General features: G+C 37.0%; 2 protein-coding genes and 1 pseudogene across 3 annotated transcripts; 1 reads left to right on the top strand and 2 right to left on the bottom strand.

The window, feature by feature from the left end:
• Positions 1–20542: 20542 nt before the first annotated feature.
• On the bottom strand, positions 20543–39824 carry LARP7 (La ribonucleoprotein 7, transcriptional regulator). 2 transcript variants are annotated; one of them, XM_059170669.1, is made up of 13 exons: positions 39670–39824; positions 33076–33276; positions 32560–32660; positions 32375–32458; positions 32090–32254; positions 31902–31995; positions 31476–31820; positions 31244–31388; positions 29464–29612; positions 28508–28626; positions 25207–25366; positions 24889–24980; positions 20543–20834 (listed from the first exon to the last, which is right to left on the bottom strand). In XM_059170669.1, exons 2-13 carry the CDS (start codon positions 33272–33274, stop codon positions 20754–20756), a joined length of 1734 nt encoding a protein of 577 aa, XP_059026652.1. In that variant the 5' UTR covers positions 33275–33276; positions 39670–39824; the 3' UTR covers positions 20543–20753. The 2 variants fall into 2 exon arrangements, with proteins under 2 accessions (XP_059026652.1, XP_059026643.1); XM_059170660.1 differs by having other exon boundaries at positions 31476–31823.
• A 226-nt stretch (positions 39825–40050) lies between these two features.
• ZGRF1 (zinc finger GRF-type containing 1) lies at positions 40051–120546 on the top strand. The gene is made up of 29 exons (XM_059170649.1): positions 40051–40271; positions 43360–43449; positions 45830–45910; positions 51931–51990; positions 53318–53503; positions 53843–56099; positions 62671–62744; positions 66776–66826; positions 70521–70601; positions 74499–74601; positions 74697–74794; positions 75978–76101; positions 79331–79986; positions 80901–81039; positions 81742–81926; positions 83060–83256; positions 84988–85127; positions 89945–90088; positions 92354–92468; positions 95037–95299; positions 97402–97561; positions 102115–102192; positions 102456–102603; positions 106464–106591; positions 109733–109856; positions 118425–118601; positions 118740–118874; positions 119565–119826; positions 120000–120546. Exons 2-29 carry the CDS (start codon positions 43429–43431, stop codon positions 120140–120142), a joined length of 6330 nt encoding a protein of 2109 aa, XP_059026632.1. The 5' UTR covers positions 40051–40271; positions 43360–43428; the 3' UTR covers positions 120143–120546.
• LOC131829184 (large ribosomal subunit protein uL18-like) lies at positions 64698–65573 on the bottom strand (annotated as a pseudogene).
• Positions 120547–142577: the final 22031 nt, after the last annotated feature.

Here is a 142577-nt window from a genome sequence, read left to right on the forward strand (position 1 = left end):
TTAATTACTTATATAGATTTGACTGTGAATTTTTCTTTTTTTTTTAAGATTATATTTATTTATTTGAGAGACAGAGAGAAAAATTAGTGGGGAGAGAGCACCCCTCCTTTATTGATTCTTAATGGAAACTGTGTTTTGGGGTGCCTGGGTGGCTCAGTAGGTTAAGCATCGGCCTTCTGCTCCAGGCATGATCCTAGGGTCCTGAGATCAAGCCTAGCTGGCTCTCCCTGCTCAGTGAGGAGTCTGCTTCCCTTTCCCCTTTGCCTCTCCTCCTGCTTATGCTCCCACTTCCTACCTCCTTCAAATAAACAAATAACATATTAAAAAAAAAAAAAAAAGAACCTGTTTTATAAGGGAAAATAAAATAAAATAACAAAAATGAGGAATTTATACAAAAAACTAGAAAAGAAACTGAAGGCTGAAAACATAAGAATGAGAAAAGAAGAATGAATAGAAAAAATTAGGTCAAAGAAATGTGCAAAATTTGTCCAAAAAAGGGAAGATTATTTATGTTTGCTTATAGGTCAGTCAATAAGCATTTTTTTGTTGTTCTTTCACTGTGCACGTCAAAATGATATTTATTACATTGAGACCTGAAAATTCTTTAAAAATTAAGAAATAGGGGCATCTGGGTAACTCAAGCAGTTGTGTCTGACCCCCTAATTTCAATTTAGGTCATGATTTCAGGGTCATGAGAAGGAGCCTTGCACAAGTTTCTGTACTGGGTGTGGAGCCTGCTTAAGATTCTCTCTCGGGGTGCCCGGGTGGCTCAGTGGGTTAAGTCTCTGTTTTTGGCTCAGGTCATGATCTCAGGGTCCTAGGATCAGGCCTGCTGTGGGCTCTCTGCTCAGTGGGGATCCTGCTTCCCCCCCACCCCTCTCTCCCTGCCTCTCTGCCTCCTTGTGATCTCTCTCTGTCAAATAAATAAATTTTCTTTTTAAAGATTTTATCCATTCAGTTGACAGAGAGAGAAACAGCAAGAGAGGAAAAACAAGCAGGGAGAGTAGGTAAGGGAGAAGCTGAGCAGGGAGCCCAGTGTAGGGCTGGATCCCAGGATCCTGGGATCATGAACCGAGCCAAAGGCAGTCGCCCAAGGACTGAGCCACCCAGGTGCCCCATAAATAAAAACCTTTAAAAAAAAAAAAGATTCTCTCTCTCTCCCTCTCCCATCGCCCCTCCCCCACCTAAAAAAAATTCAAAAGTAAATTTCACAAGTACCATGGCATAGAAAGCTCACTTTTCTTGGGTGTCTAGGTGGCTCGGTTTGTTAAGCATCCGTCTTTAGCTCAGGTCATGATCCCAGACTCCAGGGATGGAGGCCAGAGTCAGGCTCCCTACCCTGCAGGGGGGTCTGTTTCTCCTTCTGCCCCTCCCCCCACTTGTCCTCTCAATCTCTTGTGCTCTCTCTCAGATAAATAAAATCTTAAAAAAAAAAAAAAGCTTATTTTTGTCATAGTCCTTCTTAAAAGATTATTCTATCATTTATGTAAACAATAGTTAATATCTATTAACTTATTGGTAATTGCAATATAAAGTATATATCTTTAATATAGATAAAATGTCCTTGAAAAGAAAAGAATAGGGATTCAATTTTGATTCTTATAGTAATGACCAAGTGTAAAGCCCTTGCTAGATGCCAGAGTGCTCCATGCTAAGGCACAAAAAGGTAAAATAACTTAACAAAATTAATTAGCTAGTAAGTGGTAGGATAAGGTTTTGATTCCAGGGTCATAAAAATTATAAAATACTCCCTATATATCCTACCAAGGTTGCTGTCTATGATGGGCAATACTCAGTAGAACCCAGGTCTACAGTTAATATGCTTCCATATGATTTCATAGATGTTGGCCTCACAAATTAAACCAATGGAGAAAGATGTCTAAATTAGTTAAAATCTGATTTAAAGAATAAATGAAAAGAATTACATTCTCGGGGTGCCTGGGTGGCTCAGTAGGTTAAGGCCTCTGCCTTTGGCTCAGGTCATGTTCCCAGGGTCCTGGGATGGAGCCCTGCATTGGGCTTTCTGCTCAGCAGGGAGCCTGCTTCCTCCTCTCTCTCTGCCTGCTTCTCTGCTACTTGTGATCTTTGTCTGTCAAATAAATAAATAAATAATCTAAAAGGAAAAAAAAGATTACATTCTCTATTTTGGCATATATTTCTTGGCAGTACTTCAAGATGGACTGGGTGCAAGAAAATGTCACTAATAGGAATAATTTGAAGTTCATATTATATGTAAATGAGTATTTCTTCAGCAATAAAAAATAGTTTATTCTTTTATAATTAAAATGAACTTAATCTATAATCTTTTATCTTTTTTAAGGGTGGATAACACAATGATTTATTTAATATATACATTGTGAAATGAAAGCCGCAAACAAGCTTTTGTGGTTTTTTTTTAAGATTTTATTTATTTATTTGAGAGAGAAAGAGCAGAGAGCATAAGCAGAGGGAGGGGAGCAAAGAGAGTGGGAGAAGTAGACCTCCCACTGAGCAGGGAGCCTGATACAGGATTGGATCCCAGGATGCCAAGAGATCATGACCCAGCCGAAGGCAGATGCTTCTGACTGAGCCACCCAGGCACCCCAACCATACTCAAGTTAGTTAACACATCCATCACCTCACAACAGTTACCAATTTTTAATTTTTCTTCCCTTTTTTGTGGTGAGAACACTGAAGATTTACTTTTATGTCACATTTCAAGTACACAATATAGTATTTTTTTTTTAAGATTTATTTTAGAGAGAAAGAAAATGCATGAGTGGGATAAAGGGGGAGGGGCAGAGGAAGATGGAATCTCAAGCAGACTCTGCACTGAGTATATAGTGTAAGGATCTGATTTCATTCTTTTGTATGTATCTTTCCAGTTTTCCCAACATCATTTGTTGAAATGATTATACTTTACCTATTGTGTATTATTGGTGCCCTTGTAAAAAATTAGTTGACTATGTGCATGGGTTTATTTCTGGACTGTCCATTCTGTTCCATTGGTCTGTGTGTTTGTTATTATGCCAGTAACATGCTTTTTTTATTTTTTTTTAATACTATAGCTTTGTAATATAATTTGAAAAATCAGGGAGTATAATGCCTCTAGCATTGTTTTTTGTTTTTTGTTTTTTCTTTTTTTCCTAACTATGTTTTTTCTTAGGATTGTTCTGGCTTTGTGTTCCCATACAAATTTTAGACTTTTTTTTTTTCAATTTCTGTGAAAAATGCCACTGGAATTTTGATAGGGACTGCAATGAATTTATAGATTGTAGTAAGGACTTTTTTTTTTTTTTAAGATTTTATTTATTTATTTGACAGGCAGAGATTACAAGTAGGCAGAGAGGCAGGCAGAGAGAGAGAGAGAGAGAGGAGGAAGCAGGCTCCCTGCCAATCAGAGAGCCTGATGCAAGGCTCGATCCCAGGACCCTGGGATCATGACCTGAGCCGAAGGCAGGGGCTTTAACCCACTGAGCCACCCAGGCGCCCCTAGTAAGGACATTTTAACAATTTTAATTCTTCCAATTCATAAACATAAGGCATCTTTCCACTTATTTGTGTCTTCTTGGTTTTCTTTCATCAATGTGTTACAGTTTTCAGTATATAAGTCTTTTAGCTCCTTAGTTAAATTTCTTCTGAAATATTTAATTTACTTTTTTTATAGTAAATTCTACTGCCAGTGGGGGACTTGAGCTCACAAACTTGAGATCAAGATTTGCATGCTCTACTGACTGAGCCAGCCAGGAACCCCATGTTTTATTCTTTTTGATGCTACTGTACATGGAAGTATGAATAGTTTATTGTTACTGAGCAGAAACGCAATTGACTTTTGTGTGTTGATTTTTTATCCTTCAACTTTACTGAATTCATTTAAGGGTTTTAACAGTTTTTGGAGGAGTGTGGAGTGCTTTTTATACATAAGAGCATGGCACCTTCAAACAGATAATTTTTAAGATTTATTTATGTATTCGACAGAGAGGGAGGACAAGCAGGGGGAGCAGCAGGAAGAGGGAGAGGGAGAAGCAGACTCCCCACTAAGCAGATAGTCTGATGTGGGAAATGTGGGGTTTGATCCTAGGACCCTGGGACCCTGAATATGAGCTGAAGACAGATACTTGACTGAGCCACCCAGGTGCCCTGATAATTTTATTTCTTTCTTTTCTATTTGGATGCATTTTAGTTCTTTTTGTTGCCTGATTGCTTTCACTAGGACTCCCAGTATATATAGAAGTGGTAAGGGTGGATACCTTTTTCTTGTTCCTCATCTTAAAGGAAAAGCTTTTAGCTTTTCACTGAGTATATTGTTAGCAATGGGCTTGTCATACAAAGTGTTTATTATGTCGATATATATTCCTTCTGTACCTAATTTGTTAAGAGTGTTATCATGAAAGATGTTGAATTGTCAAATACTTCTGCATTTCTTGAGATGACTAACATATTTTTTTTTAAGATTTTTAATTTTATTTATTTGACACAGAGAGAGAGAGAGAGAGATCACAAGTAGGCAGAGAGGCAGGCAGAGGGGGAGGGGGAAGCAGGCTCCCTGCTGAGCAGAGAGCCTGATTTGGGGCTTGATTCCAGGACCCTGAGATCATGACCTGAGCAGAAGGCAGAGGCTTTAACCCACTGAGCCACCGAAACGCCCCAAACATATTCTTTTTTGATGGTTCCTATGTACCACTTATCGAGGCACTGGTGAGACCTGGTTTGAAATCCCAGTTCTGTGGCACCTGGAGGGCTCAGTTGGTTATTGGCTCAGGGCATGATCTTGGGGTCCTGGGATGGATCCCTGAGTCCGGTTTCCTGTTCAGTGGAGAGTCTGCTTCTCTCTCTTTATCTCCTCCTCCTGCCCCTCACCCACCCCCATTCATATACTCTCGCTCTCTCAAATAAATAAGATCTTAAAAAAAAATAAAAAAGAAATTCCAGTTTTGCCATTTACTAGCTGTGCGGTCTTAGACAAGTTTCTTAATCTCTCTGATCCTCAGTTTCTTCATCTATAAAATGTATCTATCTCATAGGATTGTTATAAGAAAGTATGACTTAGGGGCACCTAAGTGACTCAGTCAGTTGAGTGACTGCTTTTGGCTCAGGTCATGATCCTAGAGTACTGGGATTGAGTCTCACTTTGGGCTCCCTGCTCAGTGGGGAGTCTACTTCTTCCTTTGACTCTCCACCCTCTCATGCTCTCTCTCATTCTCTCTCTCTAATAAATAAATAAAATCTTAAAAAAAAAAGAAAGTATGACTTGAGAAATTTATAGTGCTTGCTATAGTGTCTGGCACAGTAAACACCTGTATTACTTTTTAGTGTTAATTAATACAGAGAAGTACAAATTAAATGTGAAAATCTACACCTCAGCCCATTCTGCAGATATATCTAGTTAATATTTTGGTTTATATTTGTCCATTATTTTTTGTATGCATATATAAATTTTATATCTGTATGTATGTATACACTTGTTTTATAGAAGTCAAATCATTCTACTCTTCAACTTGTTTTTTCACCTAACTACATTTGTTTTACAGTCAGAAAGAAATGGTACCCACTATGTATTACATAGGATTAAATACACTATGGGGAGTGCCTGGCTGGCTCAGTCAATGGAACATGCAGCTCTTGATCTCAGGGTTGTGAGTTCAAACCCCATATTGGTTGTAGAGATTGCTTAAAAGTAAAATCTTTAAAAATACACACTTGGGGCGCCTGGGTGGCTCAGTTGGTTAAGTGTCTGTCTTCAGCTCAGGTCATGATCTTAGGGTCTTGGGCTTGAGGTCTGTGTCCGGATTCCTGTTCAGTGGAAACCTACTTCTCCCTCTCCATCTGCTCTACCCCCACCCCCTGCTCACATTCTCTTTCTCTCTCAAATAAAATAAACAAGATCTTTAAAGAATAAAATAAAATACATTAGAGGTTAGGTCCATCCTCCCACACACTCAAAACCAAATATGGATAGGGAGATGAAATTCAGGCCACCTGGAAAATCAAAGTAGATAGTTTTTGGTTAGAGAGGATAAATATGTAATAGAGAATATGTTAAACTGAAAAATCTATTTATTCATTGACACTGAGGTCAGCTTTTCTCCTTTAAAAATAATCTAAGAGAATTTGAAATATGTTATATTATATCATATAATGGGTTAAAGCCTCTGCCTTCGGCTCGGGTCGTGATCCCAGGGTCCTGGGATCAAGCCCCGCATCGGGCTCTCTGCATGGCAGGGAGCCTGCTTCCTCCTCTCTCTCTGCCTGCCTCTCTGCCTACTTGTGATCTCTCTCTGTCAAATAAATAAATAAAAATCTTTAAAACAAAAAGTAAACTCTATGCCCAATGTGGAACTTGAACTCCGAACCCTGAGAGCAAGAGGCACATGCTCCACTGACTGAGCCAGCCAGGGGCCCCAGGAGGCAGTGTTTCTTATCAGCCCACCAAAACACTAAACCCACAATTGGAAAGAAACAACACATATAAGTATTTATTATGCTGGCATGGAAAGAGAGCAACAGTTCAGGTGGTGCTCAGAAGCATGACAGATGTATTCAGAACATGAAAAATGTATACTGCCTTAAAAATGTTTAATGTTTTCCTACCTTCCAGATTCTCCTATTTCATTCTGAAGATGGCAGATAAGGTTCTATAAAGTGGAAGGCGAGGGACATGCCCTGATTACTTCAGTGTGAGACACATATGTCAATCCCTCAGCTCTTCAGACAACCTTGTGATGAAAGCAATCCTCTTGGAGTACCACCACACAACTTCGGCTTGCTCCTGAGAGACCTACCACCTGAGAGAGAAGATGATCCGGTGTCCAGTGGCAAACCAACTGGATGGGATTTGATTATGAGACTCCCTAGAGACGTTTTTAGTTTTCTTTTCTTTTCTTTTTTTTTTAAGATTTTATTTATCTATTTGACAGAGAGAGATCTCAAGCAGGCAGAGAGGCAAGCAGAGAGAGAGGAGGAAGCAGGCTCCCTGCTGAGCAGAGAGCTGGATGTGGGGCTGGATCCCAGGACTCTGAGATCATGACCTAAGCGGAAGGCAGCGGCTCAACCCACTCAGCCACCCAGGCGCCCCTCCCTAGAGACTTTTGACCTCTCTGAGGTCCTGCCCACACATTTGCCTTTGGCTCTGGTCTAGTCAGTCATGGTCGTGGTAGCAAGGTAGTTTCTTGTCATGCAGGCCAAAAACCATATCTTTACAGGAGAGGGGAAAAAAAGTGCTTTCAGAATGATTTAGCAGGCTCACAGGACATGTAGCTGATGCAGCTGGTTAAGCCTACAACCCCCGGCTTTAGGTCAGGTCATGATCTAGGGTCCTGAGATGGAGTCCACCTCAGGCTGTCCACTCAGCAGGGAGTCTGCTTGAGATTCTCTCCATCTACCCCTGCCCCTCTCCCCATTCCTGTTCTCTCTCAAATAAATAAACAAATCTTAAAAAAAAAAAAAAGAACAGTATTTAGCAGGCTTTTAGGAATTCATGGACACCCTCCATTGTATTCCAACTCGTATCTATCATGAACACTTCTAGGAATTTTTTAAAAGATTTATTTATTTATTTTAGAGAGAGATTGAGAGCATGAGTGGGAGGGGCAGAGGGAGAAGGAGGGAGCACGGATCCTGATGCAGGCCCTCGCCCAGGACTCTGAGATGGTGACCTGAGCTGAATTCAAGAGTTGATTGCTCAATCGAGTGTGCCACCCTGGTGCCTCAACACTTCTAGGAGTTTAGCCTAAATACACACATAAAATAATAATAAATCAGAAAACCAATCTTTAAAAAAAAAAAAAAAAAAAAAGGGCGCTTGGGTGGCTCAGTGGGTTAGGCCGCTGCCTTCGGCTCAGGTCATGATCTCAGGGTCCTGGGATCGAGGCCCGCATCGGGCTCTCTGCTCAGCAGGGAGCCTGCTTCCTCCTCTCTCTCTGCCTGCCTCTCTGCCTGCTTGTGATTTCTCTCTGTCAAATAAATAAATAAAATCTTTAAAAAAAAAAAAAAAAAAGAAAACCAAATGTCAAGCAAAAATGAGTTGACTAATAGGTTATAGCAGGGGGCTAACCTGGCTGGCTCATGTCAGTAGAATAGTGACTTTTTTTTTTTTTTTTTTGGTGACTCTTGATCTCAGGCCTGTAAGTTTGAGTGCCATGTTGTGTGTAGAGATTATTTAAAAATAAAATAAAATAAATATTAAGCTATAGTAGATAACATAATGGTGTACCGCGTAGCTATTCAAAATAATGATGCTATTATTGAAAGATTCACAACTGAACAACTACCATATACCAAGAATGTGCTAGATGGTACATACTACTACTATCCATATATTCAGATTAAAAACCTGCCTTGGATGGGCATCTGGCTGGCTTAGTTGGAAGAACATGTAACTCTTGATCTTGGGGTTGTAAGTTTGAGCCTCTTTTTGGGTATAGACATTACTTAAAATTAAAACTCTTAGAAAAAAAAAATAAAAATTAAAAAAAAAATCAGGCAAGGGGCTCCTGCGTGGCTCAGTGGGTTAAGCCTCTGCCTTCGGCTCAGGTCATGATCTCAGGGTCCTGGGATCGAGCCCCGCATCGGGCTCTCTGTTCGGCAGGGAGCCTGCTTCCTCCTCTCTCTATGCCTGCCTCTCTGCCTAATTGTGATCTCTCTTTCTCTGTCAAATAAAACAAAAAAAACAAAAAATATTAAAAAAAATTCAGTCAAGATAGTATCTATTGACAGAAAAATCTTTACAGTATATTCTTCAGTAAACATCTGAAGTTATGAAACAGTGTAATAACATGTATAAAATTTTGGTCACAACTGGGTTCAGTCGGTTATGTGTCTGCCTTTGGCTCAGGTCATTGTCTCAGGGTCTTGTTATGGAGCCCCACATTGGGCTCCCCACTCAGCTTCTCCTTTTCCCCACCACCTCTCCCCTGTCCCCCACTTGTGCTCTCTCTATCTCTCTCAAATAAGTAAATAAAAACTTAAAAAAAACCCTGATGTCTTCTTTTTTCTTTTTGTTCTCATATATATTTCTGTTTTTTTTCCTTAGTGAATTTGTGTTATTTGTGTAACTCAAAAATAGGGGAAGGGGTGCCTGGGTGGCTCAGTGGGTTAAGCTGCTGCCTTCGGCTCAGGTCATGATTTCAGGGTCCTGGGATCGAGTCCCGCATTGGGTTCTCTGCTTAGTAGGGAATCTGCTTCCCTCTCTCTCTCTCTGCCTGCCTCTCTGTCTACCTGTGATCTCTGTCTGTTAAATAAACAAATAAATTCTTTAAAAAAAAATAGGGAAAATTTTTTTTTTCTTAGAAAATTTTTCTTTAAATTTCTTTAAGTAGGCCTAACACAGGGCTCAAACCCATGACCCTGAGATTAAGACCCAAGCCAAGACCAAAAGTCAGATGCCCAAGTGAGACATTCAGATGTCCCTCCATTTTTAATTAGGCTCCATACTCAACCGGGAGGCTTTAACCCACAACTTCAACGTAAGGCCTGGCTGGCTTTTAGTAGAGCATTTGACTGTTGATCTCAAGGTTGTGAGTTTGAACCCCACGTAGGGTATAGAGATTACTTAAATAAATTTTAGCTTTAAAAATATAAAAATTTGAAATTATTGGGGTTTCTGGCTGCCTTTATGGCTTTTTTTTTTTTTCTTTTTAAATCTAGTGACAGGGCAAATAGAGTTGGTTTCCTTAGTAATAGCTGCTAAAGCTCCCAAACATTCTTTTCTTTTTTCCATTACTTTCTTTTAAAACTGTTTGGATTTCCTGAGTAATAGATATGCATACTAATTACAGTCTGATTTTATTCTAGGGAGCTTGAAAATCATGACTGTGAAAATGGCCTGATTCAAAGTTAAAACCAACAATTTTAATAGTTTAAATCAACAATTTTAATTGGGTCACCACTTACTCCTAAAATTTTCAGACCATTTTCAACACTGTAACTTAAGTTCAAGGGCCAATATCTTATTGCACAGTTGTCAACAAGGGTTCTCAAATAAATGTGAGGATTGTATTTGAAGGATTCTTCAACTTCTATTCATATTTTTAAAATTGAATAAAATTCATGTTTATTAAAATATGCAAACAAGGGTGCCTGGGTGGCTCAGTTGGTTAATAAGGCTAACTCTTGGTTTCCGCTGGGGTCATGATCTCAGGGTCCCAGAATGGGACCCCCAGAGTCAGGGCTTCATGCTCAGCACAGAGTCTGTTGGCCCTCTCCCTCTGCTGTGCCCAACCCCTTTCTTCCCTCACTGATCACAGGCACTGTCTCTCAAATAAATAAAATCTTTAAAAAAAAAATGCAAACAGGACACAAAGACATAAAATTAAAAAGTCTGTCTTCAATTCTTCACCAAACGGATCAGTTATCAATTTCCTGCGTATTATTTAAACTGTGTTTAGGGGCGCCTGTGTGGCTCAGTCGGTTAAGCAGCCACCTTTGCCTTGGGTCATGATCCCAGAGCCCTGGGACTGAGGCCTGTGTTGGGCTCCATGCTCAGCAGAGAGCCGGCTTCTCCCTCTCTCTCTGCCTGTCTCTCTGCCTACTTGTGTTATCTCTCTGTCAAAGAAATAAAAACCTTAAAAACAAAATGTGTTTAATATATGTAACAGCACACATATGATACATGCTTCTGTAATGTGGACACATTAATGTATTTACTCAGATGGGCTCATAATTTATGAGTGACTTGTAACATCTTTCATCCACTTCAATCTTAACCTTCGCAGAGCACTCAATTGCATAAATGTATGCCAACCTAAAGAACTAGTTTCTTTCTGATGATTTAGAATTTTTCCTGGAATGAGCAAACCAATGACACAAAAGAACATCTAAACATTTGATTCTATTTATGTAAAATACAGTATCAGGTGAAACTAATCTAGGCCTCCTCCCTTTCCAGAAGGAGTAAGAGCGACTAGAAGAGGGCCCCTAGGGTGCTTATGTTTCTGTTTATCTATGAGTTCCTTTTGTAAAATTTCATTGCTCTTTACTAAACTTCAAAGTACAGTTTGTTTTTTTAAAGAAATTTTCACCACTCCATTTAAAATTTTTTTTTATTTTAAAGATTATTGGCTTTTTTTAGAGAGAGACAGACGGAGGGACAGAGCATGAAAGTGAGAGCAAAGGGAGGGAAAGAGGGAGAGGGATAAGCAGACTCCTTGCTGAGTGGGGAGCCTGACATGGGGCTCAATTCCAGGACCCTGAGAACATGACCAGAGTTGAAGGCAGTCCCCCCTTTTTTTTTTAAATAAATTTATTTATTTATTTTCAGAAAAACAGTATTCATTATTTTTTCACCACACCCAGTGCTCCATGCTATCCGTGCCCTCCATAATACCCATCACCCGATACCCCCACCTTCTACCCCCCCCCCCCGCCACTTCAAACCCCTCAGATTGTTTTTCGGAGTCCATAGTCTCTCATGGTTCACCTCCCTTTCCAATTTCTCCCAACTCCATTCTCCTTGAAGGCAGTCCCTTAATTGAATCACCTAGGCGCCCCCAAAGTTCAGTTTTCTATTCATGCTATACTATTTAAGAAGTTGACAAGGTAGTTGTTCGTGCAATTGCTATTTATAGGACATAAACACTGGTGCTTTATGCAACATAAAGTGATTAATTAGGTTACTTCTACTGAATTTTAGCTGTGATTTTGCATATTTAAATGACTAAATATAGAACTGTTGCAAATATATGACTAAGACATATAACCTTACACTCCCAGAGTATTTCTCCGGCAGCACAGCTACGGAGAGAAACCCAAGTCCTTCCTTGTATTTGGCCTCTTCCTAGTATCTGATTATAGTTTCTGTTTGTCCAAAAATTTGTTGGACATATTCATGAAGAACCCCACCACCAAATACATACTAAAAAGTTTACAATTACCATCCTCACCCCAGCAGCCCACCTCCTGAAAATTCAACTCTCATCCTAACCTTTTTTTTTTTTTTTTTTAAATTAACTGCTGTGTTTGGTTACCTAGCCTAAAATATCATAAATCGCTTTTGCTCTTCCATTTCCACCAACATTTGTATCTGATCAGTCACCAGGGATTGTCAGCTCTTCCTCTGACCCTGGCCTTGCATTCACGGCATCTTTTTTATTTTCACTGAACTCTGTTTCTTCATGACTGAAGTATTCTAGTCGTTTTTAACCTTGATTCACTGATATCTGTATCTTCTTTTTTCCTTCCAATAGCTGACATATTGATGCTTTTATTATTTTTTTTCAAAGATTTTATTTATTTATTTGACAGACAGAGATCACAAGTAGTCAGAGAGGCAGGCAGAGAGAGAGGAGGAAGCAGGCTCCCTGCTGAGGAGAGAGCCCGATGTGGGGCTTAATCCCAGGATCCTGGGATCATGACCTGAGCCGAAGGCAGAGGCTTAACCCACTGAGCCACCCAGGCAACCCCCGATGCTTTTTTAAAAATTATTTTTTTTGTTTTGTTTTGTTTTTTAGATTGATACTTTCTGTTATCTTTCCCTTATTTAAAATCTACATGGCAATCTGACACTCAAAAAATTTCTACAGATGGATCCTTATCAACCTATCCTATTCTTTATGTTCTCCCATTTTCTTTTTACCAATTTTCTTCAGCTGCTGAGATTTTTTTGCTGTGTCGCAAACACACCAGGCAAGTTCCTCCTTTAGTATTTTTATACTTGCTGTCTTCTTAACTCTACTGATATAAAAGAATTAGTAGGTTAGATGGTAACAAAGGTCCGCTAACGACATTTGCCCTTTTTAAAAATAAATCCCAAACCTGTAGTCCTAGTGTAAGTATAATTGGTTGATGCAAGAATGCACTTGATTTAAGCTTGGTGATCAGAGTCTGTCTCCTCAGGAAAATGGGAATTTTAAACTGAGAGTCCATGAGCCTGAGGAACACAGTTGCTGAATCAACAGGAAACTGAAGTAGCCTCTCTAAAAAGTCCTGTCAAGAAACCCATAGCTGCCTGGGCTCCTGGACTTCATGAGGCTTATTATTCATACACTTCCTCAGATTTCACAAGTCCCTCACATATTTACAATAATTTTTTCCTTTGCTTAATCTAGTGGATTTAGTTTCTATTTCTTGCAACAACCAAGAATGGTAAATAAAAGGGGCAAGGGCGCCTGACTGGCTCAGTTAGTAGATACAGCATGCAACTCTTGATCTTGGGGTCATGAGCTCAAGTATCGTATTGGGCATAGAGTCTCCTTAAAAAGAAAAAAAAGTAAATAATACAACTTCTCACTTGGTCTTGAATACTCATTCTTTTCTCTGTTACTTTTTCCTGTCTTGCGTACTTCCATAAACATGTTGCTGGATCCCATACAGACCTATCCTTACCCGGACAGGTGAAGAACTGAACTGGCCCGAACTGGGCAAGTTATAGCACAGCACAAAAGCTCTGTCGTTTTGAGTCCTATGCATGCCTGAGAAGTAGCATGAGAACTGATGAGCTAAGTATGCAGGACCAGGGATACCTATAAATGAATGATTTGGAACTAACTCAGATAGTGGCCTTCTCAGATAATATGACTGGAGACAAATGGGTGCCCCCTCTCATCTGGTATTGCATAAGTACCTAGAATGCTGATTCAACTCTAAGAAAAAGAAAGAGAACCCTAAATTGGCTGAGGTTAAAAATCTTGTGGGATGTAGGGGCACCTGTGTGGCTCAGTCATTAAGCGGCTGCCTTAGGCCCGGGTTGTGATCCCGGGGTTCTGGGATCAAGCCCAGCATCAGGTTCTGTGCTCAGCAGGAAGCCTGTTTCTCCCTCTCATACTCCCCCTGCTTGTGTTCCCTCTCTCATTGTGTCTCTCTGTCAAATAAATAAATAAAAATCTTAAAAAAAAAAAAAGAATTTTGTGGGATGTGAGGCTTGAAATAGAGATTAAGCTGAATTTTAAGAAAATAAAGTTGTATGGGGTGCCTGGGTGGCTCAGTGGGTTAAAGCCTCTGCCTTCAGCTCAGGTCATGGTGCCAGGGTCCTGGGATTGAGCCCTGCATCGGGCTCTCTGCTCAGCAGGGAGCCTGCTTTCCTTCCTCTAGCTCTGCCTGCCTCTCTGCCTACTTGTGATCTCTGTCTGTCAAATAAATAAATAAAATATTTAAAAAAATAAAAATTAAATAAAATTAAAATTAAAAAAAAAGAAAATAAAGTTGTATTTCTTGCACACCTTGGTTTGTGGATTATACTGTAACACAAATAATGGATTTTGTGTATACTTAAGTACTGTAAGATATTCATTATTATTACTTTGGGTTATACATTATTATTTGACCATATCCATTGGCAAAATCTAATTTATCAACCATATAATGAATTTGCTAGTTAACCCATAGAATATCAATTTTAATATATCCATCCAATTTTTGTATATATCACTTAATTTGAAATGAGGATTAAGCAGGTGTGTGTCTGAATGGTTATTTTGTAAGTAATTCCATGAAAAGTTCTTCAAAAATAGGGGGGAAAAATCCCTTAAATCCTGACATTTTTAAAGCTGTATGCCTAAATGGGACGTAAACTCACAATCCTGAGATCTAGAGTCACATGTTCTATGAGGTGCCCCTGACAATTTTTCTTTTAAAGATTTGAGAGAGATAGAGACAGAGCAGAAGTGGGAGTGGCGAGGGAAACTCGAGCAGACTCTTGACACCAACGCGGGGCTTGATTTCATGACCCTGGGATCCAGACCTGAGCCAAAATCAAGACTCAGGGCGCCTGTGTGGCTCAGTTGGTTGGGCGACTGCCTTTGGCTCAGGTCATGATCCTGGAGTCCTGGATCCAGTCTCCAGTTGGGCTCCCTGCTCAGCAGGGAGTCTGCTTCTCTGTCTGACCCTCCCCCTTCTCATATTCTCTTGCTCCTTCTCTCTCAAATAAATAAAATCTTTTAAAAAAACAAAACAAAAACTTAAGAGTCAGTTGCTTAACTGAGTCACCCAAGTGCCCCTCTCCCCACCCCTTGACATTATTTATTTATTTAAAAGATTTTATTTATTTACTTGAGAGAGAGAAAGACGGAGCACACAAGCAAGGATGAGGGGCATAAGGAGAGGGAGAAGTAGGTACCCAGGAACCCCTGACAATTTTTATTGAGTCACCTCACTAGAGACTTAAGGAAATATAAATTTAGATCTATTCCAATCAAAAGATAACAAAGCTTATAAAATGCACTCAAGAAATAAAACAGGTTTTGCTTTCCTGGTATCAGCTATGTATTTTTGTAAAGCTATAAAAGTTTTGATATGGGGTGCCTCGCTGGCTCAATCATTAAGAGTCTGCCTTTGGCTCCCTGCATTGGGCTCCCTGCTCCTTGGAAGCCTGCTTCTCCCTCTCCCACCGCCTGCCCCCACACCCCTACCCCCGGCCTTTAGTACCTCTCTCGCTCTTTCTCTGTCAAATAAATAAATAAAATCTTAAAAAAAAATAAAATAAAAGTTTTGATATTCTCAGTTGAGGGGGACCTGGATGGCTCAGTCAGTTAAGCATCTGCCTTTGGCTCAGGTCATGATCCCAAGGTCCCAAGATGGATCTGAGCCCTGCACTGGGCTCCCTGCTCAGTGTGGAGCCTACTTCTCCCTCTCCCTCTGCTGCTTCCCCTGCTTGTGCTCTCTTGTGTGCTAAAATATATATATATATATACATATATTTATATATACATATATGTATATATATGTATACATATATGTATATATATGTATATATATATATATATTTTCTCAGTTGATTCTTTCAGTAACAGTGAGTCAGTGTTAGTTGTTACTGTAAATACCATTGTTGATTTCGGTTGCACTGTGGTTCCTCTAAGTCAGTGCTATCCAACTGACTATGTGAGCCACACAAGTAATTTCAATTTTTCTATTAGCCACATTAAAGGTAAAATAAAAAAACGCAAGTGAAATTAATTTTAATACTATATTTTAACCCAATAAATAAAAAATATTATTTCAACATGCTATTCAGTATGAAAGCATTATCATTATTTTTCAGTAAGCTCTATGCCTGGGGCATCTGGCTGGCTCAGTGGTAGCACATGAGACTCTTGAGTCTCATGAGTTCAAGCCCCATGTTATATATAGAGCTTTTTTTTTTTTTTAAAGATTTTATTTATTTTTTTTGTCGGAAAGAGAAAGGGCGAAAGCACACAAGGAGGCAGAGAGGTACGCGGAGGTGGAGAGAGAGGCGGGCTCCCTGCTGAGCAAAGAGCCTGACGGACGCTGGATCCCAGGACCCTGGGATCATGACCTGAGCGGAAGGCAGCGGCTTAATCCACTGAGCCACCCAGGTGTCCCCGAGAACTTTTTTTTTTTTTTAAAGTAAACTCTACGCCCAATGTGGGGCTTCAGCTCATGACACCAGATCAAGAGTCACATGTTCTACAGACAAAGCCAGCTAGGAGCTCCCAAAACACAACTGAAAAAAAAAAAAATTATTTTAGAGACAGTGTATCCATGCACACATGGGGGGGGGGGCAGGGGCTGAGGGAGAGAGGAGAGAGAATCTCAAGCAGGCTGTCTGCTGAGTATGGAGCCCAACACAGGGTTTGATCTCATGACCCCGATCATGACCTGAGCTGAAATCAAGAGCCAGATGCTCAACCAACTGAGCCACCAAGGTCCCCAAGACACTTTTAAGACCAAGCCCTGGTTAGGCAAGATAAAGCAATTCTAAAACCTTTCAGTAGTTAGAATATAGTTATGAGTATAGCTTTAAGCATCGTTACAGAAGTTTTTCCTATAATGGTTGCAAAATCACAGGGTGACAGACAACATTTAGAAATCCCTGTTTTAATTCCTGTCCTCGAAGTACTTCTTTCAATGACAACCTAGTCTGTAAATACAAATCACGTCTCCAGGTTTGAATGATCTCAGACCTGGACTACTGTGGTAATCTACATGAATGTTAGCTTTTTGTTTTGTCATGCATGGTGTGCGGACTGTATGAATGACAAGCTTGATTGTGATATCTTTAAATAAGTCAATAGATACATGGGGAATAAGTAAAAATGATAATGTGGACTCTTTCCTAGTGTAACTCCTTCCTATTTTTTATCCTAATTGCTCGTTATATTTTAAACTTCCCAAGGTATTTAAAAAATAAAATGTGTGATTTATTTTTTAAAGAAAGGTATTACTTTAATTCAGGTTGTATTTGGCTGCAAACAAACTCACTTGTGTTAATTCAAGATTGATTCCTATTAATATGTCAATCTTCTGGGCATCAGAGAATAAGAAATGAAGACAGGACTCATAGGCCCCAGACTGGGAAATAATTTTCTATTAAAAGCAAATTAAAAGATATGGCTCTGTAAAAATATAAATATTTACATAACAACTGTATTATAAACCAAGTTGAAAGGCAAGTGTTTGAATGGAAGAAAATATTCACAAGGATATGTTAACTTAAAAAGTTTGGGAGAGGGTGCCTGGGTGGCTCAGTGGGTTAAGCCACTGCCTTCGGCTCAGGTCATGATCTCAAGGTCCTGGGATCAAGTCCCGTATAGGGCTCTCTGCTCAGCAGAGAGCCTGCTTCCCTCTCTCTCTACCTGCCTCTCTGCCTACTTGTGATCTCTGTCAAATAAATAAAATCTTTAAAAAAAAAAAAAAGTTTGGCGGTAAGTTATTAAGAAAAAATTATCCATCCTATAAAATCTATGAGAAGCAATTTGCTAAGTGTATATATATATATATGTATATATATATATATAAATAAAATATATATATTTATATTTAACATGCATGTGAAAATTATTCAGTCTCAGAGTGATCAGGGAAATGAATATGAAGGCAGCAATGAGATACATTTTCACCTCTCAGAACAGCAAAAAAGAAAGACTTAAAAAAAAAAAAAAGGACAGATTAGAACCTGTATTCTTCTCTTAAGTAAATTCTACACCCAACATGGGACTCCAGCTCCCGACCCTGAAGTCACGAGCTGCATGCCCTACTGATTGAATCAGCCTGGCATCCCACATTCTGTATTAATGAGTCTAGGGGCACCTGGCTGGCTCAGGCAGCTGAGTGTCTGCCTTAAGCTCAGGTCATGATCCCAGAGTCCTGGGATTAAGTCCCACATCAGGTAACTTTATTTTTTTTTTTTAAATTTTAATTTTAAGTAGGCTCCATGCCCAATGTGGGGCTTGAACTCATGACTATGAAATTAAGAGTCATATGCTCTATGAACTGAGCCAGCCAGGTGCCGTAAAAAAGATACCTGCCCCAGCAATTCCTATTCCAGAAATCTATCCTACAGATACACTCACACACATTAACAAAGGAGGACATGATATTCACTGCAGCATTGCTCTTAGTAGTAAAAAAGAGGAGACAACTACAAGTTCACAGAAATCATGGTATGTAAACTACAGTCTATCACTACCATAAGATACAAAACATTGGCTGGAATGAATAAAATAAGGAATAAAGGAAGGCAGGCAGGAGGGCCAGGAAGAGAGGAGGTATAGTAGTTAAATGTGTGGTCTTTAGAGTAAGAGAAACTGAGCTTAAATCTCAGACTAGCTATGTATTACAACCTTTGATAAATGCTTTAGTTTCAACAACTAGTAACAACAGACAATGGCCAACAAGCTAGCGGTACTGATTTAATGCAAGGTGATTAAATAAAATTAAGTTTTGCAGTTAATAAAGCAAAAGAAGTTAAATGCACAAAGACAGGGACCTAAGCAGGCACTTAAAAAATGAAATGTGAATAGGAGAATCATCAAGTATAGAAAGAAAAGTATTCCTCATGCAAGGGAATCATAACATCCGCCCTTGGGGAACACCTGAAACATACATTCAGTTCAACTCAACTAAGAAGTATCTATTAAGCAATTAATATGTGCTATGTGTTAGATAAAAAGGAAATTAACTTACCCAAAAGACCAAAGGTTCACAAAAACCTTGGAAGGTCATTCAAAACTGTGACTTCCATTTCAAGAACTATCCCAGGTCACCTGGGGCTCCTTGTCAAATCATTTACATTGTATCCTAATTACCTTGGCTTGTCTGTCTTCCCCAACTGTATACTCCTCAAGGGCAGAGTACCCTACCTTTTCGTTTTCTCTCTAAAGTCTACAGTGTCAGTGTCTAATATGTAGTAGGGGCTACATAAATATTCCTTTAATTAAATGAATTAAAGAATAAACAAAAATAAACAAACAAATGGAGTGTCTCCTTCTTCACCTTTTCTGTTTGTCCTAAGGACTTACCTAACGAAGTATGTAACTTTACTTATTTTTGTTACTGTCTCTATCTACTGTTCGACTATAATGCCCATGCATGAAAATTTATCTGATTTGCTTCACTAGTATCTCCCAAGTGCTAAAACTGGCCAAAGATAGTTGCTGAATGACACACTTATATTGTTTTAAAAACTGCCATGGGGAAAATTTCTGAAATTTTGACAACCTTTCCAAAGTCATCTAAAGAGAGTCCTCACTGATCTCAACTTAATCCTTGAAACAGACATCTAACTTCTGATTATTCTGAAACATCTGAAGCATATTTGGTCATAATCCTCATAGTAAGCTTTAGCAACTATTTACAGATCTTTCTTTTCCTCCATTAGACTGTGTCGTTAGATTTCCTTCATGAAGAAAAAAAGGAGTCAGTGGCAACTTGCTAGAATCTTTACTTGTAATAAGCTATTGTCACCCTTACTTTTGAGGCAGTCAATCTTCTCAAATCCTTGGCCCATAGAAATAGTTTCCTGACTTTTTGTCTTCCACAATGCATAGAAAGGGCACCAAAATTAGGCCTACTTCTGGACAAAGCTGATGGAACTACAAACGGTTTATAGTCCAAGGAAATACACACCTTGACTGTCTAGAGTATGTTTTTGATATTTTTTTTTTTAAGATTTTATTTATTTATTTGACAGACATAGATCACAAGTAGGCAGAGAGGCAGGCAGAGAGAGAGGGAGGAAGCAGGCTCCCTGCTGAGCAGAGAGCCCCATGCAGGGCTCAATCCCAGCACCCTGAGACCATGACCTGAGCCTAAGGCAGAGGCTTTAACCCACTGAGCCACCCAGGTGCCCCTGTTTTTGATATTCTGATAAGGGATTAAGGTGCCAGTCATGAAAGACCCTGTAGGTTCAGTTCTAAGAAGGCCTTAAATATGCTAGGTCTGAGATTTTTCTGAATAAAATGATAGAGAGTTCCATTACGCTTAAGGCTGATTCTTAGAAGATTTCTTCCTCGCCGTGTTCACAGTATCTGGTATTTTGGTTAGAGAAAATCAAATGTTTAACTTCATTTATGAGAAACAAACTCTATACTTTTAAAGGTTAACATTTTAATTGGAAACAGTTGATATGGCCCATTCAGTGGAAGCTCAGATAAGGAAAGTACAGAATGAAATATCACACATAAGTTTCTGTATAAATCAACATGAAAAAATATTTGAAAAGGAAAAAGCAAATTACAAAATAAGAAGTACAGTGCATCCACTGTCAAATATTTTTTTCTAAACTATGTAGTAATATTTTTGCAAATATTATTGTTTTTGTAATATAAAAACAAAATTAATATTAATGTTCAAAACATATTTACTGAATCACTTTGAGGTTGATTTGTATAAATAATTTCAGCAAATAAAATGTTTAATGAAAAACTGTGGTATACAATGTACTTGTCCAAAGAAAAAGTCTTGTAAGTTAAAGAACAAAGGTGTTTCTTCTAATTAACATAGGATTCAGAAAAACACTATTTATTACTACCAAAATAAAATGGATTTACTACGAAAAGTTCAAGTATCCAATGAAATTTCAAGAGGTGATCCAAAACTGTTTCTCAGTCATATTCAGAAAACCTAATATGTTTACTTGCTTGTTGAGTCTTCACAAGTCTAATCTTTTCAGCTTTGGTGATTAACTGTGGAGAAAGAAATTAGAAATTATAAGGTATTGGATACACAAAACAAAAAGATAATTATGAGTAAAAAAAGTTTCACAACTATCAGTTTGAATAAAATTGTTTTAAAAGAGAGAAAGGTAGACAAATGAGATAAATTAAGCTTAGCCCAAATCAATTACAGAGAGAACTGTTTAGGATTGTGGTTTATTAAGTATGATAGGTTTTAAATCTTAGAATTACTAAAACATTCCCACTTCCCTTCCACATCACTGAGAATTAAAGCCTCTGCCTTAGGCTCAGGTTATGGTCTCAGGGTACTGGGATTGAGCCCTCCATCAGGCTCTCTGCTCGGCATGAAGCCTGCTTCCTCCTCTCTCTGCCTGCCTCTCTGCCAACTTATGATCTCTGTCAAATAAATAAATAAATTCTTAAAAACAAACAAACAAAAAAACCCCAAACAAAACAAAACAAACAAACAAACAAAAAACCCCCCAAAACCCAGCCACTCCATGCTGGCAAATTTTAAGCTTTTAGGCCTGGAGGAAAAGAAGGCTCAGAGAAGCCTGTCTAAAGTTTGGTCAGAAAGAGAGTCTTTGGGGCACCTGGCTGGCTGGCTCTGTGGGTTAAAGCCTCTGCCTTTGGCTCAGGTTATGATCCCAGGGTCCTGGGATGGAGCTCCACATCTGGTTGCCTGCTCAGCAGGGAGCCTGCTCCCCACCCGCCCTGCCTCTCTGCCTACTTGTGAACTCTGTCAAATAAATAAAAATATTTTTAAAAAAGTACTTATTATTATACCCTTACATAATACTTTAATATTTTATTTTCATTTTTAAAATTTTTAAAGAATGTTTTATTATTTATTTATTTGAGAGAGCGCGCACGCACACATGCGCATGAGAGCATGAGAGAGGGGAGGTTCAGAGGGAGAAGCAGACTCCCTGCTGAGCAGGGAGCCCATGCGGGACTTGCTCAGGGACTCCAGGATCATGACCTGAGCTAAAGGCAGTCCCTTAACCAACTGAGTCACCGAGGCACCCAACAAAAGATTTTACTTTTAAGCAATTTCTCCAACCTTAAAAAAAAAAATACAGATTCTAGTTAAGTACTCACTAGAGTTTCATTCAAGTGTTTGGTGACTGCGGCCACTGGCAGAGAGTCACTTTAATTTATTTAATTTTTTAGCTGATTAAACTAAGAGCCTATTCATCTGAGAAGTGAGTCAAAATATAAGTTATTTATAACTCTGCTCACAGATATAGTGAATTCTGTCTTTACCTGCTGAATATCTAACCACCAATAATTTGTACAGAAAAGAGCTTGGTGATAAAAACATTTCAAATATGCTTTACAAGATAAAGACAAATGAAAAAGATTCACTCTGTCTCCGGTAGCTGTTATCTAATTTTACTAATGTGCTCAGAGTGATAGGAAAGGCTACAAAGGCTTGGTTTAGCAAGAATGAGTGAGATCCTATCTGGCACATATTTCCTTCATCTTAGTGATCTTTTGTGAGAACCCACATTTGATTTTTACATGAAAAATACCATATGTAAAAACTAACTTCTTCCTTCACCTACTCCTGTTTTTGTCTTTTAATTTTGTATAAACTGATTGGGGCTTAGGAAACTGTCCCCAGTCTCCCCTGCATCCTAAGCTGAAAATTAAGAAGCAAAATTTATTACCATTGCTGTTCTTTAATTCTATTTTGGACCAAGTAATGTAACATTACTGTATGCACAGTAATGTAAAGCTGTCATATGAGAAAAGTACTAATGTCATACTTTTGGTTGGCTGCTAAATTTTTTTCTAAATATTTAACTTCCTTTAATAAGGTGTTTACTCCCAGTATTCTTCCTTCTCTTCAAGGCTTCTGCAGTTTCTGCTGCCTGTGCATGGAAAGCTATGCCTTTGAAGTCTCCTGCTTGCTTGTTCTACTTTCCTAAGGTTTGTGTTCATGTCACTTTCAAGAACTTCCCAGACAACCTCACCTGATGGAAAGCTATCTCATGATACCCTTCGATTATTCTACACAGCACCTGTCATCATCTGACCTAAACTAGTCATATGCAAAGTTCATGAAACCAGGCATTTTGCTACTGTTGGCTCTATCTCCAGTTCCTAGAATAGTGGGCAAAAAAAATGAGCAATCAAAAAATATTAATTAAATGAATTATCAAAAAAGTCAACTGACATACTAATTGCTTCCTCTGAAAAGTCCTGTACAATACACACTTTGTGTAGTACCTTATTTTCAAGTTGTGATAGAAGCCAACTAGCTACTTTCATAGTTTCAACTAGGATCCTGTACTATTTATGAAACAAATCATGCTAAGAAAAAGCTTGGTGGTACAACAGATAAATGAGATCAGAAAACAACTTTCCAAATGAGTAACAGAGCTACACATTATGTTCCAACACAATTTATAAAACTCCCTAGTCAGTGTTTATTTCCTTGCCTTGAATTAAGTTTATGAAGGTCAGATCTCTCAAGGAAACCAAATGACTAATTACTACTTTTAAAAACATATACAACTTAAATGAAACTTCACACCAATTAGAAGGATAACTATTATTTAACAAAGTGATTTTATTTTAGTTGTGAGCTCTGGATCAATGATTTGAACATTTAAATAATTTCAAGCAGGCTTTGAAATTAACACCTCATAGACCTGAAAGAGTCTCTGGGGCTGGGTGTGGGGGGTGTGAGAGAGACAAGGCCTTCCCATCTCTCAGTAAATTCAGTCTGTATTCATGCAAACAGAATTAACAAAGACCATTAGGAAACCTCCCCCCTAATAATCTTATATTCCAGTGAATCCTAGGCAATGCAACGCTGATGAAAAAGGACTAGATTTTTATATACTAAAACAAACAGAATTAGAATCCCAAATCAACAAACCTAAAATACAGGAAGGATGATGGTAAGTGCTAATGATTCATAGAAGAATGTGAAACTTTTCATATTTTTATCTCATCATAGGCATTTTAAAATTTTGGTAATAGTTATTAGTTTTTATGTGTCCTAATTTGTCCTAAGTACTTACAGATGTACTAATCTTTACACATATAATAATTTCTTTATTTATTTGTTTTAAAAAATATTTTATTTCTTTATTTGTCAGAGAAAGAGCGAGAGAGCGAGAGTGTGTGCACACACGCATTCACAAGCAGGCAGAGGCAGAGAGAGAAGCAGGCTCCCCACTGAGCGAGAAGCCTTATGTAGGACTTGTAGCCTTATGATCCCAGGACCCTGGGATCATGACCTGAGCTGAAGGCAGCACCTTCACGGACTGAGCCACCCAGGCATTCGCTAATAATTTGTTTTAAAAGAATAAACCTTACAGCTCACAAGCAACAGTAGTATGAAAAAAACTGTCATTTAAAGCAAAATTACTGATAGTTTTGCTTCAAATTATTTAATGTATTTAAATTTGCTTCACTTCTTGAGTATTCTAGAGAAAAATGAATAAAGCTTATCATTGCTATAGCAAACCTTAGGCATAAAGTTTCCCAATATTATCTGTGGAGGATCATAACTTTAAAAACTACACTCTTGGGCCTCCTGTGCGGCTCAGTGGGTTAAAGCCTCTGCCTTCAGCTCAGGTCATGATCCGGGTCCTGGTATGGAGCCCCACATCAGGATCTCTGCTCAAAGGGGAGCCTGCTTCCCCCCTCCCTCTCTCTGACTACCTGTGATCTCTGTCTGTCAAATATATATATATGAAATCTTTAATAACCCCCCCCGCCAAAACTAAACACTCTCAAATACATCGTGTTTTACCATTAAGACAATCTTTAAATGGCAACCACTGTTAGAATAAAGAAAGGAAAACAAGAAGAATCTAAATTATGTACCCTTATGGGTAAAATAACTCTAATTTATGTATTTCAAAGTCCAGAAAAACAAGTATTCTCTCACAATCTAAAATGCAGTAAATATCATATAAATCATTATTGTGTCTAGCAAAACCAAAGTTATTTTAAGGCTACACTTTCAGAGAACATTCAACTGAATGTTGAAGTTAGGTTACCGAAAAATGACAATGACAACAAAAACCGAAAAATGAATTACCTTCTCAGTGCCTCTTTTCTTTTCACGAGGCTGATTAAGTTTTGCCTGCCTATCTACCAAAATCTTCTGCCAATACCTTTGCTCATGGTCACCTTAAAAACAAACAAACACAATTATCACTTATACATATGAAGAAACATATTCAAGTCATTAATCACATTTCAGTAAAAAAAACTGTAGTTGTCTGATTATATTTAATACCACTTTATGCAAATTAGAATATGAAAATTAAACCAATTTTCCTAGGAAACTAAGAAAATAGAATACAATCACCCTTCAATAAGAATTACTTAAAAAGAAGAATCTATGAGTTTTTACCAGAAAGGATCTCGAGGTTCCAGCAGTGTTTCTTTTTAATTTCTGTATATGCGTTTATTACAGCTTGAGCATCCTCAGGAGTTTTAAATCTAGCATGGCACTCTGTATCCCCTTCTAGCAAATCAACATAAACAACTTCTGAGATTGCTGCCAATGTATCCTGCATTAAAATTTAGAAAGACTTTAAATAAATAATAAAAATGTTTCACAATAATCCTAAAATTATTCCCATGGTTGTGCCAGAATGTATGTAGTTTATAAGTCAGCCATATACAATTTAAAATGAGTAACTATCCTACATTAAACATTTCTTCTAAAATACATACAAATATTTTCTTTTAATGATTTTTTATTTTTAACGAATCTCTACTCCTCATATGGGGCTTGGACTCAAATTCCTAAGATCAACAGTCGTACACTCCACTGAATGAACCAGCCAGGCACCGTAAAACACATGGATACTCTTAAAAACTGATCTGAACAAAAGTGGGAACTCTAATCATAACTTTCTTTTAATTAACCACAATCCTAAAATATTAACTAGAATGGGAACACTTCATAAGGACAACATATTTCTAGAGCAGAGTATCAAGTAATTTCTGCCAATCCCCAAACAAAAAAAAAGGTTGCAAGTCTTGGTGTAGTTGCAATAATGAATAGAATCAAAAACCAAAAAATCCACAATGGATTGGTGGACAAGGTGTTTACACTCATCTGTACAAAATCACTCATGACCTAAAATGTATGAAATAAACATTCAACTTTTTCGAATTCACGAAAAAAAACTTCCCTGGGAACCCACAAAAATCCTAGGTTCCGGAGCAGATCTATGGTAATATAGCTCAAAAGTTCATACTTTCTGATGAAATACCAAACAGGTCTCCTCTGAACTAGTAGTCAGGCAGCAAGGAATAGTTCTATCTATAATGCCTGCTGTGAGGGCAAATTAACAAGATTCCTGCATTTCTAATCATTTTTTCCCCAGCATGTTCTGAGGTGTAAACAATGCAATTATGCAGGAATGTTACATAAGTCTTCATTCATCAACTTCCATTCAGAAAGCTAACGAAATTACTGGAGGTTCTCAGCTTAAATAAAAGTGTTTTACCCATCTGGATTCCTTTCCTATTGACTCAAATTTCAAGCCACAAGGAATTTAGATTACTTTCATATATTGGTTTTTAAAGTCTGAATTACAGAAAAACTGGAGTAATATGTGAAAATATTATTTGATCATAAAATTAGAAAAGTTAGTTAATAATAAAGAATAAGCAGTAAAAACCTACAAAGCCAGGAACTAAGTCTTAACTCATCCCTCCTATTAGCATACTGCCCATCAAAATAGGCACATAATAAATGATTGCTAATTTAATGAAAAAATAAGATAACCGGAGAGAAATATACTTGCCAATTCTTCCCATTTCTCTATATACTCTAGTACTCAATTTAAACAGAACACAAGACAAATAACTGGTATCAAGTTGATGAAATCTGAATGTGTTAAATGGTAATAATAAGTTTTGTAACTGATTTATCAGATAGATTACTATAATTCAAAAGGTATTTATGATATACACATTATAACTTTGGCTAATCTCTGGACTAAAAACCCTTCTTTAAAAGACAAATTAGACTGGTAATCACAAGGGCAAGTCAGACAGCAGTAACCACCATGTAACTCAGTTTTTGTTCCAGGAAAATAAAAGCAACTGCTAACCTGTTTTTATGATTTTGATGATAATAAATGAAGAATGTTTGATATACTTACTATTTAGATAATAGAAAGGTTTTTGATGAATATAAAGTCTATGACAATTATTCCAAATAGCAAACTGCCTAATTTTACTTTTAAATCTTTTGCAACTTAACTAGCCACAGCATCATTTACATCCTCAATTTTTAAGCCTTCTGACCTGAAATTCTATATTACTACCATACTCTGAAATTCAAGTTGGTAATACCAACTTGGGATTTGCCAAATACCTCATCAATATTGTAAACAAAAACTAAATTTATGTGTTAGTGATAAGGATGTTACAGGATAGAAACAGGATTCCAGATAAAGAGTGTTCTACAAGATAATTACAGTGAGCAACCTCATTTATGCAAGTTAAAAACTGTGACTAGTAAGAGTCTATGTAAAATGTAAACATACTACATGATGATGCATGTCAGTGTAACAATTTCAAATATATCTGCTATGCAAAAGGACATTTTACACAGAATTTGTCAATAAGAAAAAAATATTGTGTTGGTACAGAAAGGCTTTCAAAAATAAAATACAAGCTTTGCGCAGTGCCAGTATCATAGCCAATGAGGTTTATCCAAGGCGCAATTATTGCTCATTCAAAAATAAAATACAGAAGTAAAAAAAGATTGCAGAGCAGTAGATATAATAATTTGTAAATTACATAAAACATTGCATACATATGCAAAATTTTTGTAGCTTTTCAATATATTTTAACTCTCCTGTAACTGTTTCACATTTTTAAAACAGCCCAGACTGAAAGTAGTAATAACATTAAAAAAAATAAAATTAACAAACGTTCTTTTCTCCAGAAAAATTCTGCATTTCTCCCCGGAAAAAATTTCAATTTCCAAGAAGACTAATAGACAAAAAGAGTTTATGTTAAGTTAAAAATAAGCATGTTTAACTCTTTTATATGAAAATATTTCTGACTTTTTTTAGATCACAAAATCTTTCAGAACCTACTGAAAGCTAAGAGCTCCAATGAAAACAAACTACAAACTCTCTAGTTTGCTTCAAAAATCAAATAATAGCAGATGATTAAAAGTTAAAATAATTTCAGATGAACTGTAATGTTGAACAAATCTTTAAAAGGTTTGGCAGGAAGTATTTTCTAAAACCCCTTTTCTCTGAAAACAAACAATGTCCCCTAAAGAAATAATATTATGACAGCATCTTACTATTTTTATTCTTAAAAGAATATTAAGAACTTAAAAGTTATAATGTCTACAGTAAGGATTGCTCATTCAGCTATACAATAATCAACCATTAAGGGCACCAAGAAAAATAAGCACAAAGTGCAGTTCTATAGAAGGATGTTTCAACTTTACTCATTGCAAATCTAATCCACTGAAGAATTTCAATTTCAGACTTCAGATTTTGCTTCAAGTCAAACACAAGAGTTACTGTGGAATCAAATCCTCCAAGTATTATTCCACATAGGAATATATTCTATTTTGCTTTGCTTTGTTTTGTATAATGCAAAACATTTTCACAGGGGTACATTTTAAAGAGGAAAGAACAACAACTACCCTTGACACACAAAAGCATTACCCTGACTTGTTTCCTGCCAGGTAGAGGCTCAGTGCTAATGATCTTCACAATCACACCACTCACAAACTGTGGTCCTGCTGCATTAACCTTTTCCTGAGGACAACCCTCTTCACTGTTTGCTGTTGATTTGAAAAGGAAAGACCAGAAATAAGCCTCTTACACTTAATTTAATACTTAGTATGCCCACTTGAAAACAACAATGATTTCTTAGTCGGATTTAAATAATTTAAATTTACTTAATTTAAATTTAACTGTAAAGTAATTAGGGTAATTGCCATACTGCTTATTGCAGACTACCATGAAATAAAATACCAAAACTTTTATCACTCTAATTGCAAAGTGCTTTTAGAGGAACACTTGTAAAACCTTAAACAAACAAAAAATCCCGCCCCCTTTCCCTTACCTGAATAAAGTACTTTACTTAATAAAGAAATAAAAAGAGAACACATAAAATAATCTATAAACATTATGATTAAAATGTGAAAATTTGTATTTTCAACTTATAAGAATTCAAAGTATAAGATATCTTAATATATTAGGATAAAATTGCAGATGAGAAATTACAATTATTGCTGTTACAAACTAGCCCAATTCATAAACTAGTTACTCATTACTAAATCTGATTAAGAATGCAAATTTAAATCATTAAGAAAGATTTTTAGTCATCTCTACACCCAATGTAGGTCTCAAACACATGATCCTGAGATCAAGAGTGGCATGATCTTGTGGGCCAGCCAGGGGCCCCCAAAAAACAGATTTTATAACAACCACTTCAAATATTCTTATGAAAAGCTTAAACAGCACATTTGGACACGACAAATCAGTAATTGTTCTAATAATTACCACTGCATTTTTAGTTTTAAAAAATTAAGATTTAGCCTATAATAAATCAGAATTAGTATGTTAGTATATAAATACAATATAATGCTACAAAAACTATCATAGTGCTTGTTTACTTTTTTCATTTTTTATCTCAGATGTAGTAGGTACTCCGTTTGTTTCCATTTTTGACTCCAACTTTATCTGGGATATTGTTTTTTTTAAGGAAGCCATGCTGGCCTTTTGCAGTGCTAAATACTCTTTTTTCAAATCCATCCATTCGCTCCTGTAATGAAAAGAATGTACTTTTGAAGTAGTGAACAGAGATGAGCAAATAAAATATCTAAATATATATTCACAGTGTCTTGTAACCACTCCTAACTTTTCCTTCTTTAAAACACATAACATTCAAATTACTTCTTGAGTTCCAAGTGATCCAGGAAATATGAAAAGGGGAGTTTCCCCTGATCCAACATTCAGATTAAATGTTTTAAATTTGGCAATTTTAATTCTTGACTATGCTTCAAATGTTTTTATTTATGAAAATAAAAGCTTTGAATTAATTAAACAGCAACAATTTGTCATCTCTGAGGGAATAATGGCTGATTATAATTTAAAGATTACTTGTTAAACTGGTTCCAATTTGAGAGATAACAATCCTTAGTATTTACTTGAACCAAAAGGAATTTCTAAGAAGAAAAAAACACCCCATGGAAGCATTTTATTTATTTACATACATTTAACATGTAGATGTTTCTTCAAACAGCTAGAGCTCCTCCAGATAGAAACACAATGCCTCTCCAAGGCTCCACAGGAGCACTCATTGTTACTCTAATCTATGCCATCAAACAAGCAGATAGGGGATTTTTTTTTTTTTTTTAAAGAGGAGGATATCTGGTGGTAATGGTCTTAGCAGTTATTATTGACATCTGTATACTTCAAAAAAAAAAAAAAAAAAGTATCCAGACCCACCCAGGATCATACATTCCCTGAGAGCTGATACATTAGAATAACAAAAACCTCTTGTAATGATTCTCCGAGATAAAAAGGCAAAAGGAATTCAGCAGTTAAGAATAGTATAAATACAAGTGCCTGAAGTCCTTGCCTTTTAACCTTCAAGAGGATAGTTGCGGGCAGAGTACAAGCCTGGAAAACTAGGAAACACTTTCCTCTCAAAGGTATAGTACTTTACATTTTTTTTTTCTCTTGGCTTTCATTCCTTCATTGAATTGGACTCCCTTTAACTTTAACATGGAAATACTTTCTTTTATTTTTAAAATAGTAAGTGCTTCCATGTTTTAGTAGAAGTGAACCCAAATTATGCCTCCGAATGTAATACGGCAAACTGGTTAATTTATAGAGTCCAAGGGGATTCCCCTCTGCTTTAACATGGGGGTACCTGCTGTGTAAAACAAAAAGTAAGTGCTTCCATGTTTCAGTGGAGGTGTCTCCAAACGGACATCATTTTAAAACCTTACTTTACAGGTTCAGGATTCACATTTTTTTCAAGACCGGGCTCCCCACCACTTAAACGTGGATGTACTTGCTTTGAAACTAAAAAAGTAAGTGCTTCCATGTTTTAGTGATGGTAAGTCTTACTTTTGCATTTTTTTGTATTTAGGGAAAACTTCATGGACTTGCCTATCTGTTGGTATATTTAAACTCCCTTAAGTCTGTTAAGGAATGCCCTCTACTTTAACATGGAGGCACTTGCTGTGACATGGTAAAAATAAGTGCTTCCATGTTTTAGTGTGGTGGTTCCTTTTTAATCCTCAATTGCGTTGATTATAATCTGCAGATCTTGGCTACATGCCATGACTGTTGCTAATATGCAACTCTGTTAAATACAAATTGGAATTGCACTTTAGCAATGGTGATGGAGAGCGTCAATTTTCAACAGAACTGTAATCTCCTTACTTTGAAAGGACTCTTAATGGTATAACCTCTTCTCCCATTTTGTGCCTCTCTTTATGTTTCTTCTTATGCTTCCTTTTTGCTTTTAAAAGGGATCCATCTTTCACATCTCCGGTATCCTTCTCCTCTTCAGTAGAGACTTCCAAGTCTTAAAATATAAAAAAAACATAGACATAAGTAAGTTTAAGAAAACAACTTTTCCTTTTGGTCATTTACACCTTATGGCTTCTGGTACCTTTGTTCTCTTTGGAAGTTTCTGTATCTTTTTTAATGTTGTCTTTCTGATTTGTTTTCTTTACTTTTGGTTTGGGAGTTGGGTATTCTGCTTCAGAGTTACTTCTCTTCCTCTTCCCTGTTCTGACTACAGGTAAGCCGGAAACTTCCTGTCTTTCCCGTTTTTTCTTTTTTTTTGAGGGCGGCTTTTGAGGTTCAGTTGTCTCTACTTCTGATCCCTCAGACGTTGTCCTAGATCTTTTCATTTTACTGTCACTCTCCTTAGCGGTGTCCATATTTGACTCTTTGGTTTGCATATTGTCTTCCTTCTTCATTCGGCCTTTCTTCTTCTTCTTCTTTTTCTTTTCTTCTGTAATAATATTATCATTACTTAAGTAATTAATAATATCATTACATTGACCTAAATATTAATGTTAAGTTTAATTACCTGATACACTAAGCCCAGGAATAGGCTTATTTTTTACTGTCTTAGGAAATATACCCGGTTTTCTTGGTGCTTCTTCTGGTGGGTTGTTAAGAAACTGAAAAAATCCATACATTAAAGCCTTTTAATTTTGTTACTATTTAAAACAATTGCTAATTTTTTTGCCTTTCTTTTTTAGGTTCTGGACCTACCTCAATAGCTTTTGCTGCTTGTTCTTTTGTTTCAAATTCCACAAAGGCAAATCCCTTTGGATCTCCAGTAGATTTATAATGTGGTATGCTTATATAAACAACATTGCCACATTTCCCAAATACTCTTTCAATCCAGCTGTGATTAACATTTTTGGGAAGTAATTCCTGTAGTAAATTAGAAGCAATATTACATACAAATACTGTTCTCGAGGTCAATAAATTTTTTCACTCCTAATATAAAAATGTTTTTGTCATTTGTGATCTCTAGCTTTGAGCTTTTCTTACCACATACACTGTCCGTTCATCCTCGTCCTTTGGTCTTTCACCCAGTGGCTTTTTTCTCCTTATTCTGGTGCCTTCTAAGTCCAGCTTTGAAATTGAGTATATGAGGTTAATAATAAACTAATTTATTGGTAAAATTAAGTTTAACAATTTTTAACTTACCTCTACAATAGATGAACAATTCTTACCTCTACAACAGATGAACTTTTTAGTGCTCTGGCTATTAACTTTCCATCTGTGGTCAATTTTTTCATTTTGTTGAAAGACACGAGGAGTGATATGTCAACATCTAACAAGTGAAGTATAAATAAATACTAAACTGGGGGTAAAATGTATTTATGTAGTCAAAACTGCCTTTATAATTAAAAATTTATATTTATATATATTTGTATTATAAGTTTTTTTGAATTGCTCTCCATAAAATGCCTTGTATGAATTAAACTTAGGGATGAATTAAACACCGAGTAACTTCTTAGCCCAGTGTTGGGCTCAAAACTTTACCTAGCAGTGTCAGGTGGTATACCTGAGCTTGCCAAAAGCTCCGTCACAAAAATTTAACTGAGCTTCTTTTCATGTGGAAATGTAAAACAATGTACAAAATATGAACTATGTCAATTAAATAGTACATAGTATGGTCGTACCACATATCATCAGAGTACATAAAAACCGGTTCCATTGTATATAGTGAAGGCAAGTAAACTTACAACCATCTCTGGACTTCTCTATTTGCTCTCGAAGAAATCTATCCTTGTGAAGATTTGCATCTCCAAACCAGAAGTCTACTTGCTTAGCAATATCTGCAAGCACTTGCTTAACTCGTGACCTTTTCTTTTTTTCTACTTCTTTTTTCTTTTCAGTACTTTCTTCCATTGATTTCTCTTGATTTCCACTTTCAGTTTCCATTCCTGTTAATTGAAAAGAAAAAGGCCAATATTTAAATTGCCTGAGGGCTCAACGAAGTTGGCTGGCTGAGGACAAAATCTGGGGTAATAAAAAATTTTTCATTGGCCTAGTGGTTTTAAAATTTTTGAAATTTGCTTTTCATTGCCCTTTGTTTTTACTTTTAAAATTTTTAACCTACATAAATCCTAGCTTTACTTTTCAATGCACTTTATCTCTGCAAACTCAAAAAAGGTGTCGTATTATTATTTTTTTTAAGATTTTATTTATTTGACAGAGAGAAATCACTAGTACACTGAGAGGCAGGCAGAGAAAGAGAAGGAAGCAGGCTCCCTGCTGAGCAGAGAGCCTGGCTCGGGACTCGATCCCAGGACCCTGAGATCATGACCTGAGCCGAAGGCAGCGGCTTAATCCACTGAGCCACCCAGGCGCCCGGTGTCGTATTTTTAAATACAGTATCCAGGGGCCCCTGGGTGGCTCAGTCCCTAAGCCCATGAGGGAGGGGCGGAGGGAGAAGCTTGCTCCCTACTTAGCAAAAAGCCAGATGCATCAAGACCTAAAAGCCACCTACAATCCCCAAGGTTTTATATAAGTAAACTCAAAGTGCGCCTTGCATTTACAACAACCCCAAGACAAGTCCCACGCTCTACTGAGGCAGCCAGGTGCCCTTAACTTCATTTCTGTTAACTAGAAGCAGAATTCAAATGGTAAGCTACAGGAGTGGCTTTTTCTTTTCCATGGGACCTTCCCTTTCCAATGTTTTATTTCCTGGACAGCAATTCCCAAGCCTTTCCTTCCTTGAGTAACCTTGCATGCCTCTTTGTTCCCTCAGCTCCAGCGATAATGGTGTTTGGCTTTTCCTAAAATTTGGCTTGCCAATCTTCAACTGAGAGCCTTCTGGATTTGCTGTTTTCACTTACGCCTAAATAACATGGCTTAACTCCCCCACTGGCTGACGTCTTATTCAGGTGTCACCTCAGTGAAGTCTCCTACCATAGTCATATTTGAAACTGCAAATTTCCAGACAAATTTGCCTTATTTTTTTCCCATTGCACTTATCTTTTAACATTATTAGACAATTTTATTCTTTTTCCTTCCTAGAATTTAGTATTCATGAAATCAGGCTTCTGTTCTGTTTATGATGCATTGCCATTCCAGGGCACAGAATAGTCGCTCAAAAATTTATTGAATAATTGTGTCATCTTCATTGCATTGCTAGAGCAAAAATAAGCAAATGAGCAAAGCCTTAACATAGGGCGTGGGATGGTGCGAGCCTGTCTGAGAAAAACACCTAAACATGGTTTTCCCATACTATATTTCCCAGGCTCCCGTGATATGGTATTCTTGGACACAGGAGAGTTAAGATGTACAGGGAGAGTTTTTCTCCGACTCTTTTGTTGCACCCCGGTGGGAGCCACTCTTAGGTGGTATGAAGGCCTTGGACCTATGCAACAAGAATGACACTGGAGATAGGTGGGAAACAGGGGCTAAGGCTTTTACATATCTAGGTGACCTAAAATACTTGGGCCCTTATCACACATGCTGTGATAGGTAAGGGGGGAAAAGTAGATGTAGATTAATTGCGGAGTTTGGTTAAGTGCTGGGTCTGGGACTCCAGATGACATGAAGATGCCATCCCTATTATCCCTTCTGCCTTGTATCCTCCTTCTGCCTTTTTTTTTTTCTTTTTAAACATTTTATTTGTCATATTCATCAAGGAGAGAGAGTGTGCACACACAAAAGCAGGGAGAATAGGCAGGCAGAAGTAGAAGCAGCCTCTCAGCTGAGCAAGGAGCCTGATAGGGAACTTGATTTCAGGACTCTGGGATCATGACCGGAGCAGAAGGCCGTCCCTGGACCCACTGAACCACCCAGGGGTTCCTGCCTTATACCTTTCTTTAACACTCAATACATATAATATCAAAGCCTATTTGTATCTGTTCACCCTGTCAGTCAGAATCAGTTACTCCAGCAGCAACCCTGCAGAGATTAACAGAAATAGAAAATGTTTCAAAGCGACATCCAGTTAAGAGAGTACAAAGCCATTAAGGCATTTTACTTCAAAACTTCAACTAAACATGCAGTGTCACCAAAACCAACCAAAGAGTATTTTGGCACTTTTAAAACAGGCTGCAGTAGATTAACTAAGTGCCAATTTTGAAAATATGCAAGTAAAGACACATTTATTGAGATGCATATAAAATGGAGCTACTCGTCTGAACTTATCACTCAAAAAAACAATTAGGTGTCATTTAGTGCTGAATAACCACATTCCTCACCCCATATTCTCCCTTTAACCCATCCTGTCAGGCTTTCCTTTCTAACATTTCTAGGGAAACTAAAAACAGTGATCTCCACTGACTACTGGACCTCTCAGCAGCAACTGCAGTTAAACTCTCTCCGGTGAAGACATTTTCATTTGGCTTCCAGGAGAGTTCCCCTCCTTCTCAATTTCCTTTTCTGGACCATTCTACTTTGCTCTACCCTTATAAGCTCCCCACAATTGCATTCAGTCCTGGGCTCCCTTCTTAACTCCACAAATATCTTTTCTGATAGTCTCCGGCTTTAAGCTTCTCAGCTACATGCTGATGTTTCATGAACCTGTATTTCCCAGTGCTGACTTCTCCCATTAGCTCCCCCCATTCCAATACTCAATTGTCCATTTGACATCTCCACTTATTTACCTTAAGTATTTTTTTTATAAGAAAATGACAAAATTGAACTCTCAAATTTAACAAACCTATTTTTCCCTTGTTGTCCCATCTCAGAACACACCAATCACAATATTGCTGAGTCCAAAATTCTGAAATCCTTTTCCTCATACGCCACAACAAATCCAGGAGCACTTTTGTTAGCTCTACCTTTATAAAATCTATTCTGAATAAGAATATTTTTTATTTCTTTTATTACAACCTCTTGGTCCACACTATTATTGTGTCTTGCCTGAACTACTGCAAGAACAGTGTAACTTGTACTTGTGTCTACTCTTCTTCCATTATCATCAAACCTCCAGAAAGTAGTCAGAATAATCATTAAATATGTAAACCAGGGCATGTCAATCCCTGGGACAAAATCCTTCAAAGATTTCTTATCATACTCAAAATCCAAGTCCTTACTCTGGTCTATTCGGCACTATTCCATCTGGCCTTACAATTCTTCCCAACAGGCTCACTCTAACTATGATATACTATTCCTTAAACATGCTAAGGCCATTCCCATTTCAAGGCCTTCATTCTCGCATTCTCTTTACCCTCTCGGCTACATCTGTAGGGATTACTTCTCTGTTCATTCAGGTCTCCATAAATGTCATTTTCTCAAAGAGGCCTTTCTTTCACTCAATCTAAAACATTTCTTCCCTGACAATCTTAACTCTACCCATTCCTGTCACCACTTTGTATCCTCGTATCCTACCTGTAATTATAATTTTACTGTCTAACACACTAGAATGCAAAAACCACGAAGGCAAGTACTTTAGCTTGATCCACAACCAAAACATTTGTTAAATAATGTATTTAAAAGGATCTCATACAGCAAAGTGTTATGCATTTCAAGTTTTTTTGTTTTTTTTTTTTTGAGATTTTATATCTTCATTTGGGAGAGAGAAAGAGTGCACAAGTAGGGGGGAGGGGCAGAGAGAGAAGCAGATTCCCTGCTGAGCCCTTGGCTCCACTTGGGGTTTGTTCCCAGATGGAGGTTCACGACCTGAGCAGAAGGCTGACCATCTGAGCCACCTAGGCACCCTAGCATTTCAAGTTCTTTCGAAAGACGTAGGTTTATAAATAAAATAAAATGGAAGCTACAAATTATCAATACAGCAAGATCCAGTGCTAACTTTTCCTTTTGCAAAAATTCCAAATCATAAAGGACAGACTACCAGCTTTCCAATTCCTTTCCTTGTTAGAACCACCATCTAAGGAAATAGAGGATGGAACTGCAGAAGTGCAGAAAGTAAAAATTTTCCTGAAAATCAGTTTTTTCATCATTCTCATCTCAGAGACTTTCCTTCATACCCTCAGCTAAGGATTATTTTTGTGACTTGGAAAATTAAGTTCTAAAACTCTTGTCTCGTGTACCTAACATGTTTGCAATTTGTGATTTTAAGAAATATATTCTGTAGATAATCAAATATACCTCCATACATATATAAGAGGAAGATACTGATTAACACAAAGCAACAAGATATGGCACAATTTAACTTTCCAATGCAAAGGCTGTGGGGGGTGGGGAAGTCAGGAAGTTAACTTTTGTTAGTAAAGATTCTCTAAGTCTACTTTCTCACACACTTGATAAAATGTAACATTATTACCATTTTATCATTTATCAATCTGTCACTAAGTCCTACCAATTCAACTTCTGGAATGGCTTTTATCTCCTTCCAGTATTTTCCACAACTGTCACTGTAATATGGGAATAGTTTATAAACATTTCTAGAGGTCGTTTATCCTTCTCATAAGCTATGTAACTTGTCTAAAACACAGATCTAATTTTATGATTTTAATGTTAAAACTTTCAAGATTGAAAGTTCCTCAGCGCCTATTTATAACATAATATGTAAGTCTAAAAAACAGATCAAGGACATCTAACTGGCTTTTAAACAGGGGCCTTATTTATTTTCTAAAGATCTTATTTATTTATTTGACAGAGAGCTCACAAGTAGGAAGAGCAGCAGGCGGTGGGGAGAAGCAGGCTCCCGGGCTCCTCGCTGAGCAGAGAGACCAAAGCCAGCCCTATCCTAGGACCTGAGCCACCCAGGCGCCCCTAAACAGGGGCTTTAAAGAAATAATAAAAGTACTGTGTAAAAATGCCAGTTACTAGTTACTTTACATATATTGTTTTAAATCCTCACAATTACAATTAGGTGGTGTCTTCTAACTTTTTTTTTTTTTAACAGAGACTTAAAAGATTAAGTGAACTGGACAAAACTAGCTGAGTTAAAAACAAGCTCAGGTAAGCAAATAAACTCTGGTAAGTTTGACTCCCTCATATTTGCCTACCTTTTAGTAGAACCTTTTACAGCCTGTCATGATGCATTCTATGTTCTGACTCAGATATTCTCAACCTAAAGTCCATGGAATTTTGGGTGAGTTTCAAACATTCCTGTGAATTCTGTGAAACTGTTAAAAGATAAATTTTAAACAAAGGCATTTAAATATAAATTGATTTAAAATGAATACATGTCAGATATTTTATTTAAGTAATTAATCATGGAACTAGTTTAAGTGTTGCAAACTGGTTTGGGGAGGGGGCACTTAGCTTGCTCAGTCAGTAGAACATGAGACTCAGTCCCAGGGCAGTGAGTTCAAGACCCAAAATGGGTGTGAGACCTAGTTAAAATAAATAATTAATAATTTAAAAAATATTCCATTAAAAAACTATCAAGAACACTGAAAGAAATTCGTTAATAGGTGCAAAACTGGCTAGAGCAATAACTGCAAAATTAATTAATTTCAAGACTACTTTCCATTATAATCATTTCCCACAACTTACACAAATGTAAAGTAACTCAAAGACAATGAAAGAGATAAGCTGAAAGAGTGAGCTAGACAAGATATCCAGTATCTCGTGTTTTGGCCGTTTCAAGGTGTTTCACAATTTCCCAACAAAATTACATGTATAATGTCTTGACATGTGTATGCACCTTCCTGGGAAGCTCATCCACAGCCTTCATCATTTTTAGAGGAAATGATGTGTCAAAAACGTTAAGTCATTGTTCTAGTCATGGCTGACCATCCAACGGTACCAGAACACCCTTGCCTGTATGCCTTTGCTTTTTTGAATGGCTTGTCTTACTTGCCTTAAAAACCCCTATTCAATTTTCAAGGCCCACGTGAAGTGGCATCTTACATGGAGCTTTCCACCACGTCTCCCCTAATTTGTCTCCTTATCCATTTTCCCTCAGGCACATTTTTTGGGGCGCTCAGTACACTCCACTTGACACTTAAAATTTGTTAGCTCCCTTCCGTACCTGGATTTTGGATTCTCTGATGACAAAAACTAGAATCCTGAAAAAGAAAATGCCTAACTGTAGAACAAGTCCTCACATTCGCTATCTTTTGGCCGCCAAGGCTCAGATCAACGAAGGCAATTTCACCCTGGCCTGCGGCCGACCTGGGCACCCATCCTTTCCCAAAGGGGCCGCCAAAAGCCGGGCGGGCCCCCAATCTCCCATCGCCGGACAATACGCGCCCCCAACCTCTGAAAACTGGAATTACAAGGGCTGCCAAAGGACTTCTGCGCGTGCGCAGAGAGAACTAGGCCAAGCAAACTGATGGGTTTGTGGAAGGGGACGAAGTAAAAGGGACGAAAGATGATAAAATGAACTGGGTTAGAAAGGACTCAGAAGAACTGAAACCTCAGTCAACCCTTGGGACACTATCTACGGTCTACCTGAAACTTACTCGGTTCAATTCCCAAAATACGGGGCCGGTGATTCCGTCCTTCACCTTTGTCGCCTCCAGATGCTTATAGTCCTGATTTCCGCGTCATAGGGTGAGCGACACCGTTCTCCGGCACGCCTAGGAAAAGACCAGCACGGAGACTGTGCGTCCGTCGTTTACGTCACAGGCGTGAGCTGGCGCAGAGGGCGGTGCGTCGGATTACCCGGCTGACCAAATAGGCTGGCAGACAGTGAAAAGTTTTGATTGGCGGTTTAAAAACGCCGGTTCTGGTGGGCGGGCTGAGAGGTGGGTCCTGATCTGGTGTGGTCCCCGCTTGATGACGTCACGGACTTTCGCCGGGGAAATTCGAAAGTGGATTTTATGGACAGGTGAAGTCAGTTGTTTCCCCCGGGTGAGGGTGGCTAGGGAAAGGGATTTGAGCGAGAGGCGGTGTCGCAATTTAGGGCAAAAGGTTGAAAGAATCTATTCCGCCAGAAGCGGACCGTTGCTGGTGCTATATGGAACCAGGTTTGGATAGTGGCAGTCACAGCCTGCTTGGAATCTCTGTTAAATTGTGCCCTCGTCTTTACCGCTTTCCCCAGCCTCTGCTTTGCAGTTCCAGCGTAAGTGTAAAGACCAGAGAGGGTTTTGGTTTTTGCATTTAGGACTGACAGAGGATTAAGTCTCTGTGCCTTTTGGTTACATATTATCATGGTAATTATTTCGGCAAATGAAATGTGGGCTTGTCTTATTTTGGATGAATGGCTACTTAACAGGATCTTGGATTGGAGACTCTGGAACTTTTAAATCTATGAACCGTTTAGAGATTCTAAAGGTCCTGCTTGTTCCCAAACAAAAAGACCAAAAACATCTCATAGTTAAAAGGAGGAATGGCTCATATATTATTGAGAACACCGAATTTTATATATGAATGTATAAAGCAACGTAAGGACGTTTGGGAATATATATGTTGGGGGGTATATGTGTGCGTGTTTGTGGTTATATAATTACCAGAGCATCTGAGGTCTCCATACTGCCTTAAAAACTTTGTACATTAAACTTTCACATGTTGGAGGTGGGTCAGCAACACTTTATGTGGCTAGATGAAGACGTTCAGAAATTTTTTTTATATTTGCACTTCACTTAAATATGTCATTTGTTAGCTAATGCCGTATTTCCTAGTTGATGTAAAAAAAGGGGGAGGCTGTTGACTCTACTTCGAATGTAGGAATTAGGCCTCTTCTAAATATTTAAAAATGAAGTTAGCCTTTTTTTAAAAGCTTGTCTTTGTTTTGTTATAATCTAATTTACCACTTACGAGGGTATTGATCTTCACAGTCCCTTTTAAATTGTAAGTCCTGAAGTATTAACTCTAATTTAGGAAAACAATGGGGAATTTATCTTGCAGTTCCTAAATAGATTATAAGTAAACTTAAATTAGTAAACACTGGATTGCTCATCTGTATTTTGTGGTGATAATATTTACTCTTCAGGATTCTGAGATTGACAAATATGTATATAATATAGTCCTATTTTTGCCTGACATGCTAGGTACTCAATAAATAGTCCTGTCATATTTGTGAGTTGGAGCACCAGAATTTAGACTCCTTAGTTTTAAAAATTTCTCATTCATCTTCTTCTTTTTTTTTAAAAAAGAAAACTCCATGGAGCTTGAACTCATTGCCTGGAAATCAAGAGTTGCATGCTCTGGCGACTGAGCCAGCCAGGGGCCTCTAGGCTACTTAGTTTGAATTCTGAATCTGCCATTTACTTATTTTGTGTTCTTGAGCAAATTACTTACTATTATGTACCTAAGTTCCCTTTCTTGTAAAATAAATGTAAAAAATAGTATCTATACCATAAAATTGTGAGCATTTAAAGCATGTTAAGTGTCCAGCATAAAGTTACATTGAATAAGTGATAACTCTTATTAAAGAGATCTCATATCAATAACTGCCACATGCCAAGCACTGTACACCTTGTAATCTCATACAGATGTAAAATGTCCAACACATTCAGTATTGGGAGCAAGTTGCTCTAAAAGCAGTAGCGAATGATGTATTTTGCTGGACCTCTGTTATTTTCTTGGCATTCATTAGGCATTTAGCAATTCCTTTGGGCTTGAGTAGAGGGATATGGGAGTTTTATCTCTGGAAGGCAGTGCCTCTCTCTGTAGGCCTGTGTCCTGTCCTGTGAACTATGTTATGGGTCAAGTATTCATCTCTCATTTGCCTAATCCTTTATCTCTCCTATCTCAGCAACCAGTGTAATCTTTGTAAAACACAAGTCATTATGTAATCTTATTCTTAAAACTGTACCCTTTGCACTTTTATAGAATAAAGTTTATACAGCTCAGCATAGCATAGAAGTTCCTCTGACTCCGATTATTGCTCATTTTTTTCAGTCTTCTCTCTCACTGTTCACTGTCTTAAATAGACCCCTTAATTGTACTGAGTTCCTTGGTCATGCCTTGCTCTGTCTTTTACAGGCCCTTGTATATATTAATTCTTGTTTGGAAATACATTCCTGGCATCTTCTTTCAGTTATGGTTATTTCAGCTTATAGCTTAAATATTTATGTTCTTCCAGAAACCTTATTTGATGCCGTAGACCCAGTTGGGTGCCCCTCCTGTGCTTATTTCTGACATGTTTTATTGTAATTACTTTTTATCAACCTGCTGTCCTGGAAATTCCTTGGTTAGAAATAGTATTTGTTCATTTTAATACCTCAACCCAACAATGTCTGGCAAATACTAAAGCAAGTACTAAATAAATACATGTAATTTATAAATAATATGTGTGTGGTTTATCTTATATGTATGAAGAGGGAATTGAATCCAGAATTGCAAATAATAGTTTTATTTAATCATCCTAGGTCTTTAGCCCTCTGTTCTCAAACTTGAGCATATATCCCTATCACCTGCAGGCATGTTAAAGCGAAGCACTGGGTCCAACCTCAGACCTTCTGATTTAAAAGTTCAAGGATAAGACCCAGGAACTTGAATTTCTAACTACTTACCAGGTGATGCTGATGCTGTTGGTTCAGGGATCATACCTTTGGAACCACTCCTTTAGAAAAAAAGATTTTTTCTTTGACATCTCTATTTACTTCTTCAATTCACCATCAGTAATTTTAGATTTCCAAATTTGCCCACAGTAACAGTTTTATCCAGTAGCATAGGATAAATACAGTCCTTATTGTAGTGATAGTGAAAAGATTATTCCTTACAGAGGAAATTTGTGTATTAGGTCCTGGATACTGTGATTTCTTGACTTTAAGATATAAAATTTGTGTATTAGGTCCTGGATACTTTGATTTTCTTGACTTTAAGCTATAAAAGGGAACATTAAGAACACAAGGGGGCCATCTTGTGGTGACCATAGCAATTCAGAAAATGGAAAGCTGAAGCTCTGTATAAGAAACTCAAATGTGGGGGAAGAGGGATCATTTTCTGATCCATGTTGTGGCACTTGGAAAAAAACTTAGCATACTACTAATTATTTTATACTTTTTACTTGGCTGTCTTTTTACTTGGAAAATTCTTTTTCCACTAGGTGGGATCACTCTTTTATTATGTAATTGGTATCAGATGATTTGGTAATCACATAGTCTTAGAACTCTTAGATTTCTGTGTCAAGAGTTTGTGGGAAACAGTTGGATTTGATACTCTTTTCATCGGGGTTGAATATTCTTTGTCTATTTTCATTTTAGGTTGTATAAATAATTGAATAAGCACCATTATTTTTTGGACCTGACTGGTGTATAATTTCAGAAGAAATAATGGAAAACCAGGAATTTATTGTGAGTCTTACAGTTTTCACTATTTCCTTTTTTCTTTTTTTTTTAAAGTCCCCTATTTAAAAAATTTTTTAAGATTTTATTTTCAAGTAATCTCTATACCCAGTGTGGCTTGAACTCACAACCCTGAGATTAAGAGTTGCATACTCCACTGACTGAGCCCCCCAGGCAGGCTCCCCACTATTTCCTTTTTTCTTTCTTCCTTCCACATTTCATAGATGTCTTGCTGGGGTTGACAGATTTAACAAAAAACAAAAACCCCCAAACCTAAAAGCAGGACACTTAGGTAAATTTGAATATCAGAAAAACAGTGAATAATTTTTTTGGTATAAGTATGTATTTCTCAAATATAGCCCTCGATTTTTCTGGCAATTTTATCTCTTGCCTACTACTCACGTTAGTTATATAAAAATTCTTGTAAGCTCTTCGTTGTGATCAGGAAATAATTTCTTCTGAAGAAGTGCCATGCCTCTTCTATCTATATCAGTGATTCCTTTTTATTTTTTTTTAGAGATTTTTATTTATTTATTTGACAGACAGAGACCACAAGTAGGCAGAAAGGCAGGTAGAGAGAGGAGGAAGCAGGCTCCCTGCCAAGCAGAGCCCGATGGAATCATGACCTGAGCCGAAGGCAGAGGCTTTAACCCACTAAGCCACCCAGGCACCCCTAGATCAGTGAATCTTTTTTTTTAAATGTTATTAATTTTTAAATATTTTTAAAAAAGATTTTATTTATTTATTTGACAGACAGAGATTACAAGTAGGCAGAGAGGCAGGCAGAGAGAGAGGAAGGGAAGCAGGCTCTCTGCTGAGCAGAGAGCCTGATGCGGTGCTCCATCCCAGGACCCTGGGGTCATGACCTGAGCCGAAGGCAGAGGCTTAACCCACTGAGCCACCCAGACGCCCCTAGATCAGTGATTCTTAAACTGTTTGGTCTTAGGATGCTATTAAACCTCTTAACAATTATTGAGGAGGGGCATCTGGGTGGCTCAGTGCTTCCTCCTCTCTCTCCCTGCTTCTCTGCCTACTTGTGATCTCTGTCAAATAAATAAATAAAATCTTTAAAAAAAAATTATTGAGGGGATGCCTGGGTGGCTCAGTTGGTTGGGCAGCTGCCTTCGGGTCAGGTCATGATCCCAGTGTCCTGGGATTGAGTCCCACATTGGGCTCCTTGCTCGGCAGGGAGCCTGCTTCTCCCTCTGCCTCTGCCTTGCACTCTGCCTGTGGTCGCACGCGCTCTCTCTCTCTCTCTCTCTAACAAATAAATAAATAAAGTCTTTAAAAAAAAAATTATGGAGGAGCCCAGAGAGTTTCTGATTATGGGGCTTATACCTATTGCTGTCTTTCATATGAGAACTTGTAACAGACATTTTATTTTATATTATTTTTTAAAGATTTTATTTATTTATTTGACAGACAGAGATCACAAGTAGGCAGACAGGCAGGCAGAGAGAGAGAAGAGGAAGTAGGCTCCCTGGTGAGCAAAGAGCCCAATGCGGGGCTCGATCATAGGACCCTCGGATCACGACCTGAGCCGAAGGTAGAGGCTTTAACTCACTGAGCCACTCAGGCGCCCCTGTAACAGACATTTTAAAAATATTTATTAATTCGTTAAAAAAAAACCCCATTACATTTAATATAAATTACTTTTTAAAAATGGAAATAGGTATATTTTCCAAAACAACAGAAAAAAACACGTTGAAAAGAGTAGCATTGCTATACATTTTTTTTGCAAGTCCTCTTAGCATTTGATTTAATAGACCGCTAGATTCTCAGATCTGCCTCTGCATTTAGTCTGAAAATGAATTTCGCAACATTATGCATACATAACCCTGGGAGACCACTATGCATGTCTGAAGAAATAAGAGTGAAAAGGCAAATAACATCACGGAAGCAGTTTTGATTTCAAGAACCTTGAAAAAGTCTTGGGAACCTCTAAAAATCTCTGGACTACATTTTGAGCACAGATCATGACTTCTGCGTAACCCAACAAATTTTTTCCTTGCCACTGACAACTGAAAAGCTCAAAATGATTTTTGTTGTTCAGTTAACTTTTCAGTTTCCTCTTTAGATTTTACTTCTTTCAACCCTGCCTTGCCGTTTACTACCTAGTTTTTTTAAGATTGATTTTTTTAAAAAAAATTTTAAATAACCATAAACTCTATGCCCAGTATGGAGCTTGAACTCAAAACCCTGAGATCAGAGTCACATGCTTTACCAACTGATTGGGGCAGGATCCTTAATGTTTTGTTTTTATCGTTATGGTATCTTTTACTTCAATAAAGGATGTCTAAATATTTTTTATATGTAGGAAGGGTATAAGAATATGCAACATTAAATGCATGTAAGTAGAAACCATTTCTTTTGTCCTTTTGGAAATAAGGTACTGTATACTCATCAAAAGATGAAGAAGTCAAAAGTATGGCAAGATGGAATTCTGAAGATCACTCACTTAGGAAACAAAGTAAGTACAAAGCAGTTGACTCAAAAGCTAGATTCTTGCCTTTTGATTGAATATTAAGAAGACTCTGTAGATGGTAAAATGTTGGCTATGTCCATAAGCTGATATGGTATGAAAACAGAAGTTGTCCAATAATTGCCACATTACGGTGATTAATTTGTTAAAATTAAAATTTGTAAAAGTTCAGTAAATAGTATTTACTTTGTTTTGATTTTTAAAATTTGAAATGGATTTTTTGTAAAGTTTTTAGGTATTTTGAAACATTTTTATCTTTGCAGAAAATAAGAGTTTAATGGTACAAAAAACCTTTTAAAATATATTTCAAACACTGTAATGCTCAGAGTGAGATGGTACATATAGAGTTTGACACACTGTTTTAGGAAAGCTGCCAATTTCCAAAAATTTTGTAGAGTTCTTCTATTTTCACATTTTCTTTGAATCTTACTTTGGTTATGATATGATCCTGTCAGTCTTGAGAGAATTATTTACCTGGGTGATCTTTCACTTTACTAGATATAGTGATCCTTCTTTATGTGCTTTTTTCTCATCCCAAGTATCTCCATCTGCTGAATTGTAATTTTCTCTTACTAGTTCTTATGACCTTATGCAACACTCTTGGCTGTTCTATTCGTCATAATAATTCTTTGTTTGACTTCTGTGACACCACATTTTCCTGAGGTTGCTTACTGATATCTAAGTATTTTTTGTGGGCTCATTCTCTTCTCCAACTTTGAAGTTTTCTTTAGAACTCAGCCATATATGTACTTAAACAGAAATATGTAAAGAAATGTAAATCTTTCTTTTTTAATCTTTTCTTTTTAAAGATTTTATTTTTTATTTTTTATTTTTTATTTTTTTGAGAGAGAGTGAGAAACAGCACGAGGTTGGGGAGTAGACAGAGAGGGAGAAGCAGACCCTCAACTGAGCAGGAGCCTGGTCTATCCCAGGACCCTCGGATCATGATCTGAGCCAAACACAAATGCTTAACTCATTGAGCCACTCAGATCCCCAAATCTGTGTGTGTGTGTGTGTGTGTGTGTGTGTGCATGACGAGAAAGGGAAAAAAGAAATTTATTCTAGGGAATTGGGTTATGTGATTGTGGAGGCTAACAAGTGCCAAGATCTGTGGTTGGTAAGATGGAGACCCAACAAAGCCAATTGTGTAGTTTCAGTATAAATGATGGGAGGTTTGAGACCCAGGAAGAGGCAGTGTTTCTGATTGAATCAAAAGGCAGAATACTTATATCCCAGCTTAGGGACAGTCAGGCAGGAGTTTTCTCTTACTTAGTCTTAGACTGATTGGATAAGGCCCACCCACTTAGGGAGAGCAATCTGCTCCATTTACTTATTATTTTTATTGAGGTATAATTGACATTTAACATAATATTAGTTTCAAGTATACAACATAATGACTTGATATTTGTATACATTGCAGAATGATCCCAGTAGGTGTAGTCACCATCTGTCACCATACATAGTTAACAATATTTTTTTCTTTTATTTTTTGTAATAAGGACTTTTAAGATGTACTCTTAGCAACTTTTAAATATGCAATGCAGTGGGGCGCCTGGATGGCTCAGTCAGTTGAACAGCTCCCTTTGGCTTGGGTCATGATCCCAGGGTCCTGGGATTGAGTCCTGCGTTGCGCTCCCTGCTCAGTAGGGAGCCCACTTCTCCATCTTCCTCTGCCTGCTCCTCCCCCTAGTGGTGCATGCTGTCTTTCTGTCAAATAAATAAGTAAAATCTTTAAAAAAATATGCAATACAGTATTATTATGGTCATCAGGCTATACATTGTTTATTTTATAACTAGAGTTTTGTATCTTTTGACTCCTTTCATCTATTTAGCAACGCCCCCAGTGCCACTCTCCCCCAGATCGATTTTTTAAAAAAGCTTAAATTGTCATCTGCCAGATATGCTATAAATGTGTCAACTTAGTCTACATAACTCCACTTTTAGAGTACTATTTTTGTATATATTTTACTGAGGTTGAAACTGAGACACAGAAAGATAAAGTAGTTTGTCCATAGATCTCACAGCTAGAGAGTGGAGGAGTCATAATTAACCCTAGCCTTTTTGGCTCCAGAGCCCATATCCTAACCAGTCTATTATAGTTTCTCTTAATACTACAGAATTGAAAGAACAACTTTATTAGCCCTACTCCTCAGCAGATACAGATCTCCATATTCTTGTTTATTTATTTATTTATTTTTATTTTATTTTATTTTATTTAGGGATTCCTGGGTGGCTTAGGTCATGATCCCAGTGTCCTGTGATCAAGCCTGGTGTTGGGCTTCTTGCTCATCAGGAAGCCTGCTTCTCCCTTTGCCTCTTTTGCCACTGCCCTTACCCCTGCTCATGCTTGCACTCTCTCTCAGACAAATAAGTAAATAAAAATTTTTAAATAATTAAATTTTATTTAAATTCAATTAATTGACATAGTGTATTATTAGTTTCAGAGGTAGAGTTCAGTGATTCGTCAGTTACATATAACACCCAGTGCTCATTACATCACGTGCCCTCCTTAATGCCCATCACCCAGTTACTCCATCCTCCCACCTGCCTCCCCTCCAGCAGCCCTCAGTTTTGTTTCCTATAGTCAGGAGTCTTTTGGGGTGCCTGGGTGGCTTAGTTGGTTAAACATCTGCCTTCAGCTCAGGTCATGATCCCAGAACCCTGGGATCAATCCCCATGTCGGGCTGTCAGCTCAGCAGAAAGTCTGCTTCTCCCTCTCCCTCTGCTGTTCCCCCTGCTTGTGCTCTCATTCTCTCTGTCAAATAAATAAACAAAATCTTTTTTTTTTAAGATTTTATTTATTTATTTGACACAGAGAGAGAGATCACAAGTAGGCAGAGAGGCAGGTGGGGTCGGGGGGAAGCACACTCCTTGCTGAGCTGAATCCCAGGATCCTGAGATCATGACCTGAGCTGAAGGCAGAGGCTTAACCCACTGAGCCACCCAGAAGCCCCTAAATAAATAAAATCTTCAAAAAAAAAAAGTCTCTTATAGTTTGCCTCTCTCTCTCTGATTTCATCTTATTTTATTTTTGCCTCCCTTCCCCTGTAATCCTGTGTTTTGTTTCTTAAATTCCACATGAGTGAAATCATATGATAATTGTCTTTCTCTGATGGACTTACTCCATATTCTGTTCTTACTCCATGTATTTATCTCTGTGAAGTTATCAATAGGAGCAGCTTTTCAATGTAGAAAGGCTACTTATTTGTGAATTAACAATTAAAACAGAAAAAGAAAAACTAGTTTTGCTTTAAGACTTCAAGTTCAGTTTACAAATCCGATTAACTTCAGTTTAATTTTCAGTGGGCTTAGTGTTCAGTCAACTTAAGTTGAACAAGCTAATACTCTTTTTAAAAAATATTTATTTGAGAGTGAGCTTGCAGAGGAAGAGAGAGAGCATGAGTTGGGGGTGGGTAGAGGGAGAGGGAGAAGTGGGCTCCCAGCTCAGCAGGGAGCCCAATGTGGCACTCAATCCCAAGACCCTGGGATCAGGACCTGAGCTGAAGGCAGACACATAGCCAACTGAACCACCCAGGTGCCCCACTAGATACTTTTTAAAAATTATTTATTATTATTATTATTTTATTTATATATTTTTTTGAGAGAGTGAAAGAGAGAGAGCGTTGTGAGCATGAGTGTATCAGAGGGAGAGGGAGAGGGAGTGAGAATCCCAAGCAGGCTGCACACCCAGTGCAGAGCTTGATGCAGGGCCCCATATCATGACCCTGAGATCACAAACTGAGCCAAAAGCAAAGTCAGGTGTTCAACTGACCGAGCCATCTGGTTGCCCCAAGCTAGATACTTTTAATAATCAAAATATCAACAAACATAACATTTTAAATATTTTAAATTTATAAATTTATTTGACTTTTTTTCAAAGATTTTATTTTTAAATAATCTTCATTCACAATATGGGGCTTGAACTGACAAACCTGAGATCAAGAGTCAAATGCTCCTACCAAACCAGCCAGTGCTACCCTGACCCCTCCTTTTATTTATTTATTTTTTAAGGTTTTATTTATTTGACAGAGAGACACAGCGAGAGAAGAAGCACAAGGCGGGGGAGTGGGAGAGGGAAAAGCAGGCTTCCCACCAAGCAGGGAGCCTGATGGGGAGCTCAGTCTCAGGACCCTAGGATCATGACCTGAGCCGAAAGCAGATGTTTAAAAACTGAGCCATTCAGATGCTCCTGTCCCCTCCTTTTAAAATAATCTCTGCATCCAACTTGGAACTCGAACTCACAACTCCAAGATCAAGAGTTGCATGTTGTATTGACTGAGCCAGAGAGCTGCCTCTAAGTTTCTTTCTTTAGCATTTTAGTTTCCCTAACAAACAAAACCTCCCAATTAAATCCTTCTAAGATTTTTTTTTAAAAGATTTGTTTATTATATATACATGTATATATATAGAGAATGCATGCACTCGTGCAAATGAGGCAAGGTGCAGGAGAGGGAAAATCTGAGGCAGGCCTTTCCCTGAGTGCAGAGTCCAACTCAGGACATGACCCCACGACCTTGAGATCATGACCTGAGCCAAAATGAGGAGTTGGATTCCTAGCCAAATGAGGTACCCAGGCACCCCAACATTAAGATTTTGAGTTCTATTTTTAACTTAATGAATTTACAGTGTAATAGGAACATCTAAGTAATTGGCTTCAGACACCTGGAACTCAGGAAGGTTCTGGGCTGCTAATACTGATTGGGAGTATGTGGCATTTAGATGATATTTGAAGCTTCTGGAGTACAGAAATAAATGTACGAATCCTTTAACCTGTTAGGGGTTACACACTATTCTAGGGGATACAGAGGAAACAACATGTGAACCCCGATATTTCAACTTCGTAGAAATATCATGGAGGTTACAAACCAGTAAACTAAATGAATATGTTTGTCTAGTGGGTTAGGCAGACAGCAAGGAATAGAGTGAGCAAGGATGAAAATGGAGATCAGGGGGATTATGTAGGCCTTCTTGGTCATTGTAAGAGCTTTTGTTCTTATTCTTTGGGAGCTGTGGAGACATTGGGAGGATTTGAGCAGAAGAATGATATGGTCTGGTTTGTGTCGATGATATCACTCAAGAATGGAGTATAGAGGGGTGCCTGGGTGGCTCAGTCCATTAAGCATCCAACTCTTGATCCTACCTCACTCAGTTCTCACTCTCAGGTCTGTGAGTTTAAGTTCTGCTTTGGGCTCCACACATAGTGTGAAGCCTACTTAAAAGACAAAAATGGAGAATATAGAATATAAAGAATAGAGGGGAAAAGATAGAGCCTTTGTAAACACTGATCTTTTAAATAGCTATATTGAGATATAATTCACATGGTTTCCAGTTCACCCCTTTAAAGTATTCAGTTCATTGTTTCTTTGTATATTCACAGAATTTTGGAATCATTACTATAACATAATTTTAGAACATTTGTAACCCCCAAAAGAAATCCTTTACCTGGTTATGGTTACTCCTTGGTACCCACCTCCCAATCCTAAGCAACTACTAGTATACTTACTGTCTCAGTATATTTGCCTGTTCTGGACTTCTCACATAAATGGAATTGTACAATATGTGGTCTTTCATTTAGCGTGTTTTCAAGGTTCATTCGTGTTGAAGCATGCTTCAATACTTTATTCCTTTTATTGCTCAGTAGTGGGATTATGACCTGAGCCAAAGGTAGATGCTTAACCAACTGAGCCATTCAGGCACCCCATTTACTCATCTTGCTTCCTGTTTTGCCCTCTCAGGCATTCCAATTCTGTTTTCTTCCAAGTTCCATTCCAGGAACCTTCTGGTAGAGATTAAGTTCATGAAATTCTGATGCATAACCTTTGCTGTCTTCCACTGACTGAAGAGTTGCTTAGGAAATATTTGAAATAGATGTACTTTCTAATGCAAAACAAAGAGGGTAATTCTTTCATTTTAAGATTTACTTATATAACTGTGTTTGATTTGCTATTGAAGATGTTTAAGAAAAGCAGAATTATATATTTTTTAACATTTATTTTGTTTTGATATAGGCAATTTTATATGATGACAAAGGAGGATGTTTGGAGAGTATATTTCTTAAGTGCCTTGAGGTATTTTAATGTTTCTATCTTATTTTTAAGTTACTTAAATCTCTGTATTTAACTTAAAAAAATCTCTTTACTTCCTTTATGAATATTGTTAAAGAGTATAGTCATGGTATTAATGGTATTAATTATAGCTAGTACTTTAACATTTATTATTAGCCACCTCTGTGGTAAAAACTTTTAGATATTGTTTCATTTAATCTTGAGACAATTCTTGTGATTTTTTTTTAGATTGGGAGTACAGTACTGAAAGATTCAGTTACTTGCCCATATTCATAGAATTGCAGTGGTAGGGCTGGGATCTGGACCCCAGAAACTGACTCTGTAACCTAATTGTATTACATGGTCTCAATAGGCTGAGAATTATAATGGGTAATATTTTCAGAAATTATTCCTATATATAATATTTTCTCAAATATTCTGTTTTTCCTTTTGGAGAAAGAAAAGGAACTGAAGGCATATTTTAGTGTAAAGAATAAGGATATTAAAGTTTGGTCATTCTGGGTTCATATCCCACTTTTAGATGCTTCCTAGCTAACCTAGCTTCTATTGTGTCTAAATTCTGTACTGTAGTACATAGACCATAGGATAGACTTTACTGTGTTGGTCTAAAAATTAGAAATAATTTATGTGAACTTCAGTTTAATATGGTCATTTAAAAGTGTTAGTGTATATTCTTATTGTGTTGATTTTGGCCATGGTGTTAAATTTTTTAAAAAATTTTTTGTGGAATTAATAGTGGTTGTGGTATTTCCGTATTTACCAAAAGAGTCTATAAAAAGCACTATCTTAGTAGATGGTTAATTGGGTCTAACTACTGTTGTTATTATTTCATTTTAAATTATTTCATTAGGAAAGACTAAGCATATTATCTGTGATAATACACAGATTTCGTGTATTACCAACTAGGCTGATAATCTTATTTTTTTTTTAAAGATTTTATTTATTTGAGAGAGAGAGAAAGAGTGAGCAGGAGAGAGAGAGACCATGAGCAGTGGGGAGAGGCACAGGGAGGTGCAGACTCCTCACTAAGCAAGGGAGCCTGATGTTGGGCTCCATTCTAGGAGCCTGGGATCATGACCTGAGTCAAAGGCAGACACTCAACCGACTGAGCCACCCAGGATACCTGATAGCTCTAATTTTACTATATTATTATCCTTTTTTATGCTTATTGATAGTTAACTAGTCTATAATAATAAATGAAGATTTGAATATTGATTCATATGTTTAATAACTATTATCTTTTGTGCCTTGCTAGTGCTAATGACTTACTAGAACACATGAACAAATAATTAGATGTATGTGATTTTAAATTTATTCTTTTAAAATTTAGGTGAAGCCTGGAGATGACCTAGAAAGTGATCGATACTTAATCACAGTTGAGGAGGTTAAAGTTGCTGGAAACATAGCTGTTAAACAGGATGTCATTAAGGAAGCATCAGAGTTAAATCCAAGGAGATTAATATCCTCTGGCCGGTCCCTTGGATGTCAGCCTGCTGGTCTAAAAAGAAAGTTTACTGTAAGTTTCTCTGTTGAAAATAGTAAATCAGTATATATTTCTAATATTATTTCAAGAAGTAGTGAATTTGAAACTATTGTACTCTATCATTAAAATGGTATTTCATAATAAATGTTTAGGTAGTGAGGAAGTAAATCCTAATTAGAAAACTCTTAATACAAATGAGTATTTACATTTTAATCTTGCAAATTTTATATATTTATTACTTTACCTTGCAAAATAGACACATTTCTTTTTCTTTTCTTTCCCTTCTTTTTTTCCCTTTTTTAAAAAAGCCAGTCCATTTCAAAGTTTCTTTATAGATAACGGAACAGCTAATAATTGTTTTAATATTTTTAGGGTTTTCAAGGACCACGTCAAGTGCCAAAGAAAATGATTATTACAGAAAATGGTGAATCCACAGAGTCACTTGAGGCTAAGAAACCTGGCCCTATTTTTCTTTCTCCCTTCTATAGCGCACCTCCTTTGTTTTCTACTGCTGGCAAGAAAGATATAAATAATATGCCAAGAGACCCTGAGAACAGTGTCACTTACAAAGACAGAGAGACAAATGGCTTACATTTTTCTTCGGTTGTCTCTACTCCATCCTTCAAGAATAACCCAGAAATGAAATGTGAAGAAAATTATTTTTGCTCTCCTGTCTATTCTGTAAATAAGCATTCAGATTCTGGACTGACCAATGAGATCTTAAAAAAAGATGGTTTGACCTCTCACTGTTTAGGAGTTTCACAAAACATCAGAAGCAAAGCACAGATATTAGCTCTTCTGAAGTCCAAATCAACTGGTACATTTGAGGAACTAAATTCTGGGACTACAGAACATCTCCCTCAGATACAACTACAAGGAAGTGTAAACATTCCTATTAAACCAAAGTGCATAGTTGAACAAGAAAAGTGTGCTCAGACGAAAAGCACAGACAGTTCACACCACCAGCATCAATCAGAAAATACCATGAGAAATAAAAGTCGATGGGCCATGTATTTATCCTCCCAGAGCTCACCTGTACATTCTTCTACTGAAGATGGAAATAATATAGAAAGGAAACCAAAGGTCCAGGGAGACAATACAAATTTAGATTTGAAAGACCTTTTGGTACAAGAGAGGATACAGGTCTCTGAAACATGTGCTGAAAAAGGTAAAAAGTATAATGAAGTCAAGCCAGTAGATGATAGTGATCAGTCATTGGATCAGGAAGTAAAATTGGAAATTCCTTCATTCTGTAAAAGCAACAGCTTACCAGTTACTTGTAGCAGTGTGGAGTGTGATGGCTTATTATCAGAATATGACATTAAAAAGAATAATAAGATACCTGTTAGTCAAAATGACAAGATGTGTTTAAAAGGATCAACTCTTGGTAGAGAAAATGCTCAGGAGGTAAAGAAGTATGAACGGCCAATCTCATTCCTGCCAGAATCTGGACATCTGCAAACTGAGTCTTCTATAGCTAACAATTCTAGGATCTCTGATGACTTTACCAATGTGCTTTCTAAAAGTAATACTGATAATGGAAATCATAACAGTATTCCTGAACCTATGAGTAATGCAACACAGCCACTTGTGGAGGTGAGTTTTAATCTGAACAATTTTGAAACCAGCGACACTGAGGAGGAATCACAGGAAGACAACAAAATTTCCCAGGATTCAGAGGGTTGGCTAAAGGAAACTTTGGTTAATGACAGCAGTTCGAGTGTTCAGAAGAGATGTGAAGATACAAGCTGTAAGAAAGTTGGCAGTGAACATTTGTCTCTTTTAACATCTATTGGGGATAAACATACAGAGACATTTCCTATTAAAGAGACTCTGCTGTCAGAGTTTTGTGATAAAGCTTGCGTAGGTGTTGACAGAGAACCTTGGAAAACTGGAAACGTTAGAAAAGAAATAGAAGAGTGTAGTGATATATTAAGCAGTTTTGACTCATCTTTAGAGGGGACTGATGATGTATCTCTAGATAATAATGAAAATGCTAATAAATCTATTCAAAAAGTCAGAATTAACTATGATAATGCTTCACTACAGAATAAATCTAAAGATATAAGCTCAAATTTACATATTCCTTGTTTAAACATAGCCACTGATCAGACTCCTAAAAACAGCCCATTCTCAGAACAGGCTGAGCCTGTTATTATGGGAAGTAACTTAGACAAAAATGATGAATGGCTTTTACTGTCAACGTCAAGCAACGACATAAGTATCCAAGAATTAAATGTTAATCATAATCACTCTGAAGAATGTGTTGCTCTTGATAAATCAAGTACCCAAGTTTCTAATTCTTTGTTTTACCCTCTGGGAAAAAAGCATCCTATTTCCAAAGATATGGAAGCATATATTCCTGAATCTGAAGATTTGCGAAGGATTAGAAGTTTAGACCATGACCATGTTGAAGTAGAAACTGATGGAGAAAGCAAACAATATTGCAATAGTCCTAGAAATCCTTCAGAACTCTCTGGATTAGTAAATAACATTTCCATTTTAAAGTCATTGTCTGAACACAGTACGGCTTTAGAAGGTTTGGAAATATTGAAAAAGAGAAGTATTACCTTTAAACAACAAGGAACTCTGAGCCAGATGACTGATGAACCAGATAACAATCCTGAAGGTTAGATTGGCATGTTCGTTTTGGATTGTTTTCTGAATAGCTCAGAGGTTGGAAAGTATTTGCTTTGGAGGCTACATTAAAGAATTACATAGTAAATTTTTTTTAAATTTTTTTTTTTAAAGAGAAAAAGAGTGTGCCTGGGGAAGAGTGTGAGCAGGGGAAGGGGCAGAGGAAGAAGGAGAGAGAGAATCTTAAGCAGGTTACATGCCCAGCACAGAGCCTGACACAGGGCTTGATCTCATGACCCTGAGATCATGACTTGAACCAAAGATGTTTTGTTTACTGAGCCACCCAGGTGCCCAAGAATTAGATAGTATTTAAATAGGCAATATGTGTACTTGGTAAAATCAATTCTAATAGAGGATAAAATGGTGAAAAGTAAATCACCTTTCTAGTATAGTCCCCCAGTGCACTCCTAAGAATTAGCTAGTTTCCTTCCAGGGTATCCTTCTGGAAATAAGCATATACAGGCACATAAGCAAGTATGTATGTGAATATCCATTCCTATCATACATTTTTAAAAAAAGATTTTATTTATTTATTTGACAGAGATCACAAGTAGGCAGAGAGGCAGAGGGGAGGAAGGGAGGGGGGGAAGCAGGCTCCCTGCTGAGCAGAGAGCCCAATGTGGGGCTCGATCCCAGGCCCCTGGATCATGACCTGAGCCGAAGGCAGAGGGTTTAACCCACTGAGCCACCCAGGTGCCCCCAATCAGACATTTTTGAACATGTGTTAGGAGATACTTTTAAAAAAATAATCATTAGTTCATATTGATCTCTCTAATTCCAGTTCTTAAACACTGGGTTCTTCCTGTCTTCCTCAATTTCATAATTGTATTTCTTTACTACCACAATGAGAAGGGGCCCTGGTTCCCAACACCATTAGTACGTTTACTTCCTCAATTCTATAATACGCATCAAATGGCTTCCAAATTTTTACACTAGTATTACTACTAACAAAAAACCTTTACAAGTGTGTAAAGTTCACAAATTCTTTTTCTTTTTTTCTTTTTTTTTTTTTTTTTTAAAGATTTTATTTAAGAGAGAGTAAGAAAGAGCCTGAATGGTGGGGAGGGGAGAGTGAGAAGCAGACTCCCAACTGAGCATGAAGCCCAGTGTGGGGCCCCATCCCAGGATCCCAAGATCATGACCTGAGCTGAAGGCAGATGCCTAACTGAGGTACCCAGGCACCCCTCTTTTGGTTTGTTTTTGCAATATATCTTACTGAAAATACATAGAGTATTAAGTTAAAAAGTTACTTGGGTGGGACATTTGGGTGGCTCAGTTGGTTGAGCGTCCAACTCTTGGTTTTGGCTCAGATCATGATCTGAGGTGGTGGAATTGAGCCTCACATGCAGTTCTGTGCTCGGTGGAGAGTCTGAGGTTCCTTCTCTGTCCCTCCCCTGCTCGTGTACATACACAGGTGCACTCTCTCTCTCTCTCTCAAATAAATATCTTTAAAAAGTTACTTGGGTTATTCTCTTTAGTGTGGTTATGTTATAATTTGATGTAAATATAGTTAAATTCACTGTTTATATTCAGTATGAGGACTTTTTTGCCTATCTTTGTTGATTTATTTTTATTTCTGATTATGTAAAATATTAATCTAGTTCGGAAACAAAGCTGTATAAAAACATAAACTCAGACGCCTTCCTTGTGCCTTTCATCCTGTTCTTACCTACCTGCTAGACAGAGCCAATATGTCATACCTGTGTTTCTTTTTGCAAAAAGAAGTGCTCTGTATTTACATTCTTGTTCCCTCCCTATTCAACAAAAGATAGTATACTCTATATATTCTTTAGCATTTTTTCACTTAATATATTCTGAAGTTTGCTTCATATCAGTTCATAAGACACATCCTCATTTTTTGTTTATATCATTTTTTGTGTAATATTTCACTGTGTGTATGAGCCATCATTATGCAACCTGTCTCCAATACTTTGCTATTACAAATGATGTGATATTAATTAGCTCTCCGTGTGTGTGTGTGTGCATATTGTTTGAGGTGTGTCTTCAGGACAAATTCCTAGCCGCAGGGTTGCCGGGTAAATGTGTGACTTTATTAGATACTTCAAAATTTTCTCCATGTCTTATCCTCACCAGTAATGTATGAGAGTGCTTGTTTCTCCACAGTCTTGCCAGTGTGTTGCCAAGCTTTGGAATTTTTGCTAATCTGATAAATGAGAAATGGCATTTCAGTGTTTTTGAATTTGTATTTCTCTTACTACAAGTGAAATTTAACATCTTTTCATATGTTTAAGCAACATTTGTACATCTTTTTTCATGAACTGTCTTACCTTTTTGTCCAGATGTTTAATGGCTCATTGATTTTTAAGAGTTTTTAAGAGTTTTTTTTCTTAATATATTGGGGATACTAACCCTTTATTGGTGATGTGTGTTGCAGATACTGTCTTTTATATGTCACTGGTCTTTTGACTTTGCTTATAGTATGTTGCCAATAGCATTTTTAAAAAAAGAAAACCAATATAGAACATATTAGTAAATATCAATATTAGACACATATAAATGTGAGTGAACAGTGTACTTGGAGATTCTCAAAAGTTAAAACTGAATTCTTTTTTTAAAAAATTGAATTCGTATTTAAATATCTCAAGGGATTCCTGAGAAGGATAAGTTTAATGGCAATTGATGGTTTATTTTCCAAAAAATTAAAAAGGAAATAAATTTTCATGAAAAATAAGTAGGGGCAGACGAAATTATATAATATATAAGGATATAGATTCCTATTATGAATATATAGGAATTACAGAATTTAGTTTTAGGAAATCTTTTTTCTCATCAAGTTGGAAAGAGGATTATGGTTGAGTCTCATTATTTGCAGTAGTTATGTTCTATTGAATCAGCACAAACACAGGGCACTTGGGTGGCTCAGCTGGTTAGGCAACTGCCTTTGGCTTAGGTCATGATTCCAGGGTTCTGGGATCAAGCCCCACATTGGGTTCCTTGCTCAGTGGGGAGCCTGATTCTTCTCCTATGCCTGCTATTGCATCTGCTTGTGCTCCATCTCTCTGTCAAATAAATAAATAAAATATTGAATCAACAGAAACACTGAATTAGTGAAAAATGAGTCATTGTTTTTAGGGGTATTTTCCATCAAACCTCTGGTCAGAGCATTTTTATCAATTGATCAAAATCTTGTTTTTATGAATGTTTCTATTTAAAGGCATTAATTAATGTTGATCGGTTAACATTGAACTCATGGTGAACTACACAATGAGTGATTCCTGGAAAAAACTTCCCTAAACACACGTTTTCTCCGTAAAGGACATCACAGCCTTCTTGCACTTAGGAACATTAGACAGTATGCTTAGGGAACATTTGAAATAGCAAAGTCACTTAGAAGAAGCCCCAAAGTGTAAAAAATGTACTAAATAGACCACAAAAAGGATATTTGTTCATAGTGTGAGAGCTCAAGGAGGCAGAGTATCACCTTGTTCTACCTCAGCTGGGAATGTATGTCAGGAAACTCATTTTTTGTAGCTCTGGATGTCAAAAAATAACCCCCAAAACACAGGGTACAGATTTCGGGGTTCCAAATAAATTTTAGTAAGTAGGTAGGACCTGTGAGTAATGAGGATTGACTATTTGTTTTCTGATATCATAGATTTCTCTAGAAAGGAGTAAGTTGGTTTTCTTGTGACACTGAGAAACTTGAATCTATTTATTGGAATATAACAATTGACTTCATGGTGTAAGAATCAGTTTTACCATCAATTTAGGATATGTGAAAGTGTTACGATTTTTTTCCTGTAGATTGTAGATTTTTTTCCTGTAGATTTCCTGAAGTTTTTGTGGGATGATTGAATATATCTTAGAAATGTTCATTTAGGGGGGTGCCTGGTTGGCTCAGTGGGTTAAAGCCTCTGCCTTCAGCTCAGGTCATGATCCCTGTGTCCTGGGATTGAGCCCCACATCGGGCTCTCTGCTCAGCAGGGAGCCTGCTTCCTCCTCTCTCTTTGCCTGCCTCTCTGCCTGCTTGTGATCTCTGTCAAATAAATAATAAATAAAATATTAAAAAAAAAAGAAATGTTCATTTAGAGTTTTATTCTTGAGTGAATGCAATAAAGGAAAACACATCTATTTTCACCAAGTGCCTTTTTATTTATTTATTTATTTTAGGATTTTATTTATTTATTTGACAGAGACAGTGAGAGAAGGAATACAAGCAGGGGGAGTAGGAGCCGGAGAAGCAGGCTTCCCGCAGAGCAGGGAGCCCCATGTGCTTGGGGCTCAGTCCCAGGGCCCTGGGATCTTGACCTGAGCTGAAGGCAGATGCTTAATGACTGAGCCACCCAGACATCCCCAAATGCCTTTTTATTTTTATTTATTTATTATTTTTTAAAAATTTTATTTATTTATTTGACAGACAGAGATCACAAGCAGGCAGAGAGGCAGGCAGAGAGAGAGGAAGGGAAGCAGGCTCCCTATTGAGCAGAGAGCCCAATGTGGGACTTGATTCCAGGACACTGGGATCATGACCTGAGCCGAAGGCAGAGGCTTTAACCCACTGTGCCACTCAGCCCCCCCCACAAATGCCTTTTTAAAGCCTGTTTTAGAAATAGCATCAGGTTCCAAAATCCAATTACTTTAATTTCATTTAATTCTGAATTTTAACAGGAGAATAATGAAACCAGAAATGACAATGAACTAAAAATGATGTTTACACTAGATTTAGCTATGATTTTTTTTACAGTAAAGTTTTTTTAATTTAAATAATCTACACCCAACAAGAAGCTTGAATTCATGACCCTGAGATTAAGAGTTGTATGCTCAGGGCAACTGGGTGGCTCAGCCTTTGGGCATCTGCCTTCTGCTCAGCTCTTGGTCCCAGGGTCCTGGGATCCAGCCCCGCATTGGGCTCCCTGCTCAGCAGGAAACCTGCTTCTCCCTCTCACAATCCCCTTGCTCATGTTCCCTCTCTCGCTGTGTTTCTCTCTGTCAAATAAATAAATAAAATCTTAAAAAAAAAAAAAGGTGCATGCTCCCCCAAACTGAGCCAGCCAAGTGCCTCTGATTATCTTTTTTACAATTATAATCAATCTTTCTTTCTAATAATCACTTTAAAATTATAGTCTTCTTGGTGACTTTAGGAATGATTGAATATCTACCTTTTTCTTTAAGGAAAAAAAATCCTATTTTTAAACAGATACTCAGGTGGTATGGCCTGGCCATTTTCTCCTCTTTTCTATTTTGCAGACTTGCCAACTCTCCTGTTGGCAGGAGACTCTTTTTATATGTGTTAGGACTTTTGTCTGAACATCTTTACCTCTGGCATAGCTGGTAGTTTTTTCGTGTATTCAGATCTCAATTTAGATGTCACTTCGTGTGAGAGAACTTTCCATTCATCCTATCTAACATTATTCTCTGTCATATCAACCTTTGTTATGAAGCCCTTTTGTATCATAATCTGAATTTATCTTTTTTTTTTTTAATCTTCTGTGGCCTTCCTTTTTTAAGAAACTACTGTTTCCCCAGTGCCTGGCACAATGTACTTAGAAGATAATTGAAGGTTTTTTTCTCAAACCAAAGTCAAATGCATTTAAGATAGACTCAGAAATAGCATTAAGTGCTTTTTTCTCATCTGTGTTTGCACATAGCAGCAGTGTAATGTTCTTGGCTTTATTCTAACAGTTAATATTTTATTTTGAGCATTTTTTAGTACAGGTTATTGGCTATTGAGTTGGTATTTTTCAATTAGTTTGAATAAAGAAAAAAGGAAGCATTCCTACTATTAAAAGGTAGCCAAAAAATTTTCTTTTTTGAATTAAAAAAAAATCAACATTTTCATATTTCTTACTTTTTTTTTTTAAAGATTTTTAAAAAGATTTTGTTTATTTGACATAGAGAGAGCACAAGCAGGGGGAGGGGCAGAGGGAGACAGGGAAGCAGGCTCTCTGCTCAGCAGGGAGCCTGATGTGGGGCTCAACCCCAGGACCTGCAGTCATGACCTGAGTCAAAGGCGAATGCTTAACTGTCTGAGCCACGGAGGCAGCCCTTTTTCTTGAATTTTTATCTTGACAATGTTTGACTACACATATACTACATAGATATACAGAGGGAATAGTCACTAAATCCTGAAATATCCAAAGACCAGATTCAACAATTATCAAGAATACCTCATCTTCAAGTTTAAGTTATATTCCTGCTTTCATTCAGTTTTATAAGTAAGGGTTGTTTTTTAAAAAAGATTTTATTTATTTATTTGCCAGAGACACAGCGAAAGAGGGAACACAGGCAGGAGGACTTGGAAAGGAAAAGCAGGCTTCCTGCCGAGCAGGGAGCCTGATGTGGGGCTCGATCCCAGGACGCTGTGATCATGACCTCAGCCGAAGGCAGATGCCCAATGACTGAGCCACTGTTTTTTTTTTTTTTTTTTTTTTAATTTTATTATTTTTAAGTAACCTCTGTACCCAGTGTGGGGTTCAAACCTACAACCCTGAGATCAGTCACATGCTGACTGAGCCAGCCAGGCTCCCCTAGAAATAAGTTTTTAAAAAGTTTAAAACACTATATATGAGATGAATAAAATAATTTTATTTTATGTGTTATAGTTAGGAAACCATTGACTGCAGGAATTTTACAAGCTTTACCAAAGTTGCCTCATCTGAACCAGGATTCTCAACAGGTACATTTTTTCCCCTATATTCTTCTATTGTGATATAGAATGTTCTGTACTGTTCTTTATGATGAGACTGCTGTTATATATAGGGTGCCAAGATATCTTATCTCATGCCCGCCCCCAACTTGTATCTCAGTAATTATTTTCATTATATCCTTGGGGGGGAAAAGAGCCTAGCAGTTCCATTTATTAAGTAGTGAGTAGTATTAAGCAATTTAGTAAGTAAGTATTATGTCCTACTAATTTAGTAAGCTTTTTATTTTTATTTTTTCCCGTTTAATTGGTATTGTTGACATATAATGTATTGGTTTAAGGTGTACAAAATAATGATTTAACATATGTATATATTGTGAATATATATGATCACTGTGAGCCTTTTATCTTATCTTATTTTATTTTACTTTTTAAGTAGGCTCTTCACCCAGCTCAGAACCCAGTGTGGGATTTGAGTCATGACCCTGAGGTCAAGACCTGAGCTGAGGTCAAGAGCTGAGCTGAGATCAAGTGTTGGTACTTAACTGACTGAGCCACCGAGGGGCAGTCCCTCATTCCGCTTTTTTTTTTTTAAGTGGGCTCCACCCTGCACAGAGCCCAACGTAAGCATTTTACTTTTAAATATACATAATTGCTAATGGAATGTTTGCACTTGTTGGGCATACATTAGAACCTTAGAATAGATTAGTTTTCTTGTTCACATTGATTTTTGCATGGTAATTGATTTTCATCATAGCAGTTTCTAAAAACTCAATTTTACAAAGATAAAATGCCATTGAAAGAGATGGCATAAGATCTGATGTTGAACTGAACTACCTTGAGTTAACAGTTCATTCACTGATCAACAGATGCCAAGTGATAACTGTATTTCCCTTTAAATTTATTTAAATTTTAAAATTTTTATAATTTTTTAAAGATTTTATTTGAGAGACAGAGCTAGAGAGAGCTAGAGAAAGCATGAATGGTGTGGAGGGGCAGAGGATGAGGAAGAAGCATACTCCGTGCTAAGCAGGGAGCCTGAAGCAGGGCATGATGCAAGACCCTGGGATCATGCCCTGAGCTGAAGGCAGACCTGTAACCACCTGAGCCACCAGGCACCCCAATTTTTATAATTTTTAAAAGATTTTATTTATTTATTTGAGAGACAGAGAGAGGGAGGGAGAGAGAGAGAGAGAGAGAGAAAATGCACACAACCCAGGGGAAGAACAGAGGAGTAAAGAGAGGGAGAGAGAGAATCTTTTAAGCAGACTCTATTGAGTGCAAAGCCCATTGAAGGGCTCAATCTCCCAACCTTGAGATCATGACCTGAGCCAAAATCAAGAGTTGGATGCTCAACCCACTGACCCATCCAGACACCCCGTCCCTTAAATTTAAAACATTTTGTGCAGCCCCTGTTGATTTCACTGTGGTACCCCAAAGTACCTTGTTGAGCAGTTTAGGAACCATGGTAATACTATAAAAATTATGGTACTTATTAGAATACATTGATATGCTAGAATAAATCCTCTAAATCAGTGTTTCTTCTTGGGGATGTTTAACGTATTTGGAGGGATATTCATTATATGGCACTGCTCTTTCTAAAAGACGTGTTTGAAACAAAAGAAAGTGAAATGTTTCCTTTGCCCCCATTTTGTATCTTACTGTATTTTCCAACTGTTTTTTTTCCTCCTTTTTTAAATACAGAAAAAATGAAGAAAAATAAAACTCACCCTATCACTGATAGGTAATTATTATTAATGTTTACAACATTTTAGGCCCATTTTCAGAAATATGGTTAGATTGTTGTGTGTGTAAAGAGTTTTCTGTCTTTTCCCCTTAATATTTATGTTTCTTACCTTATTAAGATACCTCTTAAATATATCTTCTATTTATTTATTTATTTAGTTAATTTTTTACCTGCTTGGTGAGTTAGCTTATTATTGTCTTTATCTGAAAAATCTTCACAGAAAATTATGATTTGGTGTATTAGCTCTTAGCAGGCTGCTCCTGAGCTCTAAGGAAGCTTGCCTTCCTCTGAGCTACCTAGTTTTTCTTCTTGGGCAAGGGACATTTGGGGATGGTTCCACCTCATCTTTTTAAATTAACTTCTTTCTTAGGCTTCTTCTGGACTGGATTATCTCATATAGCAGCATGAGCTTTCTTAACCGTATCTCCATCATGTCTGGAGTTACATTTTTGTTTTTGTATTGAGAGAGCTATTTATTGTAAGCATCTTCATCTTCTTCTATTAGTAATGCATATCATCTGCAATGTTCTGACCCATGATGAGCTTCTGATGTACTTCTGCATTGAATTCCTTGCTTTCTGAATCAATCATAAGTAGGAAATCATTTGGTAGTGTGAGAGATAGACAAGCCTCCATTCACAGCTCCCACGAGAACCCCAAAACTTTATTTTCAGGAGTAGTTCTGGCAAACTCTGCATTCAGATAGCAGGTGAAAGTACCAGGTTGACCATCAGTGTTTGTCACCTCCACTTTGGCTTCTGAGATCTTGGCCACGTCAAATCTCTTGAGAAGCCTGTGGGTCAACAGCAGGCCGGTATAATATGCTGTGGTATAATTTGTCAGGCCAACCTTCACACCATACTCTGGAGTTCATGAGCTTGCACTGCACAACTATCATATCTCCTTCTATGTGGGTGTGAGTAATCTGACAAATGAGATCCCTTTTTGGTTACACAGATTTTCATCCTGTAGTGAGGTGTGTTGTGTTTATTTTTATCCTGAATTACCAAGTGTTTCTGAGCATAGTAATCAGTTTTATCCTCTCGTCATCTTCGAAATTTCACTTGGTATCTCTTAAAGTAAGACTTATTCTTGACAACTTTAACAAATGCCATCCTGCAGAACAGAGACCACGTTAGCCACTTAATCACAGATCAGCAGTTTAATATCTTTTAGAGGTTACTTACCATCCTATCCTATGGATAATCTGTGCTTTGGATAAGTAGTGCCCTATTTTGAAGATTTAAATTATTTCTAGCATTTTGCTAGGATAAATAAAACTTCAGCAAATGTTTTTGCACATAAATCGTTGTTTACATTTTGAGTTATTTCCTTAGATTTGAGTCCCACATGTGGAATTGATGATAACTTGAAAGGCTAAGAACAATTTTTTTTTTCTTTTAAGATTTATTTATTTGACAGACAGAGATCACAAGTAGGCAGAGAGGCAGGCACAGAGAGAATGGGGAAAAAGGCACCCTGCTGAGCAGAGAGCCTGATGCGGGACTCGATCCCAGGACCCTGAGATCATGACCTGAGCCGAAGGCAGAGGCTTAACCCACTGGGCCATCCAGGTGCCCCTAAGAACAATTTTCTTGATTTATATTGTCAAATCTAAATATCTTCCTCTTTTATAGTATGAATATTTATTTCACTTCATATTCGCCAGTACTAAGATATTTTCAATGCTGAGACATGTAGGTGGCTTGGTTGCTTGGACATCCAACTCTTGATTTCGGCTTAGGTTGTGATCTTGGGATCGTGGGGTCAAGTCCAGCATTGGGCTCTGCTCTGTGTGAGGGCTGTTTGAGATTCTGTCTCTTTTCCTCTTCCCTTCCCCTCAGTCTCGTACTCTCTCTTCCTCTCTAATAAATAAGTAAATCTTTTTTTAAGATTTTATTTATTCATTTGAGAGAGAGAGAGAGAGCATGAGCGGGGGGAGAAGCAGAGGCAGAGGGAATGGGAGAAGCAGACTCCCTGCTGAGCCAGGAGCCCAACTTCGGGCTCCATCCCAGGACTCTGGGATCGTGATCCCAGCCAAAGGCAGATGCTTCATCATTTGAGCCACCCAGGTGCCCTGATAAAACTTTAAAAAAAAAAAGATATTTTCAATTCTTGCTAAGTCAGAATAATATTTAATTAATATATAGTTTTTGTTCCTTTGATTATTAGTGATAGTGTTCTTTTGTTTTTTTATTTTTATTTTTAAATTTTTATTCTTTTTTTTCTTCTATTTTTTATGTCTAATAGAAATTTATATTTTATTTTATAACTTACTTGTACCTTTTAGTTATTCTGTTTATATTCTTTTCCTAAGATCATAAAAGAAAATGAAGTTGAACCAAGTGAACCACTTCAGTCTTGGCAGGTGAGTTAATCTTTTTTAAAATATAAAGTAGCCAGAATTTATAGTTATATTTATAGATATGGCATATAATTTTATATTGTCAGTTTTTTTTTTAAGATTTTATTTATTGACAGAGATCACAAGTAGGCAGAGAAGCAGGCAGAGAGAGAGGAGGGAAGCAGGCTCCCTGCTGAGCAGAGAGCCCGATGGGGGGCTTGATCCCAGGACCTTGGGATCATGACCTGACCTGAGCCGAAGGCAGAGGCTTTAACCCACTGAGCCACCCAGGCGCCCCTGTCAGTTTTCAATATCATTTGTAAACTTATTTAGATGAGCCTGCTGTCTTGTACAAATATCCTGGTGTGGTCAATAGGATTTGGTTAAGTAACAAATCTGTTATCACAAATAAGTTTTTTTCTTTTAAGATTTTATTTATTTATTTGACAGAGAGAGAGATCACAAGTAGGCAGAGAGGCAGGCGGTGTCGGGGAGAGGGGAAGCAGGCTCCTGAGCAGGTAGCCTGATGCGGGGCTCTGTCCCAGGACCTGGAGATCATGACCTGAGCCGAAGGGAGAGGCTTAATCCACTGAGCCACCCAGGCACCCCCACAAATAAGTTTGTAAACTTGTAATCATTACTTAATTCAAGAATTATAATTGATAATTAAACCTGTAACTGTTGCCTTAAAGAAAACAAAACAAATAAAATTCATTTAGGGGTGGCTCAATCATTTTTTATCCTTATATAATAAAATCAAATGTATAAAATAATAATGAACAACCACATATTTAGCTTAGAAATGATCACATTCTTAATTCTTTTCTTCACTTGAAAAAATAGGGTTTAAACCTTTTCAAGGGCAGTTATCACAAAATATAAACTGCAAATAACACTGTCATTCTCCACAATGAGTTGCTATTTATTTTTATTTTTATTTTTTAAAGATGTTATTTATTTATTACAGAGGAAAAGAGTGGGAGCATGAGCAGGGGGAGCAGCAGGAGAAGCAGACTCCCCATTGAGCAGGGAGGCTGACTTGGGGATTGATCCCAGGACCCTGGGATCATGACCTCAGCTGAAGGCAAACACTTAGCCAACTGAGCCACCCCAGCATCCCTATGAGTTGCCATTTAAAATAAATATCATATATTTAAAAAAATCTGTTGTAATCTCATAGGAATGAAAAAGATCTTATAATATTTTGTAAAAAAATTTTATTTCAATCTTTTTAGCATTAATATAGGAGTATATTTGCCTTTTTGTAATATCCTTCATACTATAATTTTCTGAAGCAACCTCTTCATGTTCATTAGTGATAGAAAAACTTTCAGCAGGCGTCTTAGTGGCTCAGTGGGTTAAGCCTTTGCCTTTGGCTCAGGTCATGATCCCAGGGTCCAGGGATCAAGCCCCGCATCGGGCTCTCTGCTCAGTAGTAAGCCTGCTTCCCCCATCTCTTTGCCTGCCTCTCTGCCTACTTGTGATCTCTCTCTCTGTCAAATAAATAAATAAAATCTTAAAAAAAAAAAAAAAAAAAAGGAAGAAGAAAAACTTTCAAAATTTAAAGTTAGGGTACTCTTTAAGGATATACTTAATGGCACTGCTATTTTATTTCTGCTAATTTAATTTCTATAATTAGCTAAAATAGCAACAGAAGAGAGGGTGCTATGCTAATTGGTTTTTTAAACTCACTATATTTGAAAATTCTAAGTCTAAAATATGAGTTGAATGTTTTCAAGAACTACTTGGTTGACAGATGTGCTAAATATATTGTTATTAATGGAAGGTAACTATTATTTGAAGAAATGCACTACCTCTTGTCTATTGAGGAATTGTTTTCTCTATACTTTTTAAACATAAAAATTATTTCTGTTAAATTCCTTTTCAAAATCTCATTCATAGTAGAAATTATGATTATATAGTTCTTGATGAACTAAAAATGACTAGTTGCTCTTGTCTATATCTTGTGTTTTTATGGTTGCTAGGAAATTGTTTATCTTTTTATCTTATTTTTAATGTAGGCTTCATGCCCAAAGTGGGCTAGAACTCACAACCCTGAGATTAAGAGTCACATGCTCTACTGGGGCATCTGGGTGCCAGTCAGTTAAATGGCAGACTCTGGATTTTGGTTTAGGTTGTGATCCCAGGGTACTCGGATTAAACTCTGTGTCGGGCTCCATGCTCAATGGGGAGCCTGCTTAAGGATTCTCTCTCTCCTTCTCCTGCCCCTCCCCTCACTTTTGAGCTCTCTCTAAAATAAATAAATCTAAAAAAAAAAAGAGAGTCACATGCTCTACTGGCTGAGCCAGCCAGGTGCTCAGATTTCATTCTTCTTCTTTTTTTTTTTTTTAATTTAATTTATTTATTTGAGAAAGAGAGAGAGAGAACATGAGCGGGGTGAGGGATAGAGGGAGAAGTAGACTCCCTGCTGACTAGAGAGCCTGACGTGAGGCTCAATCCCAGGACCCCGGGATCATGACCTGAGCTGAAAGCAGACGCTTAACTAGTTGAGCCACCCAGGTGCCCCTGATTCATTCTTTAAATTGATAACGCTTTTTACAATTTTTCCTCTTTTGGTTTCAAACTAATTTTTGAATTAAATAATCTGTATTAACATTAAGTATTAGGTTAGATGGGTGATTATTAGGTATGCAATAATTTTTTCTAGTGTTAAAATATTCAACTATGGGCTCCTGGGTGGTTCAGTTGGTTAAGTGTCTGCCTTCAGCCAGGGTCATGATCCCAGGGTCCTGCGATCGAGCCCCACATTGGGCTCCCTGCTTGGCAGGGATCCTTCTTTTCCCTCTCCCTCTGCCTGCCACTCTGGCTGCTTGTGCTCTCTCTGTTCTCTGTCAAATAAATAAAATACAATCTTTAAAAAAATCAGCTATAGTTTTAGAATTAGGATTGCTTGGGTGGCTTAGTTGGTTAAATGTCTGACTCTTGATTTCAGCTCTGGTCCTGATCTCAGGGCTATGAGACTGAGCCCTGAGGTCGAGGCTTGGTGGGGACTCCGCCCAAGATTTTCTCTCTCCTGAGGCACCTGGGTGGCTCAGTTGGTTAAGTGTCGGCCTTCAGCTCAGGTCACGATCTCAGGTCCCAGGGCACACTTCCTGTTCAGTGGGGTTCTGCCTGTTCCTCTCTCTCTGCCCCTCCCACCACTTATATGCACAAGTGCACTCTCTCTCTCTCTCTCTCTCTCAAATAAATAAAATCTTAAAAATGATTCTCTCTTTCCTTCTGCCCCTTCCTCTTGTGTGCACGTGTGTTCCCTCTCTCTCTCCAAATAAGTAAATTTAGAAAGATTTTATTTATTTGACGGAGAGAGAAAGAGAGGGAGAGAGAGCGCACAAGCAGGGGGAGCAGCAGGCTCCCCAGTGAGCAAAGAGCCGGACACGGGGCTTGTGACCTGAGCCGAAGATAGACGCTTAAATGACTGAGCCACCCAGGCTCCCCTCAAAATAAATAAATTTAAAAAAAATTAGGATTAGAATTTTTTATTGCTGAGTTTTAAAATTACTTAGCATGTACCTTACCTGCTGGAGAACTTGCTTGCCAGAGGTAGCTTGTTATATGTTTGTATGTACAGAAGTAAGATTGAAATGGCAAGCGTACTTTGAAATAGCAAGCTTTAAGTTTTGGGAGTATTTTCCAATAAAACTCATGAGTGGCCTATAAAACTCTACTAGCTAACACACTTACTGATATTTTATTCTAGATCTTTTCCTTGGGAGATGAAGAGACTGCTTTTCTAAATGTTATCCCTAAACAATTAGAGAGAAAAACCTGTGACCCTAAGGTAAAATTTGTGAATAACTTTGATTTTCTAATCCACTGCCTTTTCCTGCTGTTTTTATACCACTCTCAGAGTTTTCATAGGCAGAAAGTTAATGAGCATAGTGAATTAACCTGATTTTAGGAACAAGAAAAACTAATGACTGGTACCCCTTATTTTACTTGAGCCTTTTCTCTTCACTAGTGAACTAATAATGCGTCATGCATATATATGATGCATACCCTAGAAATTGGAAGATAAATAAGCTGTAAATAATGAATGCTTTGCAGAGAACAAAATGAAGATCTTTATAGCCTTCAACATATAGGCTTCTTTACCACTCCTACTTCTGTAAAAGTATATATAACCCAAGTTCTATCTAGTGCCATCTACTCCATATCAAAAATTTGTAGACAAAGTAGCATATAAATACTTGGACTTTATAAATACTAATTTTATTCCTAATACCCAACAGACCTTTAAAGGAGATCTACATAGAAGCATAGAGAATAAGGTGTCTGTTACTTGTGGAGAATGTGTATTCTCCATCAAACAAATTAGAAATATACAGAGTCTCAATAGGTGAGACTTTTTTAGTTGAACTGTGTATGTTTTAAAATTTAGAATATTTTCAACAAAAGTTCTTTATAAAGGATATTTAGATTTGATTTTCCTTTCAAATGTGTGATTTAGAATCTTCATTTTTAAATAAGTGAATATTCAGATTATTTACTATCATAATTTTGTTAATTTATCAGTTAGAAATAAATTCTATTAGCAATCTTAATTTTTTCTTAAAGATTTTATTTATTTATTTGACAGAGAGATCACAAGTAGGCAGAGAAACAGGGAGACGCAGGCTCCCCATGGACTAGAGAGCCTGATGTGGGGCTTGATCCCAGAACCCTGGGATCATGACCCAAGCTGAAGGCAGAGACTCAACCCACTGAGCCACCCAGGTGCTCCAAGCAATCTTAATTTTCCACTTTTTGGGTAGATTTGTCACCCAGTGAGGAATAAAAATCCTAGAACCCCTCAAGGGGGCAGTAGAGAAAGCTGTTTGAAGACTGAGAGCAGATCATCAGGTCTCTGAGTACATGACAATACCTCTCTGAAGTACACGCCTGTATTGGCATCATATTCTTAGGACTTTGTTCTCAAAGCAATAGGATCAGATCTTCTGGGAGGCAGAGAGCCCACCATCCCTCTTCTGGGAAGCCTGATAGTTTACAAAATGCCTGAACAAAGGAAAATGCTTTCTGTATTTCTTTACTTACTTCCTATTACATGTTTATTGACGGCTTCCGATATGCCAAGCATGGTGTTAAATGCACATGGTACCCTGATGAAAGCAACAGGTTTCTCCCCTCAAGAAGTTTATAGTACAGTTAGGATATAGATGAAAAGAAACTTCATTATAGTATAATGTGGTAAGTCTATAATGGAAAGTTGTATAATGTACATGGCACGCATAGAGAAAGGACCAACTGTATTTTGTGGTTTAATTACTCCATTATAACTATAGCTTTTGTGCTCCTTATAAAAAATTCATATTTATTAATGTTGAACTTGAATTCAATTAAATCAATAACCAAATTGTGTTTTATAATTAGCATGTGTTAGGATAATAGGAGTTTTTCTGGTTTTCAGTATTATTCACCAAATAATTATTTACATTAATATTTAATAAGAAAGCTAAATTGTGATTTATTTCCTGTGTATATATATATACATTGTGACTATATATCAATATGTACTTATTGCAATACTCATTTTTAATAATTTATTTGTAGCCTGTTGAGTTTCAAGGGCACCAAGTGAAAGGATCAGCTACTAGTGCTCTGATGGTCAGAAGACACAGCTCACAGCTAGAATGCGGTCAGTTTCCAGATAGTATTGAGTATGAAAACTACAGGACAGACACTTGTTTATTGACACCAAAATTGACTAGTGCTTGTATGCAGATTGATTTCTTGCAGGTAAAAATATTTTTTATAGTTGCACCTTGCCAAATCATTGTCTTTATATCAATACTAAATTTTATGAAGAAATATTTAAATCTTTGAACAAATAAAAATTATCCTTACCCCCACTCTGTAAAGTATGACACTATTCACCTCTCACTTGCTACCAAATAGAGTTCATAAGAGAATGATACGCATATATTCAAAACAGTGTCTGGTCAAGAGATTAACATTTTTTTTTTTCCCAAAGATTTTATCTATTTATTTGACAGAGAGAGAGCACAGCAGGCAGAGTGGCAGGCAGAGAGAGACAGGGAAGCAGGCTACCTACCCATCAAGCAGAGAGTCCAATGCGGGGCTCGATCCCAGGACCCTGAGACTATGTCCGAGCTGAAGGCAGAGGCTTAACCCACTGAGCCACCCAGGTGCCCCTATAAGATATATTTTAAGGCAAAATGACCAGGCCTACCTAAGTGTGGCAGATTGCACATAGTAGTCTCTAAACCTCAAAAAATATTCTGTATTTCATCAAATTCCCAGGTACTATCACTGATTAAAAGAAGCATCATTATGGGGTACCAGGGTGGCTCAGTCAGTCAAGCATCTGGCTTCAGCTCAGATCATAATCCCAGGATCCTGGGATCAAATCCCTCATCCGTCTCCCTGCTCAGCGGGGAGCCTTCTTCTCCCTCTGCCTCTGCTGCTCCCCCTACTTGTGCTCTCTCACTCTCTCTGTGTCAAATAAATAAATAAATAAATTATTTTAAAAACAAAAGATTTTACTTATTTATTTGACAGAGAATACAAGTAGACAGAGAGGCAGGCAGAGGGAGAGGGAGAAGCAGACTCCCCGCGGGGCAGGGAACCCGATGGGGGGCTTGATCCCAGGCCCGTGGGATCATAACCTGAGCTGAAGGCAGCCACTTAACCAACTGAGCCACCCAAGCACCCCAATAAATAAAATCTTAAAAATCTTAAAAAAAATTAAAAATCTTTAAAAAAATGAAAAAATAAAAGCAGCATTATATACTACTAATAAAGAAGAGCAGTTAACATTATACTGTGCTTCATCACTTTGACTTTTTTATTAAAAACTTTTTTATTGTGGTGGGGTGCCTGGGTGGCTCAGTTGGTTAAGCATCTGACTCTTGATCTCAGCTCAGGTCTTGCTCTCAGGGGTGTGAGTTTGAGCTTCATGTTGGGCTGTGCGCTTGGTGTGGGGCCTACTTAAAAACAAAAAAACTTTTACTATGGTTAGAAAAATCATAAAATTTATAATCTTACCTATTTTTATGTGTACAGTTAAGTAATCTGAAATGTATTTACAATTTCGTGAAGCAGATCTCTAGAACTTTTTCACTTCCACTTAGATTTTTGATGTTTTGCTTGTTGTAAGAAGTCTTGGATTTATTTGGGTGTAGATATTTTAATGATATATCACACCGCTTTGCCTCCTTGCCCTCTCTGAATGCAATACTCTTTTGTTCAGTGGCAAATGATAATGTTATCCTTTTGAAGATGTTTAAATGGCAAAATTACATAACAAGTAATGTTAATGCAAACTCATGCTTAAGTGATTATTGTATGAACAGTATGACTAACTTGCATATGGTTTCACTTGCATAGCAATGCCAGCAGTGTTATGACTATTGCCAGTGCTATAGGGATGTAACAAGGTCATCACTGTTAGGGTGCATCCTTTATCTCAGTGATGTTAAGATATAAGAAATGTGAATGTAAGCATTGATGATATATAATGTATTCTGCTTTCCCTGAATTGATTTCATAACGTACTGCTTCTGTTCTTCTGTGTCTCACATTATAACCACAAATTATATGTGTGTGTGTGAGTGTGAGTGTGAGCGCACATATAGGGAGGTAGATAAAGATAGAGATATGCACACACACACTTTATCTTTTTACTAAATAAACTGATGAATGGATCTCTGTTTTCTAGTTCCCAGATGAAGAAAACTTTCCAAAAGGAGGTATTGGCTTTCATATTGAAGATAATTTTCAAGTGAGAGCTGAGTCTAATAAGAACTCAATTGAAAATGACTGTAAGTAAATTCCAAGTAAAATATAACATTAAAAATTTATTTGACATTGAACAGACTGTTACATAAAAATCCATGCTTTTTTTTCTTCTCCACAGTTATTTTAGATTTCTCTCCTAAAAATTCAGAACGTTCATATCATTATTTGGATTATAATTTTAAATCAGCAGAGAAGACTTCATGGGAAGGAAATAAGGTATAATGTAAGGAGAATTTTAATGGTTGAGAGTAAAAAACCTTGGTAATCTTGGGAAGCCTGGGTGACTTAGTCACTGAAGTGGCTGACTCTTGATTTCGACTCAGGTCATGATCTCAGGGTCCGGGGATTGGGCCGAGTCAGATGCCACACTTGGCTTGGCAGGGAGTCTGCTATAGAGATTCTCTCTCCTCTCCTACCACCTCTCTTCCTGCTCATGCATACTCACTCTCTCTCTCTCTCTCAAATAAATAAACAAATCTTGGTAATCTTAGAAGAAATGAATCCCGCAAAAACTAAAAAGATAAAAATCTTAGGAATTTTTTAAAGCATGATCAAGAAAGTTTACCAAAAATCAACATTATTTTAGTGTTAAAACATCAGTATAGTTTGTTAGAATAAATAAGAAGGGAGAGCATGCACATGCCATGCAGATATCTGGAGCATTCCAGGTACAAGGAATAGCAAGTGTAGAGGTTTTGAGGCAGGGGAATGCTGGCCAATTTATAGAATAACAAGGAGATAGCCCTGGAATGAATGAATGAATGAATGAATGAATGAATGAAGGGGAGAGTGGTAGGAAGTTAGATCAAAGTGGAAGTAAGGGGCTGATCTTACAGGGGTGCTGCACAGGACATTTTCAGAACCTTCTTGTACTTTGAGAGAGTTTGGGAACCATTAGAGTTTTAATGAGAGGAAATGAGAATCTGACCCATTTCAAATAAATCCAATAGTTTTTATTATTTATTTATTTAAAAGATTTTATTTATTTATTTGACACACAGAGAGAGAGAGAGAGAGAGAGAGAGAGAGCAGAAACAGGGTGAGGGGCAAAGAGAGAAGCAGGCTACCTGGGGAGCCTAATGTGGGACTTGATCCCAGGACCGTGGGATCGTGACCTGAGCCCAAGGTAGACACTTAACTGACTGAGCCTCCCACTGACTGAACAACATAAATCCAATAGTTCTTAATGTTCTATATTTTACTTTTTATGATTATTATTGACTTTAATGAGTTTATTCTATCCTGCCCCTTTGGGAAGAATCTTTGTCCTGCTATAACTCTACATAATGTGCTTGACAGCATTATTTTTATAATGTAGATTACTAGAATTCATTCAAACTATAGGGAAAAAAGTATAATAACATTTTGGTCAGTAGTCTTGTTTTTTCTTTCTGAATAGGCGATATCACCAGAACAAAAGATCTCTACATTAAACCCTGTTTCTACTTTTACTTTGAACTCAAGAAATGAAGACTTTGTGCTGGAATTCTCTGAGGAGTCCCTGAAAGAAAGAACTTTACCTGGTGACCTTTACTTCCTCAGCTTAGTTACTATCAAAGTGCTCTAATCCCTCTCTGTGTAAAATGAAGTTTTTTGTTTGTTCAATTGTTACTAAACTAAAAGTATCTTAGGACCAGATTCTATGTCGTATCCCTCAAGCCTTCCCTTTTTCTATTCCAGATGGCTCTTACTTCCAAATACGGTATTTCCTTCTAACTTGCAGGTAGCTTCTTTCTTCTGTCATTTTCTCATTATGGACCTCTGAAATTGTCTTCTGTCATTACGGTTCTTCTCACAGCTCTAACTCCAGAGCCAGGCCCCTCTATTGCCCATTCCCCTTCCAGGGGAACAGTTCATTGTCAATGTCTCATCTACACCATTGGTTGACTTTGTTCTAACCTCTTTCTTTCCTCTGATTTGCTTAGGGGTCTCTTCAGCTGCTGCTTCCACAGTTGCATTTTCAAGTCTCTATTTTTTAAACTCCTACCTATGAGTAAATTCCTACTTTGTGATAAGTAGATTCTTTCCCTTAACTTTTCTTTTTCTCTCTCTTTTCTTATAATTTCACCAGCGGATCTGCACCTGATTCCAAAACTGTGTTGGGTAAGGGGTGAAATTGTAGGTAATTTTTTTGGTCATGAGTGGATGATACAAAAAAAAAAAAACTTTGTAATGTGAATGAGTAGTTGTGATGGAAAAGGTTTAGGTGGGTATGGTTAGTAGAGAAAACAAGGTAAGGAAGAGTCAGTATGGGAGGAGTGGGTATCCAAACAGGTGAGGTGACAATGAAATAATAGATAATTTTCATAGTTAAGCCATGGGTCTTTCTTTATTTTTTAAAATTTTTATTTTTTGATTTTTTTATTCAAGTATAAACATGTAGTATTTAATTAGCTTCAGGTGTAGAATACAATGATGCAACAATTTTATACATTTCTCAATGCCTATTGAGATAAGTGTGCTCTTAATCTCCTTTATCTATTTCACTCCTTTCCCCACCCACCTCCCCTCTGTGTCTCTGTGTGTGTGTGTATGTGTACCGCATCTTCTTTATCCGTTCATCTGTGGATGGACGCTGTTTCCATATCTTGGCTATTGAAATTAATGCAGTAGACATGGGGATGTATATATCTTTTCAAATTAGTGTTTTCATTTTCTTTGGGTAAATATCCAGTAGTGGAATTACTGTATTACATGGTAATTCTATTTTTAATTTTTTGAGGAACCTCCATACTGTTTTCCATTGTGGCTGCACCAACTTGCATTCTCACCAACAGTGCATTGGGTTCTTTTTCTCCACATTTTTGCCAACACTTGTTATTTCTTGTCTTTTCTTATTTTGGCCATTCTGACAGATGTAAAGTAATATCTCATTGTGGTTTTAATTTGTACTTCCCTGATGATGAGTGATGTTGAACATTTTTTCATGTGTCTGTTGGTCATCAGTATGTCTTCGGAAACATGTCTATTCAGGGATGTCTAGATGGCTGTTAATAAAGCAGTGGACTCTTGACTTTGCCTCAGGTGATAATCTCAAGGTCCTGATATCAAGCTGAATCAGGCTCCATGCTCAGCAGGGAGTCTGCTTAAGGATTCTATCTTCTCCCACTGCGCCCCTCCCCAGCTCGTGCTTGTACACATGCTCGTGCACACTCTCTTTCTCTCTCTAAGATAAATAAATTTAAAAGAAAAAAAGAAAAATTATATTCAGATCCTTTGCCCACTTTAATGGAGTTACTTGTGGTTTTTTGGTGTTGTGTTGTAGAAGTTCTTTATATCTTTTGGATATTTACCCCTTGTCTGATAATAGCATTTGCAAATATCTTCTTCCATTCTATAGATTGCCTTTTTCTTTTGTTGATGATTTCCTCGGCTGTCCAAAAGCTTTTTATTATAGTGTTGTCCCAGTAGTTTTTAATTTTGTTTTTGTTTCTCTTACCAGAAGAGACATATGTAGAAACATATTTCTTGGCAAATGTCAAAGAAATTACTACCTATGTTGACTTCTTTAGGAGTTTTACGATTTTAGGTCTCACACATATGTCTTTTAATCCATTTTGAGTTAATTTTTTTTAATGGTGTAAGAAAGTGATCCAGCTTTATTCTTTTACATGTAGCTGTCTGGTTTTCCCAGCACCAGCTGTTGAAGAGATTTTCCCCATTGTATATTCTTGCCTCCTTTGTTGTAGATTAATTGACCATGTAAGCGTGGAATTATTTCTAAACTATTATTTGGCTTTCATTGATCTGTATGTCTATTTTTATGCCAATCTTTTACTCTTTAATGAAGTTTTAACTTTTCTGTCAATGTTGCTGATTGGCTTCTTAGAATTATAATCTAACATTATAGAAGAATATCATTGGCTCACCTATTGCTGTACTACCTTTCCAAGTGATCACTATAGTTTATTTCCAATAAATAATAAGTCTGTCAGGAACGCACATTATCATAAAATAGGAAACCATAGGATTGTCAGATAAAAACTTTAAGCTTATATATTTCCTATGTAGTATTATTCATTCACTTATTTATTCTATAAATATTTATCATTGCTTTTTACATTTTCAGGAGTATGTCTATTACTAACACTGCTCACCGAAGGAATTCCAAAATTCAGCCAAAATCTGCCATTAAATGAGTTTACCAGAGTTGAACTCTTATCACATACCAACAGATCAGAATAAAGCTAAATATCTTTGTAACCCTGAAAGTGAACATATTAATTCATGAGTGTAGTAAATAAAAAGGAGGCTATAGTCGTATGGTCCGATAAATAAACCATGAACTTCAGTTTCTGGAGTAGGAATGTAAAGTTGAGAACAAACAATTAGTTCTGGGTTTTTGTCCTGACTCTGCCAATCAGTAGTCATGTTACCTCTAGGTCTTGGTAGTCTCATCTATAAAATGAGTACAATAAATCCCTTCTTGGCTATAAAATACTCTGAAAACTTAAGTGCTATGTAAATATAATCTAGTGACTGGTGGTGGAAGGGAAGCCTTAGCTAAGGGGGAAAAGAAAAAAGAGAAGAATTGCAAGTTCATCAACCTTAAGAAAGTTTGAGTCTCTTAACTTTGAAATCTAAAATCATTAAAATATTTATATTATGAAAGTGGAAATAAAATTAAGGATTTTTTTTCAAGGCAAGTTGGTACTTTTTCTTTTTTATACAGATAGCTACTGGATTTTAGGGCCTAGGTGGTGACTGTAATACATTTTTTATTTAATCAACTTTTTTTTTTTTTTCCTCCAGTTATCAAAAAATCTAGTTCTCTGGAGAATAAGAACTTTCAAAAGCTTCCATTAGTAAGTAGAACCCGAGTTCCGCTTATTACCTTGCCACCTGCTGAAAGGTCACCTGATTTAGATTCTTGTTCATATGTGATCAACTGTGATAGGCAAGAATCTTCTGGTCCCCCCCCCATATTCAACTTGTGTGAAGAATCAGGAGTTCGTTCTTTTAGCTTTGCACTTGAGGACCAAAGTGAAACTTCCTTCTTTAAAGAATCTAGAGAAGTGACTCCAGGGGACATTTTACTTCTCAATAATATATCTACTCAAAGCAAGTGGCTGAAATATCAGAACATACCCCAGTGCAACTTGACTACTCCAAATGGAGTCGATATGAAAGTAACAGATGGCTTCTCTCCTGAGATTATTCCTGGGACGCGTTTTAGTGACACAGGTGAAAGACAGAATGATACTGTGAATGAAATCTCTTTAGACTCTATGCATTTGCAAATGTTAAAAAGCATGCTCCATCAGCAGCAGCAGGATTTTAGCAGTCAAGATTTGGTTTCTAGAAAGAAAGCACTCTGTTTGAATATAAAGCAGACTTCCAAGATTGAAAATATTCAAAACATTTTAGGAGAGTCTGCCTGCTACATCTACAGTGTAACAGATTTACAGGTGAGAAAGTGTACCGATGTATCTTGGTGCATTTTTTCCAATAGTTATTGTCTGAATTTTATTTTATTTTATTTTATTTTTTTTAAAGATTATTTATTTGACAGAGATCACAAGTAGGCAGAGAGAGGAGGGAAGCAGATTCCCTGCTGAGCAGAGAGCCCAATGAGGGGCTCAATCCCAGGACCCTGGGATCATGACCTGAGGCAAAGGCAGAGGCTTTAACTCGCTGAGCCACCCAGGTGCCCCTGTGGTCTGAATTTTATCAAAAGAATTACCAAAATCATATTGAGCAATGATTTTACTCCTGGAGCTGATGGCTTTTTGTTTTTTCCTTTTTTGAGTTTTCCAGAACTCTAGGTATAATTATGTCTTCTTTGACTTAAAATCTTTCCTGGTAGTTGTGAACATTAAGTGAACTTAAATATTTGAAACTGTCTGGTGCAGTATCTGGCACATAATAACTAGTTAATAAATTATAGCTTCAACTATTTCCACTTCGATTACTGTTCTTACTGTGATTGTTCTGATTTTTCACTATGAGTTCAGTTTTGCCAATCAGACCATAGTTAATGTAAAGTTAGATCTTATTATGTATTGATTTTGCACAATTACTGTAGTTGTAACCGGAAATTGAAACATACAGTGTTGTTCTTATTAGCAAAGTTTTTCCTAGCAAAAACTAAAAACTTATTAAGGGACAGAAACATTTATTCTTATTTATATGATTAAAATTGCCATGCATAGCCATTCTTGCTATATTCCCTGTCTCATTTAGAATTAACAAATGATTTTCAAGAATTCTGAAAATTAAAAGAAAAATGTGTTTGTTATACATCTCTACAGAAAATAACTTTCTTATTAATAAACACTATTTTTCCGGAGTTGTTATAATAACTTGAATTATTCAATTTCAGGAGATAAATGGCTCTGAGCTATGCTTCCCAAGTGGACAGAAAATAAAATCTGCTTATCTTCCCCAAAGGCAAATTCAAATACCAGCTGTTTTTCAGTCTCCTGCTCATTATAAGCAGATTTTTACATCTTGTCTCATAGGTATGACTGTTATTTTTCTATTTTATTATGATTGATCACTGCTTAATATAAAAGTAGTATAGCTATAGAAAGCATAATATTTTATACTGTGAATTTCCATATTAAATTCTCTACTTGAGATTTGTTATTTTCCATATGTTTCCTCCAGTTTTCAACAGTAACTTATATGCTAGTTTAAGGTCAAATTGAGTTTCATTAAGAGGGAAATGACGGTATTATCTTTTTCAAGTTATAATTTTTCATGTTTTTTGAACTAGAGGTGTTACAAGTGATTTTGTTAAGAAATTTTAAACATGATGTATGATAAGTTTTTTTTTTCATTTTTAAGATTTTGTTTATTTATTTGACAGTGAGAGAGGAAGCACAAGCAGGGGGAGTGGGAAAAAGAGAAGCAGGTTTCTCACTGAGCAGGGAGTCTGATGTGGGGCTTTATCCCAGGGTCCTCAGATGATGATCTGAGCCGAAGGCATACCTTTAACTGACTGAGCCATCCAGACACCCCAGCATGATTAGTTTCGATAGTTCTTTTGGTTGTACAAGGACAAAACTTACCTTTGAAAAAATGGATATTAGCATTAGATTATAGATTACTCTGTTAAAAGGCTTTTTTGAATTTAGCTAACAGTGGACATGATACAAACAATTATTTTATATTTTATTTTCATTTGTACTTTTTTCTTTCTTTTTTTTTTTTTTTGGTAGAACATCTAAATATATTGCTGTTTGGCTTGGCACAGAGGTTACACAAAGCTCTTTCAACAGTTGACATATCATTTTACACATCATTAAAGGGAGAGAAACTGAAAAATGTAGAAAGTAATGTGCCATTCTGCCATCATCATCAACCTGCAAAACTTGTAATGGTTAAAAAGGATGGTCCAAATAAGGTATTGTTGCCTCTTCTTGCCTATTGCCCCACTAAATACTTGTAAAAAGTTTAGGTACTTACTGCTTTATGACAAGATTAAAGAGCAAGTCTTGATTAGGAGCCACTTGAGGTGTTGGTAACATACAGTAAATTCCCAGGAAATTTTTATTGAAAGATTATCTGTGTTCTAGGATGTAAAAGTGTGAGTTAAGATCATCCTTCACATTGCTTAGGAACTTACTACATAGTGGTGGATGGAGAAAGAAATATAAAAGGAAATTTTGTATAATAGTGTAATTGATACAGTAGGAGGCATATGCCCAAATTACAGTTATAGCACTGAGAAAGGAATATGTCCCAACCTGAGATCTTCGAGAATGCAGAGATGAGCCTGAAAGAAGTGAAAGTTTAAGTAGTTTATTATGGGATCCCCAGTGCAAGTAACTGATAAGGCCTTAGGAATATAAAAGCATAGTGATTTTATTTGCATTGCTGATAATGTATTATAGTCGGAGAAATCAAGCTAATGTTTATGTATTGCATATATATATTTAGATGTAAATTCAGTTGTCAAAAGCAAGAACTCATAAATATAACTACAGAATAAAATATTATAGAACCATCAAAAGTCTTTTTTTCTTTTTAAGATAATTTGATGACGTTGTTGTCATGTGTCCAGTATGTTGTGTATAAAGGTTAAGTTATGGGTAGAAAATACATCATTATCCATCATTATCTGAGTTTTATTATTTTAAAAAACAGTATACTGTGTATATTTTTGTGTGCATATGCACACACTTATGTGAGTGACAAAAAAGGCCAAAAAGAGATGCTCAAGATATTTCTTGTAGTTCTTTCTGGTTTTCTATAGTGAACATTTTAAATTGGGAAAACAATAAATTTTGTTTTTCAAATAAGCTTATATTCTCAGAATAATGTAATTTTTTGATGAGGAGAAAATAAATGGAAAAGTAGGTGGTTTTAAATTTTAGTGTGTTGTTTAAATTGATATTAATAAGAAGATTAACTTGTATAATAATTTATTAAAGTAAATTAATGCCAAACGTCTTATATAAGTCTTGACAAATACAGTACAAAAACAGTAAAATATAAAATGTTTTTTCCTAAATTATAATATCTTTTTCCTCTTAGGGCCGTCTCTTTTATACCTGTGATGGACCCAAAGCTGAACAATGTAAATTTTTCAAGTGGCTTGAAGAAGTGACCCCAGGATATTTAACACAAGAAGACTCTCTACCTACTGTGGTTTTAAGTGATATAAAGAGTATTGGCCTATACTTAAGAAGTCAAAAGATACCTCTCTTTGAGGAATGCCAACTTTTGGTGAGGTACGTTTCTTGGTACCAAATAATGCCTGTAATTATATCAGAAGATAATACCCTCACATGATTGTCATCAGTTTTTTTGTTGTTGTTGTTGTTTTTTAAAGACTTATTTATTTATTTTAGAGAGAGAGTGAGACAGACAGCAAGTTGGGGGTATGGGAGAGGGAGAGGGAATATCAAGCAGACTCCCTGCTGAGCGCAGAGTCCAATGTGGGGCTTATTCCCACAACCCTGAGATCAGGACCTGAGCTGAAATCAAGAGTTGGACGCTTAACCACTGAGCCACTGAGGGGCCCTTATTGTCATCAGTTTTAAAAGAGATTGAGATAGGAAAAATATTTAAAAGTATCTAAAACCTCAGTTTTTCTAACTGTAAAATGGGAATAATTTTCTAAAGCTATTTTTGGCCCCCTCTAAACATCAAGCAGTGTCAGCAATATGAAGGTGACTGGCAGGCATGCTATTTTTCCAAGCATTTTTGTATACGGACACAATCCTAAGGGAAACCCTGCTTAAAAAAACCACAAGAATAATTTTTATCAGAGCTGGATAATAGTGGTCATTCACAAGGCTGAACTAGGTAGTTTTGTAGGATAATAGAATGCTACATTTTGGAAAAATGTCTTATAAAAGTAGCTATAATGAACATTTGCATGGTAATTTAATAACATCTCTGGGGGGGTTATACATGCTGTGCCCTCTTCTAAGTACTTTGCATATGTTACTTCATTTAATCATCACAATAACTTAGAAAATATGGAAATAAAGGGGATAATATATTATAGTTATCAAAACTGAGGTACTCTATCTTTTATATACTTCATGGATACTTTTCCTATCTCAGTCTCTTTTAAAACTGTTGATAATTCCATGATGGTTGCTGTTATCTTTCTTTGACACAATATTTTTTAATTTCGTGTACATGTATGAAAGTATATAAACATATACTCACCCTGGTTCTTTCCTTTTAATGTTGTATTTTAAAGATGAAAAGAAGGGGCACCTGGGTGGCTCTGTCGTTAAGCATCTGACTTCGGCTAAGGTCATGATCCCAGGGTCCTGGGATCAAGCCCCTGCTCAGTGGGGAGCCTGTTTTTCCCTCTCCTGCTCCCCCTAGCTTGTATTCCCTCTTATTGCCTCTCTCTCTCTGTCCAATAAATAAATAAAATCTTAAAAAAAAAAGTTAAAGATGAAAAGAAAAAGATCTGTAACTTTAAACTCCCACTTGTAAACTAAGTCCTGGGATTATAATGTACAGTATGGTAACTATATTACATACATAATACATAAATATGTATCACATATTTAAAAGTTGCTGAAAGAGTAGACCTTAAAAGTGCTCATCTTGGGCACCTGGGTGACTCAATCAGTTAAGCATCCAGCTCTTGATTTTGGCTCAGGTCCTGATCTCAGGGTTATGAGATCGAGCCCCACATTTGGCTCTGTGCTCAGTGGGGAGTCTGCTTGAGAGTCCCTCTCCTTCTGCCCCTTTTCATTGTCAAATACATAAATAAATCTTTTTTAAAAAGTGCTCATCACAAGAACAATTTGTAAATCTGTGTGGTGATGGATGTTAACTAGCCTTATTGTGGTGATCGTTTCACAATATATGCATTTATCGAAACATTTTATTGTATACCTGAAACGACTATAATGTTATATGACAATTATATCTCAGTAAAAAATTTGTCCCTTAATACTTAAATTCACTTTTACTTTTTACTCATTTTTCAGAAAAGGATTTGATTTTCAAAGAAAACAGTATGGCAAACTAAAGAAGTTTACTACTGTAAATCCTGAATTTTATAGTGAACCTAAGAGCAAACTTTATCTTAAGCTGAGTCGGAAGGAAAATTCTTCAACTTATAGCAAAAGTAAGTTGATTGATCATGTTGGTGACTATGTCTAGCTTTGCATCTCCGTTACATAACAGCTCTGTAAATTCTTTCTATTAAAGAGGTTTTATAAAATACTGCTTAATAGTAGCATGTATTGTGAATTATTATATAATAGATTGGACCATTTCCAAAAAGCATTTTTAAAAATTTTAGTTTTTTAAAAAAACCTTACTAAAGACTCCCCAAATCTATTTAATTTTGTTTAAAAATTATACTAGCTTCTTGGCATTATATAAGTATATATTCCTTCTGAATGAAGGAATGTTGATTTGTTGATTGCATTCTAGCAGAAACTTCATGTTGCTTACCAATAACAAAACTATTTAAGATAGGCTACTTTGAATAGCACTAATTTAAACCCATAAATTTTAGGTTAATATGGATTTATTTCCCATCCTTGAACATAACTACCTTTTAAAAAATGACTACAAACTTGTCCAAGGTAATTTAATTACATTTATTTCATGTTTCCCTTTTAGCATTTTCTGGATTTTTCTCTTATTAATATATATCATCAAAAACTGTTTTGAATGTAGGTCTTTGTATGGTAAGCCTGCTAAGCCTTGAACACTTGAGAATATTTTTATTACACATTCATATTTGAATGATAGTTTTGCTACATTTAGAATTCTAGGTTATAAGTTCTTTTCATTTAATATTTAGACCTATGGAAGCAGCAATTTTATATGTTAACCAAGTATTAATATACTTGGTTATGTTCTTGCTGTTGAAAATCTGATGCCATTATGATTCTTACTCCTTTATATGTTGTTTGCTCTTTTTGGTTGGAAGCTTTAGAATTTTAATTTTCTCTCTGACTTTTATAGTCTTATATTCAGCTATAATGTGTCTACATATGAATTTTTCCATTTTCTCCTCTTGGGCACACTGTTGGCCTTTTAAATATAAAGTATTCTGTCTCTAAACTCGTCTAGTATATGCATTAAATATGTATAGATTTTTGTATGTCAGTCATCTCTCCATAGGGTGTGTGTGTGTGTGTGTGTGTGTGTGTTTGTTTTAAATACTGAAGTCAGGGCATCTGGGTGGCTCAGTCAGTTAAGTGTCCGCTTTCAGCTCAGGTCATGATCCTAGGGTCCTGGGATAGAGCCCCATGTGGGCTCCCTGCTCAGTGGGGAACCTGCTTCTCCCTCTTGCCCTTGCTTGTTCTCTCTCTGCCCTCTCTCTCTCTTTCAAATGAAAAAATAAAAATCTTTAAAAAAATACTAAAGTCTTTTATCTTTTCTATTTTTTAAATTCTGGGAAATTGATTTCCATTATTTCTTCATATAATCATCACTTTATTTTTATTTCTTTTCTAGAACTTTTATTATTCCAATATTAGCATCTCTGACTCTCTAAACATTTATTTTATATTGTTTGGGCTTTTGTCCTTTCTTCTTTCTGGGAAATATACTCAATATGGTCTTCTAAATTGCTTTGTTATTCCTCAAAAGTATCTATTCTGCTATTTATCCCATCAGTTATAACTTTATTTTAACTACCATGTTTTTCAGCCTAATATTTTTGTTTGTTTCTTTCTCATTATTTTCTTGGTCATAGTTTGCATTGTTACTATCATCTCTTATCTCTTATAAAAAAAAAATCTTTTTTCAGGATAAATTTAAATTCTTTGTCCATCTGTTCTGGTATTTCCTTTTCTGTAGGTCTCTGTAATCCAGTATGTTTTTTTTTGAAGTCTTTGTTCTCCTTAAATGTCTCATTATTTTGGCCTTTAAACTAATTTTCCCCTGGTGTATCAGCTGCTCTTTCTGGCATTGCCTATGGGTGAAGGCTGACCCCAGTATGGTCAGCTTCAATGAGGTTAGGGAGTTGGGTTTAGTCCCAGATCTGCCATTTACTGTCCTTATATCTGTGGATAATATATTTAACTTTTTCGGGCCTCATTCTTCCTTCATCAATAAAATGGTGATAATAACATCTATTTGATATTTAAAATTTCTTTTGACCCAGAATATAATATGTATTACTGTGTGGGGTTTTTGTTATTGTTGTTTTTAAGATTTTATTTTTTTAAGTCCTCTCAACACCCAATGTGGGGTTCAAACATACAACCCTAAGATCAAGAGTCACATGCTTCACCAAACCAGCCAAGTGCCCCTGGCTTATTTTTATTTTATTCAAAAAAAAAAAAAAAAAAAATCCCCTAGGTACATGACCTGCCAATAGATTCTGGTCTATTTACCTATCCCTGGTGGCAGTAGTTAGTGGGTATGCTGCCCTGTTTCTCTATCTTAAAGTCCTTCTGGCAGTCTTGCTTTTTTTTTTTTTTAATTTTATTTTTATTTTTATTTTTTATAAACATATATTTTTATCCCCAGGGGTACAGGTCTGTGAATCACTAGGTTTCACTAGGTTTACATACTTCACAGCACTCACCATAGCACATACCCTCCCCAATGTCCATAACCCCACCACCCTTCTCCCAACCTCCCTCCCCCCAGCTGGCAGTCTTGTTTTAGCCAAAGACTAAATTAGCCTCAGAACAAATGCTGGAGTCAACTGCTCTAAGAGTGACAGGATTATGCCATCATCCATTAATTAATGTCCCAGCTGACCTTCAAGACTCACAATTCCTCTTTGTCCCCTTGGTGGTGAGGTTGGGGTTATCCTGAGAATCGGCTGGGAAAATTCTTCCTCTTTCCCCAATCCCAGAATTCCTTTCTGTCACCTATAAAGAATCAGGAGTTTCCTGGCTTTGTAAGATTTTTTATCATCATCCTTTCTCATTCTCTTTGTGGCTTCTATAAGAATCTCAGGGCTCTGAAGTAGACATGCCATTCCCACTGGCTCTTTTCTAACATTGTATTGGATTTGTATTTCAAATTTTTCCTGTCATTTCAGTGGGATATGGAGAGAAAGGAAAGGCAAACAATTTTTTTTTTTTTTTTTTTTTGGTCAACTATCTTGAATTGGAGATCTTTTTAAGTTTTGGTGATGGTTGGATTAAATAAATATTAGCAAATAAGGAATAAATTATTTCTATGTTACCTCAGTTGGCCATTTTTTTGTTTTGTTTTTTGAGAGAGAGAGAACAAGGGAAGGGCAGAGGGAGAGGAAGTGCTAGAATTTTAAGGAGGCTCCAGGCCCAGTGAAGAGCCCCAGGTGAGGCTCCATCTCACTACCCTGAGATCATGGCCTGAGCTGAAATCCAGAGTCAGATGCTTAACGGCCTGAGCCACCCAGGTGCCTGGCAAATATTTTTTTAAAAATTAGATATATAATACTACATATTATATATCTAATTTATATATTTTTCTAAAGCATAAACATTTTCTAAAACAATAGTTCTGTGGGGATATTGATAAAAGTCAATGTAAAGAAAATGGATTCTGTGGCTAAATAAATTTGGAAAATGCTGCATTAAGCAAATAACCTTAATTAAGATTTTTCAGAACCTAAAATATGCTGATATGCATTGGACTTTCCAAGATGGGAATGTAGTCCAATCAATCATCTTTTCTGATGCGGTTGAGACTTGTGACTTGTCAGTTAATTTTCAAAGTTGGTTTAAGTTAGGGATTATAATAAATAATGCACATGAACATTAAACATTGAAACTTAAAATATTTGAATATATTTTTATTTAATGATCTTTTCATGAAGAATTAAGGCTTTTGTTTAGACTGGGTGTTTTGATTGGTGATCTTTTTTTATCTTGTATAAATCATACCCACAAATACACCACCCATAAAGAATTACCATTCAGAATTCTTTTTTTTTTTTTTTTAAAGATTTTATTTGTTTATTTGACAGAGAGAGATCACAAGTAGTCAGAGAGGCAGGCAGAGAGAGAGAGAGGAGGAAGCAGGCTCCCTGCTGAGCAGAGAGCCCGATGCGGGGCTCGATCCCAGGTCCCGGGATCATGACCTGAGCTGAAGGCAGAGGCTTAACCCACTGAGCCACCCAGGCGCCCCCCATTCAGAATTCTTAAACATGAAGCAAGAACTTGTGAAGAAATCTAAGTGGAGAGTGATTCAAATTTTTTCAATTTCTTTTCTAAGCTTTTACATTTGTCTCAATATATTTGAGTCAAGAGCAGTTTTTCTTGTGTATTTTGTGACTTTTTAAAGTAAATCCTTAAGTCTTTCTGAATTATTTAATTTTCTTAAAGCAACAATTATTTTTCTTCATATTCGTAATGATTCAAATAATACCTGATTAAGTTATAATATTATAACTAATCCAACTGGTATAAATAAATTTTAGAAAAAATAAAATTGACTCTTTGTAAGTATCAGCTCAACTGGTGGTAGAAATGATGTACAGGTATCGTGGGAAATAACCTACTAGGGGTACTCAATATGCTGTGGAGATGGCGTGTTATACAGAAAGAAGAACATTAATTAATCTAGAGCATCTGTTAAGTAGAAGCTGTCCAGAGAACTTGTCTTCTGTTCACAGATTGCCAACTTTATTTGAGCATGAAAACCATTACATGGCAGAGCATCTTTTTAGACTCATGTTCTTTCTTGGGAAAGTCTGATATAGCTATAAAGTTGTTTTAATAAGAAAGATGAGTTAGATGTTTTGTTACTTTATTTACATTGTTTTTTAATATAATCATAAAATAACTTAAAAAAACATAAAAGTAATTGCATTAAAACATGAAAATAAAATGTCACTTATTCAGGTTTTAGTTTGGGTAGACTCTGGTAGATAATAGCCAGTTTTGTTTTTTGAGAAATAATATGACCAAGCATGTAAGAAATCCAAAGTACTTTTGAATTGAGTGTAGTTCTGAGTTCTTTAAAAAATGTTTATCTTTACAGATGATCTTTGGGTGGTATCAAAAACCCTGGACTTTGAATTGGATACTTTTATTGCATGTAGTGCTTTCTTTGGGCCATCATCTATCAATGAAGTGGAGCTTCTACCTTTGAAAGGTTATTTCCCTTCTAACTGGCCCACTAATGGTAAGTGTTATCATGCCCATATTAATTTATATTAAAAGAAGAGTGATAGACATAAGACACATTGTAAGCAAGGGTGCTAACTTTGTGTGGGATTATTTGATTAAGGCGAACAAAAAGCCAGCCACCTCGGGGCACCTGGTGGCTCAGTTGGGTAAGTGTCTGACCTTTGATTTCAGCTCAGGCCATGTTCTCAGAGTTGTCAGCGTGGGGTTCTGCACTGGGCTTGGAGCCTGCTTAAGATTTTCTCTCTCCCTCTCCCTTTGTTCCTCCCCCAGCCCTCTCCCCAGCTCATGCACACTCTCTCCAAAAAAGGAAAAAGTATCCATTTCTATTTCCTACTATTGTATGCAGTGTGTTCCTGAAAATAGGTATGAAAGTTGAATATATATTTTTGCAGTTCAAGTGTCACAGAGCTAACAATATAATAAAATCTTGAACCCTCACTTAAGTATTTTGTTGAAAAAAAAATTTTTTTAAGATTAATCCATTTATTATTTGAGAGAGAGAGAGAGAGGTGTGGGGGGCATTGGAAAAGGGAGAGAGAATCTCAAGCAGACTCCACACTGAGCACGGAGTCCAGTGCAGAGCTTGATCTCATGACCGGGAGACCAAGACCCTCAGCTAAAATCAAGAGTTGGATACTTAACTGACTGTGCCACCCAAGCTCCCCTTAAGTTGATTTTTATATAACTAATTTTTAAAAATATAAACATTAAAAAAAAATAAGAATTTTCTCAAATAATTTCTCATATCAAGTTCTGATTCTCTTGGTTTTTTAATTCTTTTGGCTTATTTTTCTAATAGGGTACATTTAGTAAACACATCATTTATTTTTACATTGAGAGGTCTTTTAGATTTTGTAGGGATTTTCCTAGCAGTGGAACAGGAAGGTATGATTTTTGAGAAATTTTTAATAAGATAGTGGGCTACTAGCCTCATTATTATTATTATTATTTTCATAAAGGAAGTTTTAGTGGGCTGAATCCCTGTCCAGTTCAAAGAATCTGTAGATTTCTCTGCAGAGATCAGATATATCCTGATCTCTGGAATAATTCCTGATGGTTCAATTTGGTCTATAATTAGAGACACAACATTTAATGATTCATTTCCAGTATTTTTTAAAAAGTTTTTTAGGAAAGATTTTATTTGTGAGATTTATTTATTTATGAGAGAGCACAAGCAGTGGGAGTGGCATGCAGAGGGAGAAGCAGGTTCCCCGCTGAGCAAGGAGCCCAATTTGGGACTACATGGGACTTAGTCCCAGGACCCTGGGATCATGACCTGAGCTCAAGGCAGATGCTTAATCAACTGAGCCACCCAGCCGTCCCTATTTCAAGTATTTTTTTTTTTTAAGATTTTATTTATGTGACAGACAGAGAACACAAGTAGGCAGAGAGAGAGAGAGGAAGGGAAGCAGGTTTCCTGCTGAGCAGACAGCCTGATGTGGGGTTGATCCCAGGACCTGAGACCATGACCATGACCTGAGCTGAAGGCAGAGGCTTAACCCATTGAGCCACCCAGGCACCCCCCATTTTAAATATTTTGTATACATTTTTAACTTTTGATTTTTTTCAAGAACTGAAAAAGCTAGTCAACTAGCTTGAGTCCAGTAAAAGTCTAATTGTGTAAATATTTGTTACTTAATTTGTCACTTTTGTATGCATATTTTCATATTTGTTGCAGTTGTTCCCCCGTATCAGCCTTCTGACTTTCTGTATTTTCCTATAAAATAGTTGAAGAAATAAAAGAAAATGTTCAGAAATTACACAAATCCTACTATACAGCACAAGATGGTATGCTAGTTAGTTGGAACTGTTGAGCAGTGTTACCATGCACTAACTCAGAACAGTTGTTCTTGCTCATTAGCTAATGTATAGAAGGCTAAATTTGATTTAACTTACGCAATTTATGAATACCCATATAAAATGTATGTATAAGCAGTGTTATAATTTAATGGATGAAAGGACCTACTTAAGAGTTTATTTTATGTCATGTGATTAATTCAGTAGCTGAGCTCTGAGTTAAATGAACATTTGGGGAGAGGGGAGGGCAGAGGAAGAGGGAGAGAGCGAATCCTAAGCAAGCTTCACTCTCAGCACAGAGCCTGACACAGGGATCGAGCCTAGAATGTTGAGATCACAACCAGAGCTGAAATCAAGAGTCAGATGCGTAACCAATTGAGCCACCCAACTGAACGTTTTGATAGTTTTTTTATGACCCATTTTTAAAAATATTAAATGTTTATTTTCTGCATTCTTTCTACAGTGGTGGTCCATGCATTGTTGGTTTGTAATGCTAGCACAGAGCTGACCACTTTGAAAAACATTCAGGACAACTTTAATCCAGCTACTCTACCTCTAACACAGTATTTGTTAACAATGTAAGTCATTATTTTACCTTTGGGTCATTGGTATTCCAAAGTGTGACTAAACGTGAATATGAAAATGCAGTCAAAGTCCAGTACATAAATTTTTGCCAGTACTATTTTTATTATCTTTCAGAGACCATGAGATTACTGCTTGTAAATAGTTAAAAATAACTGATAAAATAAAAACTAATAAAAATTTTTTCTGTTTGTCAAGGAATAATATATTAAGGATCTTTTGAATGTTGATTTTTTTATGCATTTGTATTTTTATGCCACAAATTATTAAATATCTGAAAGAATCCTTTTATAGTTTGAATTCAGTAATGTATATCGATACTAACTTTATTCTTTTTTTTTTTTTTTTTAAGATTTTATTTATTTATTTGACAGAGAGAGATCACAAGTAGGCAGAGAGGCAGGCAGAGAGAGAGGAGAAAGCAGGCTCCCTGCTGAGCAGAGAGCCCGATGCGGGACTCGATCCCAGGACCCTGAGATCATGACCTGAGCCGAAGGCAGCGGCTTAACCCACTGAGCCACCCAGGCGCCCCCTAACTTTATTCTTGACATAACATATAACTTCTAATTTTTCAAGAACCATTCCCCCTTTTTAAGATATTGGAAGTGATAGTCTATTAAATTCACTAAAATGGGAGATAAAGTCTAGTTTCTAATTTGGAATTTTATGATCTCTCTTGTGGTGTTTCATTTTTTCTCACCATAATGAAGTTCTAGGTAAATAATTAAAATCTTTCTGTTCCATTATGTTATTAACTTTTTTCCTTTTTAAATATTTTTTGTTTATTTATTTGACAGAGAGAGACAGTGAGAAAGGGAACACAAGCAGGGGAAGTAGGAGAGGGTGAAGCTGGCTTTCTGCTTAGCAGGGAGCCCGACGTGGGGCTCAATCGCAGGACACCGGAATCATGACCTGAGCCACAGGCAGACACATAATGACTGATCCACCCAAGCATCCTATCTTCATTATTTAATCCTTGAAATGAATTCATTCTTTATAGAAATAGAAATAAAACCGATTTATTTATTGTAGTATTACCTAAAATAGATGCCATATTAATTATCTAAGTCAGCCTTATATAGTGGAACATTGGGTTTAAAATCAGTACACCACTTATTATCTGTGTGCGTTTTGGGGAAAAAAATTAATATTTCTCTATCTCTATTTGGGGTGGTTACTTCCTAATGTTGTTTTTAAGATTATGTCCAATAGGGCGCCTGGGTTGAGCCGCTCAGTGGGTTGAGCCGCTGCCTACGGCTCAGGTCATGATCTCGGAGTCCTGGGATCGAGTCCTGCATCGGGCTCTCTGCTCGGTGGGGAGCCTGCTTCCTCCTCTCTCTCTCTCTCTGTCAAATAAATAAATAAATCTTTAAAAAAAAAAAAGATTATGTCCAATAATATGTAAAATGCTTAGCATAGTGCCTGCACATATTTGGTCATCAACAAATGTTAGTGTCCCCCCCCCCCCCCCGCTTCAGATTGGGACATATATCCATTTGTACCTTTAAGAAAAGGTTCTTTGTGAACAAATAATCCAATCAAGAAATGGGCAGAAGACATGAACAGACATTTCTGCAAAGAAGACATCCAGATGGCGAACAGACACATGAAAAAGTGCTCCATATCACTCGGCATCAGGGAAATACAAATCAAAACCACAATGAGATATCACCTCACACCAGTCAGAATGGCTAAAATCAACAAATCAGGAAATGACAGATGCTGGCGAGGATGCGGAGAAAGGGGAACCCTCCTACACTGTTGGTGGGAATGCAAGCTGGTGCAGCCACTCTGGAAAACAGCATGGAGGTTCCTCAAAATGTTGAAAATAGAACTGCCCTATGACCCAGCAATTGCACTATTGGGTATTTACCCTAAAGATACAAATGTAGTGATCCAAAGGGGCACATGCACCCGAATGTTTATAGCAGCAATGTCCACAATAGCCAAACTATGGAAAGAACCTAGATGTCCATCAACAGATGAATGGATCAAGAAGATGTGGTATATATACACAATGGAATACTATGCAGCCATCAAAAGAAATGAAATCTTGCCATTTGCAACAACATGGATGGAACTAGAGCGTATCATGCTTAGCGAAATAAGTCAAGCAGAGAAAGACAACTATCATATGATCTCCCTGATATGAGGAAGTGGTGATACAACATGGAGGCTTAAGTGGGTAGAAGAAGAATAAATGAAACAAGATGGGATTGGGAGGGAGACAAACCATAAGTGACTCTTAATCTCACGAAACAAACTGAGGGTTGCCGGGGGGAGGGGGTTTGGGAGAAGGGGGTGGGATTATGGACATTGGGGAGGGTATGTGATTTGGTGAGTGCTGTGAAGTGTGTAAACCTGGTGATTCACAGACCTGTACCCCTGGGGATAAAAATATATGTTTATAAAAAAATAAAAAATTAAAAAAAAAAAAAAAAAAAAGAAAAGGTTCTTTGTGATGCATATGCAGTGAAGGTTAAGCTATGAATAGGTTTATTTATTTCAAAAACCCCTTAATTTCCTTTTTAATCTTTTTCTCTTTTTTGCTGCCTTTTTACTAGGTCTTCATCAACTACAGTTAGCAACAAGAGAGTCAATAAGAGAAATTTTATCCCACCAGCCTTCTCAAACGTCAGCACAAAATTTGAACTTCTCAGCCTAGAAGCAACATTGAGGTTAGCTAGTGAATTAATTCAGGCACACAATTTAAATAAGGATCAAGCTACAGCTTTAATTCAGATAGCTCAAATGATGGCATCCCATGAAAATGTTGAAGAAGTGAAGGAACTGCAAATCCATACCCTCCCTATCACGATTATACATGGTAAGAAGCAAGAAAGATAATAGGTCTAGTAAATATACTGTTATATAAGCTTTTGTAACTTAGTCTGTTTGTAATTTCCTAGTCAGACAAGATTCCAGAAAAACTCTACATAGATTATTATGAATCTGAACCTACTTTAGTAAACTATTAGATGAGAGTAGAAGTGACCACCCTGAAAGGGAAAATAGGCAGCATATCTAATGAATGAGTAGCATTATATATTCATTATTTATAGCATCCAGATGTGATCTAGGTATCCATGTGTTGTACTATCAGAGTGAACTTCAACTCTGAGCAGCAAAGCCTTTTCTTAATTCCTAGTCAGCTTACTCTTTCATCCTACCCCAGCAGCTATTCCAAACCTTCATTCGTTTTTTTAAAAAGATTTTATTTATTTATTTGACATTTTATTTATTTATTATTTTTTTAAAGATTTTATTTATTTATTTTACAGAGGTCACAAGTAGGCAGAGAGACAGGCAGAGAGAGGAGGGAAGCAGGCTCCCCACTGAGCAGCGAGCCCGATACGAGGCTTGATCCCAGGACCCTGGGATCATGACCTGAGCTGAAGGCAGAGGCTTTAACCCACTGAGCCACCCAGGCGCCCCCCAAACCTTCATTCTTATATGAAGAATATAAGGGGCATCCTCCTTGCCCTTGCTCCCACTCTCTTCTGAAACTGATCTTTCCTCTAAAACAGGAAACAGAGCTTATAACAGAAACTCCTGTCAATATCCTGCTCTTCTTCTCCAGTTTACCTAAATTTGAATCTATTTTTAACCTCGTTTGGTTCTGTCCCAGTAAGGGAGCTTTACTTTCCCCCTCTTAGAACTAATCATTCTATCCAGATTCTGTCACCCCTTTAGCTCATTTCCTCTCACAGACCTCCACTGAGCAGTTTTGTGCTCCTTTGAGGATTTGCATCACACCGCCCTGTTGACCAAGCTAGATATCTGGGAGTCATCCTTGATTACTCTTTCTCCCTAGATGAAGTGCCTCTCTTAATCCTCCTCCTACTCTTTGTTTATCTTCCCTCATCATATCAGTTACTGAGATGTTTCCCTTCTAGTGTCTACCTTTCTTTCATACCAGTTTTCTTCTCTCCAGATCACTTGCATCCCCTTAAGCCCAGCCTTCATCATACCTTCATATATACTGGTAAGAGAGTGGGCTCTTGAACTAGAATCTGGATTTATATCCTGGCTGTTTTATTTATTAGCTGTATGATCTTGGGTAGGTTACTTATCTTTTTAATTTCCTGCCTTGTAACATGGAGTTGATAATAGCATCTGTCTCTTTAGATTGGAAGATTAAATGACTTAACTGATTAGTAAAGGGCTTAGGCACTCAGGAAAGGGAGGCATTCAGGGAAGTTAGCATGTATTAAAGTATTGTAACAATATTGTAGCAATTATTGTCATATAGTTTTCTAATTGATCTACCTTTAGTTTTACCTTTTGTAATTATTTTCACTCAAGTAGTTTTTACAAAATACAATCTGCCCAAGTCAGTTCTGTTGCTTGAAATCCTCCAGGGACTGTCCCTGGCCTACTAGACAAAATGAACTTTTTAGCCATACCACGCAGAACCCTTGTGATTTATCCTCCTGCCTATCTTGTCAGCCTCATCTCTTGCCTATTTGCAATAGCCTGTATAGAAATAGGTAGCATCTACATACTTTGTCATGCTTTTGCCTAGAGTGGCCTTTCTTTAAGCAGTCTAGATATCTTATGCTGAAAGACTTAGTTCTGTACTTCTTATTTTTAGGAAATATTCCCATCTCCACCAAAGCAGAAAGAAATGTTCTTTTATACATACCATAAATTTTTAAATGGCAAAAGAAGAAATGTTCTTTTTTACTTACCCTACTTTATCATTGTTCCTTTACTTTGTCTAGGGTCTCATTAAATATGGAGGTCTTTAGTTATCTATCTACTTATCCCCTCTGCTAAGCACATAGTGGTAACTCAATGAATGTTTTTTGAACAAATTAATTTAAACAAAGGAGAGAGGAAGGCAGATGGATGAAATGTTTCTTGTGCTTTCAGAAATTTATTTATAGTATTGCCTTTATTTTTTTCTCCTTCCTTCAAAATAATTAGGTGTTTTTGGAGCAGGAAAGAGTTATTTGCTGGCAGTGGTGATTTTGTTTCTTGTACAGCTGTTTGAAAAGAGTGAAGTTCCTACAGGTGGAAATGCAAGACCATGGAAACTTCTCATTTCTTCTTCCACTAATGTAGCTGTGGACAGAGTACTTCTTGGGTACGTATGACTAGTATATTTAAATAGCTAATTGGGGATGCCTGGGTGGCTCAGTGGGTTAAGGCCTCTGTCTTCAGCAGAGATCCCAGGGTCCTGGGATTGAGCTCCGAATCGGGCTCTCTGCTCACTGGGGAGCCTGCTTCCTTCTCTCTCTCTCTGCCTGCCTGTGATCTCTGTCAAATGAATAAATAAAATCTTTAAGAAAATAAAGTTAATATTTTATTATTTTATTCTATTTTAAATTTTTAAAAGTTTTATTTATTTAAGTAACTCTCCCTCTAGCGTGGGGCTTGAACTCAGGGCACCAAGATCCAGTCACATGCTTCTCTGACTGAGCCAACCAGGAGGCCCTAAGTAGTTAATATTTTAGGTTATTGTTGAGAGAGACAATCCATCTTGGGCCCTGAGTGTCCATGCATATTTTTGCTGGGCATGTCAAAAATTCAAGGCCTTACTCTCTGACTGAGAGAGCATCAATGAAAGAGTAATAAACTAACTTACTAGGTTATAAATATGATAAAATCAAATACCAAACCTGACCATGTTGGCACAAGGACAGGATACTCACTAAAAATTAAGCTTGGTCATGTAGGGCTAAAGGGTATATTGTTGAGGGAGGCAATCTGCCCTAGGACCCTGAGCATTCCTCCTGGGATGTTAAGGATGCAAAGCCCTGACCACGATTACCCAAGACATTTCTCAGTGTTATGTTTGCAGCAAGCAGCCTTGATTGACAAGGTAGTGTCTCCCTCCAAGACAAAGAGCAGATTTGCTTACTGATTGTTATAAGAAGAGTGGCTCTCCGAGTTCAGTGTTTCTTTTCTGCAGCTCAACACAATGCATGTGCAAGAATCTATCTGGACCTTCTGTGTCTTTCCACTGGACTTGGGGACCAAGGGATACCAGTGCATATTTGTGGTTGCTTATGCTGTTACCAGTGCCATGAATAAAAGTCATTTGTTCCTGACTCAAGAACCTTGGAAGTGGGCTAAAATTGCTGAACCAACTTAGAGGTCGTCCTTAAATACCTGTCTTTATGAACCTATAATTGTGAAATAGCTCATCAGTTTAGTCAAATTAATTTTTTATTTTAGTAATAGGGATCTAAGGAAGGCAATCATAATCTGTCTTGCAGGTATAAAATTTTTGTCATTGTGTAAAATTTTATTGAAAATGCAAAGACAGGAATACTGTGTGGCTCAGTCAATTAAGCAGTTAAGTATCTGATTCTTAATTTTGGCTCAGGTCATGATCTCAGGGTCATGAGATCAAGCCCTGTCTTGGGCCCTGCCCTAAATGTAGAATCTGCTTGTTCTTCTCCCTCCTTCTGCCCCTCTCCCTAGTCACGCATCCTCTCTCTCACTTTCTCTCTCTCTCTAAAATAAATATAATACTTAAAACAATTTTTTTTAAATGCAAAGAAAATATTACTTATTTTACCAATATCCCAATAACATATTGACATAATTTTGACATAAATGACAAAGTTTGATTAGAAGAAAGAACTCATTTTAAAATGTGTAGGCTTTTTAAAAATTAACTTTTATAATTATATAAGTGAATGCTTAAAGTGGAAAATATGCAGACTATACAGATAATATATTTCTTTACAGATTTTTAAGGTATACACAAATACTCATTTATTTTCCATACTTAGCATCCAACATAATGTAGTATTTTGTGTCCTGTTTTTTTCACATAAAGTATTGGGGCGCCTGGGTAGCCCAGTTTGTTAAATGTCTGTCCCTTGGTTTCAGCTCAGTGTTGTGGGATCCAACCCCACATGGGACTTTGTGCTCAGTGCAGAGTCTGCTTCAGATTTTTTTCTCCCTCTCCCTCTGTCCCTCCTCTGCTCTCACACGCTCTTGCTCACTCTCTAAAATGAATAAATAAAGTCTTTTTAAAAAGATTATTTATGTTATTGCATCTTTTTAGAAAAAACAATTTTTCTCAACTTTGTCATATGAATGCAATAATATGCTTACACTTTAATTAAGCAATTTTTTAAAGTTTTATTTAAGTAATCTCTACATCTAACATGGGGCTTGAACTCAGGACCCCGAGATCAAGAGTCCCACATTTCTCCAACTAAGCCAGCCAGGAACTCCTAATCAAGCAATTTTTGATCGGTAAACTTTTTTTTAGAGTTTTGCCATTTTAAATAATATCGCAGTAAAGATCCTTAAATATTAATCTGTCTTCATTTCTGATTCTTTCCTTAAAGAAAAGTCTCAGGCCTAGAATAAAAGATGTAAACTTTATTTTTTTAAGATTTATTGATTTATTTGAGAGAGTGAGAGAGAGCACACACATTTTGCATACAGGGGGGTGAGGGAGCTGCAGAGAAAGAGGGAGAGAATGAATTTTAAGCAGGCTCCACACTGAGCAAGGATTGAGGAGCCTGATGTGGGGCTCAATCCCATGACCCTGATATCATAACCTGAGCTGAAATCAACAGTCAGCACTTAACTGAGTCACCCAAGTGCCCCTAATTTTTTTTTTCTTTTTTTTAATTTCACAACCCTGAGATCAAGAATTGCTTGCTTACTGACTGAGCCAGCCAGGCACCACAAGATGTAAATATTTTCTAAGCTTCCTAATTTATTTTTCAAAATTGTCCTTCAGAAAGGATCTGCCAGTGTACAGTCTTTTAAGTAATCTGAAACAGAGACTGAATACATTTCTTTTCTTTCTTTTTTTTTTTTTTTTTTTAAGATTTTATTTATTTATTTGAGAGAGAGAGAACATGAGAGTAGAGAGGTCAGCAGAAGAAGCAGACTCCCTGCCGAGCAGGGAGCCTGATGTGGAACTCGATCCTGGGACTCCAGGATCATGACCTGAGACGAAGGCAGTTGCTCAACCAACTGAGCCACTCAGGCGCCCTGAATACATTTCTTGATTCAAGAAAATGAGGAGTTACTTGGGGGCTTTAGACTGCTCAGCTTGAGATGAAAATTTAACTGTAGTCTGTTAGAAAAGTTAGAAAAATCATAAAGTTAGAATGAAGAAGGAAGGTAAGTACTGAATACTAAAACATTTAGGAGAAATTCTCCAATGTTTAAGCCTCTGATAAGGACCTGAGAAATATGGATCTATAATTAGGATATACACCTCAACTGCATATAGGCTAGACTCACACATTAAAATAACATTTAGCAATACATTTGGACAATGTACTCTGATAGTAATGGACAGGATGGGACAAAGAGTTTCTTGAGAAGAAATAAAATGTACTTTTTTTTTTTTTTTTTAAAGATTTTATGTATTTTAGAGAGAAAGAGAATGTGTGAGGTAGGGGGAGGAGCAGAGAGAGAGGGACAGACAGATTTCAGCTAAGTGCAGAGTCCGAGGTAAGGCTCATCTCATAACCTTGAGATCACCTGAGCCCAAAGCAAGAGGATGCTTAACTGACAGAGTGAACGAGGTGCCCTCAAAAAACATACTTTTTACCCTATTTTAGTGGTATGATGAGGATACTGCATACTTTGTTATCACAGAATTAACATAAAATTGCATTGAAAAAATGTAATCTGTGTTTTGAGACTGACTGTCAAGATGAGGACTATGAAATATGCAGAAGTTGCAATTTATCCATGTATTGACATTAAACAAACTGCTTCCAAATTATTTAGGAAAACTATGTGTGGAAAGCTATAGTTTATTTAGCTTTCTAGCACTTTAAATTCCCATTTGAGGTGACAGAAGATGTTGTAGAGAACTGGATATTCATTGAGATCCCTACTCTGTTTCTAGCCTAGAGCCAGAGCTCTAAGATAAATGAGACGGAAAGGTAGGTGAGAGTGGCTTCTTCACAAAGCCCTAATTGGGGATGATGTATGTAGAAGAATGATCATAGCTTTCGAAGGTAGACAGACTTGCCTAGGCTGAATCATGGCTGACTCTACTTATTAGCTCCTTGGCCTCAGCAAAGTACCTCATTTTTGGAGTCCTCATCTATAGAATGAGTACTATCATGCAGAGCTGTAATGAGTATTAAATGAGATAATGTATGTAAAAGTAGGGCACGCATTCCTAATAAATGCTAAGTATATGGTAGCTATTTTCCATATTATTATGTCAGAGACAGTTTTATTTGTGATAAATACTAACATCAGTATTTTTTTTTTTTTTAATTTTATTTACTTATTTGACAGAGATCACAAGTAGGCAGAGAGGCAGACAGAGAGAGAGGAAGGGAAGCAGGCTTCCCGCCGAACAGGGAGCTCAATGTGGGGCTCGATCCCAGGACCCTGAGATCATGACCTGAGCCAAAGGCAGAGGCTTAACCCACTGAGCCACCCAGGCGCCCCAACATCAGTATTTTAGAAACATTTAATGAACCTTCAGTATAATTTAAAAATTCTTTATAAAATGCATTATATTAAAAAGCTTTTAGCTACATTGCATTTTCTCATTTAGGCACATCAGGTTGAATTCTATAACTATAAAATATACTGTTACACAAAAATAATTTTAATAACAAAAATATTAGGTGAAACTTTGCTTTATAAATTCTTCTAAATAGAATCTATTTGATCTTGTTTTCTTTCAAGGCTTCTCAGTCTTGGCTTTGAAAAGTTTGTCAGAGTTGGGAGTGTCAGGAAGATTACCAAGCCAGTTTTACCTTATAGGTAAGAACACTGATTTTCAAAAGTCAGAGTGCTCAAAGAAGTATAATAATTTTATATAATTTTAAGTTTGGTTTTTGAAAAAGAGTGGAGAAAGCTTTATCTTTTTGTTGTTGTTGTTAACTTAGAATATCTCTATTTTACTTTTTTCTAATGTTGTGAAAATGGGATAAAGAGGGATATTCCTAACCCCTGAAACAAATAATACATTATATGTTAATTTAAAAAAAAGAGAGGGGTATTCTTTTATGTAATTCTTTTTTTAGTTTGCATGCTGGCTCAGAAAGTGAAAATGAACAACTGAAAGAACTACATGCACTAATGAAAGAAGACTTGACTCCTCTGGAAAGGGTCTATGTCAGAAAAAGTATTGAACAGCATAAACTGGGGACCAATAAAACCCTGCTGAAGCAGGTAAGTTTGTTTCTTAATTTGTATATACTACTCAGAATTCTTTTATTCCTGTTAATGAAGAATATTTCATTTAAATAAAACCGCGATAGCTTAGAGTCAAATAAAAAGTATGTGTATGTCTATCCAGTGCATGTTTTATCTTATTGAAAAACATTCTTCAAATTTGTGAACAGATCCAACCATGAATGAGTTATCCTTTCTCCTTTTCTGTATTTGTATATCTTTTTATAAGCTCAAAGAGGAAAGAGAAGAAATGGGAATAGATTTCCTGGCAAGTTAAACGAAATTTGGGTTTTTTCTAGGTGAAATGGGGAAGGAAAAGAAGGTCTGACCCTGTGCAAAATTTGTCTTTAATGCCTCCCTAGAAAGCCAAGCCTTTCAGGGTTTGTCTATATCTGAGAATCTAGGAGGTTCATATACTTTCTTCTAAGTTTTAGAAGCCAAGACTGGACACACAGGATCTCAAGCTGTAACAAGTAGCCACACCCCTTTATCACCTTTTGATGTGGGCAGCTTCATTCAGCTGGTAGCTGAGAGAAAGAAGTCAGTCAGTAGCCTCCTCCAGTGAAAGGAGAGCATGAGGAAAAGAAAGAGAAAGGGAAGAAAAGAGGGTTGTGGACTTCTTGGACCATGTAGACATTGGTTACTTTATGCAAGAGATTCAGAAAAATCAGCATACTTGGGTCCCCATATTGTGTAGCTATTTCAGTAGTAATGCTGCTTAACAAACAAAATCTCAATACTTTAAGATAACAAAATTATGACTCTAAAGGTCAGTTGGCAAGGCCCAGCTTGAGGCTTTGGTTCAGATCTCTTATTCTGAGAAAAACTGCCGATGGTATGATGGTCTTCTTCTGACAGATGGCAGAAGTTCAAGAAGGAAGCCTAGATCACACAAATACATTTAAAACTTTTGTTCATGTCATGTCTGCTAATATTCCATTTGCTGCAACAAGTCATATGGCCAAGTCTAACATTTAGTGGGACAGGGAAATATACTCCCCCTATCTATCTCTCTGTAAAGTCACATGGTAAAGGGTATGGATATGTAATACTCTCACAGGGAGGGAGGGAGAAATTGCAAATAATAACCAATTTACAAGTTTTGGTTATAGAAGTCCTCAGAAGACTTCAGACTAGCTTTCTGTTATTTTGAGTTATAGAGTTAACTACTTCCTTTTCCCCCAGCTAAATCCAGAAGGGCTTATTTTGACTGGGTTCAATCCATGCAAATTAGTCATTTATGTAAATTATCATTTTACTTGCTTATCCAACATAATATTGATATGTAAGAATAATCGTTAATGATTTCTTTGATAATTTTCTGTGTGAAAGCCCAGATAGCATAGTATATTGCTCATTGGTATTATCTGTTTACAAATGAAAACTCTTTTATTTATTTATTTTGAAAGATTTATGTATTTTACTTTTTTTTTTTTTTAAAGATTTTATTTATTTATTTGACAGACAGAGTTCACAAGTAGGCAGAGAGGCAGGCAGAGAGGGAGAGGCCGAGAGTAGAGAGCCCGAGGCGGGGCTCGATCCCAGGACCCTAAGATCATGACCTGAGCCAAAGGCAGAGGCTTTTTTTCTTTTTTTTTTAAAGATTTTATTTATTTATTTGACAGATCACAAATAGGCAGAGAGAGAGAGAGAGAGGAAGAAGCAGGCTTCCCGCTCAGCAGAGAGCCTGATGCGGGGCTCGATCCCAGGACCCGGGGTTCCTGACCTGAACCAAAGGCAGAGGCTTTAATGCACTGAGCCACCCAGGTGTCCCTGTTAGACAAAACTTTTAAAAAAAATGTTTCCTTTAAAAGAGTTTTCACGGGGGCACCTGGGTGGCTCAGTCAGTTGTACATCTGACTCTTGGTTTCAGCTCAGGTCATGATCTCATGGGTCATGAGATCGAGCCCTGTATCAAGCTCCAAACTCTGCAGGGAGTCTGCTTAAAGACTCTCTCCCTCTGCCCCTCCCCTCACACGCATGTGCATGCAGACATGTATGCACTCTCTCTTTAAAATACATAACTCTTGGGGCACCTGGGTGGCTCAGTGGGTTAAAGCCTCTGCCTTTGGTTCAGGTCAGGAATCCCGGGTCCTGGGATCGAGCCCCGCATCGGGCTCTCTGCTCAGCAGGGAGCCTGCTCCCCCCCCATCTGCCTACCTTTGTGCCTACTTGTGATTTCTGCCTGTCAAATAAATAAATAAAATCTTAAAAAAAAAGAAATTTTGTCTAGCAAATTTCCAACCTCCAATTAGGCATTCAGAGCTAGTACATTTCTAAAGTGACGTGTCTTTACAATAAAATTAAATTTTAAAAATGCTTCATAGTTTAATTGCTATTTTCTAGATCAGTAATAAGATTTCTTCTGTGATTAGAATCTTAGCAATATAACAAATTAAAGATACAAATCATATAATATTTTAAAGAAACCTTAGTTCTTTAGGTTTTTGTACTAGATATTTCTTTAAAAAAAAATGCTTCCTGGTTCACAACTTTCAGGTTCTTAGTCTAAGGTTGTCTTTATCAGGTATAGTTTCCAGAAATTAAATAATGAATGATATTTGAAAGTGATAACATGAGCAGTGTATACTGCTACAGTGGTGTCTTCTGCTGGATCATATTAAAAGAGCTGACTATTTAAAAAATATGGAGTTTCTAACATAAATGTGGCTTCATGATTTTGTTCTTGTTTTTAACAAAACGAAAATAACTGCCAGGGCTATTATATATGATAAATGTTATTATTAATGTATATAATATTTCTTGTTTTATGGGATCTATGGAGGTAGTATTTAATTTGTAAAGCATATTTTTGTCAGTCACGTTTGTTGACAAAAAATATGGTCCATTTTTGTGGACTGCCCTTGCTACTAAGAAGTGGAATTATAGAGGCGCCTGGGTGGCTCAGTCCTTAAGTATCTGCCTTCCGCTCAGGTCATGATCCCAGGATCCTGGGATCGATCCCTGTGTCGTCCGGCTCCCTGCTCAGTGGGAAGCCTGCTTCTCCCTTTTCCCACTCCCCCTGCTTGTGTTCCCTCTCTCACTATCTCTCTTCCTGTCAAATAAATAAATAAAATCTTAAAAAAAAAAAAAAAAAGGAAATGGAGTTATTCTCCAGATTGTTAAGAGGGAAAAAAATTATATATGCACGTGTGTATGTGTGTATGAGTGAGAGTGTGTGTGTGTGTGTGTGTGTGTGTATGTAGCTATTAGACTACAGGGGCAATTGACCACATCTAATCAGAAAATTCAGTGATTTTCCTTTTGTTTATATTTAGGCTTTTTGCTTGAGAATAATGGTATTCTGCTATAATATTTGAGAATTATAAGATTCAAATATGCTTATAGACCACAAGTACACTTTAGTTTACTGTTGTTTAGAAATAGTTAGACATTTTTACTTTCTAAAATAAGTCAAAATCCTAACATGCTTGAAGGTAAAGCAAAGTACAGTTCATTAGCGTGTTCAGTGCTCTTTGTGGAGAACTTTGGCCTGTGTTGATAATAGTAATGGATGATGTGTTTATCCAGCTTCATCTAGAAGGATGACATTTGTATGTCATCCTTAATATTTTTAAAATCCTTGATAATATAATACCTTCCTAGTAAATATCAAAGTGTGCCTTTTATTTGTTCTTGTTAAGGGACTTGTGGCTTAAGTAGCCTTTGTTCTGTGATTTCCATTTCCTATGTGGAAATAATAAAAATGTGGAGGTAAAGTGACTTGTGATTCTTGATTGCCAGTAATTAAATTAGGACAGCTCATTTCTGATTTTAACTTTACAAGTTCTTTGGTAAATTCATTATCTTATTTTCTCGAAAAGTTGTTAATTAATAATATTCTTGTTGTAATAAAGGTACGAGTAGTTGGAATTACCTGTGCAGCCTGCCCATTCCCATGCATGAATGATCTTAAATTTCCTGTAGTTGTGCTGGATGAGTGTAGTCAAATAACTGAACCGGCCTCTCTCCTTCCTATTGCAAGGTAACCTAAACATTTCTGAAAAACACAGATTTCACAATTATTTCAAATAATTTCTCACTTCAAACTCTTACTAAACTTGTGTGAAAATTCTTAGTAATTTAGGTACTAAACTCATTTAAAAGAATGCAGAAGATAATTTGGGGGGATTTGGTTAATGTGTCAAGATTTTGTTAGATCACAGTTGAGACATTTGGATCATGTAATTCTTTTTTTGAAGTTTTAACTTTAACTCCAGTTAGTTAACATACAGTGTAATATTAGTTTCAGGTGTAAAATATAGTGATTCAGCACTTCCATGTAACACCCTGTGCTCATCGCAAGTGCCTCCTTAATCCCCATCACCTGTTTAGCCCTCTCCCCGCAGCCCACCCGCAACCGGCCTCCCCTCTGGTAACCACTGGTTTGTGCTCTATAATGAAAAGTCTGTTTCTTGATTTGTCTCTTTCTTATTTTTTCCCTTTGTTTGTTTTATTTCTTCAATTCCACATATGAATGAAATCATATGGTATTCCTCTTTCTCTGATTGACTTACTTTTCTTAGCATTGTACCCTCTAGTCCATCTATATTGTTGCAAATGGCAAGATTGCATTCTTTTTTTTATGGCTGAATGATATTTTATTGTATATGTAGATACCACTTATTTATCCATTCATCAGTTGATGGACATTTGGGCAGCTTCCATATCTTGGCTATTATAAATAATGCTGCTATAAACATAAAGGTGTATTATCCCTTTGAATTAGTGTTTTTGTATTCTTTGAGCAAATACCCAGTAGTGCAATTGCTAGATCATAGGGTAGTTCTGCTTTTAAATTTTTGAGGAACCTCCACAGTTTTCCATTGGCTGTACTAGTTTGCATTCCCACCCACAGTGCAAGAAGGTTCTTCTTTCTCCACATTCTCACCAGTCCCACTGTTTCTTACGTTGATTTTAACCATTCTAACAGGTATGAGGTGGTATCTCATTATAGTTTTGATTTGTATCTCCCTGGTGATCACATAATTTTTTTTTGAAGATTTATTTATTTGAGGGGTGGGGTGCCTGGGTGGCTCAGTCGTTAAGCATATGCCTTGGGTTCAGGTCCTGGGATGGAGCCCTGCATGGGACTCCCTGCTCAGTGGGAAGCCTGCTTCTCCCTCTCCCACTCACCCTGCTTGTGTTCCTGCTCTCATTGCGTCTCTCTCTGTCAAACAAACAAATAAATAAAATCAATCTTAAAAAAAAGAGAAAGAGAGAACATAGTGGGGCTAGGGGAAAGAGAGGAAGAGAGCAGATTCTCCATTAAGCACAGAGCCTGACACAGGGCTTGATCTCAGGACCCCAGGATGAGGCCTGAGCCGAAATCAAGAGTGAGACACTTTTCCAACTGAGTTACCCAGGTACCCCCAGATTACATAATTTTCAAAGCCTTGATAGCTCTCGTGCTAGGATTCTACTAGGACTTTACAGATTTCCCAGCTAGATTAAAGGTTCCATTTTAGTCCTACTTTGAGAACCTAAGCTATTGAAGAATTGTTCTTCAGTAACTTACTTTGTTAAAATTCCAGTGTTTAGGTTCTGAAAATTATATTATGAAAGGATATAAAGTATATAAAGAAAAATAAGTTAAAAATTCGTGTACTAAAATTTAGAAGACTATGACATCTTCTAAGCTGTATCAGCTAATTGAAACATTATGCTTTTAAAACATTTCTAATTGAGGGATCCTAAAGGTGATAGAGAAAGTGCTAAACTTGGACCCAGTAGACCTGAGTTCTAGTCCTTGCTCTATCCCTGGTTAATGAGGGAGCAGGGTACCAATTAGTATGTTTTCCCTGGGACTTGGAGGTCCTTAATTGTAGGAATTTTAGTTTAAACTGGGACAGTCCTGGGCAAACCAGGGTGAGTTGGTCACCCTACTCAGGAGCGAGGAATGGAGGAACAGTAAGGCATTGCATGGAGGATAGAGGAGTAATACTTTGGAGCACCTACTGTACATTAAACACATTATATACTTCACTAAGTCCTTAAAACAGTTTTGCAAGGTATTAATACATCCAGTTACCAGTCAGAATACTGAAGCTTGGAGAAGTTGAATAACTTATGTCCATAGAATATAATAGAGCTGAGATTTGGATATAGACTCTTCTATGAAAACCAGACATTTTCCCATGATATCCTACCTCTATTTAGAAAGACATTTAGCCCCAGGAGCCCAATTTACTTCATCTCTAAAACAAGAGTTTAAGCCAAATGACTTTTAAGAAAGCCTCTGAGTTTACAGAATTTAAAAGTCATTGTTTCTCAAAATGTGTTCTGCAAAATGCTAATTCCAAGCAGAGGCAGGCAGACATTTAACGAGTTTTTTTTCTTTTAAGATTTATTTATTTATTTATTTGTCAGACAGAGGTCACAAGTAGGCAGAGGCAGGCAGAGAGAGAGAGAGGAGGAAGCAGGCTTCCCGCTGAGTAGAGAGCCCGATGTGGGGCTCCATCCCAGAACCCTGGGATCATGACCTGAGCCGAAGGCAGAGGCTTAAACCCATTGAGCCACCCAGGTGCCCCATTTATAAAGGGAGTTTTATGTGGAAAAAGTTGTAAAGGATTTTTAACTCAGTAACTTCAAATCCTTTTAATACATTTATTAGCATTATCAAGCCTTGTTGGTTACCAGAACTTCTTTTTTTTTTTTTTAAGATTTTTTTATTTTTGAGTAATCTCTATACCCAGTATGGGGCTCGAACTCAAAACCCCGAGATCAAGAGTCACATATTCTACTCACTGAGCAAGCTAGGTACCCCAGTTCTTAGAACTCTTTGTGATATTCCAGTTCTTTGAAATACAATGTTAGGAAATTGTGCAATAAGGGGCATGTAGGCGGCACAGTTGGTTAAGCCTCTGACTCTTGGTTTGGGCCTAAAGTCATTATCTCAGGGTCATGAGTTGGAGCCCCATTGAGCCTCACTGGGCTCTGGGCTCAGTGAGGAGTCTGCTTAAGTTTCTCCCACTCTCCTCCTCCGCCTCTGCTCCCCCACCCCTGCCCTTTCTCTCTCTCTCCCTCAGATGAATTAATCTTAAAAAAAAAAAAATAGTGCAATAAGTGATATCAGTGCATCCTTTTTTGTTGTTGCTTAGATTAACTTTTGGAATTCTGTTTTTAGGTTTGAGTGTGAAAAGCTGATTCTTGTTGGAGATCCCAAACAGCTTCCTCCTACTATTCAGGGTTCTGATGCAGCTCATGAAAAAGGATTGGAACAAACTCTTTTTGATCGGCTTTGCTTAATGGTACTACTGCTGAATTCATACAAAATTATAATTTATTGATTTATACACTGTGTAGATTGATAGATAATGAAAATATTAGAACTACCCCCATGCCTTAAAATAATTTTAACTGTAATTGTTTAGAAAGTACCCCTCTTAAAGATAAGTAGAACCCTGTAATTTGAATGGCCTTTTATAAAATTAATCTTTTCCCCATGTACTTTAGTAGTGGGTAGTAAATGCATTGTTCTTGCTCTAAAATTTAAAAAACTCTATAATGTCTCTATTGTCCCTGTCCCCTATTGTAGAGCTGTTGCAGAGTGCTGCTTCACATTTAGAAGAATTTTAAAAATTAATTATTAATATATTTTTAAATTGAGGTAACATTCACATAACATAAAATTAACCATTTTAAACTAAATGAGTCAGTGATATTTAGTACATTCACAATATTGTGTAATGACCTCTCTCTAGTTTCAACATATTTTTATCACCCCAAGATAAAATCCCATACTCCTTGAACAGTTACTGTCCATTTCCTCCTTCTTCCAGCCCTGGCAACCACCAGTCCATTTTTAGTCTACATAGATTTATCTCTTCAGGGGATTTTATATCATACAGTCTTACAACTTTCGTATCATACAATTTGGAATTTATACAATATGTGACCTTTTGTGCCTGGCTTCTGTCACTTAGCAGTGTTGTTGAGGTTCATCCACACTGTAGCATATGTCCGTACTATATTACATTTTTAAAAAGTATATTCATAACGTAGTGCAGCCATTGCCCTGCTCATTTCTAGAACTTTTTCATTATCCCAACAGAAACTTTGTACCCATTATTTAATATGCTTCTTTCCTGAGCTGATAACCTCTATTCTACTTTCTTTCTCTATGAATTTGCCTACTCTGGGTGTTTTATATAAGTAGAATCATACAATATTTATCCATTTGTGTTTGGCTTATGTACTTAGCATAATACTTTCAAGGTTCATCCATGTAGTGGTATGTGTCAGAATTTCATTCTTTGTAAAGGCCAAATAACATTCCATTGTGTGTAATACCATATCTTATTTATTCACTCATCTATGGATGGATATGTGGGTTGTTTCTATCTTTCAGCTACTGTGAATAATGGTGTTATAAACATTGGTATATAAATACCTATTCAAGTCTTTGCTTTCAGTTCTTTTGATTATGTACCCAGAAGTGTTACTACTGGGCCATACAATAATTTTATGGTTTTTTAAAATCCATTTTCTTTTTTATTTTTAAGTTTATATTCAAATCCAGTTAGTTAAAATGCACATGTACTGTATAGTAATTCCCCACTTCCATACAACACCAAGTACTTCTCACAAGTGCCCTCCTTACTCCCCACCACCTATTTAACACATCCCACTATCCACCTCCCCTCTAATAGCCATCAGTTTGTTCTCTGTAGTTAAGTCTATTTCTTGGTTTGCCTCTCTTTCTTTCCCCTTTGCTTGTTTTGTTACTTAAATTCCATAGATGAGTGAAATCAAATGGTATTTGTCTTTCTCTGACTTATTTTGCTTAGCATTATACTCTCTAGCTCCATCCCTGTCATTGTAAATGGGAAGATTCCATTCTTTTTTGTGTGTGTGTCACTGAGTAATAATATTCCATTGTGTGTGTGTGTGTGTGTATCTATATATCTATATATATCTATATCACATTTTCTTTTTCCATTCATCAGTCAGTCGACACTTGTGCTATTTCCATAGTTTGGTTATTGTAGATAATGCTGCTGTAAACATCAGGGTGCATGTATGCCTTTGAATTCGTGTTTTTATATTTTTATATTTTGCATTTGTATTTTATTTGTATTATATTTGTATTTTGTATTTGTATTTTATTGTATTACATTTGTATTTTGTATTGTATTGAAGTGCAAATACCCTGGATTACATAGTAGTTCTATTTTTAACTTTTTGAGGAATGTCCATACAGTTTTTCAGGGTGGCTGCATTGGTTTGCATTCCCAGTGTAAGAAGTTTCTCCATTCTCCACATCCTCGATAATTTTGTGTTTAACTTTTTGAGGAACTGCCAGACTGTTTTCCATATCAGCTATACCATTTACATTCCCTACAGGAATTTCTCAACAAATGTTCCAGTTTCTCCACATCTTCACCAATATTTGTTTTTTTTTGTTTTATATTTTTGGGGCTTTTTAAATAATAGCTCTCCTAATAGATGTGAAGAAGCTCTCTCATTGTGGTTTCCCTAATGAATAAGGACATTAAGCATTTTTGCATGTGCTTATCTTTGGAAAAATGTTTATTGAAATATTTTGCCCAATTTTTAATTGGGATGTTTGGTTTTTTGATGTTGAGTTGTGTATGTTCTTTATATTTTCTGGATATTAAACCCTTATTTGCAAATGCTTTCTTCCATTCTTAGGTAGTCTTTGTTTTCTTGACAATATTTTTTATTTTTTATTATTATTTTTTTTTTTTGGAGAGAGAGAACCTGTATGAGCAAGTCAGTTGAGAGGTAGGCAGAGGGACAGAGAATCTTAAGTAGGCTCCAGGCCACTGTGGAGTTTGACATGGGGTGCAATCTCATGACCCTGAGATCATAACCTGACCCAAAATCAAGAGGTGGGTGCTTAACCAACTGAGCCATCCAAGTGCCCCTTGACAGTATCCTTAGATGCACAAAAGTTTGTAATTTTGATGAAGTCCAATTTGTCTATTTTTTCCTTATGTCACTTATGATTTTGGTGTCATAGCCATGAAATTGTTGCCCAGTCCAGTGTCATACTGACTTCCCCCAGTGTTTTCTTCTAAGAATGTTACAGTTTTGGCTCTTACATGTAATTCTTTGATCCCTTTTGAGTTAATTTTTGTAGATGGTATATAAGGTACAGATCAGCCTTTTTCTTTTCCTTGCAGATATCCTGTTTTCCCAGCACCATTTGTTGAAAAAACAGTCCTTTCCCCATTGAATGGGGAAAATTCAGTACCTTTTCATTCATCTGGGTGCCTTGGACTGCATCATCATTTTTTTTTCCATAATGGCTCATAGATGCCTACTTTCCTGAGTTCTTTTTGTTTCAAATGTCTATTTCCTTTAAATGTAAATGGCACCTTGGCTTATTGAATTGTTGCTATTACTGTGAATTTTGGGGCCAAACTGATTATTTTCCCCTTGTAATGATTTATATTTTCTACTTGGATGCAAGAACTATTTTTATAACCTTAAAGTTGATAAACTTACTACAGTATATCTTAGTGTGGAGCTTTCTGTAACTAATCACTCTGTAATATAAGGTATCTCAAAGTGGAAATTCTTTTCGTTCTTTGTTTCAGGAAAGGTTTTTGTTCCACCTGTTGAATTCTCTGTCAGTAGCTTGTCTGTGCAGCCTGCTATAACAAAATACCATATACTGGGTCTTAACCAACAGATTTATTTCTCACAATTCTGGAGTTTGGGAAGGCCAAGGTCAAGGTACCTTCATTTGGTTCCTGATAAGAGCTCTGTTCTTGGCTGTATCCTCACATGGTGGAAAGAAAGAAAACTCTGGCCTCTTCCTCTTATAAGGAGACTAATCTTATCATGAGGACCTCATTCTTATGCTCATCTAAACCTAATTACCTTCCAAAGGCCACCTCCAAATTCCATAACTTTGGGGTTCAACGCTGCAACATAGGAATTGGGGTGGGGAACACATTCAGTCTAAAACAGAGGTTCCCCAGTTATTCTGATATTGGGTATCTTTATCTGTCTTCCATTTATGTTACCTTAATTTCTTTTTTTTTTCCTTCAGATTTTATTTATTTATTTGACAGAGAGAGACCCAGCAAGAGAGGGAACCCGTTCTTTAATGTTACCATTTAGAAATTAGTTTTTTTCTTTATGATTGAAATTTCCCTTTTAATCTTATCTTTTCATCATCTCACCTTTGAGATTTTGTTTCACTCAATTATATTCTGATTATATTCTAAAGCTTTTATACTTGAGGAAAATTTTCTTCTGTTGGTTGTATTTTGTCTAGGCTGGGCTCTATACATATTGTTTGCATTGTCTTCCTTTATTTTGTTAATTTTCGGGGAGAAGCCATCATATGTTTGCATAGTTGCCATTCCTACTTGATTTCTTGATGTTCATCTTTAAGTAGCTCTCTCAGATTTGTATTCTCTACTTTTGTAGTATCCTGAAAATATGATGGTAGGGAAGTGGAGTAGGAGTGAGACTGGAATAGAAATAAATAAGAATGTGTAATGTCTTTTTTAGCTTACATGTGCTCTCTCAATTCTAAGGTTTTGTTAAATATCCTGTCCCAGTATTCGCTCCACATGGTTGGAGGTATTGTCCTTTCCCAGAGGAGGACTATTCTTGGATTTCACGTGTCCTCTCAGTTTGATGTTTAGTCCTCAGAGCCTTCACTTCCACTAAAAACTGCCCATTTCACTTTCTCTGTTTCATTATTATTCTTAGAAGCCATTTCTATTTTATAACTTCTAGAGGAGTTAGGAATCTCACTACACAGATGGTTCCTGACTTACAATGTTTTGACCTACCAATTTCAACTTTATGATGGTGTGAAAGTGATAAATTTAGTAGAGACTATACTTTGAATCTTGAATTTTGATCTTTACCCAGGCTAGCATATGTGTCAAGATCCTTTCTCATGTTGCTGGGCCTCAGCTCCCAATCAGGATCATAAAAATAAACAACTGATACATGTAAGAACCATTCTGCACCCATACAACCATTCTGTTTTCACTTTCAGTACAGTATTAAATTACAAGAAATATCCGACACTTCTTTATAAATCAGGCTTTGTGATAGGTGATTTAGCCCAACTGTATGCTAATGTAAGTATTCTAAGCATGTTTAAGGTAGGCTAGGCTAAGCTATGATGTTCCACAGGGTAGATGTATTAAACGCATCTTGACTTATGATATTTTCAACTTATGATGGGTTTATCAGGATGTTACTGCATCATAAGTCAAGGAAGATCTGTATTGCATTTCTCCCTTCCACTGAAATTTTGTTTCTTTCTTGGTGACAGGAACCTTTTAACGTTTATGACATTGGGATGGCTATAAACGTTTGTTGCCTGGCTACTGTATTTTTTCTTTGCTGTTGTTTTTAGTTATTTTGTTATTTTAGTGTTTTTGTTGTCCCTTTATATATCAGAGAATGGATTCTGCAAGGCAGTTTTATTCTACTTTCTTCAGAAGTTTCCCCATACACTGAGTTTCAAGTTGATTTAAGTTTTGAGTTGAGTTGTACTTAATTTGTGAATACTCAAGCTTTCATTGGTCTTGAGCTTTTAATTGTAACTGAATTGAATTGCATAACTTTCTACCGCTTCCATAATGTCAGTGTCCAGATTCTTTTGAATCAGACCTTTCCAGTGGCTTCTTAATAATCTTAATTAAAAAATTATTTAGATTCTTTTTTTTTTAAGATTTTATTTATTTATTTGACAGAGATCACAAGTAGGCTGAGAAGCGGGCAGAGAGAGAGAGAGAGAGGAGGAAGCAGGCTCCCTGCTGAGCAGAAAGCCTGATGCGGGGCTCAATCCCAGGACCCTGGGATCATGACCTGAGCTGAAGGCAAAGGCTTTAACCCACTGAGCCACCCAGGCACCCCCCAAAATTATTTAGATTCTTAAACCATTTTTGAATAGGTAACATTATCACATGATTTGGGATTTGAATTTAAGAGGAACCAGAAAGTACAGTGAAGACTTCTACTCCTGTCCCCCAGCCACTCAGTTTCTCTCCCACAAAGCAACTGTCACCTTTGCTTGTACCCTTCTAGTCATAATTTATGTCAGTATAAGCAAATACATAAAGTATTTTCCCTCTGTTTTAACAAATGCTAGCATAGTATGCATGCTGTTATGCTCTTTGCTCTTTCGCTTATTTGTTGTCGATGACTTTTAAAATATGAAGTAGATTTTTAGAGGGGATTTTAAAAGGGTAAATAAAGGACTTAAAAGTGATTTATTTACAGAATAAAATGGAATAGAATTTACAAAATGGAATATATAAAACAGTTTAGGTGAATTAACTTGATCCATATAGATAGTGCTCATAAACGTAGTGGATATTGAGAGAAACAAGGTGCAAAGTGTTACATAGTGTAGAACACAATTTATGTGAATTTCAAAAGCATAACAAATAATATGTATTAATCATAGGTATATGCCTATGTAGTAAACATATAGAACTTCCATGGGAATGCCATAAGATATTGATTCAGAAAAAAGATAGATACCACATATTAATGTATACATAATGTTAGTTTGAAGCTATTTCTGGAGAAGCTGGTAGAGGAAATGAGGTGGGAGCTTTAGCTATATATGTCACATTTTATGTCTTAACAAAAGAGAGATCTGAGGCAACAAGGACTAAATACTAATGTCACATCTGTGTAGTACATACATGAGTATTATATTGCTTTGCTTTTCTGTGTATTTGAACTACCTCAGAATTAATTAAAAGAAATAAAAATAATATCTACTAATCATGATAAAAAGTATAGAAACTACAGAAAACTAAAGGGTTAAAAACAACAACAACAACAAAACGGTAATAACCTTACTGCCCCCAAGAGAAAATCCTTTGTAATATTTTAGTAGTGTTCCTTCCAGCCTTTATCTTCGGGGTATATGCTTATATCAGATAAATGTATATATATAAACTCTAAAAATACATATATTTGATATGTGCAAACACACATTGGAATATCATGCAGCCATAAAAAAGGAAATCCTGCCATTTATAACAACATGGATGTACCTTGAGAACATTATGGTAAGTGAAATAAATCTGAGAGAGACCAGTAATATATATCATTTATTTGTAGAATCTAAAAAAGCTGGGGCACCTGGGTGGCTCAGTGGGTTAAAGCCTCTGCCTTTGGCTCAGGTCATGATCCCAGGGTCCTGGGATCGAGTCCCACATCTGGCTCTCTGCTCTGCGGAGAGCCTGCTTCCTCCTCTCTCTCTGCCTGCCTCTCTGCCTACTTGTGATCTCTGTCAGATAAATAAATAAAAATCTTTTAAAAAACATAAAAATAAAAAAGCTGACCTTGTACAGAGTAGAATGATGGTTACCAGGAACTGGAAGGTAGAGAGGTAGGAAACAGGTCATGTTGGTCAAAGGGTACAAATTTCTAGTTATAGGGTATGAATAAGTTCCAGGGATCTAATTAACAGCATGTTGATTATAGTTAATAATACTATATTACATACTTGAAAGTTGCCAAGAGAATATATGTTAAATATTCTCACCATAAAAAAAGAAATGGTATCTATGTGCTGTGATGGAGCTGTTAGCTAACACTGTGGTGGTAATCAGTTTGTAATATATGTGTATCAAGTCAGCTCCTGGTACACCTTCAACGTACCCAATGTTATATGTCAATTATATCACAATAAAGCTGGAAAAAAATATTTTCTAACATAGTTGAGACCATACTATATAGTTTCTATCCTAACTTTTTTAAACTTTGCATTATAATAAATCATTTCCCTGTGTTTCTAACTAGCTTTGTAATCATCACTGTTGTCATAAATATGTTTAATCACCAAATAGGTAATGTGGATATACCATAATTTAGTCATTTCTCTAACATTGTTTCTAGTTCTAAAGCATGGTCCTTTGAGCATTTTTTTTTTAAAGTAGGCTTCATGACCACCCTCAGGCTTGACATCACAACCCCAAGATTAAGAGTAGCATGCTACACCCACGTGCCCACTGATTCGGACTCATCCACAAATTTAGGCCCTAAATAGTACTGAGGATTGGATTTTTACTTACTATTTTTCTCCCATAAAACATACCTTCTTGGGTGCCTGTATGGCTCAGTCAGTTAAGGATTTGCCTTCCATTCAGGTCATGATCCCAGGGTCCTGAGATCAAGCCCCACATCAGGTTCCCAACTCTGCTTCTCCCTCTGCCTCTGCCTCCCTCTCTCTCTGTCTCTCATGAATAAATAAAATCTTAAAAAAAAAAAAAAAACTTGTGTATGTGACCATTAATCCTACCTTTTACTATGTGTTTTTATTACTGGACTACCTTGTATTATTTAAAATGTTCAAACAGTGTTACAGAACATTTTGCAAAGAGAGAGTATGCTCCAGAGACCCCTAAAGTACATGAAATGTGTATTTTATGATACATTAACAAAATTGAAAACTTATTTTAAGATTCAAAATGAAAGATGGCTTGTACCCAAGGAGGAAAATTCATAAATGAGTTATCAACAACACTTCCTAATTTTTTTTGAAGATTCTCTTTTAATTTAGTGTCCACCCTACTCTGCATAGATTATAAAAGCATAATGTTAGGTGCCATACTATTAGGTAATGATTTGAAGATTTGACATGTTTTATATTTTATAATTTTGTGGTATAATAATAGTTTGCCGTGAAAATATCTTTAGTAATTAAGAAAACTGTATTTGTAGTCTGTTTCATCATGGTTGTAATTCACTTGCTAAGAGCACAATATGGTGATACTTTTCAATTTTAAAATATTATTTTTTTCCTTAAGGAAAAAAAATGCTTCAATTTTCTATTTTTCTGCATTTAAATTTCTTAGGGGCATAAGCCAGTTCTGTTGAGAACCCAATACCGTTGTCACCCTGTGATCAGTGCTATCTCTAATGATCTGTTTTATGAAGGAAACCTCATGAATGGCATTTCAGAAACAGAGAGGAGCCCTTTATTGGAATGGCTCCCAACCCTGTGTTTCTATAACGTTAAAGGACTGGAACAGGTAAATGACATTAATGTTAATGAGAGTCAACATGGTTTAGTTTCCTGCTTTAATTTTATTGTTGTTGTTTATATGGTTTTCTTGGTCTTTCCATAGGCTTTCTGGGAAATATAATTTAGGATCTGTTTCTTATTCCAGATTGAAAGAGATAACAGCTTTCATAATGTGGCAGAAGCTGCTTTTACACTCAAACTGATTCAATCACTGATTGCAAGTGGAATAGTGGGCTCTATGATTGGGGTGATAACATTATACAAATCCCAGATGTACAAGGTTTGTATTACATATTATGATACTTAAATATTATAATTTTATGTTATAATATTTGATATTACATTTGTAGTGGTTTGTTTTGGTTAAAAACAATTTTGGGACTGTAGTTAACATATTAAAAAATTCTGATTTTTATCTGGTCTGGCTTTTTTTCTGTATAATTAAATGTAAATCTAACAAGGCTTAATTAAATTCAGTTTACAGCTGTTGGGGCAAAAATGCAAATAAACAAATTAGAGGGAAGAAAATACAGTGTATGCTTTGTGTTTTGGGACAGATGGGATTCAATCTTTGTTTTCCAAAATGTTCTTTCATTATCATTTCATTTTATTAATCAAAGATAGATACCAGATATTAATGTACGCATAAGCTAATTACTTCTAACTAGTTTTTGCTTTTTTAAAAAAATATTTTTCATCTGTTTCATTATTTATCAACTCTGAATTAGCATATCCAGATGAATTCCCCAGCAACAGATAAATCAACACTTTTGATTTTGTTGCCTAACTTATATTGTCCTCTCGTTATTTATGTATCATTTTAGAAACTACTAAATCTTTGTGAGTCATAAAAAAGAAAATGAAAATTATCCACTACCAGTTAAATAAAAAGGGCTGCTGTCAATAGGTTCAGGTCTTAAGTTCTTCATAGTCCCTGCCCTGAATGATCTCTTTCTTCTTTCCTCCATAGCTTTGTCATTTACTCAGTGCTACGGACTTTGACCATCCTGATATTAAAGCTGTGCAGGTATCCACAGTAGATGCTTTTCAGGGAGCTGAAAAGGAGATCATTATTCTGTCCTGTGTAAGGACAAGACAAGTAGGATTTATTGATTCAGAAAAAAGAATGAATGTTGCATTGACCAGAGGAAGGAGGCATTTATTGATCGTGGGAAATTTAGCCTGTTTACGGAAAAATCGACTCTGGGGACGTGTTATCCAACACTGTGAAGGTAAAATAAAAATATGTTTAATTCAAGCATTTTGAATTGAAATTGACTTTTGAGTTAGCGCTTAGAGTGGTTCAGATAGGAAAGCTCTGGATTTGCCACTGTAGGAGATAAATAAAGGAATAGGGGACCACTATGAAATACTGTTGTCTCATGTTTTGTATCATCTTTTTAAGGAAGGGAAGATGGATTACAACATGCAAGCCAGTATGAATCACAGCTGAACCATCTTCTTAAAGATTATTTTGAAAAACAAGCAGAAGAAAAACAGAAGAAAAAGAATGAAAAAGATAAATCTAAAGATAAATCTCATTCATAAAAAGACATGGTATAGATAATTTGTATTTATATGAATTCCAAATTCATTTTACACTATATAGTTTTTATATTTTTTAATTATCCTAAAACCTTGTTATCAAAAACTATTTAAAGTATTTAAATAACATTAAATAACCACATGTAAAAAAATACATATATTTAGATAGGCAGATGTTGAAGGTAATATAAAATCTTACTAATAAAAAGACATTTCTTTCTAAAATTATGGCTTCTGTCTGCTAAAGGAATAGATTTTATAGAGGACATAGAAAAGGCTTCCTGGGGAATACCAGTATTACTTCAAAAATAAGTAAATATCTCAACACCTGATATTAGCCAAAAGGCCGAGAAGCGATTAAAAAAATAAATATCTCAAAAACTCATCTATTAGAACATGGCTACACACTTATATCAAAACACTCCTTTCTGAACCATAGATCTATCAGAATTTTTTTTTTAAGATTTTATTTATTTATTTGACAAAGGGAGAGAGATCACAAGTAGGCAGAGCAGCAGGCAGAAAGGGGGAAGCAGGCTCCCCGCTGAGCAAAGAGCCCGACATGGGGCTCAATTCTAGGACCCTGGGATCATGACCTGGGCCGAAGGCAGAGGCTTAACCCACTGAGCCATCTAGGCACCCCCAGAATATTTTTTTAAATTTATTTTTCTTAATTTTTTTACTGTTTTTAAAAATATACAATGTATTGTTTTTTTCAGGTGTACAGGTCTGTGATTCATCAGTCTTATATAATACCCATTCCCCTCCAGCAATCCTGTTTGTTTCCTATGATTAAGAGTCTCTTATGTTTTATCTCCTTCTCTGGTTTCATCTTGTTTCATTTTTTTCTCTCTTCCCCTATGATCCTTTGCCTTGTTTCTTAAATTCTACATGTCAGTGAGATCATATAATTGTCTTTCTCTGACTGACTTATTTCGCTTAGTATAATACCCTCCAGTTCCATCCACATCATTGCAAATGGCAAGATTTTATTTTATTTTATTTTAAAGATTTTATTTATTCATTTGAGAGAGAGAGCACAGCAGGGTAAGAGGCAGAGGGAGAGGGAGAAGCAGACTCTCTGAGCCCAATGAAGAACTTGATCCTGGGACCCTGGGATTATAACCTGAGCCCAAGGCAGATACCTAACCATCTGAGGCACCCAGGCATCCCAAGATTTTTTTAAAATTTTTTGATGGCTACATAATATTCCATTGTGTATATATACCACATCTTCTTTATCCATTTATCTGTTGATGGACATCTGGGTTCTTTCCATAGTTTGGCTATTGTAGACACTGCTGCTATAATCATTGGGAGACAGGTGCCCCTTTGGTCACTACATTTCTATCTTTGGGATAAATACCCAGTAGTGCAATTGCTGGGTCATATTTTCAACTTTTTAAGGAACCTCTGTTTTCCAGAGAGGCTGCACCAGCTTGCATTCCCACAAAGAGTGTAGGAGGGTTCCTCTTTCTTCACAACCTCACCAACATCTGTTGTTTCCTGACTTGTTAATTTTAGCCATTCTTGGACTGGTATAAGGTGGTATCTCTGTGGTTTTGTTTGTATTTCTCTGATGCTTAGTGATGTTGAGCACTTTTTCATGTGTCTGTTAGCCATGTGGATGTCTTCTTTGGAGAAATGTCTGTTCATGTTTTCTGCCCATTTCTTGACTGGATTATTTGTTCTTTGGGTGTTGAGTTTGATAAGTTCTTTATAGATTTTGGATACTAGCCCTTTATCTAATATGATATTTGCAAATATCTTCTCTCATTCTGTCGGTTGTCTTTTGGTTTTGTTGACTCTTTCCTTTGCTGTACAAAAGCTGCTGCCTGTGTTCTCCTCTAGGATTTTGATGGATTCCTGTCTCACATTGAGGTCTTTCATCCATTTTGAGTCTATATTTCGTGTATGGTATAAGAAAATGATCCAGTTTCATTCTTCTGCATATGGCTGTCCAATTTTCCCAATACCATTTGTTGAAGAGACTGTCTTTTTTCCATGGAATATTCTTTCCTGCTTTGTTGAAGATTAATTGACCATAGAGCGAGGGTCTATTTCTGGGCTGTCTATTCTGTTCCTTTGATCTATGTGTCTGTTTTTGTGCCATATCATACTGTCTTGATGATTAAAGCTTTGTAATGGAGCTTGAACTCTAGAATTGTGATGACACAAGTTTTGGTTTTCTTTTTGAACATTCTTTTGGCTATTCAGGGCTTTTTCTGGTTCCATACAAATTTTAGGATTATTTGTTCCAGTTCTGTGGAAAAAAGCTGATGATATTTTGATAGGAATTGCATTGGATGTGTAGATTGCTCTAGATTGCATAGACATTTTCACATTATTTGTTCTTCCAATTCATGAGCATGGAATGTTTTTCCATTTCTTTGTGTGTTCCTCAGTTTATTTCGTGAGTACTCTATAGTTTTCTGAGTATAGATTCTTTACCTCTTTGGTTAGATTTATTTTTAGGTATTTTATGATTTTTGGTGCAATTGTAAATGGGATTGACTCCTTAATTTCTTTCTTCTGTCTTGTTGGTGTATAGAAATGCAATGATTTCTGTGCATTGATTTTATATCCTGCCATTTACTGAATTCCTGTATGAGTTCTAGCAGTTTTGGGGTAGGGGCTTTTGAGTTTTTCACATGGAATATCATATCATCTGCAAAGCGTGAGAGTTTGACTTTTTTTGCTAATTTGGATGCCTTTTATTTCTTTTTGTTGTCTGATTGCTAAAGCTGCTAGGACTTCCAGTACTATGTTGAATAGCAGTGGTGACATCCCTGTCATGTTCCTGATGTTAGGGGAAAACCTCTCAGTTTTTCCCCATAGAGAATGATAATTGCTGTGGGTTTTTCATAGATGGCTTTTACGATATTAAGGTATGTACCCTCTATCCCTGCACTGTGAAGAGTTTTAATCAAGAAAGGCTGCTGTACTTTGTCAAATGCTTTTTCTGTATCTATTGAGAGGAACATGCGGTTCTTGTCCTTCTATCAGAATCTTTTAAAAATAAATATATATGATGCCCTGTTATTTTGTAAGTAAATATATATTCACAGTAAAACTTTTTAGAAGTACAAAAAGAAGAAGACAAACACTAGAAATTCACTCCTGAAGTTAGCAGTGCCCGGTACCAGGCCATGGCCAATACCCAGCACCGTACCTGGTATAGCAGGTACTCAATAAGTATCTGTTGGATGAGTGAACAAATGAAAGAGAGAATACTTTTGGCTCATGCCCTTCTAGTCTCTTTCCTGTGCATTTATTTACATGGTAGCTATTGGCATATAGACTGTAATGGATAGATTATATAATGGATTTTAATTTTTAAAAAATTTGAAGTATTTTTTTAATACACATATATAGAAAAGTGCATAAATTACAAGTATACAGTTAATTGAATTTTCACAAAGTGAATACATCTTTGTAACCAGCATTTGGGTCATAGACATAATCAACATCAAGTACCCTTACTGCTACTACACTGTCATCCTCAGGATATCCGAACTTATGAAAACATAGAAAATTGTAATGTGTGTTATCATGTGCAGACTTTTCAACTTTATAGAAATGGAATCACATTATGCTTTTATACCTGATTTATTAAATATTCTCATGAGATGCCTTCCCATGTTTGAATATTGATAGTTTTAAATATTCTCATTCCTTTTGATATTCCATTCTAAAAATAATTATAGTTCTACAGTTCACTTATCTTTTTTTTTTTAAGTTTTTTTTTTTATTTTTATGAGAGAAAGAGAGAGAGGAAAGGGGGAGAGAGCTCATCAGCCAGAGAAGGAAGTGGCAGAGGGAATAGCAGGTTCCCCACTGAGCAGGGAGCCAACTGCAGGACTTGATCCCAGGACCCCTGAATCATGATTTGAGCTGAAGGCAGATGCTTAACTGCCTGAGCCACACAGGTGCCCTAAAGGGCACTTATCTATACTACTCTCCCCCCGCCCAGTTTTATTGAGAAATAATTGACATACATCACTGTGTAAGTTTAAGACATAACTTGTTGCTTTGATTTACATATATTGTGAAATGAATTGCCACAGGTTCAATTAGTGTCCATGTTCTCATATAGATACAATAAAAAGAAAGGAAAAAAAGAAAAACATTTTCCTTGTGATGAGAACTGTTAAGATTTATTATCTTAGCAATTTTCCTATATATCTTATAGCAGTGTTAGCTAAAGTCATCATGTTGTACATTATACTTATTTAAGATATCACTGGAACTCTGTACCTTTTAATCACCTTCCTTCACTTCCTCCTCCCTCTACCCTCCACTTCTAGTAATCATAAGTCCAATCTCTTTTTCTAGGAGATTGGTTTTTTGATATTTAATATGCCATGAATAGGAGTGCCTGGGTGGCTCAGCTGGTTAAGGATCTGCCTTCAGCTCAGGTCATGATCCCAGGGTCCTGGAATCAAGCCTTATGAGGGGCTCCCTGCTCAGCAGGGAGTCTGCTTCTCCCTCTCCCTCTGGCCCTCCCCCTGCCCAAGCCCTCACTCTGTCTCTCAGATTTAAAAAAAAAAAAAAAAAACTTTAAAAAAATGTGCAACATTTAAGTGAGCTTATAAAGTATTTGTCTTTCTCTGACTTATTTTACTTAGCATTATGCCTTCAGGGTCCATCCATGTTGTCATGAATGATAGGGTTTCTCATTTTTTATGGCTGAATCCATTCTGAATTAAATTTTTTAAGTCATGTAAGATATGTTTCCAGTTTTCTTCTTTTATATGTGAACATCCAGTTATTCCAGCACCATTTATTGAAGAGATTGTCTCTCCCTTATTGGTATTCTTTGCTCCCTTGTCAGTTATTTTCTGTATATGCTAGGGTTTATTTCTGGGCTCTTGATTCTGTTCCATTGGTCTAATTGTCTGTTTTTATGCCAGTACCATACTGTTTTGATGACTACAACTTTATAGTATAGCTTGAAATTAGGAAGTGTCATGCCTCTTGCTTGGTTCTTTCTCAGGAATTCTTTGGCTATTTGGGGTCTTTTGTAGTTCCATATTAGTTGTAGGAGTGTTTTTTCTACTTTGATTAAAAAAAATACCATTGGAATCTTGATAGGGATTGCATTGGATCTATGGATGGCTTTAAGTAAGTTTTGACATTTTGACAGTATTAATTTTTCCAACCTATGAACGCCTTTCCATTTATTTGTTCTTTGATTTCTTTGATTAGTGTCTTGTACTTTTCAGAGTAGAGATCTTTTACCTCCTTAGTTAATTTTGTTCCTAAGTATTTCATTGTTTTTGATGCTATAATAAGTGAAATAAATTTCTTTGTTTCCTTTTCCAGGAAATTTAGTATTAGTGTATAGAAACACTACTGATTTTTGTATCTTAATTTTGTATTCTGCAGATTTACTGAATTTATTGATTAGATTGAAGGGTTTTTTTTTTGAGTCTTTAGAATTTCTGTATATCATGTATATTTTATGATATACATGATTAATATACAATTTCATGTATATCATGTTGTTACATGCAACACAGACAGATTTGCTTCTTTCTTTCCAACTCCCAATATCTTTTCTTGCCTGACTCTGCTCGCTGGACTTCAGTACCATGTTGAATAGGAGTGATAATAGGAGACACCCTTGTCTTTTTCCTGATCTTAGAGGAAAAGTTTTCTACTTTCATCTTAGAGTATGACATTAGCTGTGGGCTTGTCATATATAGCCTTTATTATGTTGAAATATGTTCCTCTATGCCTAATTTGTTAAGAGTTTATTGTGAATGGATATTGAATTTTGCCATATGCTTTTTCTGCATTTATTGAGATTATCATATGATTCTTTTCTTTCATTCTATTATTGTAGTGTATCACATTGGTTTGTATATGTTGAATCCTCTTTGCATTATAAGAATAAATCCCACTTGATCATGGTAAATGATCCATTTAGTGTGCATTTAAATTAGGAAAACAATGCATGAATAAAACAAGAAGTTCAACAAATAAATAGGCACCCTCTGAAACAAAAACAAAGCAGAAGTCTAGGGTTAAAAAATAGAACTGAAGAATTTAGTAGAGAGTTTCAAAAGTAGACTTAGCCAAGCCAAAGAAAGAATTCGTGACATAGAGGACACTGAAAGGCATATTGAAAATTATCCATTCAGAGGAGCAAAAACTAAAAAAGAATGAAAAAGAGTGAAGAAAGCCTATGGGAATTATGAGACACAATGAAAAGAAAAAATATTCGCATTTTGGGAATTCCAGAAGGAGAAGAGAAAGGGAAAAGGACAGAAACTACATTTAAAGCAATCAGAGACCCTGAGGAGAGAAATGGACATTCAGATCCATGAGACACAAAGGATCCCAAATAGGTTGAACCCAAATGAGCTACACTGAGACACATTGTAATTAAGTTGTCAAACATCAAAGACAATTTTAAATGCAGCAAGAGAAAAGAGAGGTTACATACCAGGGAACATCTGGTATAAGACTTTTGACAAATTTCTGAACAGGAACTTTACTGGCCATGAGAAAATGAGATGACATGTTCAAAATATGTAAAGAAAAGACCTGGCAATCAAGAATTTTATACCCAACAAAGTCTTTCAGAAACAAAAGGGTAAAGGGATGCCTAGGAGGCTCAATCACTTAAGCATCCAACTCATGATCTTGGTTCATGTCATGATCTCGGGTCATGGGATCGAGCCCCATATTGGGCTCCATGCTCAGCATGGAGTCTGCTTTGGGTTCTCTCTCTCCCTCTTTCTCTACCCCTTCTGCTCCTCTGCTCTCTCTCTCAAATAGATAAATAAATCATTAAAAAAAAAAAAAAAAGGAAATGAAGGAATAGTTTCCTGAACAAACAAAAGCTCAGAGGCTTTATTAGCACCAGACCTGTTACAAGAAATCCTAAAGGGAGTTCTTTGAGCAAAAATAAAAGAATGCTAATTAACACCATAATAACAGGTAATATAAATCTCACCAATAATGGTGAATATATAGTTATAGTTAGATTCTACAATATAGTAATAATGGTGCATAATTCACTTAACAATCCTCATTTAGAAGTTTAAAAAATTACAGGTAGTCTTTATTTATTGGATGGTTATTGCTATTTCCTTGTCAAACCTCTTGTTTTTTTAATGCATTGTTTTCCTAATTCTGTTTAGTTGTCTGTGTTTTCTTGTAGTTCACTGAACTTTCTTAAGAAGATTATTTGAATTCTTTGACAATTTATACACTTCCATTTCTTTAGGGTTAATTATTGGAACTTTATTAATTTTCTTTTTTTGGGGAACTTTATTAATTTTCTTTAGTGCTGTCATATTTACCTGATTTTTCAAGATTTTTTTTTCATGATCCTTGATTCCTTATGTTGGCACCTGTATATTTAGTAATCAGGCTCCTCTTTTAGTCTTTACAGATCTGCTTTGGCAGAAATAATTCTTCACCAGTCAGCTCTGTTTGGATTTCTTAATATTATCCTTGAGCAAGTGGGGCATACTCTTGTCTACTTTTGGGTGAAGTAAGTGTTTGAGCACTGAGGATTTGGTGGGGCTTGTGCCACTGGCTGAGAACAATTGAATAAAATGGCTGGCTTGGCTCCCTACCTAAGTAAGACTGTAGGATGGTCTCTGCAGTTGCCTGGATTTTCAGGTTAGGCTTACTACATGTTTGAGACTCAGTGTTACAGCGCTGTGAGTTAGCTTCCTCGCTCTAGCAGGGCAACAGGACAGGATCCAGGTCCTCTACTGCTCATTGTTTAGCGACCCAAATCGGGCCAGTCTGCACACTGAATTCCCTGGTCAGGTGAGGCCACTGGTTTTTCTCTGCAGATGGGGGGAAGCCTGGGCTGTGCTTTCTGTTCCAGTTCTAGAGTAAGTAGTGCTGTTGAATGGACTATATAGTTTCCTATATTTTAGGTTCTTTGGTCAGATGGGCTGAAGGCTGTACTTAGCAATGGATGTGGCTATGAATTAGATGCCCACATGCTGTGGGAGAAGCAGCTTTAAAGCTGTTTGTTATCTTAAGCCAACCTACATTCAAAGTTCCCTGACTGAACAGGCCACTGGCTTTGCTTGTCAAACTGTTGGCTCTGCTACATACCTCTTGGTTTGAGTGTTGCTGGGCCACACAGTTACCAGGAGTTTCCAGGAGTTGTCACCAACCCTGCTAGTGAGATGGGGTCGAAACACACAGTTCACAGGGATGAGGCTTTCTTGAAGCTCCTTTGTCTGGGTGGGAAAGGGAGGGGCTTCTTCAGGTTACTCTGAATTTCCTGAGCAGGTTCTCTCTTTGAGAGGTGCCAGGAGTTACCTTCAATATTGGCTATGAATTAATCCCTCTCCTTATGTGTAGTGTGAGGACACTTCACTCCCAGTACTGGCTTTGTTCTGGGAGCAGTCAGCTCTGCCCGCCCACTTCTTTGCTCTATGGCTGTTGGACCATACAGATTCTAGGAGTTGTTGCCACTGCTTCTGGTAAGATGGTGCCAGAAGACATTCCACCAGTGGGCTGTGATTCAGCTCCTTGGCCAGGGCTTGGGGGGAAGCCCAGCTTTAGGGCTGGCAGAACTCATGTGAGGGGCAACTCATGTGATGTGGCTCAGTTGGTTAAGCAACTGCCTTCAGCTCAGGTCTTGATCCCAGGATCCTGGGATGGAGCCCCATGTTGGGCTCTCTGCTCTTTGGGAAGCCTGCCTCTCCCTCTCTCACTCCTCCCCCTGCTTGTGTTCCCTCTTTTGCTGTGTCTCTTTCTCTGTCAAATAAATAAATAAATAAAATCTTGAAGGAGAAGGGGAAGGGGAAAGGGAAGGAGAAGGAGAACTTGTGTGAGGAACCAAATCAGGCAATCTGTAAACTGCAGATTTCCCTGGTCAGAGTGTGGTCTGATCTTGGTTCTACAAATGAGCAAAACTCCTGGTTGGGATGACGACTTGGCACTGTAGGTATGGACTCAGTTTGCCTGTGCTGGTTGTTGTAAGCCCCTCTCCCCTTTGTCAGATTCCCAGTGGCTAGGCCCTGCAAATTCCCCTGCAATCCCCATGGTGTGAGATCAAAGCGGAGACTCCCTTAAAATGACCCACAATACTGGGGATGATGGGTTGTCCCACGGGTCTCTTTTCCTCCCTGGAAGCTTCAGAGGCCCAGGGAAGACCTCTTCATGTGGTACAAGGCATGCTTTCAGCCTTACCTTTATGTTCTAGGACTCTTAGTGGTGTCTTATTCTTGAACAGTTGTTCTTTTTGTGAGGGGGGGCAAAGTCAGGACCAACCTCTATCACCAACTTGTTGATGTCACCCCTAAGAATTTTTGTATTATGAAAAGAATACATTCTCTTTGTAGAAAGTTTGGAAAATACAAAGAATATACAATAGAAAACTAAAAGCACCTAGGGATCCACTACCCAGAGATCACAATCTTTGCTAACATGTATATAATGTTAGGATGTTACCCATATAGTTAGGATGTTAACACACTTGTCGTATGATTTTGACATTAACAAAATACCATTTATTTATTCTCTATGGAAAAATGGCAAAGGCTTGATTATAATTAACAGCAATGAAGTGTTTGTTTTTGCCAACTCAAAAAATATGTCAGTGACCCAAGTCACTAAATACTCATTTTAAAGATGAAGAAAATTGCTTACTTGAATTATTTTACAATAAAAAATGACCAACCCACTTCTATGAACTATTCTTTTATGTTTGGGAGGAAAAAGAGCCAGCGAACAAATAAAATGTTTTATAACTCGCCCAGTCTTGTCCCAAATGTGGTATTGATTGTGACAGCAATTGCACTTTTAAGCATTCATCCAAACTCTGAAGAAATGAGATTGCTGATTTCTCTTTGAAGGTCTCTGAAGGTCTACATTGCTACTAGAGGATCCAGTTTGCTACTTAATGCAAGAAAGTGATTATCATCAAAAAAATTTAAGAGCTGAGCTAGTGATTCTAAAAATTCTTATTTTCAAAAGTTGATTTAGAAAGAATAGTTCATATTCTGCTCTGCTGCTGACCCCTGTCCTTAGAAATATACATTTTAGTATTTGAGTCACTTGTGAAAAAGCACAAGTTAAAATCTGAGATTTTAAAGTTCAGCTTAAAACTTCATAGTAAAATGTAACTTTTATTAAGCTTCTTTAATATTTGAACAAAATGAATATTTGGTTTGGCAATGCCAATGCAAACCCCAAATGCTGCATGCTCTTGACTGTGGTTTAATTTAAAGGCAGCTGTGAAATAGCTTTATACTAATTTGATTTTTTTATATTAAATAAGAATGAAATGGAAACTGGTGATTTACTCGACAGATATTGGACCTTGACAACTAAATAATTATTCTAAAAACATTAGCTCAATGTTGATTTGAAATGCCTGCTTTGTAATTAGCCATGAGTGAAATGTGTGTTTAGCTCAAGTTGTGTCTTTGGTTTATATTAGCATGATTTGATTATAAAGTTAAGGAAATATACAATCCAAATATCTCTGCAAGCCTCTGAGTTCTTTTCATCCTGAAATAATATTTAGGTTGATATCTTTTAACTCTTCTGTTAGTCTCTTAATTATTGACTTTTATTCATATTCTTCTTTCTAAACAGGCAAATCTGGTCCTGATACTAGAGTAAATGAGAGAGAGAGAGAGAGAGAGAGAGTGTGTGTGTGTGTGTGTGTGTGTGAAAAATCAGGAAGTGGTCAACTTTCAGGTTGAAGAGCCAGTAAAGAAAAGACTTTCTAAGTGAGAGTCTTAGGTCACCTCTTTTGAAACAAAAATTTTGAGTACATTTATTTTATTGGCTGAATTATGGATTTGTGGCTTTGGGGAATAGAAAGAATTTTTTGGTCCAGTTGAAGTCAGTGTACTCACTGAGCATCTGTGGCTGGTCCTATATTCAATGGAGAGCATTCTGGTTCAATATTCTGGAACGCATATGTGCAACTTGTTTCATTTGACAGCCCAAGCATGGAGTAGAGATGAAGTAGTTATACACACCACTCTGCTCCTACGTGGGACAAGCTAAAATTCTCCCTGATAGAGAAATTTGACAGAATTCTTGAGGTAAGAAAATCAGCCGCTTTTGACCCTTCTTTTGGAGGGTATGCTTCTAAATAAACCAAGAACTATCATGGCCATAATGATGTTGGGAGCTCAGATACATGATTTACTACATTTTCAGGTTCCTTATCCCTAGAGTCAGTATCAGGCTTTGGGGTGTGAGGTAGAGGCCAGATCTTTGAAGACCAGGTAAGGCACTGAGAAATAGAAGAGGGCTGGTTGTGCATGGAGGGGGTAACCAGTAGGGAAGACACATGGTTGACAAATTCTGCAGCATGAAAAGATACCAGATCTTTCATCATAGATGAGTTATGGGTGTGTTTGTGTGGACACATGTGTATACCAGAAGACATCTCCAAGTGTCTGTGACTCTTTTTAGGTATCACAGGCCCTACCAGTGTTTTGAATGGATAGAGATGTCCTTCCAGACCCCATGGAAATATCGCATGAGTACAAAATCAGAGCATCAGGCAAAGTGTAATGAACAGCATTTGAGGGTAACAGCTGAATCTAGACATTATTGTAAAAGACTTGCTTTCATGTGCCAAGCATACTGCCTAAGCAAGCTGACTGAATATAAGGGAGTAAGGACAGAGTAAAGAACATATTGCAAAGGAACTACATTCATAACTGTAGTGTCAGTGGCTCTTCAGAACCATAGTTTGCGTTTCTAATTAGGGACCAGCACCAGAACAATAGGTGCTCAGTGTTTAACCATTGAGTAATCGAAAATCTGGAATGTCCAGGCGATGTATTTTCCTTTCTTGTTTTTAAACGTTTTCTTCTATGTTTTTAAGCAAATCAAACAGAGCCTATTTATCTTACCATCTAATATTTGTTTATATATATATATATATATATATATATATAATATATATATATGTGCCTAATTTATATACTTGAAGCATACATACTTCACTTTGTATTCTGTTTTTATTCATTATGTTTTCCTTCTTTCTTTTGTTACTTTTAAAATATATTTTTGAATAGGTAATGACATGCACATGACTCAATATTCAAGAGGAACAAAAGGGAGTAGAGTGAAAAGTTTGCCACCTCCTTGTATCCCCCAGCTACCCAGTTTCCTTCCACAGAGTCATTCAGTATTATAAGGTTCTTATATTTCTTTCCAGAAATATTTTATTAACATAAAAGTAAATAAATACCAATGGTGTTACCCTTTTACACAATAGTCTACTATACACACTTTCTTGTACCTTGCCTTTTTCACTGAATGATATTACCTTAGAGTTCATTCCATATTGTCTATACTTTTAATAATTGCTCAGAATTTATCATCACCCTAAATGACTCCAATCTCCAACTGGCCACAGCCTCTCCTTCACTTCCCCAATATGTACTTCCTGGCTTCATCATGATTTCTCACCTCCTATTTCCTTACTGGTCTGCCAATCTATTGGTCTCTTTTGATCTTTTCCTGTCTGCCCAGACAACATCGTGTTTAATTACATTCAACTGCCTTGGTGCATTGACTCTTTGCTGCAGTTTTTTTTCTACCTGATAAAACTCTAACCATGGATTGATTACTCCAAACATCCTTTTCCATATCTCACACCTGGGCTTCTGGGTGCTCTACAGAAAATTACACTAATGTGCAGCTGGGTGCCAGAACACATTTATGATAACTGATCTCACAGATCCCATGTGCCCAGAAGTTCATGTCCCTAATCAGCTCTTCAACTCATTGTCTCCAGTCATTCTTCCACCAGAATGATTTCTCTAACATACAACAATCCCATGAAGTCAATCCGTCCCCGCCCATATTACCACTGATCTACTCTGTCTCTATAGATTAGTTTTGCCTGCTTAAAACTTCATAGAAATCAACTCATACAGAAGCTACTCTTTCAACTCTTTTTACTCAACATGTTTTTGAGGTATATACATGTTATTATGTATATCAGCATTCCTTTTAATTCTGAGTGATATTCTATGAACATACAGTATTTGTTGTTTTGAACCTGTTCACCAGTCCTTCACATGTGAGATAATTTCACCTTCTGTATTTTCTGTTTTTTGTTTTTTTTCTGAAACTTGCTGGTTAGATGACGGACTCTTGGACTGATCCTCTAAGTATTTTATCCTTAATGTTGTCTATATCTTTGACTTTGCCCCCTGCCCCACATTCAAGGAGATTCCTTAGAATTTATCTTTTGTTGTTTTAGTTATTTTTTTAATTTTTAAAAATACATTTATTTATCTCTATCCCCAAGTTAGGCTGAAGCCTATGACCCCAAGATCAAGAACCACATGCTTTTCTGATGGAGCCAGTCGAGTGCCCCTCTTCTGTTGTTTTAAATGACTTTTTTAGAGCAGTTAGGTTTACAACAAAATTGAAAAGGAGGTGTAGATATTTCCCAGATACTTTCCTCACATTGTCAACATCACTTGCCAGAATGGTACCTTTTTTTTTTTTAAACCAAGGATGAACCTACATGGACATGTCATAATCACCCAAATTTATAGTTTACAATAGGGTTTATTCTTGGTGTTGTACTTCTAATTCTATGGGTTTGGACAAATAATATAATGACATATACTCATTATCATACAGAATATTTTTACTGCCCTAAAAATCCTCTGTGCTCTGCTTATTCATCTCCCCAACCCTAGCAACCACTGATCTTTGATCTTTTTTATAGTTTTGCCTTTTTCAAAATGTGTAGGGTTAGAGCTATATAATTATGTACTCTTCATTTTGGCTTCTTTCTCTTAATAATATGCATTTGAAATTCCTTCATGTCTTTTCAGGCTTGATAGCTCATTTCTTTTTAGCACCGAATAATATTCCATTGTTTGGATGCACCACAAGTCATTTACCTATTTACCTACTGAAGGACATCTTGGTTACTTCCAAGTTTTGGAAATTATGAATAAAGCTGCTATAAACAGTGTGTTCAGTTTTTTGTTTGGACATGTTTTCAACTCCTTTGGATAAATACTCAGCAGTGTGATTGCTGGATCATATAGTAAGAGCATATTTAGTTGTTGTTGTTGTTAAGATTTTATTTATTTGAGAGCAAGAACATGAGAAAGCACAAGCAGGGGGAGCAGGAGGGGCAAAGAGAGAGGCAGATACAGATTCCCCACTGAGCAAGGAGCCTAAGGTGGGGCTCAATCCCAGGACTCTGAGATCATGACCTGAGCGGAAGACAGATGCTTAGCCAACTGAGCCACCCAGGCTCCCCCATATTTAGTTTTATAAGAAACTACCAAACTGTCTTCCAAAGTGGCTATACTAGTTTGCATTCCCATCAGCAATGAATGAGAGTTCCTGTTGCTCCATATTCTCACCAGCATTTGGTGGTGTCGGTGTTCTGGATTTGGGCCATTTTGTAGATGTGTAGTGATATCTCATTGTTGTTTTAATTCACATTACACTGGTGACATATGGTGTGGAGCATCTTCTATGAGTTCTGGCAGATTGTATCTTTCAAGGAATTGGCCCATTTATAAGAGATCTGTGATGTTTTCGCTTTCATGTCTGATATTAGTAGTTTGTGTCCCCCCCCCCCTTTTTTTCTTAGTCTGCATAGAAGCTTATCCATTCTATTGATCTTTTCAAAGAGTCATCTTTTGGTTTAATTTATTTACCCTACTGACTTTCTCTTTGGAATTTCATTGATTTCTGTTCTAATTCTTCTCATATTTTTTCTGCTTGCTTTGGATTTAATTCTTTTTCTAGTTTCCTAGGGTGAAAAGTTAAGTTATTGATTTTAGCTCTTTCTTATCTAATATGTGCATTCAGTGCTATAAATTTCCTTAAAGCACTGTTTTTGCTGCATCCCACGAATTTTAATAAGTTATGTTTTCATTTTCATTTAGTTCAAAATATTTCTCTTGAGATTTCTTCTCTGACCCATATGTTATATAGAAGTGTGTTGTTTACTTTTAATCTATATTTATCTATATTTAGGGGTACCTGGGTGGCTTAGTTGGTTGAGCATCCAACTCTTGATTGTGGCTGGGGTCATGATCTCAGGATCATGAGATTGAGTCCCAAGTCAGGCTTCATGCTCAGCCACAGTCTGCCTGAGATTCTCACTCTCCCTCTCTCTGTGTCCCTCATGTATACACATGTGCATGCTTTCTCTCTCTCTCTCTCTCAAATAAATAAGATCTGAAAAAAAAAAAGTGTTGTTTATTCTCCATATATTTTGGGATTCTTCTCTTATCTTTCCGTTTCTGGTTTAATGCCATTGTGGTCTAAGAACAAACATTGTATGATTTTGTACTTCTAAATGTTTTATGCTATGGTGTTTTATGGTCCAGAATCTGCTCTAGCTTGATGAACTTTTCATGTGAGACAAATGTATATTCTATTGCTGAATAAAGTAGTCTAGAGTTGTTGATTATATCCAATTTATCGATGGTGTTGAATTCAACTATGTTCTTACTGATTTTCTGCCTGCTGAATCTGTCTATTCCTGAGGGAGGAGGGTATTGAAGTCTCTAATTATAATAGTAGTTTCATCTATTTCTCCTTAGAGTTCTATCAGTTTTTGCTTTCCTTAAGTTGATGCTCTGTTGTTAGTGTATACACATTAAGGATCATTATGTCTTTTGGAGAACTGACCCCTTTGTCATTATATAATGCTCTCCTTTATCCCTGATAACTTTCATTACTTTTAAGTCTGTTTTGTCTGAACTTAATATAGCTGCTCCCACTTTCTTTTGATTACTATTAGTATGGTACATTTTTCTCCTTTCACTTACTTTTAATCTATATTTATCTATATTCAGAGTGGTTTTCCAGTAAACAATATACAGTTGTGTTGTGTTTTTAGATCCACTCTTACAAACCCTGTTTTTTAATTAGTGCATTTAGTTAGACCACTGACATTCAAAATGTGATTGTTGATATAGTTGAATTAATATCTAACATATATATTATTGTCATTGCCCTTTATCTTTATTCCTATTTTTGTCTTCTTGTCTTTTTATACCTGTTTTTTGTTTTAGTTGAACCTTTTATATGACTCCATTTTTTTCCTCCTTATTATATCAGGTATTCTTTTTGTTGTTATTTTTTGTTTTTTTGTTTTTTACTTGTTCTAGTAATTGCCCTAGAGTTTGCAATAGATATTTACAACCAATCCAAATCCATTTTCAAATAACACTATACCAACCCTAAGGTAGTACAAGTACCTTATAATAATAAAATAATCCTAATTCTTTTCTCCCTGCCTCATATCTTTGCTTTTATTCATTTCACTTATATATAAGCAGACATAAGCATATATATACACATAAGTATACATAACTGAATACATTGTTGTTATTATTAGCTTGAACAAATTGTTATCTGTTAGCTCAATTAAAAATAAGAACAATAAAGGATTTCATTTTACCTTCATTTATTCCTTAGTTGATGCTTATCTACTTTATGTAGATCTGAGTTTCTAAACCGTATTATTTTCCTTCTCTCTAAAGAATTTCTTTTAACATTTCTGATCAGGCAGGCCTAATGGCAAAAAATCCTCCAATTTTTGTTTTTCTGAGAAAGTCTTTTTTTCGCCTTCACTTTTAAAGGATAACTTCTCAGGGAACAGGATTTTAGGCAGGTGGGGCTTTTTTGTGTGTCCACTTTTTTTTTTTTTTCCTTTTGAGAGAGAGAGAGAAAGAGAGAGCAAGTGAGCAGGGGAAGGATGGGGCAGAGGGAAAGAGAGAATCTTAAGCCTGCTTCACACCCAGCATAGAGCTTGATGCTGGGCTCAGTCTCACAACCCTGAGATCACGACCTGAGCAGAAATCAGGAGTTGGGAGCTCAACTGACTGAGCTACTCAGACACCCCAATTATCTCAACAGTTTAAATATTTCACTCCACCCTCTTCTTGTTTACATGGTTTCTGACAAGTCAGCTGTAATTCCTGTCTTTGTTCTTCTACCGGTAAGGTGTGCCCCACCCCACCTCCTTTTAGGATTTTAAAAAATCTTTAATTTTCTGTAATTTGAAAATGATAGGCCTATGTGGTTTTTGGGGGGGAGGGTGGAGTATTTATCCTGCTTGGTATTCTCTGAGGTTTCTGGATCTGTGGCTGGTGTCTGGTATCAATTCGGGGGGAAATTTCGGTCATTATTGTTTCAAATAGTTCTTTTGTTCATTTCTCAAGGAAAGGGTGTAGGTTTGGAGTCCTCAAGTGTGAATACACAGTGTGACAGATCTACTCTGTGCCTGGGATCCTGACTTTTAATTAATATGTGCCTTTGGGTAATAATTTCCTTGTTTGTGAAAATGGTCACAACAATAATGTCCTCCTTGGGATTTGTGTGAGACTAAATGAAATAATATATTTCAAGTTGTTACCTGGTACAATGCCTAGCTCATTGTAAGTCTACCACCCCTCTACAAGAAGTATTTTCTAATTTCTCAGTTTCCATCAAGTATCAGCCAGAAAACACTGTCTCTTTTTTTGGCTATTCACTGCAACGTAAAAATATGGGGTAAGATGAAATGGAGAAAAATCTGCAAAAGAAATAATTCCATTAGAAGATAATTTTGTCAAGATCACTGATATATTTTTTTAAAGATTTTATTTATTTATTTGAGAGAGATTTATTGAGAGTGACCACAAGCAGGCAGAGAGGCAGGCAGAGAGAAAGGAGGAAGCAGGCTCCCTGCTGAGAAGAGAGCCGGATGTGGGGCTCGACCCAAGGACTCGAGTTCATGACCTGAGCTGAAGGCAGCGGCTTAACCCGCTGAGCCACCCAGGCGCCCCAAGATCACTGATATTGATCTGACACAGCCTTGGCACAGCTACAAACTATGTACTATGTAATCAATACTGACTGACAAAAAGAAAGAGGAGGAAAAGTGACTAATAGCCCTCATCTCTGTGAATGCTATGTTAACTTAAATTTTGACTTGGTTCTCTACAATGATTAAATTTACTCTGTGTTCTCTAGTTAGATTTCTTTCTCCATAAATTTCCAATTACCAAATTGTGATTGAAATCACTAGGTATTCTTTCTTGGCCAAATGCTTAGAACCAAGAAATGTATTACTGACTTATTAGACTGTATGCATTTTATTTAATATGTTTTATGTATTATTTTAATTTTATTTTTTTAGAGGGGGAGTGAAGGGCAGAGGGAGAGGGAGAGAATCTTAAGCACGCCTACACCCAGCATGGAGTCCAACATGGGGCTTAATCCCACACCCTGCGTCATGACCTGAGCTGAAATAAAGAGTCAGAGGCTTAACTGATGAGCCACCCACATACCCCAAAAGTCTGTATATCTTATTTGATTTCATTTTATTTTATGAGAAGAAGAAAAATCATTTTGAGCTATTGGAATAAGAGGGAAGGAAAAAGCTGTTATTTTAATAAGACATTACTTCTTAATTAGCTTATTTTGAACAAAAGAATTGTTTCCAAGCATCGCTGTGGGGGAAGGTAAGCACTGTTGATGCCTATTTAATGATACTGGGGCCAAAGGAATATTCATTCAGAGAAGAAATCAAACACTATGTGATTCTTTGGGAGCAGCTAGCAATTTATCCCAATGACCAATGCAATTAGCCCTAAAACATTCCCTTAAGCCTTCCAATGACTCATTTCCTGAGAAAGTGTTGATCTCAAATTCAGTATAGCTACAAAAGGCAAAGGAGGTCTCCAGAAGGCCAGTGGTTTGTAAATAATAATTTCTGATTATAAACGTCCCCAAATTTACCTGGAAAACACAAAGAAGGAAACACTACCCAATGGCGCAAAAAAACTGCACTATAAATATTTTTCCCTCCAGGATGTATGTGTTTGTATTTCCCTGCAATTATCCAGATATACATGTTGTCTACAAATTGGAGTTAATACTAAGCATTACATCATGATTTTAAAGATTAAATATCTGTCCAAAATATTATAAATCAAATTCTGCATGACATTTCATTATTGTAACAATAATATAACTTATTAATCAGACTCTATTATTGGTAAATATGGGCAAGCTTGTAAGATTCACAGGTGAAGTGTAAAAGTATAAGTCCTTAAGTTATCATTGACACTTGGAAATGCACAATTTGCCTGACAAAGTTAAGGGCAAGTAAATTATAGTGGAAAAGAAAAAAAAATGGGGAGCAGAAATAGGAATTTGGGCACCTGAATACAGAGAATGAGGCTTAAGGCAATTGGCCCCATGTACCTCATAGCCCTTTCTCCCCTCATGCGTGATAGCTGGGTAAAATGTGTATGGAATATCAATTTGGAAGAGAAAAACACACCAGGGGAATGACAAGCAATCTGAGAAGGAATCTGGCAAGTGGCTCTGTGTGTGTGAGGAGAAACATTGATCTACACACATTACATAATATACAGACACAGCATATGCCTGGTAAGTGCGTATGAAGTACTTTTAACAGTCTGGAACCCAAGCCTTTCCCTTAGTCTATTGCATCTTGGCATCACTTCTAGCTGTTGAATAGAGAAATCCTCAAAAGTCTTGGGGCCTAGGCCCCCTTATTCTCAAACTTGGCTGCTATCAATTGCTGGGGGTGGGGGGAGTGTCTTGTTTGTTTATTTCGACTCCGAGGCCCACACCACTGACGATTTTGAGTCTCATGGTTCGAAGCAGCCGTACCAAGCGTTTGTAACACGAGTCCAGATGGAAGAAGAATCTAGAGGGTGAACCACGAAGTGATACCCAGCCCAAAGTCGTGTTTGCCCCCGGCGGACCAGGGGCCCCGTCGTAGTCCCCCGTGGTCCCGCCAGGGGGCGCCAGGACCCCGTCGCGCACCCAGCTCTCCGGGACCAGCCTCGCGACCTGCAAACTCTAGGTGTGACAGGATGGGAGCATGACCCCCGGGGGCGCGGCCGGCGGTAGGGGGCGCCTTCCTCAAACCCATCGGCGTTCGGGTTCCCTCGGATATCACCCTCGAATGAGATCTTGTTTTGTGTTTTGTTTTAAAAGCCTCCTCCGTCCCGGTACTGCTTGGAGGCGTAAATGAGAGACGGTGGGAGGGGTGGGAGGGGGAAATGGAGAAAAAAGGCGCTGGGGGACTGAATGCCTTCTTTAAATTACTGCTGACACCTCGGTTCCAGGCCCCTAAAATCTCAATCAACAATCCATTAGAACTCAACAGGAGTAAAACGAAATCCTCGTTTAAGTGTATTTATCCGATCTCCTTTCTCTCTTTCAAATGCAAAATCCATTTCAGCATATGCCCCCTTCTTTCTCCGGCCTTTCTCTCAAGACTGGCAGCCCATACCACTCTTGTAAATATGAAAGATGCTAATCATATGACATATCACGTCTCCGTCGGAGCCGGAATAAAGCCTTCAGATTTGGGATCATTGCCTCCAGACAACAGCTTCATCAGCCGGAAAGTTGGTTTTTTTCTCCTTTCCTTCAACTCTCAATCCCTTCTTTGTTTGGAGGAAAATGCAGCCGACTCGAGCCACCCAGGCCATATGGTTCACTCTGTATTTTCTTAGTTGAATTCTGTATTGTTTCTGTGACTTGCGAAGTTTTTTTGGAAGTGCGTATAAAGACATAGAAGAGCTACTTGTGCAGGGAGCGCTGCCCGGGCGCGCCGCGGCCGCCCCCTCCCGGCCTGGAGACCCGGCCGTCGCCGCTCGGCGCAGCGCGGTGTCAGCGGTGGCATTATCACACTGACGTGACCAACCACCGAGCCGGCCGCAGCTGTCTGGTTCGCTCGCCGGGCGTACCCCGCGTCTCGCACCGCGCCTGGCACACAGTAGGCGCTCGAGAACTATTTGGGGGAATGAAAGCATGAATAACATCAGCTACAAGGCTCGACCCCGAAGGTGCTGGGTTCTTAAAATATACCATGGGTCTCTACAAAACAAACAAAACGTAGCCTCGCTCTCTCCTGACACTATTACCCTGTCTTACTGTCTACATAACACAAGGTCTCCTGACTTAAGTTTTTTTTTTTTTTCTTTTCTTTTTTACCTGCTAATTTGAATGCAAGCTTTACGGTGTAGGAATCGCGTCTTGGGCGTCGCATTGTTCCCAGAGGTTGATACAGTGCTTGGCACACATTGGGTGCTCGTTAAGTATATTTTGAACGTAGGAGGGAGGGATGATTGCATGAGTGGCTTAAAGTGGGAAGCTGATACCCTATTCCCCAAAGATACGATTAAAGAAACTCCTAAAGATGCAAATCTATTTACCGCAATCTCCCCCTTTTCATCTATATCAGTCACAATAAAGAATACGTTTCTTTCCAGAAGAGAATTCGGTGTTGGAGGGGTTTTGTTTTTTCTTTAGCGGGGAAAGGAGAGGGGGAAAAATCAGCTTTCAGATCTTTATCCATTGCTCTGAATAAGTTTTGTGTTTTCCAGGTTTGGTACTGTCCGTGCTGGGGAGCAGGCTGCCAAATTTCCTTTCTCTCAGTCTAACTCCTTATACAAACCCCAAAGGGCCCTTTCACCAAATCATTAAATTCTACAGAGGTGGTCAAGCTCGCACTGCTTTTCATGAAACGGAGAAAGAAAAGGGTCCTTGAAGTTTAGAAGATGCCCAAGGAAAACTCCTTGAATGACATCAAAAGAATGAGTTTCCATAGCTGTTGAAGCACGAGGGCCGTGTATCCGCACAAAGGGGGACCGGGGCACCGGGACGGGCCCAACGCTCTGTCCCAGGACAATTGGGTCACTGAAATAGGGAATTAATTACCATTGGAGAGTGGGCAGCCCATTCACCACTGGCTGAGTTTTATTAAACGCCAATATAAATAACAAAACAACTCTTGTGGCTGCACTATTCCTACACGCCAAAGGAAGGATTATGCTGGGGATTAACATCTTAAAGTCTATGAGACTTTCTGACTCAAGGCTCGGAGCTGGTAATCGTGTTTGTCTCCTGGTTCAGCGATTAGTGCTCTCTTTCTTGCACTTTCCCCTGGATAGCCAATGTCCCTTTTTGCAGGCACAGAGGGCTAGGGTGGGGGAGTCTTCTTTCACTAGTGGGCCCCCAAGGCCCCCATTCACGCGCCGGCTGTTCTTTTCCCCTTACCTGAGGAAAACAATCAGAAAGCTGGCGGGGATTGGCAAAATCTTCTAACAGTGATTTCTTTCCTTCTGGGAAAGAAGATGGGCACTTGGGTCGCATCAGGGATGAAGAGAAGCCTGCAGGGCGCTGCCTTTCCAGAGCCGGCAGAGAGAGGGTAGGGCCGGGGCGGAAGAAGGGGAGCCTCACTGCACTTGCTGGGCAGATTTCGTCACCACCAAGACGGCCTTGTGCGTCAAGATCGGTTTCCTGAATATTTGGTTTGAGACACCAAAGCACTTTGTGCGGGCTTGGGGCAAGGATCTCGGCAGCGGGGCTCCGGGGCAGGGGCACGGTGTTCCTCGCCTGGCATCCAGTGTCGTGGATGTCTCGGCGGTACGCGCGCACGGAAGGGGGAAGGGCTGGC

This window comes from Mustela lutreola, chromosome 1 (assembly GCF_030435805.1).
Source record: "Mustela lutreola isolate mMusLut2 chromosome 1, mMusLut2.pri, whole genome shotgun sequence".
In the NCBI taxonomy this organism is placed as follows: Eukaryota; Metazoa; Chordata; class Mammalia; order Carnivora; family Mustelidae; genus Mustela; species Mustela lutreola.

Bases quoted from the DNA above. Each gene is read 5' to 3' on its own strand.
- ZGRF1 (XM_059170649.1), top strand. From the start codon at position 43,429: ATGGAAAACCAGGAATTTATT. The intron at 70,602-74,498 runs GTAAAATTTGTG...TCTGTTTTCTAG, and splicing joins GAAAAACCTGTGACCCTAAG to TTCCCAGATGAAGAAAACTT. The intron at 74,602-74,696 runs GTAAGTAAATTC...TCTTCTCCACAG, and splicing joins GAACTCAATTGAAAATGACT to TTATTTTAGATTTCTCTCCT.
- LARP7 (XM_059170660.1), bottom strand. From the start codon at position 33,274: ATGGAAACTGAAAGTGGAAATCAAGAGAAATCAATGGAAGAAAGTACT. The intron at 32,255-32,374 runs GTAAGAAAAGCT...AATTTACTACAG, and splicing joins ATGAACGGACAGTGTATGTG to GAATTACTTCCCAAAAATGT. The intron at 24,981-25,206 runs GTAAAAACTCAT...TTTGTTTTTAAG, and splicing joins GAACCTCGAGATCCTTTCTG to GTGACCATGAGCAAAGGTAT.